This window comes from Podarcis erhardii (assembly GCF_964252035.2).
Source record: "Podarcis erhardii genome assembly, chromosome: 2".
NCBI lineage: Eukaryota > Metazoa > Chordata > Lepidosauria > Squamata > Lacertidae > Podarcis > Podarcis erhardii.
In genome coordinates, this window is record NC_138498.1 from 81,663,548 (window position 1) to 81,800,406 (window position 136,859).

At 43.2% G+C, this 136,859-nt stretch overlaps 2 protein-coding genes and 1 long non-coding RNA gene across 7 annotated transcripts; 1 reads left to right on the plus strand and 2 right to left on the minus strand.

Annotated features, from left to right (window-relative positions):
- Positions 1-625: 625 nt before the first annotated feature.
- Positions 626-32,973, minus strand: CARD19 (caspase recruitment domain family member 19). Of its 5 annotated transcripts, XR_014153139.1 has the most exons (7): positions 32,478-32,972; positions 15,514-15,656; positions 11,667-11,820; positions 9,007-9,143; positions 5,369-5,428; positions 3,216-3,287; positions 937-1,004 (listed from the first exon to the last, which is right to left on the minus strand). XR_014153139.1 is itself a non-coding variant. In XM_081848910.1 (6 exons), exons 1-6 carry the CDS (start codon positions 32,491-32,493, stop codon positions 889-891), a joined length of 561 nt encoding a protein of 186 aa, XP_081705036.1. In that variant the 5' UTR covers positions 32,494-32,771; the 3' UTR covers positions 626-888. The 5 variants fall into 5 exon arrangements, 4 of the variants coding, with proteins under 4 accessions (XP_081705036.1, XP_081705037.1, XP_081705038.1 ...); XM_081848910.1 differs by lacking the exon at positions 9,007-9,143 and having other exon boundaries at positions 626-1,004; positions 32,478-32,771; XM_081848911.1 differs by lacking the exons at positions 9,007-9,143; positions 32,478-32,972 and adding an exon at positions 24,699-25,238 and having other exon boundaries at positions 626-1,004.
- A 4,697-nt stretch (positions 32,974-37,670) lies between these two features.
- On the minus strand, positions 37,671-89,914 carry SUSD3 (sushi domain containing 3). Its single transcript, XM_081848907.1, has 5 exons — positions 87,150-89,914; positions 60,844-61,032; positions 56,870-57,017; positions 53,084-53,245; positions 37,671-38,068 (listed from the first exon to the last, which is right to left on the minus strand). Exons 1-5 carry the CDS (start codon positions 87,235-87,237, stop codon positions 37,852-37,854), a joined length of 804 nt encoding a protein of 267 aa, XP_081705033.1. The 5' UTR covers positions 87,238-89,914; the 3' UTR covers positions 37,671-37,851.
- Positions 89,915-97,068: 7,154 nt separating this feature from the next.
- On the plus strand, positions 97,069-104,379 carry LOC309334772. The gene is made up of 3 exons (XR_014153264.1): positions 97,069-97,464; positions 103,082-103,126; positions 103,741-104,379. It is a non-coding gene; the product is annotated as an uncharacterized lncRNA (long non-coding RNA).
- Positions 104,380-136,859: the final 32,480 nt, after the last annotated feature.

Here is a 136,859-nt window from a genome sequence, read left to right on the forward strand (position 1 = left end):
AGTAAATCTTGCACAGATGGACTAGCAAACAAAAAGGCAGGCGTTTGTTTTTTGAATTCTTGCATAAAAAGTACAGAAAGAACATGGAGTCTACCATTTAAAAGGAAGAAGAAGAAGAAGAAGAAGAAGAAGAAGAAGAAGAAGAAGAAGAAGAAGAAGGCCTCTATATCTTAAAAAGGTTTGGGGTTAATTTGTTTCAAGTGTTGCTCTAAAGTTAGCATTTTTTTAAAAAAGTTCCCTTGTCTGAAGCCACCTGAGTTGCACAGAGTTTGCACAGAGGATCTCCCACCATTGCTAATGGATTAACTGATGCACCAAGCATTATGTCTTCTGAGGAAACTTCAACCAGCAGTAACACAAAGTTTACACTGATATTCAGTGGAATCCTTCTGCTTGTTCTCTGTGAAGCAGGGAAACGCAGAGGCCTTCTATGTGGATTTCATAGCTGTCTGGATAAAGATCGCCCGCCCCCCGCCAGCAGGTGTTAGGGTTCAAACCCTGAGCAAAAGCTCTCTCTCCATCTTGGAGAGGGAATCACTTTTTGGTATGTCTCTAGACCAGAATAGAATACAAATACACAACATGGAAGGACTTTTTAAGATTTTGCAATGACTTAGGGCACATGTTTAAAAGCTTGCATTAAAAATTATTATTTTTTAAAATTCAAGAGATAAATAGTTTAAGCTCGTACAAAAATAAAAACATCCACTCCCAAAAGTAAAAGGCATATATAGCTGACCCTTTGAAAGCCCTTGGAAGCAGCAAATATACACTGCTGAAGCCACAGGTTAATTATATCTTTGGTATAAGAAAATAGCATATCTTTTGAGGATGTAGCCCTTCCGCTGGCAGGAAAATTTCATGCTAGACTGGTGAGCCAGTTTATGCTTATTTGTTTCTTGGTGCGTCTTCCATGTACAACATACAAATATTCCTAACATGTCTTCCTATGATGATTGGAGAAAACCCCAGTATCTTCTTGGCTCCTCCTAGGACTTTTGAGTCTAGAATGAAACATGAACAGGGGGAGGGGATGGAAATGAGAAAAAAGCTGAAGTGAGTCAGATTTGCAGCCATAATGGGTTTTGTTTCCACAAATGATATTTGACACACACACAAAAACAACTTGCCGAAATTTTGGCCAAGGAGAATTGCTCTATTCTATGACTTGCAAATTATGTAACAGAAGAAATTGTGATTTGTAAAAAGAAGAGCTCTTCACCTAATTTTGAGGGACTGATTATTTTTGCCATGAATAAAATATTCATTCAAATCACTGCTTCTGCTGAAGTCTATAATTAGCTATAAATCAACTCTGCAGCTTTGACAACCAAATTGTAGGGATAATAAAAAAGTTTTCCGCATGTTTTATACCAGCCTGATGATTTTGTACTATGGAGTATATTTCCCACTGGTCTTGCCTCGTCAGGTTTGGACCCCAAAAACGCTTCGTTTTCCATATTACCAAACTCATACAGAAAGCTTCCCAAGACTAGCAGTACAGGATTAAGGAATCACAGGATTAAACAAAAAATGAACACTTCTGTTTACAATGCCACACACAGTAGAGCAGAGGCAGAAAGAAGTGGATTGGAAATTGCTGGTTGATCTCTGTGTAATCTGCAGTAGATCAACAAGGGTTTCTGGGAGCCAGTGTGGTGTAGTAGTTAAGTGCGGTGGACTCGTAATCTGGGGAACCGGGTTCGCGTCTCCGCTCCTCCACATGCAGCTGCTGGGTGACCTTGGGCTAGTCACACTTCTCTGAAGTCTCTCAGCCCCACTCACATCACAGAGTGTTTGTTTTGGGGGAGGAAGGGAAAGGAGAATGTTAACCGCTTTGAGACTCCTTAAAGGGAGTGAAAGGCAGGATATCAAATCCAAACTCTTCTTCTTCTCCCAACCACCCAACAATAGACAAAAACTAACACTCACACCCGCCTCCCAAGATTGGGTTGCTGAAAAATAATAATTGTGGGGGGAAACCAGGACCAGGAATTTTGCATGAAAGAACTTACTCAGCTACTAGAGGAGCTCAATTCTATCTAGCACTGATCACCAATGTAGTGATCCTTAGCATATGTCCACTTGGTTGAACCACTACGTAGCACCATTTCTGCTTCAGTTTATTAACCCTCGTCCATTCCCTTGCTGACCGCAGACACTGGTCCAAGACTTGCACGTCCTCAACTTATTCAGATGTTACAGAGAGGTAGAGCTGAGTGTCATCAGCATACCTGTGACACCCTGCCCCAAATAGCTTTCATGTAGGTGTTACATAGCATTAAGGACCAGATGGCACAACGGCACAACTTTCGGGGGCATGAAAGACAACCACTGAATGTAAGTGTCTGAAAATAACCTGAGAGTTAGGATCAGAGCCAATGCAAATCAGTTTTTAAATACGTTTGTAAATCACCTTGAGATTCGGGTAAAAGGCAATCCATTAAATGTATGCATGCATGCATGCATGTATGTATGTATGTATATATGTATAACCCAGTGAAAGATTAAATAAGATGAACAGGTCCCCTCTCTCAACAATGATCATTCATCAGGGAAAGCAAGGCCGATTCAGTCCCCATCACCAAATCTGAACCCAAACTGGAATGGATCAAGATAATTGGTTTCATTCCAGAATACTTGCAACAGTTGTGCCCCAAAAGTGTGTGTGGGGGGGTACTTGTTCTAGCAAACCAGAGTGGGACCTAGATGGGCTTTTTCAGAAATTGTCAGATCACCACCGCTTTCAAAATGTCCAGGGCCAGAAAGATGTGTTGACCACATCCTGGATCCCTCCCAGCCATACCACCTCAGCAAGCCAGGATGGGTAAGTGTCATCTGTTGGCTGTGTTGCTGTAGGCACCTTGTAGACACCATCAGGCTACATCAACTGAAACTGATCCCATGACACCACACTGGAGACTGCAGTGAATGACACATGTAGTGTCAAGCCATATGACAAGAGTCATATGTTCCTCACCCAGTTTTTATTTCTGACTTCCAGGCAGCTTATGAAGAACTTGTCAGTCTTGCCAAAATGTGCAGCCATGAATGATATAGCTGGGGCCCCAGACATCAGCCTTTTCTGGTGTGTTCTTTCATGATCCTGATGCAAGAACACTTCCCAAACATGTTTTATGCCAAGATAAACAGGCTAACAAGACAACTACTAAACTTATCCTCTCAGAAAGAAAAAAACCGCAAGAGTAATTTACCTGAGTTACAGCAATACATGTAGAAGGCTAATCCTGCGGCGATGCTGAAGCAGGCAAGGAAGAATGTAGGACCTAGAGAATAAAAAACCAACAGAGGAGGATTAAAATTATGTGTTCAAATTAATGGTTCATCAGTTATCATTGTTGTTACTGTGACTACAGTGATTCAAATGTAACTGGCACAATTATGTTTGCTTTGGGCTTCATCTACTATAATATATAATCACCATTTCCTGCAGCAATTATTTTTTATTACAATTATTATTACCATTGCTTGTAGCCCACTTATTTTTCTTTTTAGGAAAATTAATCCTTATTAAAAACTTGCAGGGCAAGAGAAGAAATTTTAGGGTGGCATTTAATAGTGTCCTTGTATAAATGGAGCAGAATTCCACCCGAGAATTGGAATTTCCCCTTCCTCTTCTCCTGTGCGCATCCCAAAAGTGCTCTGAAGGGTTGTGAGGAACCTCTGGGGAACAACCGGTGGGATGCAGTGAAAGGAGAGGAAGGAGAAATTCTGCCTGCTCATGCAACAATGGATATAACCCAGAAATTTTAATATCTTCTAGCCTTTAAAATTAAATCAGGCTTGTCATTAGCTACTTATGTGAATATAATAATTAAAACATTATTCAAGCAACCAAATGATTCCTATAGAAATACCACAGGGCTTCTCTATGATGACCAGAGGATAACTCAGTCAGTAGAGCACGAGATGCTTAATCTCAGAGTAATGGGTTCGAGCCCCACAGTGGGCAAAATATATCTGCATTGAAGGGGGATGGACTAGATGATCCTTGTGGTCCCTTCCAACTCTACCATCCTGTGTTTCTGTATTGAGTTGTTTCTCCCTTCCCCCCCTCCTTAGCCTCCCTTCTACCCTTAACTATGTGAGTTTTGTGTGCAACTACTATAAGGCAGTTAAACGCCTGCTCTAGTGGTAGAACAAAAAGGGCTTCTTCTCTCTTCCTAGCCTAAGAACCCCTAACATGCTATTTGGGTACAAATGAGCAGTCCCAGCGTTGCCCTCCACATGCTCAAAGGCACCCTTTGCACAGAAACATCGTGGGTGCACCTTTCATTTCCCAGGGTCCTGGGTCACGCATACCTGAGCCTTCAGACATATGGGTGTGCACATGTAGGCTCTGTGAAAACAGCATCTCTGAATGTGTAGAGGTCAAGGCAGGGTCCATGGGCACAGTGCTGATTGTACCCAAAATTTAACTTTTTAAAAAAGGAGGTTTTAGAACAGAAGAGCCAAGAGTGTGCAGGTGATCACTGCACTCTGTATTTCCACGATGCAACGTTAACCGTAACTGCATTCCTCATGTCCCGCCCTGCCTTCTGGCTTTAAATGTGTACAGTGAGGGCCAAAGGGAGGGCGCAAGAGCATTAAGAGGGCGGAACAGCTCGGCTGAGTGGAGCAGGCATCTTAAATATTATTTCCACTGCTGCCTTAAGCTTATCCACTGCACAGATCTGCAAACTCAGAAGCTCCACAAAACAAACCCAGCAGCTGTACCAAGAAAAATCATGGGCGTGGGTTAACATTAATATAGAGTCGCCACTTAAAGGTAGAAACTTACTGAAGCCTATGCAAATGTTTAAAAATGCCAACACAAATGTGATGTAAAAGGCTGTGCCCCACTGTAGTTAGTACTTTAGAGATCAGGGACACAGTTTTGCTGTGCATGCCCCAGTGAGATAAATGGGGTCAACAAGCTCTTGCACAATGCCTATTAACTGCAGTGGTGTCTAGATTGTTTCCTAAACACATCCCTAGAAAACTTTGGATTTTATATTACATAAAATGGGAAGGGGTTATGGGTTTTTCTTTGATTTTGTTTTATTATGTATTTTGTATTTTTATGTTGTGGACTGCCTTGTGATCTTCGGATAAAGGACAGCAAGCAATTTAATTAATAACAATAATCATCATCAGTTTGAACAACCCAGAAATTACTACTGGGGAAAAAATCTTGATTATACGTGTATATCTTTCATTTATTAAAGCCAAAGCACATGCCCAGAGCAAACACACTTAGAATTAGTATCATGACATTCAATTGCAACATATATTTATATATTTTTTCCTTGTTAACCTTACTGTCCAATATTGATTTAGCCAACAATATTTTACACGCATTATTTACCCCTGTCATTTAGAATACATTTCTCCTTCTCAGGGTTTATCCCTGTGGAATCTGAGGTTTCTAGAAACAAAAGCAACACACCAAAGAGTTAGTGTAATATTCAGCGCAACACACGTCTGAAGCACGTCATGCACAGTGGGAGGAAAGCAAGGACCAGTTTTCAAAGTACCGCATTTACTCGAGCCTAATGCACCATCAGATCTAATGCGCACCTCAATTTTCAGAACCTTGAATTTTCACAATGTATTTTGGCCAACAAAGATGAGCATTAGATTTGAGTAAATATGGTAGTACAATAACGCAACATAAAATGGCTGCTAATTCCCCCAACCCAACTTTATGTGACGTTAGTGTTCAAATTATGACAGGAGTGACGGTGACCTTAATGAAAAGTTACCAGATTTTTTTCAATGACTCCGGGGACACTATTCTACTTTCTACTAAATAGATGGATTTTGTCAGGGGACTGATTTGTAAATCTGGGAAACGGGGACATCTGGTAACCTTACCTTAATGACACCCGCAGCCCATGCTCTCCCTGATTCCCTCCAGTTTTAGCCAAATAATGCTGTTCTCGAAGAAGCAGCTAAGGAACGGTTGTAAAAGGCGCCCATGGGTCCTGCCCCCCTCTAACTCACTTGAAACTGAGCAACCCATTCTACCCCATGGGAGCCCATTGCACACAGACTTGTCTACCAAGGGACTCCTGCACAGTTGACATAGCACCCCTCTATGCAGCAGAGGAACAGTGAAGACAGAGGAGTATTCTAGGGGGACACTCCATTCACATCAGGCTCTGGGCAGGCTTCACCACTGGGTTTGTGATCCAAAAATGCATCTAGATCACAACCAATATACCCCCTGTGGTTGTGCATTCTAGGGAAAGCTCAATAATGTCGGCTACTATTGATCTTCTCATTGGGTAACCCATGATGAATCACAGGGGCCTCCGAATAACACTGGCATAATTAGGGCCATTGACATATGAACAAAAGGCAGTGGTAAAATACTTCGGCTTAAACATTTATATAGGTTGATCTGCAAGTGTAGGGCCAAAGGCAACCAGCTTATCATCTTTGTGCGTTTCATATACAAAGTTGGCAAACAAACAACATTTAAAAGTGGGGTGGTAGAGAACTTTCATGATAGGCCAAGTATTAAACCACCTATCTATTTTCTTTCCACGCTAAATAAGTTTTAATTACAGGCAATGCCATTGTTTAAGCCAAGAATTGTTGTCTTCCAAGGTCACTCAAATCTTTCTGCTCTTTACAGTCAATTGACAACTTGTGGTATTTTCCAAGGACTTTTTCTCCTTAGTTGCACCTGCAGATCAACCTTCATGTTGCTCTCAGTAGAAGCACTGGAGTGCTGCGCACCAGCCTGCCACGTGGATCCCACCCTGCCAATTTCTGAAAAACGCTTTCAAGCACACTTTTCAGCCAACATCAGGAACATCTGGTGAAGCAGGTTGCTTGGCACGACAAATATTAATTTAGCTGCAATAACGCGAGCACTGATTTTTCATTCCACTTTCACCCAGCTCATGTGCAATGCGGACATCTCAAAAGTTTATGTGCACATCAAGTGTAGAAGATGCATAGCGGGGTAAATGCCTGTGTTTAGAAGAATCTTGAGCAAACCTGTGTTTTCCGTTTTCTCTCAAACTGTTGAGCATTTTCCTGGCACCATTTGATAATACAGTGGTTTGAATGTAGCTGGAACGTGCAATTTGTGCATCTCTCAAACATTTGTTTAAACACCAGTCACTTTCCCCATAAACTCCTCTTCCTTCCTACTTTTTTTTCCATGCATTTTCCCAGACCCAAGTTGGCCAGGTAAGCACGAGTCTGGAATGCTACAATACTAGCAAGGGTAAAATGCAGTTATGAGTGTGCATGCGGGAATAGTATTAGAGGGAAAATGGCTGGTGGGAAGTGATCCAGTGTTCCTCAAACTTGGGTCTTCAGCTGTTGTTGGACTACAACTCCCATCATCCCTGACCACTGGTCTTGCTAGCTAGGGCTGATGGGAGCTGTAGTCTAACAACAGCTGGAGACCCAAGTTGGAGGAACACTGGACTTTGCGGTTGTGAATTGTCTCCTTCAAACTTGAAGGTATTTTGCAACTGGGATGAAGTCCTCTGGGGTTTCATTACACACAGCTGCAGTGTAGCATATTGCTTGCTGGAAAGCATCATGCAAAAGGTTTATTTGACACAAGTGGAAAATGGCCTAGAACTCAAGTTTGGAATGAAGCTACTTCACCTTTAAATATAGCCAAAAGTATCTGTTGTGACTGATCTTTTCACTTTCTTACTTGAACATGCTGCCCCTTAGCTACAGATGGAATCAATTAATGTTTGTGTTCTCACAAAGGCTAAAGGTTTCCAGTACTACATGGTTTCTGAAAGTCAGAAAAGCAGAGTTCTGGAAAATATGTCAGCTTTTGAAGACAGTTAACTTCTGGCTAGTTCAGCAATGTGTAATTGGCACAAAGGCTATTGCTGAAGAAATATGCCCATTAGCTGTCAACCATGGTCTTCAATTTGCAAATTGGGTTGCTAATGTATTGAGTCAAAGATTCAGATTAGCTGACACCATCCAGTCCATGATATATTTCTAATATGGGCCCTTGGTGCTAAATACATTGTCAGCTCCTGAATTAATCTTTCCCATGACACAAAGAAATATATTAAGTGAACATAACTAGGTATTTTATTGCCACCGGTGTCAAAGCCAATGACTGATTTCTTCCCATGATACTGCGGTTCAATTTCATGCGCAGTGCAATCCTATGAATGTCCACATAGAGGGAAGTTTCACTCAGGTCTGTGAGACTTGGGGCTTATCCACATTTCCCTTTCATCCACACTTTCCAGGTGCTTTAAAGAAAACCTGAATTGTCATCTGTTGTGCTTCAGCTATAAAGGGTGGGTTTTTCTGCTGGGGTGGGGGAGTGCTCTGACATGGAGCTTTAAAAGCATGGACCAGTTCCTAGAATGTGCAGGGTAAAAGTTAAGTGTGGATAAGCCCTTACTCCCAAGTAAATGTGCGTAGGTCTTCACCTTAACTGCCCAATCCTATGCAGGTTGACTTGGAAGTAAGTTCCACTCAGCTCAGTGAGGTTTGTTCCCAGGTAACTGTGGATACGATTGCAGACTTATAGCACCATCACAGTACGAGGTGCTTTATCAGAGGGGTGGCCAGCCTTTAACTCTCCAGATGTTGTTGGACTACAACTCCCATCATCCCTTTCCATTGGCCATGCTGGTTGGGAATGATGGGAGTTGGAGTCCAACAACATCTGGAGGGCTGCAGTGTAAACAGAGTTGCAAAAACGGGAAAAGCCAGTCTTCACAAGAAAGGCATCATAATTCTGGCATGACTTTCCAGAATTTCTTTATTCTCCATGTCTGGTGTCAATGGCTAAGGAGCTGGGCTGGCACAGGGGAAGACCAGCTTCAACTTTCTGTTCAAAGATGCCTCTTCTGTTAAATTCTTAGGCATAAACCTAAGACTTAAAATGAAGGGGACAAAGTATGTTTCGAAAATGAAGGTACTGTGCAGATATGCATATAAAAGGCAGCCAAGACTGGCTGCAGCTCCCTGTTAACGCCTACACCTAACATCACAAACCTGAGTTTGCTGCCGCGTAATGTGTAGAATGGCCCTGGGCTCACTGGATAGCCTTGGGCAAGTCTCTCTCCCTCTCTCTCCCTTTCTCTCAATCTTGCCTGCCTTACAGTTGTTGTTGTTGTTGCTGATCTGAATTCCTTGGAGAAAGGACAGAATACAAATATGATTATTAAATCCAGCTCTGAACATATTCAGCATGTCTCAGTGCAGGAGAAAGAAAGAGCAGTCCCTGAATGTTGTTATTTTCTTGCTGTCTATACAAGTGTTGTGCGCTCTTCTGTACAACAGAAAGTTATTTCCATGTAACCCAGTACGCAGGGACATAATATAGCAAGGATTGGTTCCTATCCACCCCCACTGCCTTTCTGGCAGAGCAACCTGGTACAGTGGTACCTCGAGTTACATACGTTTCAGGTTACATATGCTTCAGGTTACAGACTCCGCTAACCCAGAAATATTACCTCGGGTTAAGAACTTTGCTTCAGGATGAGAACAGAAATCATGCTCCGGCGGCGCAGCGGCAGCAGGAGGCCCCATTAGCTAAAGTGGTGCTTCAGGTTAAGAACTGTTTCAGGTTAAGAACGGACCTCCGGAACGAATTAAGTACTTAACCCGAGGTACCACTGTACTACTAACCTTGATGCCATTTTAGCTAAAGAGGTATTCCAGGAACTAAGTTTATTTGATTCATGTTTTGTCTTAATCACCACAGGAGAGGGGAGTTGGTACAATGTAGTATGTGGCTGCACAAGAGGAAAGGGCACCAACTGGATGGTAGATACTGGCTTCATTTATATCTAACACTAAACCATGGCTTAGCATTGTGAGAACAAATCTCCACAAACCTTGGGATCACATATTCCTCTGCTTGAGAAGATTAGAAGTCTCTACTTCCATTTTGGATTACCCAGTTTATGGTTCTATTTATGGACATGCTAAACTGTGGCGAATCTTAAGTATGGTTAGATGAAACAAGCCTGCTTTATAAACTATGGTTTGAAGTTAGTTTGCTTCAACAAGCCATCACTATGTTTCACCATAGTTTGGATGACAAAGCGAGCTGAAGTGAAAATTTCCAAATTCCTCCTTACAGCTATGGAGAGGAGAAAGGAGGGGGAGCACGCAATGCAAAGGTTTATTCTTTTGATGCTAACCCATTGTTTAGTGCTGAGTCCAAATGAGACCATGATGGTGCTTCTTCACTTTGCCTGCACCATTTTGTGAATTTATTTATTTTTTAAAGACATTCTTTAGAGCAGATGTAGAAAATCTGTGGGTCTCCAGATGCTGCCTCACTACCCCTCCCACCTTACCTGGTCACTGTGGTGGTTGGGGCTAATAGAATACACTTGGGTGGGGGCTCAGTAAATCAAGACCTCCAGGTATAGGGCAGTATATAAATTGAATAAATATAATGATAATGATAATGATAATGATAATGATAATGATAATGATGACATCCCCTGCCCCTTTCTTTTATGCCTGCTGAAGGCCCTCTGCCCCACTTTTTATCATGATTAACTTGGGCCTGTCCTATTCCTTTTCCCAGAATGCCTCTGGGCCCCACATGGAAGAGGACAGGGCTGTTGTAGGCCTTGGCCTTGCTTTCCAGCAGGCTGGCAACCCCAACTACCCTAAAAAGGAGGTGAGGGTGCTTCCCGGTCACTGCATGACAGCAGTGTCCTTGGAGGTTTTGCATGTTTCCAAATGCCCCCCCCCCCATGAAGAATCACAGGGCAGTTTCAGCAATGTGGTATGTCTATCATTAACAACACACATACGGAACTGCAAAACACTATGAAAATGGCAGAACTGTCTAGGCCAAAAAGGACTAAATAGATTCCAGACCAGTCTAGATATAGCTGAGGTAAGTATGTCTCTAGCTGGCCTGTAACCGTTTATCTTATTTGTCTAGAGTTGAACAGAGCACTTTTCTCGCTTAACATTCTGTCAGTTTAGAAACAAGGGTGATGCAGGACTATGTATTTAAATGTAACTGGCTATTTTTAATGACTGTCAGAGTTGAGGAACTGATTGTAACTGGCTACCAAGCTGGGTAAAAACAGAAATCCCCCTAAAAGTTATTGGGAAATGAGGTCAACCTCAGTTGATTATATGACTGGCTGATTATTTACGTAGCTACATTTGCCTTTAAAATAAATATTAACAGAAAACAAAAGCCTGGACCTTGGAGATATCCCTTGTGGAAGAAAAGTTGGCCACTGCAGTTTTGAGCTGACTACATAGAAAATCAACCTGGACTCAAAATAATCTCACATTGATCCTGTGCAAAAGTGGGAGAAAGACCCTGGATAGAATAAAAACACATCATGCCAAGCACTGGATCACTTTTCCTGGGCAGCAATACCACTTTTTAGTCCGGAATCCAGCCTTTGCAGCTCATAAAGGGAACACAAAATATCTGAAAAGGTTGCAAAGCTGCCAGATTTATTATTCATATATAAAACAAAGATTCAAAATTGCCAGATTGTTGTGCAAGTACAGCTGCAGCAGCTATAAATAAGCATTTGTCTGCCACATATAATTTGGTCAGTTTTTAGGTATATCAAAGAAACAGCACACAGAAAGTTCCATTTAGTCCCTGAAGAGGCAGCATTGTAACAGGGCACCCAAAGAAATCTGCTAGCACTCCGACTTACTTAGAATTCTTCTGCTTGGCAAGTTGTTATACAGCTGTTCAGCATTGATCTGCAAAGCACGGTAAAATTCTTGACAGGGTTTGTCGCCTTCCTTCTGCAAGTGGGCTAGAAGGTTTGACAGCCGACTATGAAGAGAAGCTTTGGGATTTCGGAACTGCAGGGAGGGTGGGAACGCATTTATTAGCAAGGATGTAAAAAACAAACAAACACCAATGTTAAAGCAACCTCTGCCTCCCTTCGATGGTACATGAAAGAATACGAATGTAGCTTTATATTTTTGTTTAAACGTTCTTTATAGCAGAGCGTAAGATTCTATCATGAATGATTATGGTGCTTCTACGTCATGAGAGTTAGCTATTCCAAAGTAGAATAAATAACATACTTTCTCCATTGTACACAATAGGACAAACAAGCAGTGGTGTCCGTCTTTCTACTATTTGCAGAAGATCTAAAAGGCTATACGTTCAGCACTAAAGTGAAATCACATATGAATATTTTAGATATTCTTTTACTCTCATCGGTCTTTGTTGTATGTGGCTTGTGCAAAGGGTGGCATATAAATAATATACAAATAAGCTTCAGAAGAGGATCAGAGGTCAGATGGACAGAGAAGGAATGGTGAAGACCGTCTCCCCAGCCTGATCCTTCCGGAGAAGAAGGCAGTTCAGAATTACAACAGGGGTTTGAGGGAGATCACAGCTCAGAGGAAGATGAGGGAGAAAGTTGGGAAATAATGGGAGAGGAGGAGGCAGCAGAGCCAGAGCAGCTGGCTGACACGTTATCACTAGAAAGCATTCCAGACCCACCATCTCCTAGAACTGGCGAGCCTTAAAAATAGGAGAGCAAAGGGCCCAGAAGCAAAGGGCCCTCAGTGCCAACCGCAGAAGTGGTGGCGCATAAGGAAGTGGGAGAGAAGGGGAGGGGAGATTTACACCATTATTCCAAGAGGCTGCCTTTCTAAGCCTCTGTCTGTGAACATTGAATAAAAGGCAATTGGCAAGAACTTCCTTGTCTTATCCGTTAGAGGCAACCTTCCATGGGATTTGGATCCTCTAACGCTTGACATCAGACAAATTCATGAAGGGTAAGACTACCCATGGCTACTAAGCCTGAGGGCTATGCCTGACCTGTACTGCTGGACGCAGTAATACTTCTGAATACCAGTTGCTGGGAAAATGCAGAAGGGGAGAACGTTGCTGTGCTCATCATGTCTTGCTTGTTGACCACTGTGAAAACAGGACACTGGAGAAGGTGGGTCACTGGCCTGATCTAGCAGGGCTCTTATGTTCTTTTTTTATGTTCTTACCAATTCCAGTTCCCAGCAAGTCAACAGCTGCCTATGAAGAGCCCTACTGGATTAAATCAAGGGCTGCATCTCATTTCCACAATGGCCAGTCAGATAGTGCCAAGATTGGTATTCAGAAGTATTCTGCGACCAAGCATAGAGTCCGCATAAGGATGTTCCATGGACTTGATGTACAACCGATCTATGGCACAGTTCAGCCATTTCCTTAACTCCAGTTTGGGTACAAGAACTTTTTGGTGATCTTGATCAATGCCACATGCTACACCTTCCTGCCTCTTTAACAGAAATTCCCAGATACACAGAGATCAGTCTAACAGGCCACAAATTGGACCTGCTCAGAAATAAGAATCTAAGATCGCGGCGGCGTCAGTCGTAAGCATTCGTATTTGGAAGTGAGAAAAAGATTTAGCTGTCTTTACAGCGGCACACTTTTTCTTAGGAATCCAATAGTTATTTCATTAGTGTGAAAATGCGTACTTGTCTGTGAATGCAAAAAGAGATAATTGAATCTGGTGAGACAGACAAAATTCTGTTCCTAACGGGATGTTTGGATTGCAAATAGAGGACTACACTGCCTCATGAATATGAATGAACACATGGAAATGTTTACTGTAATTTCAGAAGAAGAGTTCAAACGCTGTGGGTGTACGATCACAGCATTTTGAGACCTGGGGCTTGTTTACATAAACGTTTATGGTTTGTCTTGACAAAACAACTTTAGCTTAAGGTATTATAATAGGGATCTATGAAGTGGGTGCCATTTTCCACCTTCTGCATAAAATTCCCTACCTATTTACGGATGTCCCTGGGCTTCATCACTCCTTAGACTGCAGATTGCAGCTACTCATCAACTCTCTCCTCAAACAAGAGACAAGTATTACAACACAGAGCCCTCTTGAGATCTTCGCTCATTTAGATTTTAATTCAAACGAAAGAAGAACTCACATTTCTCTCCTTAACCCCCACCTGACCCTCTGTTCCAGTTCCACTCATGGGAGGAAGGAACCACAACAAGCCTGTGAAGTGCCAGAAATGCAATATTTTTTTTCTGGAGCAGTGGAGAAATGATATTTCCCAGTTCTTCTGGAACTTGGCTTAGCAGTCAAGTGCCAGCGAGCAGGGAGGAGAGAGAGATTGCCTCACCAACAGAGCTGGAGCCACAGCTGCTGCTGCTGCTGCCACCCCCATAAGGAAAGTAAAAGAAAGGAGGCTAGAAGGTAGCTGGTGCAGCAATCGGACCTTATTGCACCTGATGGGATCCAGTTTAGCGCAGATATGCTTAGAATTAGCCAAGTTATTTGCCAGATGGGAGACGGTTGGAAACGTTCAGCTTATTCTAAGAAAATCTGAGAAGAACCAGGGGAGAAAGCAGTTTGCTCATCCCTCTCTTCTCATTTGCCACTGCATTTTGCCAAGGAGCTGATCTCAGAAGGATTCTCTATTTTAAAAAACCTAAATTATTGCAGCTATTTTTATACCACTTAATCACTTAAGTGTCTAAGTGGTATTGTAAGACCTTGCTGTTGGAACTGGTTTTAAACAACCAGAATTAAACAGATGTGGGGGATTTTTCTCTGCTCAGGTATACGTGTGTGTGTGTGTGCGCACATGAGAGGGAGTACTATGCAATTATCTGCATAGGTTCACTCACGGGCCATCAGGGTTGGTGTTCCTATGCTATAAAAGGGTATAATCCTAGACACACTTACTTGGGAGTAAGTCTGCTTAGATTTAACTGGACTCCCCTTTGATAGGTTTCTACAGATGATAAAGGAGGGGAGCTTGCATTTAGAATTGTCTGCAACGGCTTTACTGATTAAGAAGAGCTGCCATTCCCCAACTTCCCTGGCAAGAGAGACTGAGTGTTAAATCACTCTGAGAGTTCACAGAATCATAGTCAGAAGGGATCCCAAGGGTCATCTAGTCCAACCCCCTGCAATGCAGGAATCTCAACACACGATCCCCCATCCAATTTGAAACAATACTGGACTCTTGTTTAGCTTCACAAATGTGCTAGCAGTTGTAGTTCTGTGAAGGGAACGGTGGTCATCTAACAATTCTCAACAACAAACTACAGTTCCCAAGATTCTTTGAGGGAAATTGTGGCTGTACAATACTTCTTTAAATGTATAGTACAGTCATCTGGGAAGTGTTTTCTGTGTGATTATTCAAACGTACACTTCACATGTGGAGTCTAAACTCGGCTCATTTTCTTATCTGCTTGAATTTATCAGGTCCACAGTTTTGGTGTGGTTTGTGTCAAGAGGAACACTGAAGAGCGGGGAAGGACTGATATCATGTGTGGAGAGGAATTTAAGGAAGCTCAATTGCTGTATACCTTAGCTGAACAAATAGTTTTTTCTCCGGTTCCCATTGTCAGTCCTATTAGAGAAGGCCCCAGAGCTGCCTTTGTCTCTCCTGGGTGCTACTCTCAATGAGGTACCAGAAGTTTTGCATTTAAAAGACCAGCAATCCTAATCCTGGGTCAAATGAGCTACAGCAATAGCAAAGAAACACTGCAGGTGGGATTCCTTCAATTACCTTTTCTGCTTCTTTATTGGTAAGAATTTGAGGGTAAACTCTGTTCAGCTGAAGGATAATTTTGTCAACCAGCTGCTCACTCAGCCTGCCGTTGCTCGTTAGGAATGCCATGTCCTGCCGTAAACGATCACAGTAAGTCGGATCTACAAAACAGAAGCAACACATTTAAAAACAGGCCCCTGGTATCACAAAGCACAACTGGATGGAAGTGCCATATAATTCACATCAGCTACCAAATGTTTCACACTAGGACATGATTTTGTGTGCACTGTCAAGCTTCAGGAACATCCTGGGTGCGCCATAAATGCTCTCAGGAACCATTAAGAGCGGCTGACATTCATGAAAGATGAATAATACAAATACTGAGCATTCATAGGGTGTATTTCACATACAATGCAATCTTTACATGTTGCGTAGTACAAGATCTCAGATAAAACCAACAAGCCACGAGGTCTCATCAGTGGCAGCCCACCAAAACTGTGTGTGTGTGTGTGTGTGTGTAGTGAGGCATTTCCAAGTGGTTTAAATTTCAACATAGCAGCCCTCCCAGGCTACAACATAGCAGCTACTCTCCCATCCTGCTTGTGGTCTCATGTGTTCCTTCACGTTCCTGAACTCTACGTGTGAACTCACCTCTTCCTTTTCTTTTCAGAGCCAACCATGGTCAGCATCACAGTTGCAGTTTTGCAACCATGATCAGAAGTGAGTTTGCAGGGGGCTGAGCCAGGCATCCCCAAACCTGGCCGTCCAGTTTGGGGACTACAATTCCCATCACCCAACCACTGGTCCTGTTAGCTAAGGATGATGGGAGTTGTAGTCCCAAAACATCTGGAGGGCCGAGTTTGGGGGTGCCTGGGCTGAGCTAATGGTTAGAAAACAAAGCTGCATATAAGTCTTGTTACCTTTGAAAATGAAAAGATACAGAGGAACACAGAGAGGGAGAGGGAAGACGCAGACAAGCTCAGCAGAGAAATAACAGAACAGAGTTGGGGAGCTCCTGATCTCCTATACATGTTTAGGAGATTGGGCAATATCACATCTGAACAGGCCTCAGTAAAAAATGCATTTTTTAAAAGTTGGAATGCTCAATTTTTATATCTGCCTTCAAATCCTAGCCACTAAAAGGGAAACTGTGCAGTCTAACCTGACCTCAGAACAATTTCAATTGCTGTATTTTTATGGCTGCATAGCCGAGCATGGGATTTGTTTGCTAATCAGTGCTTCAAAATCCAGAGATTCTGCTATAAAAACAGCGGGATGGCCTTAAAAGAGGATGATGTTGCTGTTCAGCTTTAAACCTTTCATTGCCTTCAGATTCTGTCCTCTCTTTTTAAATAATGTGATATTCCCCAAAAAATATTCATAAAAACCTCCCATGATTATTGTAATAAGCAAAGGCTTTTTGAGAGCCTGAGTCATTCCCATTAAAATGAAAAAAAGAAAAGCTTTCTACAGGCATTGCACAACTTTTGCAATTCCGTAAGTATCAACTGGATTTCCAGCAGACTGTTACCATTCACCCCATAAAATTAATGGTTCAAATGGCAAGCAAAGCATCTTTTCCGCATTGTCTCAATGCACCTCAATAAAATCCATGTGCTTCATTATACTGTTTGCTAAAATTCTTTTCCAGTTATATAGTCTTCTTTTGTTTCAAGATGCGATGAGAAAGGAAGATTGAAGAGGGCGGAAGTCAAGTCAAGAGCTATGTTTTGAAAGATGTACCAAGAATACATGGGTGGGGATAAGGAGAAACCGAAGACAAACATAGAGATGGTGACAACACAGCATATCAATGATTAGGGTTGTTTCACATAGGACAACATTTCCCACAACTATATTCTGTCCCCAGGGGTGAAATTAGCAGTGGCTCACAAATTAGCCATCTCCTTCCTATGCTGTCCCCTCACCCCTCGCCCACTTTGAAACCTAGGACTCAGCTACATTAGTCCCAAAAAACAGTGTTTTGAATGCGTTATAAACAGACACTGTAGAGCACAAAACTTTTCTATGTGTTTTTACATAGTGGTTTTTTTCTTATAACAATTTATGATTTATTTTTAGCGTCGTCCCCCCCATGTGTAGACCCACCCCTAGACTGTACACTTCTGGAGGGAGGGAACAGCCTTTTTTCCTTCCGTATGTCAAAGTGTACAGTACCATTTCAGAAAACCAAGAACACCTGATTCTCCCCGTCGTAAACTTCCTAACATGATTGAAATGTCTTTGAAAAAGGCTTCACATAACATGACACGATTGTCCTTCCATATGAACTCCTCACAGTATACGTCAAGATAATTAGACCTCAAATTCATGTAATTTCCCTGCGTTGGGCATCCAGTGAGGTTTTAAAAATGAAACTCCTGCCATATCACAAACTTCTTTTGACACCACCCTAAGTTCTCTAAGACATTTGCTGCTCTGCTTAAGAAATCGAGGCCAAGGTACTCCTGAGAGTCTGGAGTTCTCTAGTTCCAAGGTTTACCTGTGAGAATGTCCCAATTGTAGAGGTAGAACTTGTGTCTAAGGCTACATACATACCACAAAGTTAAAACACATTTAATGCACATTCCCTCTTTCAAAGAATCCTGGGAACTGTGGTTTGTTAAGGGTGCTGGCTACACTGCCATTCTTGGGATTCTTTTTTTTGGGGGGGGGAAGCAGGGAGGAATGTGCTTTAAATATGTGGTGTGTATGTAGCCCAAGTGCTGTGAATGAACAGGAAAGCAAGGCAAGCTCAGGGTGGCTTCCCTCCCTTGGCTCTCTCCAATGTCTTCTGCTACAAGTCATATATGCAACAACATACAAGAGCTTATTAGCAGCAAAAAGAGTTTACATCAGTTAAGCCTCTCTCTTTTTTTAAAATGTATTTCAGTAAACTGGAATTCTGCCTACAACTGCAGCTCTTTAAATTATGCTTCCAAACAAGTGTTATTATCTGCTTTGTGCTGACCCATACAAATCTTGTATTTTATGCAGCACACATAATTATGCAATGTAAGCTTCTCTGGGATTTTAGGCAAGGCTCCTTTTTATTTTCTTCAATCAACGGCAAATGCAAGGCAGCATTATGTAAAGGGCAAGTCCCCCTCCCCACTACGCTACCTTTCTATAAGTTCCGTCTGCTCAAAATCCTTACATGCAATTAAAATGTGTTAACCTTAACCTTCAAGCATAACGATAAATGTATGGTAGGGGTAACTAGCCTTTTCAGGCCAGTGGACACATACAGAATTCTGAAAAAGTGATGTGAGCACTTGGTCTGTCCACCATTACTGATCTTTCCATTGCAAACTTCCAAGGAACTCTACCTTCCAAAGTACAGAATTTGGATGTTTTGACTAAACACACCCCAGTCCCATCAAGTGTGCTCCTGGACCTTTCACAGTTCCTTCAGAAATAGCTCTGAGGGTGTCAATTACTGCCATTAAAATCAGGTTTTGTCACTGAATTTATCTGGATGCATCACAACACACAAGACAATTTGCAAACAATGGCATGCCTAACACTTGGAAGATTTCTAATCAGTCTCTTATTATTTAGGAGCGCACAGAATGCAGAATTTCAAATCGTAAATAGGACTCCTATTGTACTGTTTTTTATTGTACTGTTTTGTCTATTGTACGTGCCAACAGCTAAATAAAAAGGTGTTGTTGTTAAAAATCATTGTAGATCAACTATTTCATTTTTCTTTCTTTGACAACTGCTCTATCACCATTAACAAAATGAGTTTTTGAAAATATCCAGCCTGTAATCTTTTAATCCGGCCCTAGCTTTATTCCCTCATGAAGCTGTAACCATAGAAGATCACAGACTCTGAAATCGCTAGATGCTGAAATGAATTCAGCCTTATCTTGGACTCCACTGTGGAAACAGATATGCAAGGTAGACTAGAGGTATTTCAATGAAACTTGACTGACATAATGTTTTTTAAGGCACTGGTATTTTTTTTATCAGAAAAAAAGAAAACAGCCTATAAAAATGATGAGGAAAGAAATCCAAGGCAGGAAGAAATCTCAGTGGTTCATTGCACTGGAGAGACGTATACAGTTCAGTACCTCCCATGCTTGAGGAATGTTTACAGAATTGCTAGCTACAGACCTGAGTTTTGTCCTGCAGCAGCCTTACCAATTGTCAATGTTCAATGCTTTGTTCACTTGTCTTATTCTCCCGTCTGCTGCAGGCTCCAGGGAGTAAAATGCCAGCAGTGAGCCCAGGGAATGCCGAGGTCACTAGTGCTGTACAATGACCTGTCACACCGCAAGTCACAGTAACTATGGCTTCCCAGGACTGAATGAACATGCACTCTCCCAGGGAAGAGCTTGCATCCACTTTGTTCCTAAACTCCACAAAGCCAAGGTCTGGCTTAGAGTGTTGCCTGAACGCAGTACAGTGGTACCTCGGGTTAAGAACGTAATTCATTCTGGAGGTCCGTTCTTAACCTGAAACTGCTCTTAACCTGAAGCACCACTTTAGCTAATGGGGCCTCCTGCTGCCACCGCGCTGCCAGAGCACGATTTCTGTTTTCAGCCTGAAGCCAGGTACTATTTCTGGGTTAGCAGAATCTGTAACCTGAAGAGTATGTAACCCGAGGTACCACTGTATCATGGTTAAACTCATTACTCCTTAACCACAATCTGTAGCCAAGTTTTGTTCTTGGTTAACGAGGACAGAGCACCGAGGACACACCAAGTGAAACCTTGGCTTAGCTTCTATGGGTGCTAAGAGGACCCAGAGAAAAGCAAAGTTGGCACCAGTAGGTTCATGCTAAGCCATGGTTTGCCTTAGTGCTACATGCAAACATTGCCCCTGTTGTCATCACCTTGGAGCTCTTAAAGATACACACTCTGGTGGAATCTACATACATATAAAGAAAACGCTGTGGAAATGGCTTTTTTAAAAAAATGTTTTGAAAAATACATTGAATTTGGCATAGCTCACTGTCGCCATCTAGTGTCACATTTGTATACTGCACTTTACAACACATTTAAAATATTTTATTTGCAGTTGTATAGCTGAGTCCACTGTTTCCAAGGCTTGCACTCTCCACCCTTAATGCTTAGCACTTTCCTTGGTCAATTATGGCAAACTGGAGGTATATATTGTATGTATATTACCATGAACACATTTATGTTTGGCATGTGTAAACATGGCATAGTTATATTTGGCATGTGTTAACATTACACTAAATAACTGCAGTATTGCCACACACAATTTTTTAAAAAATATATGCAAAGAGCTCATTCAACATTTAATCCAAAGCCTATCCCAAAACAAACCACATCCCCACAGTTTACATCGTCAAAGCAATTCAGCAATACTGAAAACAATAATGCAACTATTTTAGTACACCAAACAACAAGCAATGCTAACAAAGCAAAATGCTCATCATTTTGGCCTTCAAGCAGATCATAAAATGAGAGAAGATTACTCTTCCCACAAAGCAGGCAATTATAGCACTAACAATGATTGCTGAATGACCAGGTCATTATGATAACTGCAGATGGTTTAAAGCTTTCTCCCCACTTCCATTCATTCTGTTCTTGGAAAGAATCAAACAAATCCATAGTTTGGTGCAGATTCTGCAAACAGACTGAGGATTTTATTGCTGCTGGCAGCCAAACATAAAGAGGAGATCATTTTATGAAAGTAAGATGTTACAAAGCCATTAAAAATCAGGAGGTTTCCCAGATATAGATTTGGAGAGCACTCTTTTTTTGTTTTTGTTTTGCCTCATTTATGTCCTGTCTGCATATTTTTTGGGTGTTCTCTCAGATATCCAGACACTGGAGGCAAGCAGTGGGGAATGGCTATCTCTATCTTGCCTGACTTAGGAACTGGTTTCCATTCAAGATGCTGGTATCAACTTTTAAAGCATCTTGTTTGGTTGGAGTGTTGCCTGCTTTTTTGGTCGTGTGTGTGTGTGTGTGTTAGTAGGGGGAGATCTGAGCATCACCAGCTTTCCTTCGGTGAAACTTTTTTTGTGGTGTTCACAACAGTTTTTCAGGTTTCCAAATATGCCCCCAAATCCAAAAAGGTTGGAGACCCTGAAGGGTAAGTGTTCAGGGGTAAACACCTGAGGGAATTCATAGAGGTGCAAGCTAGCTTCCCAACTTTCATTGGCTCCTTGGCTTCCCAACTCAGGGGTTGGTGGGGTTGTGAGGGAGCTAAAGAGCAGACATCTGTTCTTGGAGATACAGTTCAAATGCTCCACAATTGCTTCGCATCAGGGAACAGCCGGCAGATGCTGATAAGTTTCAGTCTCCAATGATCTAAGCTGGATTTGAAGTGATGCTTTCTAAGTGAAAGGTCAAGCAACCAGCCATGTGAAACACACAGGCATTAGCTCAAGAAAATAGTGTATCTGAAGGTCAGCATTTAAAATAAAGACTATACAGGGTAGCAGAATCAGCAATTTCTGTATAGGCCAAAAGCACTGCCTCTGATCATTGCGATCTTACGTCTGCTTAACTTTTGTCTCACCTTCACACAAGAGCTAAAATAAATGTTTCCATCTCAAGCATCCGCATGTTCAGATTCTTCTAGCATGAGCAACTTGAATATCACAGCTATTTTTGGAAAAGTAGTTTCTACAGTCTATTATACTAACCTGGCTCGCAGTAAAAGCTGCTGTTTAATATATATATAAGAGGTTACGTGTGTTATTGCCTTTTACTTACACAACCAAATTATCTTGTTGTGTTTATTTACAAGATCAATTTCGCCAAAGCTTTCTGTGGCTGTTATTGTGTGTGTGTTTTTGTACATCTGCGTGACAAGTGACTAGCAAGTCAAATATTATTGTTGTTATTAATGGAAATTCTGATGCTTTAACCAGTGGCATCACTCTAGCTGCATGATGACCAACGGCTATGTAAGCAGCATTGCAAAAAGTAATGAATATGCAGCATCATTATGTGCAGAGCCTACTCCTGATTTAAATGCCGCCAGCCCCCCCAGCCCCCCCCCATTTACCGTATTTTTCCCTGTATGAGACTAGGGTTTTTCCCTTTAAAACAATGTCAAGAATACACGGAGGCCATCCCCCCCTCCCATTTTCTTAAATCAGAGTCCCCCAAAATAGGGGACGTCTTATACACAGGGGTGTCTTATAGATGGAAAAATATTATATATTTTATATGTATATAATTATATAATGCAATTATTCATTGGGCATCTTGAGACCAAGCAACATACTGCTCAACAGATGATACCTCAGTAGTAGGGTTGGGGAAAACCAGTGGCACTCTAAATGTCGAATGACCGGGGAGAAGAGTCAGTGGAAGAGGACTGGAAGAAGTTCAAAGAATATCTCCAAAAACATTGTAAAATGTTTGAATGTTAAAATGATGTTGGATATAAAGATAATATGGCATCAGTGACATGGTAAAAAGAAATATGTAAAAATGATTTGAGAAAAAAGGGGTAAGACCAGAGTATTATTATGTCGAGACTAAACAAATGATACAAGGGATTAAGTTATAAAGAACATGTGATAAATGGTTTTAAAAGGTAAAGAAACCAAAGGCATAATAGGTTGAAATCTATAATAGGGTATAAGATTGGAAAGAGGATAGGAAATTGCTGAATTTGACTGTGTAAAGGGGAACACAGAAAAGGGAGATGTGAGGAAGTCAGGAAAGAGGGTTTTAAAGGTAGCAAGTAAGGAATATTTTTTTCTCTGTTTTTTGTCTTTTTTGTCATTTTTGGTTCGTATTATTTTTGATTGTCTCTTTCTTTTCTCTGTCTTTTTGATTGTGATATTTGTTTTATTATGTAAAACCTTAATAAATATTTATATATATATATAAAAAATGTCGAATGACTTTAAAAGAGAATTAGACAAATTCACGGAGGAGAGGACTATTAATGGCAACTAGTCATGATGGCTATACTCTGCAACCACAGTTCAAGGCAGCAATGCTTCTGAATACCAGCTGGCAGAAGCCCCAGGAGGGGAGAGTGTTCTTGTATTCAAATGCATTTTGTTGGTTTCCCACAGTACAGTGGTACCTCGGGTTACATATGCTTCAGGTTACAGACGCTTCAGGTTACAGACTCCGCTAACCCAGAAATAGTACCTCGGGTTAAGAACTTTGCTTCAGGATGAGAACAGAAATCGTGTGGCGGCGGGAGGCCCCATTAGCTAAAGTGGTACCTCAGGTTAAGAACAGTTTCAGGTTAAGAGCGGACCTCCAGAACGAATTTAGTTCGTAATCCGAGGTACCACTGTACTCTGGTTGGCCACTGTGGGATGCTGGCCTAGATCACTAGATTCACTGATCCAGCAGGCTCTTATTAGGTTCTTATATTATTAAAGTTTTTAAATTAGTATTTACTTGCTTGCCCAGTGTACTACACAGAGGCTGCCTCTGTTAACGGGGCTGATGACTCAGGCGGAGAAGCTGACTCACTTGGCATCAATTACTTCCATCTTTTGAAACTCCAGCTCTGAAAAAGTGCCCTGCCTTGCCCATTGTGTTATGCTGTTAGCAAGAGAACTCGACGTTTTTAAAGCGGGTGACAATCAAGTAATTCTAAAAAACACAAAGCTTGTAAACAGCAGCCGCGAGCAAACCAATGTCTAAAAGCAACCCTAACTGTGCAGTCCCATTAAGATCGACGCGGCTGGTAACAGGGTGTAAGACTGCAGACTTAAGACAACAAACAGAAATGCGGGTTTAAACAACTTCCTTCCACGGGAGAGGCATCTCCCAACATACTGAAGGCTGCCTTTCAAAGGGAGGGTGCAAAGTTGTGCAGGGCACATTCTTCCGTCGCCTTGCAAGGCGGTCGTGTGCTGATCTCCGCAGAGCTTACTTCTGAGTAAACATGTCTAAGATCGGGCTGCTTAAAAACGCACCCTCGAAGAGAAATGCCCCGAGCGAACATGCACAGCGGGCGGAGGCACTGCACGTCTGCAACCTCGCGCACGCTTCCTCGGAAATGAAACGCGAGCCAGCACCCACGGACAAGATCGGGATGCACAATGGTAAGAAGAGACCTCGGCTCCGGTGCATGCAAAAGCGGGGCGAAAGTCTCCTCTAGCAGCGCCTGGGGCTTCCTTTGATAGGCACACCCCCCCGCCCTCCGAAGTGTCCTTGCCGCCCTGCTCGGTGCGCCCCCTGCAGCCGGGACTTGGCGGCGGCCCGCCGTCCTCTCCCTCCTCCGAGGGGCGTACGAACCTGGCATAATGGCGTCCAGCGGGAAGGAAGGCCGGCCCGGCGAGGCTGGGAAGGTTCCTCGAGCTGCCGCCGCCGCCGCTGCCAGTCCCGCCCCTGCGAGCTCTGGCGGGCGCGTCTTGCTCCTTCCTCCCGGGCAGGCAAGAGGCCTTCCGGACGCACCGCTGCGCTTGCAGGCCGGCCTCGGCCACGCGGCGCTCAGGCAAAGTTGCCAGAAGGGCCGCCGCAGGAGGAGCCGCCGCCCGGCTGACAAGGGGGGCAAGAAAGCGGCTTCTCCCTCGCTTCTCCTCGACGGAAGAGTCGCGCGCTTTCCCTTCTCCCTTGTCTGGGCAGGAGGAAAAAGAGCTGCCCCTCCATTCCCGTGCGCAGCGAGGAGCAGGGAGCTGCACACGCTGCTGCGATCCCAAGTGCTCTTGTTGGGGCCCGGGGCGCTGGGCTTCCTTTCTCCCAAGCGCCACGTTTTCCTTGGGAGTTCATCATGGTGCGGAGCAAAAGGGCAAGCGGTGTGGTAAACGAAAAAAAATAAGCCTGCGCTGGATTCAGGCACACAGGGCGCCAAGCGGGGGGGGGGGGGGGGACGCAAAATTGAGATAATAATAATAATTTATTGTTTATACCCTGCCGATTTGGCTGGGTTTCCCCAGTCACTCTGGGCAGCTCCCAACAGAATATTAAAAACAAGATAAAAGATTAAACATTAAAAACTTACCTAAACAGGGCCACCTTCAGTTGTCTTTTAAAAGTAAAATAGTTGCTTACTGCCTTGACATCTGATGGGAGGGTGTTCCACAGGGCAGGTGCCACTACCTAGAAGGCCCTCTGCCTGGTTCCCTGTAACCTCACTTCTAGCAGTGAGGGAACCACCAGAAAGTGCTTGGAGCTGGACCTCAGTGTCTGGGCTGAATGATGGGGGTGGAGATGCTCCTTCAGGTGAGAAGATCCATACCTGAGAAAATCCCATTTAGGAACTCCAAATTTTGGCCTTGCACAGACACCATAATACGAAAGATGACCAAAGTCTGCCCCTGTATGAGCTACCAAGAAAGCCGCCTATTACTCTGTTTTTGATAAACTACCAAGAAATGTGTACGGTAAGTCCCCAACGTAGGCACATTGTGCACATTCAGCTTTATGCACTTGGCAGAAAAAAATTTTTTTAAATGGGCAGACGTCCAGGGAAAAAAGACTTCAGCAATCCCACCCACTTTAGGCATGGTCCCCAGAACGTAACCCCTGACCATGGAAGTTGTGGGCTTACTGTATTAAGTTTTTGCTTGGGGGTGGATGCTGAAGTTAGGTCTGAGCCTAAGGATGCTTCTAGGCCATCTCTACTTTCAGGTGGGATTGTACTGGCAAATCTAAGTTGTGTGATCAAAGTTGATTTGGAGCTCTTGTGCATCGAACCCACTTCCTTGAAAGATCAAACTTTTTGCAGTAAGCAAAGTAAGGGAGAAATGCGCTGGAAAGTATGGGATAGTGAGTGCCTGCTTGCTTTTGGCACATCAATAAATGCTTCCTTAAAAATAAAAATATAAACATGTTAGGGAAGAATCTGATAACATGTTGTGGTCTCCCAGTGGGCCGGATGCGGCCCAATCGCCTTCTCAATCCGGCCCATGGACGGTCCGGGAATCAGCGTGTTTTCACATGAGTAGAATGTGTCCTTTTATTTAAGATGCATCTCTGGGTTATTTGTGAGGCCTGCCTGGTGTTTTTTACATGAGTAGAATGTGTGCTTTTATTTAAAATGCATCTCTGGGTTATTTGTGGGGCATAGGAATTCGTTCATTATTATTTTTCAAAATATAGTTCGGCCCACTACATGGTCTGAGGGACAATGGACCAGCCCACAGCTGGAAAAGGTTGCTGACCCCTATCCTAGATAGCTGGACCTGAGCAGAAAACTTGTACACTTGTTCAGGTTACGTTCTTTCAGGATATGTCCCGCAGCGACCCAGAAGTAATGGAACGGATAACTTCTGGGTTTCACTGCTCGTGCATGCGCAGATGCTCAAAATGACGTCATGTGCAGAACCAGCGAATCGTGACCTGCGCAGATGCAGGTTGCATTCTGCTCATGTTGCGAATGGGGCTCAGGAACTGATCCCGTTGACAATCAGAGGTACCACTGTAATGCTGTTAAAATGAATTAGTCTTCGAAAGAAGATTCTCCCAGTCTAAATGGGTGCTGGATGGCCATAACCTTGAACAGGTAAAATACTTCAGTTACCTAGGGCTCACATTCCATCATACAGGATCTTGGAAGCACCATTGGCAAACCTCCCTCCAAAAGGCAGAGATTACAAAGCTAGCCATACATAGATTCTTCTTCACAAAGGGCGGCAAATATGTTCCAGCAGCCTTAAGGGTTTTCAACGCAAAGTCCGTTTCCCAACTCCTGTATGCAGCAAATGTCTGGCATAATGGGGACCTGCCAAAGCTAGATGGCTTTCAGGCAAAATTTATACGATCTCTGCTGCAGGTACCTAACTGCGTCCCCAACTCTGTACTTCTGTTGGAAGCTGGTGAATGCCCAATTTCAGCTAGAGCGTGGTGGGCTGCCCTAAAATATTGGCTCAGGATTTCAGTGTTTAATCTAGGGAAGGGTCTGTACCAACATTTGACCAATGAGGAATTTGTCAGCAAATGGCAGAAAATCATGGCTAAAAAAGCCACCTCTATTGGTCTGTCTCCCCCCCAACTGTATTACCTGGGTTATGAAGGCGCCCAAAAGGTTTTAAAGCAAAGATTATGGGACAATGCACACAGTGACTTGCGATCTCGATCACATGCAGTCTATAGTCCGCTGGCAGCAGGAGTTCAATATGGGTATGTCTTTGAGTTAACATCTTACATCAAAAACCTGACAGTACCCAACTATCGAAGGCTTTTCACCAAAGCCAGACTAAATGTCTTCCCCTCTGCAGTGCTGCATGGTAGGTTGAGAGGAGTTCCCTACCAGGACAGACTTTGCTCGTGTGCTCAAGACATTGATTCCATAAATCATATTCTGTTGCATTGTGCAAAATATGAGCAGGCCAGGGCTGAACTGATACTACCCTTGCTGGTGCCTTTCCCGGGAAAATCAGAGGCTCACTATGTCAGGTTCCTACTGGAAGACCGGACAAATGCTAGAACGTTAGCAGTGGCAAAGGTTTTATCGGTGGTTGCAAGAACAAACGAGCCCTATATTCTAAACAAAGTGCTTGATTAACCTGGAGGTAGGCTGTATGAACTCTGTATTGATTTGTAATATTTTGTTGGGTCTCTGGACCGTAATAAAGATTGTTGTTGTTGTTTGATTGGGAGCACAACCACACATGCCATACCTGTACCAACTGCCACAGCTACTACACAAAACCTATGCTCACATTCAAGCACGGGGGGGGGGGAGCTCCAGAGGTGTTCCACCCACCCAAAAACACTGAAATCATCTTTGACTCCCAAGTGAAGTGGTTTAGAGCCCAATTCTCCCCAGTTTATCAGCTTATCCCCATAATTGGGTAAACCTGAATTTTCAGGGGGAAAGCATGAAGACTGGTGTTTGAGGGTAACGTCATCTGGATTACTCAAACTAAATAGGAATGCAAACGCTATAGGTCCCATTGAAAGCAGAGGTTATAAATGGCCAGTGTGTGGGGTTCAACCTCAAAGAATTTGCACAATCTGCTAGCAGTGACCTTTCTTATATAGGGGGACCTCGTGTGTGGGCTATGTCCAAAGTTGCTCTAAGTGCACTTTCATAGAAGAAAACTGGAAATCATGTGACTGAGTTTCCCAATGGCGTATGAGGATTTATTCAAATGCCATGCCTATGGCAGGGATTATAATCTCTACATAGGCATCCACACACACAGGCTGTCACAAAGTGAGCCACTTTAGTGCAATGGATGGAGTATTTGATTCATTATCATTCTAAGTCTCCTATGTACAGTGCTTTTTTTCTTAAAAAATGTTTAGGGGGTACTCATTTTCCTACTTATCTTGAAATACTGCTCCTCAATGTGGCCAAACTTAGATTCACAAAATGTTTAGGGGTATGCGTACCCCCAGAAAAAAGCACTGCCTATGTGTATTTACTTCCCAAGTGACATGCATGGAATTGCCCTGTAAAACATTTTCTGTAGTTGTAATTACTTCTTTCTAATGGTATAATTATCAAAGCTCTAAAAGGTTAAATTTGTAACCAATTTGAAATGCTTAGAAAGGAACAATATTGAACCAAAGGACAAAATTCTATCAGCGTTTCCATTTCCATTTCTTGTCCTGTGAATTGAAATATAATTCATGACTATAAATAAGAGCTGATGGCACATTATCATTTTCTTGTAGTTTGAACGGTGAACATAAATTTAGACACAGAAAATTAATCGCCACTTTTGGAAACAATTAATTGTACAATTTCAAACAACATAATTTATTTTTTCACATAAGTTCTCAAATTAAAAAAAATCTACATTTTTCTAATTTGCATATGCAGTTTTTTATTATTATTAGAAACATGAGCTCATCCATTTGTGTGCAGCTAGGAGATAAAATGCACTTTGATACGTTTTGTAGTATAAAAAAGCACTTTCCTAGCTAGGATTTGATGCTGCGATCCCAGGCCCCCCTTCTTGTAAGTAACCTTCATTACAAGTAAGCAGGGTGTAATTCCATCTGCACCACAGTGTCTCTTTAGATACCCACAAATAAAGTTCGCAAAAATGCAGATAAAAATAGAATCTTACAAATATAAGTTTGTAAAATAAATAAATCCGTATGGATTATGGCGCATATGCAAAAGTGTTGTGTATGCATTATTTGATTATTGCCAAACGGTATAGGCTGTGATCACAGTGTATATATGCAAACCCACAAGACTCCACTGTCCGCAAAAAATATACATGCATGTATCATTGGGGCAGTGCCCCATAGGCAACAGTGGCTAAATACAGATCTAAGATAGAAAGCAGAAATCACACTGATCCAACACTCTAATTTCCCATCCTGGGCATCTGATTAGCACTGTCATAATTAGATCAACATTAAATATGAAACTAAATATTTTAACTGCATAAAATTGACCTGTTGCTGACATGATTGACAACCTACAGCTCAGACCTCAGGATAATAAAATCAGCTGTTTCATAAGAAACTAGGCATCTATATCTTCTCACCTGGGAGTAAGTCCAATGGAATTCAGTGGGACTTCCCTCTGAGGAAAGAATTGTTCTCTAAGTCTGCTAGGGAGTGCAACATAGTTGTCTCAGGGTTGGAAAGCGATTTGTGATAATGAGGGATGCATAACTTGGTAAGGATTGATTAACATTTGCTCATCTTCATTCTTCAAAATGAGTCCTCTGCATAAACTAACCAAATGAACCACCCTGGTGTGAGTCCTTTCAGCTGAGAAATCCTCAGAGGTTGTAAGCTTCTGAGAGCCCTAAACCATTAGGATGTGCAGCAGAAGCTACTGAAGGCCCAGCAGCCACTTTGGGGGCCAAACCACATACGTGTCACCCAAGCCATTTGTATGTATTCAAAAATCCTCATATAACTAGAGCTATACATGCTTTGCACTCTAAGGGATCTTCATTGGGGCACAACAAATTTTTGGACATATAATTGAGATATTAAAATGTTAGGGCAGTATCAAACTAACATACCCCCATCACTGCAAGGATTTCTGCTTGCACAGCTGGACTCCCTCTGTGTACACTCTGTGTCCTTCTCAAATCTGCTCCGGAAGGTTGGCAAAAACCCCTAGAACTGATTTAGGAGGCACATAGAGGGAGGAGAGGGGGAAAGTCCCATAGTGCAGGCAGAAATATTTGAATGGATGGGACAAACCTGTGCTACTTTGGATACAACTCTTGATATGTTAAAAACCATACTGAGCAGGTAGTTAGACTTGTGTTTCTTTGCCAAGCGAAACAGCTTTCCAGCTTATGACTGCCAGGTGTACGTACCCAAGCATGGGCATAGCCAGGATTTTTGTTAGGGGTGGCTGGACTTTGGGGATGGGGACAGAATCGACGGGATTGGTCAGTTAAGTATTTCTATTGTTTTACATGATGGGGAGGCAGCTGCCCCCTGCCCCCCTTGGCTATGCCCATGTCCCCAAATGTTTAGAGATGTACTTCTCTTCTTTTACACCTCAGTTGTTCTTGGCAGAGAACTCTGAATGTTCCTGAGCTGGCTCAGAGTTGTGATTTGAATGTTGGGTTGCCATGCCCAAACACAACACGGACAATTACATCACACCGGCAGTGTTTTCATACTCGTTCCCAGCGTGATGCTTGAATTGTTGCACATTAAAATAATCGGTCCATTTTGTGCTAAGTTTATAACTAACCCCTGGGTAAACATGGTTGCTACACATGATTTGAACCACCATCCTCCCATCAGCCACAGTCAAAGCAATAGGAGGGCACAAGGGTGAGGAATGCTGCCCTTATTTCAATCATGAATCATTTTTTAATATGCATAAAATGAAAGGAGAGCCCGAACTAATCGGGAGCTCTCCTCACTTTGGCATAACTGGCCATGGAAACAATGCCAGGCTTCTTGTTTCAGATAGAATGAGTTGGGTGGAGTTCACAAATTGAAATGGCAATCGGAGTTGCATTAGATATTAACCCGGGCAACAACGTTAGAAACAAATAACCCTCTGTTGTGCCTGCATTTCACAGACATTCTTAGATCAACATGGTAGGGCGTTGCCTTATAGCTTATGCAGTCCTCATGCTGAGCTCTCACTGTCTCTGATGCACCAGCGGGGATGAGGAGAAGCAGTGGAAAAGTCTTGTTGGGAGAGTGGTTCATAGATTTTTGAGTTTTTATCTACTGGTGAAAATGCTTTGGCTGGGGGATGGAAGCAGTACAGTGTGATGCTACTGCTAGTTCTGCAACCCAGATGTATTGTCAAAAGGTCTAGAAGCAAGGAAATACAAACACTCAAGGGACCCCATTTAGTAGCCAGTGTTGACCATCATTATACTAGCAACCAAGGAGTTGTTGCAAACTAATCATGTCAATCCATGTCCTGGTGAACTGATAAGGTGGCTAACGTGGAATAGGAACCAAGAGCAACATCTGAAGCAGCCTTGGTATGGCAGATTATGTAAGAGGACCCTTAAAGTTTGCCATAGCTAAGGAACTGTGTGTTGCCCCCCCCCACCCTCCATTTTACAGAAAGGACTGGGGAAAGTGCTTGGGGGGGGGTACAGTTGTACTTCCAAGCTGGAAGGAAAACACTAATCTAAATAATTTTGAAAGCAAACCCACAGCCATCACATGATAATATTGGTCACAGTAGCAATTCTGGAAGAATGTGCGTCTATTTTTGATCCGCAAATAAAATTATCAGTGTGGAAACCTTTCCCTTCAAGCATGTTTCATTGCATGTCCTTGTGATGTGCTAAATATATACTAAAATATTATGTTAACAAAAGCAGAAAGCTTTATACTGAAGAACAAGTCCCAAAATATTATTTTCAGTTGAAAAGGGTTAGCAGACCATATGACTACTATTTTCCTATCATCGCTGTACAGACAGATTCTTTGTTAAAGATAATGAACAGGAAGAATGACATATCCCAGCAATAAGAATGCAAAAGACATTCACACAAAAGGGACCGAGTCTGGGTGAATCAGATTTGCAGGCAGGCAACTCCCTTTCCCCCCCAAAGTCACTTACAGCTGCTCTTGTTTTCAAAGCAAGGCTTTTTGTCTTGTCTTTTTAAAAATCCCACCTCTTTTCAACATAAGCTTTAGGAAAAATAATTCACTATGACTTACATTTTCTGAAGAGCATTGTCCATGGGTTTGGCAGCTTTTCCTGCTATGGCTGAAATAAATCCATGAAATCGGCCAAGTTGAAAATCTGTCCCCTTACTGAAGTTGCTGTCAGGAACGGAAGTTCAGTGACGCCTTCGGGAGGGCGAAAAGCGAAAGTAAAATCTGAGAGCCAATTTAAGGCTTTGGCCAGCAGAGGTCTTCATTCCGCCCTTGGAAAATAAATGGATGCCGACTCTCTAAACGGTTCACAACGGAAGAAAGGGGTCACTGTGACCTGATCACATTTGTCCTTTAATATCAAGCAGTGAGGCTTTTGCAGTTTTAAAAACACTCGAGTAAAGCTATTAAATATGTATGCACACAATCGCTTCTATTGAACTTCTCCAGCCTGTTCCAACACTTGCTTCTGCAAAGGCCGCCTTAAGTGCTTAAAATGGGATGTGCCAACAGGTGTACTGGCACACACTGTAACAAAACATTGCATACTTCCCACAGAAGTTTTGTGTTCCTGGCAGAAACGTTTTAAAAAACGACTGTGAAACCTTTTTACAAATTTTCCATGGCATAGTTCCAGACATCTAAATAGCAGGAGTACAATGTTTAATATAACAGATTAATCAGTTTTAAAACTATTAATCAACCTAAAAGGTGCCCCAAATTAATAACTGCAGCAGTTTTTTAAAAAATTAAAAAACCTATATATTTAATACTTTTAAAAAATGAAGGTGGCACGCACCATATTATTGAGCTTGCTGCTTTTTTCCTCTTATGCAGGAAGAAACATCTCTTCTCAGAATATCTCAGCCATGACTCATAGACACAGAATCTTAAAGTTGGAAGGTACACGAATCCTGCCCACAGGCTCAAACACCAACCTTCTGGTTAACAGCCAGATGCCCTGATTCACTGCGCCACTGGGAAGGTCTAAGCATCTAAGCTTGAAAAAGTACACTTGTTGCTTCAGAAATCATGTGTACCCATATGCAAGTTCATATGGTGGGAAGGCTCTGGCCCACAACCTAATTAGGTCTAGCATCAGACCCCTGATGTGATAGCACTCCTTTGTAGGTCTGGTAAAACCACAGTGTCCGATTAACCCATAAATGCATACAAACCAGAACTACCTTAGATAATAATGGGCCATCCAGGGTAAAAGATACCTGGGTAGCCTAATCGTACCCTGGAGGCCTTTGCCCTACAGAATCAAAGATTGTAGAGTTGGAATGTATCCCAAGGGTCTAACCCGCTACAACCCCCCCCCCCAAGAATCTGGCCAGAGAGCACTAGTGGTGTTGAAGGTGGGCCAGTGGAAGTTCTCATTCTTTCAGTGCCTTTATGGACCTATTTGGGCTCCTGTTGGAAGCAGCTTGGCTCGCCCTGTTAGGACCAACAGAAAGCCAGTAACATCTTGTACAGATTGTGTAGTGGGAGCTCAGAGGTGGGGACTTCCCTGGAAGGATGGCTTGTCCAGGACTGAATGCTCTCTTGTGCTGCCACTGCAAAAGTGAACCCACAGGAGCTGCCTGCCGAAGTTCATTAGATGGTAAACACTGGAAGAGGTTAATTTAATGGACGGGTTCTCTTTATGAGTTGGCTCCACTGCTCTCATCTTTCTCATGCACTTCTTTCTGATGATAAGTAATTTTTACATGAGCAATAAAGCAAGTTTCGGGGGGGGGGGGGGTAGCTGTCACAAACAGCATATTCGCAGGCATCGCCGGATTATCTGAGTGCAGTTTATTTATATAGCTGTAACTCTGCAGTTAATAGTACCAGATTGTTTAAATAAATTACAGTGTTTTAATATTGTCACTTCTGTGTACACACCTATTGCTTCACATTAGTCCTTATCTCTTGCTCCAGCCATTTCTTGCCTGCTCACAAGGCATGCACATGCCCCAAACCTGTAGCAATACCGCCACTCCTGCCACCTTCATTCTGGGTTTTTACATCCTACTTTTATAACTTTTATGGCGACTTGCATTGTTCTACTGCTATGGCTTTCCATGTGAACCCGCTGGCCACTATTACTGCTATTGTTATAGGTTTTTGGGAGGATGGGATCCACCTAAACCCAAGAAATTAATAAATGGTAAGATTTTGACCATTTGGGATAAGATGGAAGAAATTCTAGCTGCAGAGGAATTCTTGGGCTAGCCTATGCAAAGTGACCTGTCCAAGCTAGAACCATTAAGAAACAATACAGGCTATTGAGGGCCATTGGCAATTCAAGAGAACTGTCCTCCCCCCCCCCCGCCCTGAAGTGTAAACAGAGATGGGATTTGGAAGGTTGCCAGGGTAACTGGGCATGATGTCATAGGAAGAGTTTGAGGCCTTTGGCAGAAAACTTGGGATAGCTGAGAAAAGCCCAGAACCATTTTGGCAGGCTGGCTGAAGGCAAGTAGGGAGAGAGATGCCTTGGACTCCACCTGCTTCACTGCTGTGGGGAACAAGCCCCTCTTGAGATATGTGGTACGATCTGGACTCCCTCCATCTAGATTCAGGTGTAAATATGTGAATAATTCATATTTTTAAAAGCTACTATAGCCTCCTCTGCATCTTCAGTTCTCCAAAGGAGCACAGACACTCATTGGGGGTCAAGACCCCTGGAATCCTGTGGACGAGTGGCCTGTTACACTATAATTGGTGTGCATAGATTTGATCCTGCAGAGCTGGTTCTATACCACTCTCATCTCAGCACAGCCAGATTTAGGGCAGTGAGGGCAGTTCTCCTGCACAGGATATAATAAAAGTAGTAGTAGTAGTATCTACTCAAAGTTGGGGGGGGCGCATCCAATTTTATCCTCGCTCAGGGCAACACATTACCAAAGCCCCCCCTCCTTCAACAACTTCCCATCTTCAACCTTTAACTTTGAGGATGGAAGGTGGAAGTGAATTTGTACGTATGAGGTTTATGTTCCATTTTACTCTCAACAACTGGACAGTCCTCCTCAGTTATGTTTAATTCTACTTCTCAATGCCATGTAGATATCCGTGCTTAATTTGAAAGCTCTTTCCCCTGAACCTTCCATTTTAACTGGGGGTGAAGCTACACTTGTGATTGTGGGATGAATGTGATTACACTAGTAGTACGGGTTTTCCGCAAACAGTTGGTGGGGAGGGAGAACCTCACTCTCTCCAGTCAGGACCCTATTACCTCAAGTGTCATTGAGTGTGGGCTTCTCCTCCTCCTCCCAGTTGTTAATGCGGCCTAGTGTCTTCTTTTTCTATTAACTCCCATTGGGAAAGGGCACTCTCTCCATAAACTTGCATGCAGAAGGGAGAAGATGCTGTACCTCAAAAACAGCTGGGGTGGGATTTTCTTCCCCATACAAGTTAAAGTAGAGATCACACTCTCCATTAACTTGCATAAACTATCAGTGCACATAGGTTTTTTAAAGGTGTCATTTCAAGCACCACCTGATCCCCACGTGACTTAAGGCCCTCCTCCTTTTTAGTGCCCTTTGTATGCATTATAAGCAAGGCTGATGCCGTGTACTACACTGTGCCCCACGAGTGGCGATTCATTCGTGCAAAACAGCAGCACAGCAATACCTCTGCCACAAATGAAAGGGGCTACATGTGGACCATACCTTACCTTTTCTGTATTGGTTCAGCCAACGAGTCATTTCCGTTTTGAATTTCCCATCTAGAAGTATAATGTGTTATAAGCATCCCTGTAGCTTCCCCCTCTCTGTTCATCACTCTGTCTTCAAATTCCTGTGGAAGAGCCATTCGATGAGCAAAAACCCACCACAAACACTTCTCCTCCCGCGGTTTCCAGCAATTGGTTTTCTGTTCCCATCATGGCTGTCCAGATGCCCGAGAGAAGCCTACAAGCAGAACCTGAACACAGCAGCACTCTCCCCTTCTGCAATTTCCAGAAACTGGTGTTCAGAAGCACAGTGCCTCCAGCAGTGAAGGGAGAACATATCCATTGGGGTTAGGAGCCACTGATAATCTCTTCCTTCACAAATTTGTCTAATCCTCTTTTAAAGCCATCCAAGATGGTGGCCAGCAATGTCTCCAAAGCTTAATTATGCAGTGTGTGAATAAATACCTACTTTTGTCTATACAGGAATTTGCATCCCTGAGCCCCCTAAATGAGTCCATTTGAACACAGATAACATAATGCCTGAATTATTTTGAGCATCTGATGAAAGCTTTTGTTCACCAAAGGCTTTCAAGGGTTTGAGTTTATGAATAAGCTTTCATTCTATCCAAAGTGACTGCAGCTTTTCGTCTGATGTTTTAGTTTGATTTTTGCCTTCAAACTGTTGTTTTGTTTTAATTGTATGCCAACTGCCTTGGTAAAGGTAAAGGTAAGATAAAGGATTCCTGGACAGTTAAGCCCAGTCAAAGGCAATTATGGGGTGTGGCGCTCATCTCGCTTTCAGGCCAAGGATCCCAGTGTTTGTCCACAGACAGCTTTCTGGGTCATGTGGCCAGCATGACTAAACTGCTTCTGGCACAACGGGACACTGTGACGGAAACCTGAGCACACGGAAACACCGTTTACCTTCCCCCTGTAGCAGTATTTATTTATCTACTTGCACTGGCATGCTTTCGAACTGCTAGGTTGGCAGAAGCTGGGACAGAGCAATGGGAGCTCACCCTGTTGCAGGGATTCAAAACCCCGACCTTCCGATCAGCAAGCCCAAGAGGCTCAGTGGTTTAGACCACAGTGCCACCCATGCCCCAACTGCCTTGGACAGTCATATGTGGGAAAGGCAGGATAGAAATCTTTTAAGTAAATGGATGCCTTTAATATGGGCTAGCTGAGGTATGAGAAACTAAAAATAAAAGTTAGAAACAGAAGGTTTCCTCGGAATCTGAACAATGAAATCACATCTAAATTTGACATTTTTTTTCTTAATTAAAAATCTTTATTATAACCCCCTCATATTTATTGTGAAAAAATACATTTCATGTATTATCTGATATGCTTATAAAAACAGAGGATAAAATAACTTCACGGTCATGTGCATTTGTCCTTGTTGCTGTCAAAAACCTTCACAGGCAGCAAAAGTACAAACTGTTAAGAACAGAGATACAGAAACATATACCGGATATACGTGTTTCCTTGTTGTCATGATAGGATCACCTTCTTTTTGCGAAAGCAAATTGCAGAAATGGTTTGCTGTTAAATTCTGAGATGTACTGTTTAATTTAAAAACAAAAAAACAGAATGCCTTTTCAAATAACATTTGTCAGATCTGTTAAATCTGTCAATATTCTGACGTTTATTGTAACTGATACATGGGAACAATGCAGTGATTCGTTTCTATACAGTGTTTTAAGGCACATTCAGCAGGTATCTCTATTCACATTTGGCTTTGGTCCAGTAAATCCTTCGTTGCGTTTATGAGACTGCCTATCCAGGTAAATGAGTATCCATTGTCCCCTGCGGGTCCTTTTCATGCCCATAGACCTCAACAACATGTATCGTACTTATGGTATGTATGGCAACGTTATGCCCCAGTCCCAGCTGTCTACCAAGTGCACTGCTGGGTTTGGCTGGTTTGCTGTGTAAATCATTTTCTCCAAAACAGCCGGTCTCTGTGATGCCTCCAGCCCATTCGTCATGGAAGCTGGAAAAGAAAAGAAACCTTTAAAAAATGTAGATAAAACTATAGCCTTGATATAGTATTGTCATTGGATTTCTCTCCCCCCCCACCCCGCCACCACCGCAGTAAAGAAGTTGTCAATAAATAGCAGAGCAGATAAAAATCTAGAATACCCAATAAATATAGCACGCCTTGCCCAGGTCTGCCAACCAAGGCCCTGTTGTCTGGTACCACAAGATAGGGAGTTGTCCCTTCCTTGGGAGGTTCGGTTACCTCCCTCACTGTTTAGATTTGCTTATCATATCTATACATAATTTTTATTAAGTTTTCTGTTTTACAATTTAAAATACTCATTTTACATCCTTTAGATGTCAGTGACTTCCCTTCTTCTTTTTCCATGGTTCATTTTACATATCATAAATCCCTGAACGTTTTACAAAAACTATACCACTCAGTATTCCATCATTGCATCCATCAAAACTTGTTTACACTGTTGAACTTCTCTTAATGCTGCCAGCGTTTTCAGCTGTATACAGTTATTTCCCATATATTCAATAAACATTTTCCAATCTTCTTTAAACGTATGTTCTTCCTGTTCTCTTATTCTATATGTTAAGTCTGCAAGTTGTGCATATTCTGTCAACTTAAGTTGCCATTTTTCTTTAGTTGGGACCTCGCTTGTTTTCCATTTTTGGGCTAACAAAACACGGGCCACTGTAGTAGCATACATAAATAACCTTTTTTTAAATTAAAAGGGGGGCGGATTTGCTTATTCATTCTGTCTACAGTAGATCTTACCAGCTTGCTTACACATTTATTTATAACATTCCTAGATCTTGTATTTCCACCTTGTGGAGCTCTTCCTAGATCAGGTCTGAGGACCCTTTTTCAGTCTGAGGCCTTATTCATTTCTGGGCACCTGGTGGTAAGGGGAACCACACCCCAGTGGTGGGAGGTGCCAGAGGCAAAAGTGAGTAGAGCAACTAAATTTTACCTTCTTACAGGTAAAATTTTACATCTTTGCATGTTTCTACACATACCTCTGTATCCTCCATCCCAGCAAGCAAGAGGCATTCTCAGAGTTCAAGGACACATTCCAGCCAGGCAAAAACGCAAGGAAGGCCAAAGCAAGGTAGTGAGGAATGTGACCTGAGGAGAAGCCTGCAGGCTACATAGGGAGGTCTGGAGGACCATGTGTGGCCTATGGGCCTGAAATTTCCCTCTCCTGTTCTAAATGGAGATTTTATAAGTTTCTGCACAGATAAAAACACACACACATGCTTTTATGGCAGACAATTTGATGCCTGCATAAAAGCTCAATATATTTTTTAGATAATACAGTTGTACCTTGGTTTTAAAACAGAATGGGTTCCAACAGTCTGTTTGACTTCCGAAACATTCGGAAACCAAGGCAATGCTTCCGATTGGCTGCAGGAGTGTCCTGCAGCCAATCGGAAATTGTTCCGGACATTCGGCTTCCGAGGCAAAGTTTGCAAACCAAAACACCTGCTTCTGGGTTTGCGGCGTTCAAGTTCCAAGTTGTTCGTGAACTAAGCTGTTCAAAAACCAAGGTACAACTGTACTAGATAAATACAAGTCTTTTTTTAAAATAATAATAATAATAATAATAATAATAATAATAATAATAATAATAATAGGTGTGCCGTGTAGGCTACTGGAACCATATTAGAGATCCCTGAAGCTATTTTTCAGAAGAGACTTCCACTTTTTTCTCATATTAGCTTAGCACAGCCAAAGAGGAAATCAATATATTTCAACAGGAAGTACTGTAGAGGTGTGCAGATTGCTTAACAACTGCCATTCAAGGGCAACACATTGTAAAATACACGGTTCAAAAGCAAGTACTTTGAGAAGCCACAGAAAAATCAAAGGATAAAGATTTTCCAATCAAATGTTGGAAACTGACATCCAACACAAAATGTTATTGACCTAATTTTTGACTTATAGGAATCAGCTTTGGAGGAGGGGGAAGGCTACAGCAGTTACAGGTAACATTTTCCTTTATCCCGTATGTTGTCAAAGGGACGTGCTTCCCCTATTGTGTCATATACAGAATTCAATTTCCTTGAGGCAATAATACAAGTGGTTGCAGGTCAAAAGCCAAAGTGATATAACGACAAGGGAGAAAAGGAGGCAGGAAGATAAAGATTACTTCAAGGAAAAGGTGTGGTTGCTTTCTGCATTTATATCTGATTGCTAGATACCAGGTGACACATAAAAACTACTTTTATTTTCAAGGCCTCTGTCAGGAGGAGTGTTTTAAAAAAAGAAAAAACCCTTCCAGATAGAAGCATTAAAAAAAAAAATGTTACATTCTCTTTACACTACAGTTGCTTTCCAACTTCTATAATTGATCCCAGAGTGATAGTGTTCTCTGAAGATTTATGCCGGAGTCTTCAAGAGTCTTTTGGTGAGTGTCAAAGAAAACAAATGATATCTGGATAAACGATGCCCTTTGCATGTGGCTAGATAGTGTGCAAATGCCACCAAGGACTAGATATAAAACCTTGATAAATACGAATTGACTCAAATAACAACAATCTGACACAGTATGATTTGTCCACTGCAGGTATAGACGCTGGAAGTTGTGGGAGAGGAGGGAGATAGGAACGTGTTTTCACAAATTTTGACCCCACCACATACACGCAAAATCTTGTTTCCCTCAGCCATATCATTGGTTCCTTTTACTGTCAACTCTTTATAGCAATCGCAACTTGGTGTACAATTATATTATATGCACTTGCATTCTGTTGAAATCAAGGCCACTTCTGCACATCTCAGTGCCCGGATCTACTCAGTGTCTAAAGGAAATTGCCTAGCCAAATTCTTCACTTGCATCAGCATATAAAATCCTAGTAACAATTTCACCTGTTAGAGGTTAACAGACTCCCCTGTCATCATGGGACATGATTCTGCTGAAGAGATAAGCAACTAGTTGTGCATTAATGTCTGGTGCCCAGGTTGCACATCCCCACTGGTAATAAAAAGGAAAAGTCTCCACTGTGCTTGAAGGGGTATAAGGCTCATGGGATTAATGGCACATGTAGAGGGAATGTGAACATGTGATAAGATTTGGGGGCAACATGAGAGAGATCATGATATGGCAGGCTGGAAGGACTCATATGCCAGCTCTTTAAAGAGAGATGCATGTATGGGATATTGTGAAATATTGCCACACCTGGTGACTTTGATAAACATGGCATCCCTTTATCTTCCATCAGAAGGATAGTTTCTGTGTTCATAGACCACCACAAGCTTGGCTACTTGTATGAAAAGGAACTCTATGATTTCTAAAAAATGCCCATGGACACTAAGAGGGTGGAAGGGCTATATGTGATGTATTATTTGCACTCTTTGGCCACTTCTATCTGATTGATCATTGTTCATTCTTCTCAACACTTTGATAAGTCTATTTGGTTTTTAAAAATGCATTTCTCCAATTCATTAGTGTTCTGATGAGAATCCACATGAACACCCATATCAGCAAATGCATGCAGAAGGCTGCATTCATAAGCAGATCTGTCTTGCTGGATCAGCGGGAAGCTGTCTTATTTTGTTGTTGTGTGCAGCTTTGATCTCAGTTTGCATCCCTCCATTCATTATACAACAGATAGAAAAAGACAAGTGATCACCAGTTGAGTTCAGAAGAATCAACTTAATTCCCCTTTGTGTTGTTCCTAATGATAATAATGCGAACAGGACTTGCAATAAAGACTTCAGCACTGTAAGAAATAACAAGTATGCTCTTCTGTTTCCTGATTGACACTGGAAATTGCTTTGCACTGGAATTTCTTCTGAAAGGTGGTGGGTAGAAATTTTCGCTTGTGTTACAATACACAACATTTTGGTGGGAATAATGCAGCTGTTGTGGAAACAATAATGGCTTGAATATGACAAAGCATACAGAGTACAATGTTTGCAACAAGATTTTATAACATAATTTCATGGTTATAATACAACTAAAATTTATCTTAATCAAAGGGTTTGGGAAGAGTATACCAAAAGCCCTATTTATTTTGAGCTTTTATCCTGCATTTTTATCTTGTGAACCACCCTGAAATACTTGGGTGAAGGGTGGTATATAAATTTAATGAATAATAAAATGATAATATTAATATCCAGAGTTCAAATCATCCAGATTTCACTAGGTGATGGCACAGCCAAAAGAAGTTCTCCTGCAACTCACAGGGGCAAATGCTCCTCTAGATTATGGAGTCCCAAGCTGTTTGGGGCTTTAACACAAGCACCTTGAATTAGGTTCCACTACAAGTAGCCCGTGCAGATCTTTCAAGCACAGTGTTCTATGATTTCATGCAGCTGTGCTGATCAGCAATCTCTCAGCTGCATTTTGCACTACCTGCAATTTCTGAACCCTGTTCAAAAGCAATCTCACAAAGATCACATTGTCATAGTCAACCCTGGCACATGGATTACTGTACTAAGGTATCCCTGTCCCTGAACAGCCAGAACTAGTAAAGCAGCCAAACTGGGAAATAGATGCTCTGCACCACCACAGCCATGAGCCTCCAGCAGCAAGGTTCAAGGAAGAACCCCAGACTACGCACCTGATCCTTCAGGGGTATGCAATGCCATCCAGAAGATCATTCAAATCTCAGACCAGATCTACAACACCTCCATCTTGTCAGAAGCCAACTTCAGTTTATTGGCCCTGATCCAATTCACTGACACCCCAAACTCTGACTTAGCACTTGAGCAGCTTCTCCTGACTCTTACGGAAAAGGGAGCTGGAGCTGGATGTTATCAGCATACCAATGACACTTCATCCCCAGTCCCTTGATAATCACTTCAAACGGCTTCATAACTATCATAAATAAAACGAGGGGCAAGCTGGATCCCTGTGAGAGCCCACAGCACAATTGCCATGTGGCTGAGTAAAAGTGCCCAAAGCTACTCTCTAGCATTGGTCCTGGAGCTAGAGGCAGAACGACCAGAATCTCATATCTTTTGATTCCCAGCCCACAGAGCTGATCCAGGAAGATACTATGATATTTAAGTCTGTTGCAAGATGAGGGGAATTAGCAGGGTCACACTCTCCACATCCTTCTCCCAATACAGACAGATCATCAGTCAGGATGACCAAAGCTGTTTCATGCCAAAACCAAGTCTGAAGTTGGATTGAAAAGCATCCAGCTAATTGGCCTCCTTTAAGTATGCCTGGCACTGAACAGCCACCACCCACCCTTTGGGCTCTCAAAGAGGATATGAAGCCTGGATAGCTCAGCTGGTGAGAGCATGAGTAACTGGGTGGAAGTTGTCACACACTTCTGGGTCCAGAGAGTGCTTCTTAAGGAATTTAACTGGGACTAAGCCCTGTTTTGTGGAAAAAAAGGAGAATATATTTTTTGAGTAGAAGCAATAAAGTTAGCACCTGCAGCCATGTTCATGCCCAGCTGGCTGCTCTATAACAAGAAAATGCTTTTGAACATAAGAAGAAAGGAAGGATGCTGCAATGCCCAGCTGCAGTGATTAGTATCTGCCCGAGTGGACCCTCTTTTGTCCATGATGGCGCAGATGTTGCTCCCATCATCTGCCAACTTCCTGAGATCCAGCCCCAGCTGTGCTGCAGCAGACTGGGCAAGGACTTGGTGAAGGCAAAGGATGGAATCATCAGGTTAAAAAGAAATCCCCATGCCTTCTAGGAACACCAAGTAGCATCAAGCCTTAAAGGGCACCAGAGGACAAAAACCCTCTGAACACAGAGGAAAAAGAGAATTTTAATATTTGTGACAAAAAAACAAAATTTTAAATGCAGCTTAACTTTCTAAAGTTAACTTTCCCATCTTTTCCCTTACAGTACACCATCTTGAAAAATACATTTGACCCTATTTCACAAAGATTGCAACCTTTACAAAAAAAATTTAAATTGACAGCCTACTCCCTCAATTTGCCCCCACAATGCTGCTAAGTACTGAGGTGTTGAAGCCTACTCATAGCACTTTAACTGTCATATATATATATATATATATATATATATATATATATAGTTTAAGCACATGTAAATTCTTGGTTAATTTATGAATTTTCTGCCAAAGGATACATCAATGGCCACCAGCTTAGATGTCTTTAATAGCTGACTAAAACTTAGTGCAATCCTAAGAGCAGAAAATCTGCCCAAAGGCCTGTCTAGGCCAGCATCCTGTTCTCACAGTGGCCAACCAAATGCCTATGGGAACAAGCAGGGCCTGAGCACAACAGGCCTCTTCCCACTTTGTGGTTCCCAGCAACTGCTATTCAAAGGCTAGGCCTACTCAGAAGTAACTCCCTCTTCATCAGATATAACCTGTACAGTCCTATATACGTAGTTTGGGCCAGGTTCGACTAAATAGCTGTGTTAGTGGGAGCCACTGCAATGAGTCCCACTAGTGTAATGGGACTTTTCACACGTCTCACTTCTGTCCCCCTGTTTCCTCCTCAGTACTGCTTGGGAAGGTCAGGAGATCAGCCCAGAACACCCAACAGGAAGGAGGAGAGAGGAGATTGTTCTATCAAGCAACACTTGGGCTGATGGAACCACTGCCTTAGTGTGACATTGAATTCCACACTTTATATTCCTACCATAAATATAAAAAACGAGGAGATCAGTTCCCTAATTTGACTTTGTACTTCTTTCCCCTAAATTGTGGCTATGCTTAGCTGTGACAGCAAAACATTTTTTAGCTCTTTAAGGGGCTTGTGTCGCTGTCTGTGCTAAAAGCACTGTGTAGATACCCAGGTAGCATGTTCATACTCTCTGTCAGTGCAGGGGTTTCACTGACATTTGCCCACAGTTAACAGACAAGAGTGTTTATTTGAGGAGCAGTAAAGCAAATTCAAAGTAAACTGAAGTGTGGGATGAATTAGGAAGACCTACTAATCTCTGAAACCTATTCCCGGTCAGTTAATACCTCTGCTTCCCACCCTCTCCCTCTCTTGCAACAGTCCTCTGACATAAATTCCAACCATCACTCCAACTGTCATTCTAGTCTCTCTTCCGTTTCCACCTCCCACTTACCCTTAATCTTCCATACTCCAAGTGATCTCCACCCTCTGACCCCAAACATGGTCGACTCCCTTATTTTTTGCATAGCCTCTCGCAGGCAACAGCCTATTTCATTGTGTACATTTATTCCTTCCTTTCCAAATGCAGCCAAGATATTGCTGTTTTGTTTTTGTTTCCCCCCTGGATGCTCGCTTTGCTTGTTTTTGCTAAACGGGCCACTTGCTTGTTAAGAGATTTCCCCTTTTTTGTTCATAACACACAGCGCTAAAGCATTCTGAATCAACGCTTCAGAAAAGCCACAGCGTCTCAGTCCTTCAGAGGCAACTTCTAAAAATACCCAGTAAATACTTCTGTAGGAGTGCACCAATTAGCAGCCCTACAAAAAAAAAAAAGATTTTTCATGAAAATACACGCCAGCTGCTCCTAATGGAAAAAACGCAGCCTCTTACACCTAGAGTCAAATGCACAGCCTTTACAAGTCACCCAGCAATTAGTTCACTGAACCAGGGCTTTTCCCCCATTAGCATTTCAGCTAGATAAAATTGTGGCAAAGTGGGGAATGTTGAGCCTTTGAAAAGTGGGATGGTGTGAGTGTGTGTGTAGCATTCAAATCTTCTGAAAACAATCATGCCAGAAAATATATAAATATAACAATACTCAGCATCTATAGCTCTGAAGGCCAAACTAGATTAACATTCCTCAGCTTAGGAAGCTACTTTATGCCATCAGATGATTTACCCATCTAGTCCAGAATTATCCACTGTTGAGGGTCTTAAGCAAAAATTGTTTACACCATCATCTGCTTAGCTGGTCCTTTAAAACTGGAAATAGTAAGGACTGGACTTTGGGCTTCTTGTATGTGATGCATAGGCTCAGCCACGGAGCTATGGCCCTGCTCCTAAAATCTTTCTCTGAATATCTCTTTACACGCTTTGGTTAAAAGTAGGAATAGCTGGGGCTCTTGTCTTACCCACCTCCTCTCTTCAGCTAATAGAAGCTTTGGGACACAATTTCCACTGGAATATCCATTGGAGTGGGGAGAGAAATAAATTCCTCCTGCCAAGCACCAGCTCTCAAATCCAAATCACACCTGTTCCATGGCTGCTTTGACCAAAGGGAAAGAAAACACGACATTGCCAGTCTCCCACATCACACTGAGTTTGGCCCTTTAAAAAATGCATGTCTCTTACTTGAACAGACTGGATGTCAAATGCAAAACATTTTCTTTAGGTTCTTGTTTGCATTTGTCCCACATGCTCAACAGCCATTGCCTCAAGAGGTAACGGAAAGAAGAGCCATTTCTGAACACTGGGCAAGGAAAAAGCTCTCGGTTTGTCAAGGGCAGATATGGGCCCTCTCTATCTGGCTCTTAAAACTCTTCCCACCCTGTTCCTTGAGTGTTTTTTGCCTAGGTGGGATGCATCCTCGAGCTCTGATCATGCCTCTTGCTTCCCTGGATGGATGGAGGGGCATGTGAGGCTGTATAGGAACTAGCCTAATGTACAAAATCACATTTGTTGCTCCACCCACTTTTGCCTTTAGCCCTGCCCACCCCTGGAATGTGTCCCTTGAGGTGAAAAAGGTTCCACACTCTTGGTCAAGGGGAACTTGGCTAGAAAAGGGAAGTGTCTGATTTTCAATGTAAGAAGTCCAGTTCAGTCTTTTCAGAACAGCACCGCCTGTAGGCCCAGGAAGGGATTTCCTGCAGTGAATGAATGTGCAGCCAACTCCGTAACATGAGGCTTTTTCACACGACAGCCTTAGATTTCAGTGGCACAACCATGTGGTGAAAATCAGAACCGAGGGAGGGAGGACAGAGACCTTGAAAAACAATGTGTCACAATGACACTTCATTTGTTGTCTTCCAATTTCATTTGTTATATAATGGATTACAAGGCTTCTTCAGACTGCACTTACCCTGCAAATTCCTCTTTACTGCCTTGCTATTTGCAATAATTTATGTGTTCAGGATGAAGAAGAAGATTTGATTCTGTCTAATTCATTACAAAACAAATGTCCCTTAAGTGATGCACAAAGCTGTCACCCCATTTGTCAGCTTCAAGGCATGCCACATAATACATTGGACCCATGGCTGTTAAGTCATTTAGTGAATATAGATTTGCATTCAAGAACCTACTACATTGCCCAAAAGAGTTAGGTGTTTTTGATTAATGGGCCATAGGCTGGCCCTACCATTAGGGAAAATGAGGTTCCAACTCAAGCAATGAAGTAGGGGCAGGGTTTGCAGCAAAAGGCTCTTGTCCAGTCTCCTGTAGGCCCCTTCAACTATTTCTGTCCACTAGAACCACCACCATCTCCCAGGGAATCACCTTAACAGAAGACCTTAACAGACTGGAGAACTGGGCCCAAACTAACAAAATGCATTTCAATAGGGACAAATGTAAGGCTCAGCATTTAGGCAGGAAGAATCAGCTGCACAGATATAAGATGGGGGACACTTGGCTTACCAGTAGTACATGTGAAAAGGATCTACGGCTCTTGGTGGACCACAAACTTAACATGAGTCAACAGTGTGATGCAGCAGCAACAGCAGCAAGGGGGGGGGAGGTAATGCAATGCTCCAGGCACCTGGCATCTGGCCCCAAAAATATTGCACATATGGAAATGTGGCCCATGGACTGAGGTCTTCCCACCCCTGGTTTAATGCGATATACAAACCAGGGCAAAGTGTGCAGAGCATGGACTCAACCTAAGACATGCCTTTCCATAACACATGAATGGAGCCATAGGAGAATGACAGAATGGAGCCAGGAAGTGCGGCTTTGCTCATCCCTTCATATCCCTGAAACTGAGTGAGGGCTATAGTAAAACAGTCTGTGCTCCGCAGAGATTAGCACAGAACAGAGACAGAGCCGTAGCTAGGTGATCTTGCGCCCCTGGCAGAACTGTCCAGATTACGCCCCCTAGGGAATGTGGCACAGAAAAAAATAGGGGGAAACAGGGCCCCCGCATATCATATAAATACCCTCTATTTAAAACATTTTCTTTTTTAAAAAATAATATTTATTGAGGTTTTAAAGGTTACAGATAAAACAGAAAAACACCAAATTAAACAAAAAACAAAAATGTATCACATTAAAAAAAAGAATACCATACAAATAAAATAAAAAGGAAAAAAAAAAAGATTAAGGAAAAAGGAAAAACAAAACCAAGAAACACATCAAACCTTCACATAATATATCTTTCATTTGCTTGTTTCCTTGACCTCCTCCCACCTCCCTTTTTTGTATTCTAATTCAGTTAAATATTTCAGCAAATCCTTTCCCTCTTTATTTTGTCCTTATAATCTATCTTAATGTACTATAATTTTACATCCTCTTCTTTCGCCAATTAACAATCTGTTTTTGCTTTTTTTAAAATCTTATTTCTCCTTAAAATTAATATATCTATTTGAACTTAAACTCTTAAAACATTTCCACTAGGGTCATAAAAATTTCATTCTACGATTTTTCTCTCCCTCATTAAATTTTTACAAAATTTCCAAATATAAACTCCAAACAGTCCATCAACCTGGGTATTTAAAACATTTTCTTAAGAGGCAATAATTGATATTTTTATTTATAGACATATTTATGGAAATATTTTTAGCAGATTTTGCTCCCCCTCCTTGCCTGTGCCCCTGGCGGGGGCCTTCCTCACCACCCTCTAACTATGGTAGAGATTCTGAGATTTTAGTGAAACAGACTGTTGCATGCCAAGTATTTGCTGCTTTATATATTTTATTTGTGTGTTTAAATTGAAAACAACTGTCCTGCTTAGTAAACAAAATGGTACAAATTCCAGAAATGTAAATATGGACTGCATATTCCTCTAATCTCAGCACTTCATTACACGCAGGTGTCTAAAATTAAAAGCAAGCTCTTAATCCTTTTGACGAAGTGCCTTAGGATATAATCACTGTGTAATTAGCTTTTTAAGTATATGTAAAACCCCTCAAAACTCAAAAATTGATTAAGTAGCCACTAGACTTTGTACCAAACGTACCATTTCCCGTGTTTTTTTACAGGTGCATCACACTAGTTTAAAGCTAGCGATAAACTATACAGTAATTAATTGAATTTGCTGTGGTCTATCCTGCACTCTTTTAAAAGCCAAGCTAATGCTTTCACTAGAATCTGCTATCAAAAGTAATTTTTAAAAATATCTCACCACCATATGAAATGAGAGGTTTTAATTTATTTGTTTATGTTATTTTTGTGCGGCCCAATGACAAAAGGTTCTCTGAGATTTTAAAGGGTCTACTCTGAGTATGATTTGGTTGGCTGTCCCCAATATAATACAATAAAAAGACAAAAATGTAAAACTTGGCATTAGAACTTCAGGTAAGATCAGGAGCAGAACAGAGAGCAAAGAACAAAAATCAACAAAGCTAAAACAGAGTTGAAAGTGACAAGATTAAAAAAAAAAAAGCAGTGGCACCCCGTTTACAAAGATCCTTTCACTTTTAGCCACCTGCCAGTTCAGTGGGCTGAGACATTTTAATAAAGGCCTCAGGTGAAGACCTCAGGTTTGGGCAAGGAAATGTGGGCTTGCAATACATAGCTCATTTCCGTTTTTGTATGTCAAATAGAAATGGGACACGTCCATGCCCCAGTCACAGATTTGATCCTAAGGAGGGAGCTAAACACTGGAAAGTTGCCACTGCAGCCATTCACACTGTTGTGGTCACTGGCATCCATCTGTCTTAAGAGGCAATGGAGTGTGCCTCCGGGGATGAAGTCAAACCACTGCATTAGCAGCACCAGGCTCCAAGCCTAGGCAAGTGTGTATGGAGGTCCTGAGCTGCCTAGATGACAAGACGCCCCTTTTGGCCTCACTGATGTGGTCCAAAAGAAAGCAGAACATGTCGCAGCAGCTTGGCTGGAGGTGCCAGAATAATGCATACAAAGCGCCATCCAACCATCTCAGGGACTCCACTCTGGAGTGGTGTAGGGCAGGCATGGGCAAACTGGGCCCTCCAGATGTTTTGGGACTACAACTCCCATCATCCCTGACCCTGACCACTGGCTAGGGATGATGGGAGTTGTAGTCCCAAAACATCTGGAGGGCCGAGTCTGCCTATGCCTGGTGTAGGATTTACTCCTCAGCCTTTTTTTCCTCTCCCAATGAAATCACACAAGGCAGCAAAGATTTAGGATCAGAGTTTTCTTGACTGTTGGACCCACTATTGGTCTTGTCCACTCCATCTGCCAGAGCCTGTCTTTGCACGCAGGGCAAATCCCTAACTAACTGAGTGTTTGAGACCCATCAGCGACCCTCACCTGGTTTAGCAGGCCAGTCAACGCCATTCCCAGGGTGTGGCCTGAGTGCAGGGTAGGAATCAGAAGTCGACAAACTATCCCAGAAGGAGCCTGACCTGCCCCACCAGAGGTACTACTCCATCCCAAACACCCCATACACCCCACCATTCACACTAACCACATTTTTAACAAGCAATTCCACCAGAAAAAAATGAGGGCCTAAAAGGAAAAACAATGTGCAGTTCCAGGGATGGCTACTAGAAAGCAGGAATGGTTGGTGCATGGTGGAACCTAGCAGTAGGGTTCCTGCTTTGCAATCAGCAGGTCCAGATTTCATCCTTGGCATCTCTAGTTAAAAGGATCAGGCAGCAACTAATGAGAGAGACCTGTGCCTGAGACCCTGGAAAGTGGCTGCCACTCACAGCAGATAACAGATGGAAGAAAAAGTCTGACCTAGTACAAAGCAGCTAATGTGGTACTGCTGATGCCAAGATGACCCCCAAGGAGATCCCCAACAGCTTAAGAACTGTTAAGAGAGCTCCCTGTGCTATGTAGACCAGAGTCTGCAGGCTAGGGGATTTCTTGTAAAATGTTGCAGTGCATGAACACATATGTTGGTTGATGTACTTTCCTGTGCTGCAGCACAAGGCTGTGCTAGCAAAGCAGTGCCCAGGATTGGCCTATGAGTCAGAATCAGGCATCCGTCAAAGCAGAGGAGCTGAATTGAATGTACCGTAATTTATTTGCATTATCTCCTCCGACCCTCTCAGCCCGAGTGTTATTGCAACATGCATCCGCCATTTAAACTGTTCACTCTCTTCCAGCTACTAGCAGCAAAAAAAGCAGCAGTAATAAATTCAAAAACAAAGAGTGGAATATCCGACAATAAAAACAATTGCTATTATGGGGTAGCTTATAGAGCTCAGCTCCCTGCTGCTCTAAATAAATCTCCTTCCCAGAAAAATTGCAGACTGCGCCTACACTCTTTATTCAACCATATAAAACCTCCACAACAAGTAAAATGACTCCTTAAAAAACCCTAAATTAGGAGTAGACACACTGCCTTCATGGGCAGCCTTCCAGGGGCTGCAAGCCAGAGGAAATGGGGCAACCGGAGACAAAGAAGTGGGCAGGGCAAGGATGGAGACTCTGGTTTTTGGATAGCGGCTGCATTTGAGTCACACAGGTCAGCAGTTTCTACATACAAATCTCTCCATCTGGGCAAGCAGCAGGGACACATTCCTGCCAAGCAAATTCACTTCAGGATGGTGTGGAGCAGAGCCGGTGAGGAATGTGGCCTAGGAAAAGTGCTAAAGACCAGTTAATAAGGCTTGACAGGATGGAATTGGCCCAAGGTTCCCCACCAATGCCCTCAATGGAAATGAAGGCATTGCCCTACTGTTGTTATCACTCAGGGGTACTAAAGACTGGCCTGCCTCCTTAGCCAAGAATGGAAGAAGAGGCAAATGACATTAGTTTTTTAAAAATATATTGCTTTAAGTTGGGGTCATAGAATCCTAGAGTTGGAAGAGTCCATGAGGGCAGGAATCTTTTGCCCAACATGGGGCTCAAACCCATGACCCTGTCTCATGCTCCACCAACTGAGCTATCCTACATTCCCTCATAAGCAGTCTTCTGGTGGCTGGAAGCCAGAGGCAAAAAATGGTGAGAGCAACAGAGGTTTCCATACACCTCTCCGAGAGGCATTGCCAGAGTTCAAGGACACATTCCAGCCACGCAAAAGCATGAAAAATGGTTTGTGAAAGGGCATGGCCTGAGGAGAGTTCCACAGGCTGGGCAGAGATACCTGGAGGGTTGCATTCAGCCCAGGGGGCTGAGGTACTGTGTCTCTCCTTTAATTATTCTGAAGAGACAACCAGTTGGCTGGTTAGTGCTCCTGTAGGTCAGATAAGTATGGAAGAAGGAGATGACCCAAATGAATGCAGTGGCCTCAGAGAGATATCAACAAAAGTTTGCCGCCGCCCCCCAAAGAATCTATCCAACTTTGCTCTATCAGATTTTGTATTCCCTACATCATAGTAAAGCAAAAGTGAAATGCTGCACCAGATTTTGATTTCCTCCCGGGAAAGGAGAGAAGCATTGAGTGAATGGGTGCAGATTCCATCAGCACATACACCTCGAATGGACTTTGCATCCCATGAATTGGGTGTGCCCATGGCCCAGGGAAAGCAGAACCTGATGTGTTCAGACGACACTGGTGGTTACAAAAGGTAATAAGGCTGCACTTTCTGTTACTACATCCAAATCAGATTCACTGACCAGTTTGAATTACATACCCCCAATGTATACACAATCAGGACTATAGCTTCATACTGTGTTCTATGTTACATTATCCCAAATAAGACTGCATCACATAGGTGATATATATTAAGTTAAACCAGTAAATCATGACATGTAGACAAAGACTGGAGGCACAATGCCAAGAATGATCAAAAGTTTTCATTTTGAACTGTTGTTTTTTTTGTACGAAGAACAGAGGCATTTTAGCACTATCTGAATGAAGCCCATAGAGTCAAACAATGTATATGATAAAGGGCTTTGTATGAACACCAGAGAAGTCAGTCTTTTGCCGCTGTCTAGTACAGGGGTCCACAGACCTCAAGAATTGGTTCAGACCCTGATTTGGCAGTTCAGCAAACAGCCCACCTCAGTCCAAGGTACTTTGTAGACTGTTCAATGTGTTAAGGAGTTTTGGTCTTGTAAAGCTGCATAACCCAGTACCCTGGGCTACCTTACCTGCAGAAGCCTCGGTTGTCATACGCCATGTTACTACCATCATCAAATACTGGCTTATTCTTTATTTTGTTATTGTTGTTATTTCTGCCTTTAAAACCAAAGTAAGCTGCTTGCATGTTTTCCAGTTCTTCACTTCTGAGCTGGTACCATAGTTGCATATCCCTGTAAAAATGGACACAGAGGAAAGGATAAACATGGGCGGCAGCAGTGTCATTAGCCAGGCAGGTGACTGAGCTAAAAAGGTTTCAGTAGCACAGGCAAAGAGCAAAGCAAAGGAGAGTTTCAAAGGAAGGACACCCAAATATGAAGAGCACCCATGAAAAGAGACCACGTGACATCAACAGGCAGAAAATAAATAGGAAACAGTATTAAATCTGCAGGGGATACTTTCAATTTTTTATTTTTACTGCCATTCCTCTTTTTCTGCTACTGCTTTAGAAAGTATACACCCATCATGTAGACATGTATGGGACTGTGAATGAGTGACAGGGGGGTGGGGAGCTTTTCATGTTCCTTGAGTTCTTGGTAGCTTTTGACACCATCAGTCACACTATCAGGACTTCTGGAACAGCTGTGCAATTTGGACATGGGTGGTTTTATTGTGTGTATTTGCAATTGTAGCAAACAACTAATCTGGAAAATAATAATACATATTATTAAATAATATCAGGGTGGGTAAAGGTGCCATTTGGGAAGCAGGAAGTGTTTAAAATATGGTAAGAGCTTGTTACAGTTGCTCTGCCCCAGCTCCTGCCAACCTAGCAGTTCGAAAGCATACCAGTGTGAGCAGATAAATAGGTGCCGCTGTGGCGGGAAGGTAAACAGCGTTTCCATGCACAGCTCTGGTTTCCATCATGGTGTTCTGTTATGCCAGAAGCGGTTTAGTCATTCTGGCCACATGACCTGGAAAGTTGTCTGTGGACAAACACTGGCAACCCTCGGCCTGAAAGCGAGATGGGTGCCACAACTCCATAGTCGCCTTTGACTGAACTTAACCGTCCAGGGGTCCTTTACCTTTCAACTTTTAAGAGATTGTGAACTTGACAATGGCTGAGAGCAGAGCAAGCTGCCACATGCATTAACGAAGTGTCATTGCAGACAGACAGATGGGACAACTTTCACCAGAGTCCCAATAGCCACATTTTAAATTACTTTTAGAAACTTTTACTGCGGTTTTCTGCAATAAACGCAGGAAAATTGCCATCACAAGACAAACTTCTGATTTTGAAGCAAAACAGTGTTTTGTTTTGTTCTTTTTACCTTTGGCATACAAATTAAACCCACCCCCAAAAGAAGATCTTTGTGTGTGTGAGGAGACTGCTTGTAGTGGATAAGAATGGGAAGGATCCAGCAGGGTACTAAGGATCCTTAGTATCTAATCCACTAAATGCTTGCATAAAAAAGAATTTGGCATTTGGGAAAGTCCAATACAATTCTCAGGAGATGTAAGAACAAAAGACAGGTGTCAAAAACCCTTCAATTATATAATATGGAAGCACTAGTATTTCAGAAATTAAAGTATAATTGCCATTATCTGCCTTCCTGAACAGCACTTATATAAACAAGCTGTGCTGCTGTCACTGGCTGTTTCTGGCTAAAAAAAAAAAAATTGATTGGTTTCATGGCTTTCCTTCTTTGACATTAAAGCACTGACAACCCACCTGTTGCCCTCTCACCACAGGCCATATTTGCAGGACATAATACTCATTAACTTCCTCCTCATACATAATAGTTAAATCTTTAACAAAAGGGACACATCTCTCACCCCTCCATGGTTCAGTCAGGTGATAGAATTAAAAGTCTCTTCTTTTTCTTGGTAATATTTGTGAGTTCTTTGCTTCTGCCCTATCTACATTATTTAAAAATCAAGGTGTGTTTGTGGCCTTTGTACGACCCTCACAAATAGCATTGGAGATTATAAGAAGCTGGGCTACACATAACATTTGCCAGCTGGAGATGCCACTGTGTTTCCCTCCCCAGCTACAAAAATTGTATACAGAAATTACACTCCACGTCTCTTGAAGAATCTCACACCCCTCCTCTTTCCCAGGCCATACCCCTAAACTTTGGGCCCCTCCTTGGGTATTTCTGCCTGGCTAGAATGTGTTATTGAGCTCTGATAATGGCTTGGTGTGTTTGTGGCCTTTGTACGACCCTCACAAATAGCATTGGAGATTATAAGAAGCTGGGCTACACATAACATTTGCCAGCTGGAGATGCCACTGTGTTTCCCTCCCCAGCTACAAAAATTGTATACAGAAATTACACTCCACGTCTCTTGAAGAATCTCACACCCCTCCTCTTTCCCAGGCCATACCCCTAAACTTTGGGCCCCTCCTTGGGTATTTCTGCCTGGCTAGAATGTGTTATTGAGCTCTGATAATGGCTTCTCCTTGGCTGGATTAAGGATTTGAGAATAATTTGGCATATATTGCTCCACCCACTCTTTCTTCTGGTCCTGCCTACCACTTGAATGTGGCCCCCAGAAGGTTGCTTAGAAGGGACTGTGACCCTCAGGCTGTAAAATGTTTTCTGTCCCTGCTCAAGAAGTTTCTCCTGAAATTATTCCTATTATAAATTAAATTTGTTACTCACTTCATCTTGCCCAGGGCAACTCATCTGTCCCTTTTTTAAGCCAGTTCCTCAAGAAAAATTGTGTGTGTGTGTGTGTGTGTGTGTTTAGGGTTGTCATATGTCCTCTTTTTCCAGGACACATCCTCTTTTTCATGGGTAGAGTCGTCATACCGATCCATAGTTAAAAGTAGAAGTCGGCAAATATGTCCTCTTTTTTGCTCTTCAAAATATGGTAACCCTAGCAGAAACTACTGTATAAAAGGAAAGTATACATTTGTTGGTCCAGCCACTTTTGTCTCTGGCCCTGCCCACCACCTGTGTGTGGCCTCCAGAAGGGAATGAGGCCCTCCGTCTGTAAAGGGTCACCTGGCCTAGCCTAAAATTTGTTACTACAGGACTCAGCTGCTGCTACATCAGGGCTCAGAACCATTCTGTGGAAATGAAAATGGTGGTGGTTATTGCAGTAGTTTGCCACGCACTTCTCTTCACAGTGCCAGGCTGAGTACTGCTGCTCTCCAAATATATATATTAATATGTATTATATTAAAGGGAAGTCAGTGACCAGCCTCAGCTGCAGTGGGAGCCCAGCATTTGCTTCCCTAAGCCCAGTCCTAATGTCAGGCCTGCTCTGTTCCACTGACCCTGCCTATGATTTTTCAGCATGGTGTAAACATTGTTTCCAAGGCAGCAGCAGGAGAAGAATGGCTGCTGATATGGCAGGGAGTGTTGCACAGATTGGACGAGTCGTGGCTTCCTTGAGGTATGCTGCCTCTCCCTAGACACAGCAAACACTGGGGTACCATCACTAGAATCAAGCTGAGAAGCTGTCAAAATCAAACAATGCTTTAAGCACTTGTTTTGTTATCAGTTATTTCAGTTTCACAGAGCCAAAAATGATGTGCAATGCTAGCACATAACTGACTTTCTTCCCCTCAGCAAAGTACATCCCCAAATTTTCAGACCCCGTAGCATGGGAAACCAAGGGAATCTTGCACTTTGCACGTCCATACTACACCAACAACAACATTGCAGAGGGTTGGACTAGATGGCCCTTGGGTCCCTTCCAACTCTACAATTCTACAAGTACAGCAAAAGTCTCAAAGAAAATCAGCAGTAGAACAATAACATGCTGTCTCTCGTATAGTTGAGCCTTCAAGTTACCTCTCTTAAACCTTTCCCCTGAAACGACTTTCCCTGTCAAACATGACATACCTTTGAGCTCTTCTTCTCTCACTTTTCTTAACACACTTGATAAGACAGCAGGTTAAAAAAGCCATCGACATCAGCAGAATAATGGCGCAGCTCACAATGGAGGCAATGACGGCAACTTTAAATCCAAAGGTTTCGTATTTGGATACGGCTGCAATACAGCAAACACAGTCAGAGATTGACATCCGCCCTGATATCTACCTCCTTTGTATTCCTGCTAATGAACCCCTCACTTTAGCATGTGCTGACAAGTGGAGTGTTTTGGCTTCAGTTCAACCTGGGAGCATCTCAAGGCAGACTATTTAAAAGTGTCCTATTTATAAGTGAGCAATGAAATACTCACAAGTAACTTGGCACAGTAACTAATCCTGCGGAGAAGAAGAAGAACGGAAAAAGGAGAGAGAGGGAAGCACTCTGTTTATATGCACAGCTTGTGGCACAGGCCTGGCGCCAGGGACTGGCATTGTCAGGCACCCTGCCCAGAACCATGCCTCAATAAGGGTCCCGTCGCCAATTCCTGGAGTCTCCTGGTTGTGCTACTGCCCTTCTTCCTGCTGCTGAGTGTTCACCTTCCATCTCTCTAGAAGGCAGTGCTGATTGGGCCCAGAGGGAACAGCCAACCAATCAGCAACAGCGGCAAGAAGAGGAAGTTAAAGTACTCAGCGAGGAGGGCACTGATAGCATATTTTCCAATATAGCCCAACAAATTCAGAACTGACACGGCCAGGGCTGGCCTGAGGCAAAAAGGCAAGATGCCTTTCCATGAACAGAAGTTGACTGGACTGGCAACTGAATCTTACTTCGGCACTGGTGATGGGATAGCATCCCCCATACACCTGAAGCAGCTAGTCAGCATAGGCAGTTCATGACAAACATACATCTCTGCTTTCCGACAGAGCAGAAGGGACAGGTGGCTCAGGAGAAGCAGGCAGCTGCCACTGCTGTCCCACAGCACCTGCTGCCTAAAGCAGTTGCCTCATTTGGCCTAATGGGAGGGCCGGCCCTGGGCGCTGTTGTGGCACGCCAATCCAAACACAGCCTACCGGTTAGGTCTTTGCAGCCTGTTCAGTGCTAGATTGTTTCTTTATTCTTTCAGTCCTAGGAAGGGTGGTGGTGGGGACACTAGGATGTTTATGAAGCCCTTGGTCGGACACCACATAAGTGGGTCGCATGCTGTACAATCTTGAATCAATACAATGCATGCATTTGAATTTTTAAAGGAATGACATTAACAAATCTTAGAGCTACCAAAAAAATGGGTGGGGGGGAATGACGGGAGGCAAACCTTTAAAGAAGTTAATGGTTAGGACAGCTCTTTAATTCAATTGTATACTTCACCTGGCAGCTGATATTTAACGGGTTACGTTTATGGATAATAGTGTCAGGGTTCATCTTCCAAGCAAGCAAAGCTATAACGCTGCCCAGGGTCACACTTTTTCAAGTCTAAGGAGGTGCAAGAGATTTTCCGCCATCAATGCAATATTGGTAGACATACTTATGATGCTTCAGCACACCAAAGAATAGGGAGCAGGAAGGATCAAGGGACAAACAATAAGAAAAGTGATACTCCTAATATTAGAAAGGAACATCTGTATGTAACAGGGCTAGCTGTGAGGCACAGACAGGTAAGCAGCAGTCATTGTCTGCTGTGCCATCCCGCTGGCAGTTTCACATATTACATTAAGGTAGAATAATTCCTAGGGCTGTTTCTTTCTGTTAGATTGGATCTAGGTAGATATCAGGCACATGTGAATAATCTTTGGTTCTGCTATATCACCTGCTGCATCCACTAAAGTCAACACACAAAACTAGGCACCCTTGATGGTTGTACTAGGGTCAGTAGTGTCACAACGGGGGCCGGGGGCGAGTCGCCCCGGGTGCCATGTCTGGGGGGGGTGACAAGAAGGCACCCTGCGGGGGCTTGAGCAGCCATCGTGCCACCACAGCCACATGTGGAGGATCCTCTGTTCGCGGCTGCAGCTGCAAGCAGAGGATCCCAGTGCCGGCAGCAAACCACTATGTACAGCACATGTGTGGTGTCGCTATGTACTGCACATGCACATATGACGCTGTACATGCGCCCTATGTAGTGACGCCCCACCCTGGGTGTCACGACACCTTCGTTCGCCGCTGAATAGGGTGGCCCGGTGTCCTCTCTCTGAAGGGCTATCAGATGACAATCTTCTATTTGATGGGCTGTCCACTCCAGCTGTGGTTTGAAGTTCAAGAACCGTAAGAAGGGAGATCCAGGGTCATGAACATATTGGCCATCAATAGTGATATCAGACTAAGCAGCCCACAATCTACAGGTATACCAGAGTGCAAAGAAAAGGAGGAACAGAACTGAGTATAATGTGCATATTGATTTATTTGAATAAGTGGATGTCAAGACTTTAACATGGGGCTCAGATACTTAGGTAATATCTTATTAAGACACCTTCCAAAGATGGCTTTTATACTCTTTAGAGTAGCTGTTGCTGCCAGCCTCTGGCGGTGATTGGAAACACAATTAACCAGGAATGCACCACTGTGGTTCAACTTTGCAAGCAAATTTCAGATGAGTGGGCAAGCCACGCAGTCCCTTGTCATTTTAAAATTAGATGTGGATGCACTTTCAGTCTATTTAGGATTGATAGCAACTTGCTGAAATCCTATGGCTTGGCTGCAGTCTCTTTCCCCCCAGTTGGACCATTACCACTGATGTAATAAATAAGAAAAAGCACAGAGTGAAAAGGGGCTAATATTACTGCCATTTAAGGCCCATTGTCAATGTGACAGCCTCTTCTTTCTGCTATCTACCGGCAGTAGCCTAATTGCGCTTTACAGAACTATCCATATTTTTAGGAGATGAATCAATTTTCCCCCAAAAGCCTAGCATTAAATTAAAGAGAGCGAGCGAGAGCTATTCACAGACAAGTTATATAAAAAATCAGCCTGATTGGTCAGACCTGCAGTTTTCTGAGAAAGGGTACAGAACATGTCTCACAGTTGCAAAAATGAAACAAGTACAAGCGTAAGCATTTATATCCCTCATAAAGCTCTCCACAAGCCTTTCTTTGATGGTAGCTGGTGGTATCAGAATGTGACTCAAGTATTCTTGCACATGGTAGTACCATATGTTTCCATCTATAAGACGCCCCCTATTTTGGGGGCTTCAAAATTTAGAAAATAGGGGGGATTGAGCTTTTGGGGAGGATTATTTGGGGGGGATGTTGAAAATGGCTCACCTGCCAGAATGCAGCACACAACTACTCGCGTCCCTTACAATTGCTGCTTATGATCTCGGGCTCGCACTTCGTTCTGACGGGTGTGCGATTTTTGGCATCTGCCCCCCCTCCCAACAACCAAGTGGCCAATCACCGCTTAAAAACTTTGGCTTGCGCTTTGTTCCAGTGGGTGAGCGATTTTCAGCATTGGCCGCTTGATTGTTGTGGGGGGGAATCCCGAAAATCGCTCACCCACCAGAACGCAGCACGCAACCGCTTGCTTCGCAGTTGCCTGATCGCTGTCATTAGCTCTTCTGCTTGCCGCTGCGGCAGCCAATAAACAGCTGCCTTTGTTGCAGCAAGCGGGAGCGTGATTGGTGGCCGCTGGCAGCGATCAGGGAGCTGATAGGTGGTTTCTGCAACGCAAGCGGCAATTGTAAGTGACGCGAGTGGTTGTGTTCTGCGTTCTGGCAGGTGAGTGATTTTCGGCATCCCCCCCCCCCAGCTATCAAGCAGCCAATCGCTTACAATCTCAGGTTCGTGCCAAAAAACCATTCGCACGTCCCCCCTCAGCACTACCCGTGTATAAGATGAGCCTAAATTTTGAACCTCATTTTGGGGTCAAAAAAGCTCGTCTTATACACGGAAAAATACAGTAACAATCATTCATTATCTCCCTACACATCCATCATCAGCTTTGCCAGTGTTATGGATCAAGTCAGAAAAGATAAGGTAAAAGAATTGTCCGATCAGTTGAGGGAAAATACTTACGTTTACAAGAGGGAATGTCTGCTGTCCACTGTGTGCTGTTTCCTTTCCAAATGCATGTGACAACACCTTGTCCAATCAGCTGGTGTTCTGCAGAACACTGGAATGTTATTACTGTGCCAACGGTGGTACCATTGCCATGGATTATCTGTGATGTGCCAAGGTGAGGTGGGAATATTCGGCTGCATTGTCCTAATAAAAGGAGAGAGTAAATAGCTGCTATGCTTTTATCGGCGTGTACCTTCAGCAGACCTGAAACATCTTTGGCATTAGCCCATTCCCGTATTACCATCAGATTAAAATGGCCATTAATATCTGGTGCAGAACAGTGAAGACACATATGTACACTATAATCCCAAAATTCCTGCGTTCAGATCAACTCAATAGCACGTACATATAAACACAAACACTGGGTGAGGCTAGCCTCTCAGCCTCAGTTTCCCATTTGCAATAGGGAGATAATGTGCTGCCCTACATTACAGAGTTGGCAATAAAGATTACTCAGATGATGCATAGAACTGCTTTACATGCTTGAAATGTGCTCTATAAATGCTAAGTAGTAGCATTAGAATATCAGAGATGAGGGAGAAGATTTACTAGCTCTCGATCTCAGCTACGAAAAGCAAACAAGCTAACTGGATTGTAAGTGCATAGCTGTCAGACTCTGACAATCTCAAAAAGATAAATGGTGGTCCCTCTCTTCTTCAGCAAGAAGCCTGGTCCCTATCTCATGCTGAAAACAAAGCTAGGTACATTAAGTCAAGGATTTCCATATCTAAATTAAAGCTTTATTCTTAGAAGCATGTTCAGACACAAAGCAATTTATAAACACTTCACATTGTTGTATATATGTTAAGGCTAAAAAGTATACTGACATGCTTTTCATTGACTAATTAAATAAACAACCAAACAATACAGGCGCTAAAAGCATCTAGTCTTAAACATACCGCTACAGGATGATTATGGCAGCAATCCTATGCACGGTTTCCTGGGAATAATCATGTGCATACAGGGATATGTTTTTGAGAAAACGTGCATAGGATTATGCTGTAATTCAGTTTAATTGAATGCAGTGCTTGGTATAAATACTAAATTGTATAACCACGACATTTATTTCAAAGGTTTTAGCAGTATTGCGGCATTTTCTTCTATTCTGGGATTCACTTGAATAGCGATCTCTTTCATTCTGTACATATTAGGCCCGTTTTTATGAAGACTAGGGTGCTCAAGTCTCCAGCTGCAACAGCAGCATCTTCATCAGCAGCAAAATAAAAATGAAAGACTGGTACAGGAAAACCATTAGGAGTGTTAGACAATTACATCCAACTCATTTCCCAGTTTAAAATAAGTCGTGATCTTCTCGTTCCGTTTAATTAGAGGACACTTATCAGTAAAATTGATCACAGCAGTGCAGTGCATTCAAAGATACCATTAGAAGCGTTCTGCTCCCATGAACAGTTTTACACCAAGACTGCCAGCCAGCCCCAAAAGAGCAGCCACCGCAACAATCCACCCCTTACTCTATGTCCTTGGCGTCACTAGTAAGTACACTGTTGGCAGCAGTCACGGCCATTACTTCAGCTGGAGAAACCCAGGATGGAATTTATCACTATATCAAATCTCCCAGGACAGCTGTTTACTATACTACTGAAAGAAGAAGAAGAAAAGGCAGTTATAGAGGGTGGCTACAACAAATGGGATCAACCAGTTTATGAAAGGAAATCTTATGAATTTTGATGGAACTTGATCCTATGTTCAATTTAAGCCACATTATATAATATATATTGGGGGACACACAGGTGTACATATAATGTGAGGTCCCACAAGAGTTGTAGGGTTGTATCTGTATAGGTTTCTTCAAGATGAAGAAGTCCACAGCCTAAGGAGGAGTCTCCAATCACAGGTGGAGTGGTGTCAGTGAGGACAGTGGTGACAAGAGATATGATCTCTGATGAAAGAAGCAAGATCAGCCATCACATAGCAATCCAAAAATTCAAAAAGGGGAGCAAAGTGTGAGTCTAATACAGGCTGGAAAGGAAGAGGAATTAAGAGTATTCTTCTAGGTCAGATCCTCAGAAGCTGTTCAGACTGAAGAACTGAGAAACATCATGGATGTCAAGAATAAGACCTGCTGGCTCCAAACCAACAAAAGCTTCATAAATCGGCCACACACATTCCCTTTCGTTAGCCTATATCTGACAGGAGTGGGGCAGGGGCCACTCAGGGTGGCCAGTTCTGAAGAGAACCTCACTCTCTGCACTCTCATTTTCTGTAATGTGAATGCACAACCAGGCTGAGTAGGACAAAGTACTATGTGGATTGGTCCTAACAAAGAAAGATTTATTGATTTGAGGAATGGGGAATAAACAAAGGGGAAAGAGGGAAATCAGATGGGTAGACAAAAAGAAATTAAAAGATTCCAACTGTTCTTCCTAGGGCTGATTACTGTGCAGAAAATCTTGAATAGTACTGATTTAGATAAATGTAGACACACACTCATCACAACATATTAAAATGACTTATCAAATGGCAAATTAATGTCCGGAAAATGATGTCCATGAGGTGGCTTGCTTGATTTTTTATCTGTTGTCATTTACCTGCAGTCGTATTTGTAGAGTAATTAAAAAGTATTGAGCTTGTAGGCTTTTCTTCCTGATTCGTGTATTTTCAAACGTTACCTTCTCCTGATCCCTTCAAAGAGTGCTTAGGACTAGTCAGTCGATGGCCCATTAAGCTATGTGTCCTTTGCCTGACAGGCCCTTCCTGCCCTAATAGTATTATGTCATTACTACTTGTATGTGTGGACTAGATTAAAAGGGGAGCCAATTTGTCACGAAGGGTGTGTCTTCGAAGATTTAATACCTGTGTTGTAAAGAGCATCTCAACATTTAAACGTCTGTCTGAAAGGTGTTCCAGTGACTTAGCTCTCTGATCTAGAGACAGCTTAGAATCTTCCTTGATCAGACTCAGTGTTTCTTCTCTTGGGCTGAGTTGGATTCAGACACTCCTATGAAGGTGCCCATGTGTCCTACTTTACAGAGGGCAATGCTCTCTTTGAGGGACTTCTCTCTGAAGGCTTGTCTAGTCCAGGTCCAACTGAAAGATAAAGGACCCTAAGATGAGAGAGTAGGGAAGGACCTTGAAGTCGCCCATCAATATCTCCGTCTTCTTTGCCATGGTGAAATGTATTGTATTTCTGCTAATTGTCAATAACCACTTCTAAATTTGCATAGATACATACATTGCTTTTTTTCTTAAAAAATATTTAGGGGTGCTCTCATTTTGACTCAAGAAAATACCGTTTTGTACTTCAAATCGGGGGAAATAAATACAGTAAATTACACAGCTGACAGCTCACAGTAACTTCCACATTAGCATGAGGTTGTGTGCACTAACATCTTTCTGATTCCTCTGCTTGTGTCTGAGACTCAGGAAACACCAGGCAAGGAAATGAAGCTGCCATCGGAGGTGGAAACTACGAAACTGACCAATCACCATGCTAGATTCCATCTCCTACTTCACACACTAAACGCCCGCTTCCGTCTGAGACTCAGGAAACACCATGACAGGAAATGAGGCCACCATCGGGGATAGCAACGGAACTGATGATTCACCGTGCTAGAGAAGAAACTAAAATTTTAAAGTTTTTTCTCCCGTTAGATGCACAAAATGTGTGGGGGTACGCGTACCCCTGTGTCCACCCCCGAGAAAAAAAGCGCTGGATACATATAAATTAGCAAATTTAATGCAATCCAGTGCCTCATTTGTCCTCTTCTTTACTGGTACAGTTCCTCTTCCTTGTGGTTATCCTGAATCCATCCCTGTTTGTCAGGCATTGTCCCTATTTATTAGTCCCTCGTAAATCACTGTCTCAGCTTTTTGCTTTTTCGCTGTCTTTATCTTCTGTCTGCACTTCAAAAGTGCTGTCATTTTTCAGGTTTCGGTTTCCTCCCCAGGGTCATCTCTAGAAGTTATATATCCGAGTCAGTGAATGAAGACATTTTGGCTTCAGCTCACATGTAGGCCAATAGGCATGCGTGAATACCAAGGCACCATGCAGTGCACAGCCAGACTTACACAAGCATACACACACACACACACACACAGAGAGAGAGAGAGAGAGAGAGAGCAGCTGTCTTGAATACTGATCACATATGGTAGAAAATGTGTTTTTCCACATATCTCTTTAACACCTTCCTGAGTTTTCTCTGGTGGAACACAGAGAACTGCAAATAGAATGAAGACTGAATAGAGAAAGTGGAGGAAAGCCAGGAAGGAGAGAAGGTAGCCTGGGCAGTGATCCTTGGGAAGTGGGGTGTCACAAGGATGTCCCCATTTTCACCTGTGACATATTGGAAGGTATATACCAAATGCTACATCAGCATATCTTTTGCAGTGGAATCTCACGTTATGCTCAAATTTATTTTTCACTGAAATGCTACCAGGAGCAAATTTGAACAGGAGCACATGATGGGAAGAAAGGATTAACTATTCCCATCACCATTCGCTCTTCCAAATGAACTGGCAGCTGCCATGGCTTGTATTTCAAGAAAGGAAATACTAGGAAGCAAATCCTTGGGTCCTGTCATAACATGTGGGGGGTGTTTTGAACCTCTGGCTGCTTTAGTTGGGTAATAAGAAATCATTTGACAAAATGTTTGCTAAGCAGAGTCATTGGACAGAATCAGTTTTCCATAAAGGCTAACATTTTATGGTTGCTCATTAGTCTTAAATGATTACATATTCTTGGTCATAGTCTGAAAAACTAGCAAACTTTGCTTTGTCTGTTAATACAAGCCTAAGCTTACTCTAGTTTGAAGGTTGAATTGACACTTGTTGTTGTTGTTTAGTCGTTTAGTCGTGTCCAACTCTTCGTGACCCCATGGACCAGAGCATGCCAGGCACTCCTGTCTTCCACTGCCTCCCGCAGATTGGACAGACTCATGCTGGTAGCTTCGAGAACACTGTCCAACCATCTTGTCCTCTGTCATCCCCTTCTCCTTGTGCCCTCCATCTTTCCCAACATCAGGGTCTTTTCCAGGGAGTCTTCTCTTCTCATGAGGTGGTATTGGAGCCTCAGCTTCACAATCTGTCCTTCCAGTGAGCACACTTAGGGTGTGCTTAAACTTGCTTTGTGATTCCCCCTACACACACACATTCATTTGCATCCAAAAAGGCCACTTTAGAATAGATGGGGCCAGATACAATTAGCCTGCAATAAGGGGCAAGCTGAAATGCTTGCACTGATGAAACAGTCTCCTTAGCGCTATGCTGAATGCCACCCTACAGTTTTATACAACAAACTTTCAAGATACCAGAGTAAACATCCTTAATATTGCAATCCTATGGGTGTATATTCAGAAGTAAGCACCATTGATTTCAAAAGTTTTGAGCTTGAGACCAGGTTACTTTAACAATCCCCTTCTCTCACTTAAATCTCCCCTGGATCTCCCCACCTTTAAACATAAATGTGACCTTTGACAGGGTCTTTACAGTTGTGGCACCACACCTCCAGAATGTTCTCCCTGAGACTTGCCTGGCACAGACTTTGATTTTTTTTTGCCTTCAGATAAATATATTTTTTAAAGTTTGAATCCAACTCACTGTTCTTGTTTTAATCTCCGCTGCTAAATTTTGCAATGTTTTATATTATAATATTGTACTTGAGAGTCCCATGGACTGCAAGAAGATCAAACCTCTCCATTCTTAAGGAAATCAGCCCTGAGTGCTCACTGGAAGGACAGATCGTGAAGCTGAGACTCCAATACTTTGGCCACCTCATGAGAAGAGAAGACTCCCTGGAAAAGACCCTGATGTTGGGAAAGATGGAGGGCACAAGGAGAAGGGGATGACAGAGGACGAGATGGTTGGACAGTGTTCTCGAAGCTACCAGCATGAGTTTGACCAAACTGCGGGAGGCAGTGGAAGACAGGAGTGCCTGGCGTGCTCTGTTCCATGGGGTCACAAAGAATCGGACACGACTAAACAACAACGAATTGTACTTACATTTCAGATTTTATTAGCTGCTCTAAAACTTCATTTTTAAAAAACCTAGAAAAAGGTTTATTTTAATCTGAAAAGTGCCATGTACATTTTTCAAATCAATGTTAATAAATAGATTATATGTTATATATGTGAATTTTATATACACAAAGTAGGAAAAGTTAAGAATGAGCAGAATTTTAGGGGGAATGCCATATATATTCCAGATACTGAAAAATGAACAATTGAAATCTACCAGGACTTAAATGAGCTCAAAACATAATCTCATCCTGAGCAATGCCTATATGATTTGCATAGTTGGAGCACTTCTTAGAAACACTTACCATATGGTTTCGCTGCTGGTAAGCTGTGGATTTAGCTTTGTTGATGAGAAAACAAAAGACGGGAGAGCAATTTCACAATACCTACCTATAAAGCATTTGTATGGTACCAAGAAAAAAAGGGACAGAAAAAGACAAATGGAAAATTCCTTTAAAAGATGGGCAATTAATGGAAGAATAACACTAATTAAAATCCTAATTAGTTTGTGGAAGTTTAATTATAATAGACACAATAGGTTGCACCCAAAAGTTGCATGACCAGAAGGAGGCTGCTCACATAGCTGATCTTCCTAGACTTTCCTCTCTCCTTCAGTCCTCCTATGCCCTCTGAAAAGTATATTCTAGGGGGAGGACCCACAGAACCAATGAGGAGCTGCACAGGAGTTTTATTCTTATTACTATTATTAAATTTGAATACAGCCCTTCCTCAGTTGATCTCAGGGCAGATTCAGTCCAGTCTGCAACACTCTCAGCTTCTCAGTAAGCAAATATCTGTGTTGTTTTAATATAACGTCTTGAAGAAATGTTATTCACCCTGACTTTAGCAACCATCGCTCAATTACCAAATTCCAGGCCCTTAAAAGATTCTATCTATGGTGCACTTTTGTGGATTAGAGCCCAAGCAGTGCGAAGTGTTATCCTTAGCTGGTAGGGGGATGCACACACACAGATGCAGGGTAAAGGAAAAGTAACCACTAGGTGTTGGGGAGCAGTGACTCTTAGTAAAAAAAGTAAATCCAAAAGGCAAGGCAAAAAGTGTCAGTATTATTTGCACACAGAGCCCAAACACAGAAAAGACGAGAACAACCCACTGATGATAATGCTATCCTACTCAGCGTTGTGGGCCCAGTTCTGTGGATCTACCTCCTGGTTGAGATCAGACAGGTCAAACTTCAGGTGCTTCATCAAGTCCTTTCCATTTCAGCAGGCATTTTAAGATGCTAACAACAACAACAACAACAACAACAACAATTTATTATTTGTGCCCCACCCATCTGGCTGGGTTTCCCCAGCCACTCTGGGCAGCTTCCAAGATTAAAAATACATTAAAATGTCACACATTAAAAACTTCCCTAAACAGGGCTGCCTTTTTTATTTTATTATTATGTACTTTTAAATTGGTTTTATCTACCGTATGCTTTACGTAACCCTTCTGAACACAGCTTAGAAACCCTTGTGCCCCGTGGCATAAAAACAGCTGAAATAAACAGACAATATATTACGCCACCATTGAGCCGCACAAATTGCACTGTCTTCATGGATATAGGTGATAGGGGCGAACTTATTTGCTTGTACAACCTCAAATAATTAGATGACTCCTAGGATTCGCCACAGTTAGAAGGGTACATGCCCAGCAAGCATAGCCCCTTACGGGAGATGTTATTCACCAGGCACTCCTAATTTCACTGGGTTCTACTGCTGTTGGCATAAACACAATTTCACGCAATAGCACAGTTTCATATTGTTCTTCAACCATAGCAAATACATTGTATCTATGCAGATAATCCTCAAATCACATCGAGCGTTATGAGGAAATGTTATCCAGCTGAACCAGCAGGTGTTAGGTAGGCTATACATCTGAGCAAATAATTAAAAAGTTATCCTCTCAAGACAATTTACTACAACAGGGAAATCTCAATTTCACATCCACAACACAGAGGCTGTGTACACACTAACCATTTTGTAGCACAAAAATGTATTTATTTGTTTTTTCTCAATCCCGACGCATTCGCACTTGTCCTCAACATGCTGTTTTCAATGTGGATGGATTCTAGAGACTGCCTTCCACAAGGGTGGGTATGGTTTCTTGATCAGCATTTGAAAATCCTCCCCTTGATTGGGTTATTCATGCCTTTCCCACCCTGCGCATGGGGAATGAAGAAAGAGTGGCAACTGCAGACTTGGTATATGCCCATTCACAACATCACTGGATAGGAGTGGACACTCATACACACATCCCTATTACCAGTACTGCCTACATCTGTTTTCAATGCAATGGATGCATTGTGGGGTAATGCAGAGTCAATCAGAATGAAAACAGTTTCTCAATAAGTGCTTTTGGGGACCAAAAAATATGCAGTAGATCTCTAGATTACATGAGTGGACTAGGTAGAACAACGGAGTGCCCAGTTTCCATTGACTCTAGAATAAAATGTAATAGATGTAAACAGCCAAAATCTTTGGGGCCTGTAGGCTACTTAGTCTAAGTCAGGCATAGGCAAACTCAGCCCTCCAGGTGTTTTGGGACTACAACCCCCATCATCCCTAGCTAACAGAACCAGTGGTCAGAGATGATGGGAATTGTAGTCTCAAAACATCTGGATGGCTGAGTTTGCCTATGCCTGGTCTAAGTCCACAACTGATGCAGAAAATCCAGAGTTAGAGGAATCCCATCAGATGGTTGACCCAACTTTTGCTTGAAGACTTCCAGCAAGGCTGAACCCACTACCACTCTAGGAGGTAATTGGTGTCATTTTGGAAGAGCTTGCCCCTTCAAAAACAAAAATGGGTCTGGAAAACCTCAAGCCCAGGGGCTGCATGTGGCCCTCCAGGCCTCTCTGTGTGGCCCTCTGAACTACCCTCAGGCTATATCCCTCACCATTCCTGCTTTGCTCCATCCTTGAGTGTTTCTGCCTATCTAGAATGTGTCCTTGAACTCCGTTAATGCGTCTTGCTTGACTGGAAGAAAGGGTAGTGAGGGCTGTGTGAGTAAATTAGTATTTGTTGCTCCAACCACTTTGGCTTCTGGCCCTGCCCATGTGACCCCAGAAGATTGCCTAGAAGGTCCTGTGGCCTTCAGGCTGAAAAGAAAGTCCTACCCTCCCTGCTCTAGAAGTTTCTCCCAATGTTCAGGTGAAATCTGTGCTTCTGTATTGTAAGCCCATTATGAGCTAAGAATCTCCTAAAGAAATTTTCAGTATTTCAACTGAAAGAGAGACTAGTGCATCTTCCCTTGTCAGAGTATGTGGAATCTTGACAGGGAGATTCTTTCCTGTGTCTTTTATGTTACTTTCTGAGGAGTGGGTTTGTTCCTTCCAGCTGCTAAGTTTTATTATGTACATCGAAGCCAGATGTTCAATAAGATGTTGTTCTCTGTCATGGAGCAGCATGGAAACTGAATCTTCCTGTCCTTCCTTTGCTGAATTCAACCGTTTGAAGAAGAAAAAAACAGCCAAATTAGTCTATTTAAAGATGAAAACCTCTGAATGCATCAAAACATCCATCAACAGCATAGAAAAACTGACTTATAATAAAACACCTCAGATAATTACAGATATGGTCTAATTAAAGGAAATCCAAAAGGTGTTATAGAGTTACATCTTGACTGTTATTTTCTAGTTAAAAATAGGCTGCAACGGGTATTGTCGGAACAATTATGCTTCTGTGCAATGCCATCTGCAAATCTGAATTACTCACAGAAGAGATGTAAAGTGCCCATTCTTTCATTCATTTCTTTTGCAATTAACATATATCACTAGTTGCTAACTCTTGAGTTTTCTTCCTTTGCCACTGGGGACAATTTAATCACGTTATATACTTTCAATCATTCCACTGTAAAGTAAATAGAGAGTAGAAAGATGAAGTATTTACCGAATCACTTAATTTCTATGCTTTTAAACAGAAAGTCTAAAGAGGATTGAACTGAAAACAAGCTCTGAAACAGAAGAACACGACTGCTTGTTCATCATCCTAAGAACCAATAGATGGACTTGAAACAGAAGTATTTTCCCCACCCCAAATATCAGCACAGTCTAATAGCCCAATGAGGGTGACTAAATACTGTGCACAATCATCATGTACAGGGGCATTGAGATGATGGTGGAAGACCGCAACCTAACCGCAACCCATTGATTGTCCACAGAGCAGATTAGGAGTTATACTGAATGTCACAAGAGTGGACCTTCCCCTACCTCCTCTTGGGTTCCCCAAGCCTCCAGAGCAGATTAGGAGTTGTGTGTGTGGTTCATAGGGGACAGAAAGAAGCAGATGTTGCATTCAATGAGCAATAGATCAAGGGGCTTGTTATGTACTGAGTTGAATAGGATCCAAACTGCAGCAGTCTGATTGGTCCTAGAACAATAGGATCCAAAAGGCAGCAGTCTGATTGGTCCTAGAACAATAGGATCCAAAAGGCAGCAGTCTGATTGGTCCTAGAACAATAGGATTCAGAATGCAGCAGTATGATTGGTCCTAGAACAATGCAGCAGTATGATTGGTTGGCAGGAACTACCCAATCATGCTCCAGATAGAAGTGAATCCACAACCTGATTGGCTTACAGTAGAATTCCGGAATTAGCCAATCATGTGCAGCCCATTGTGTAAATAATGTATATAAAGCAGATACCTGGAGGGGACATTCATTCATTCCTCCACACCACTATGAGCTGAATAAAGAGCATGAAATCACTTTGCGACTCTGAGTATATTTCAGGGCTGTAGCAACTAACCTATGATGGAAGGTTATAATTGTGAGCCTTAAGCTCCTGCAGAATAAGGCACCAGTCGGAGTAGACAATAGTGGGTTGGGTGGACAAAGAAAACAATCTGACTTCATATAAGGCAGTTTCGTATGGTCAAGTGTCAAACAGGAGCCCCACCCCTTGGGATTGTTTTTTCCAGGGATCACTGCAAAAGGCAATTAAAGTGTTAATGAGCCAGTGTGATCCTTGATTGTTTAGTATTGTCTATATTGCCTGTAATCTATATTAGAAGTGCTCCCCCTACTTCATTTGCCCTCAAAGACATCAGGATATAGCCAAATCTGATTGGATTACTAGCACAAAGACATCACCATCCAGTGTCCAGTTTATTTAGGGCTGCCATACACCCAAAATTTTCCAGACATAGCCGGTCTGGAACATCTGCCCGTCAAAAATGGTGTCTGGGCAGAATTATCTGACAGCAGCAAAAATGTCCATATTAGAAGTGTTGATTCCCCCCCCCCCCCGCAATTTCCGCCCCAAATAGAAGAGTTTGGATTTGATATCCCACTTTATCACTCCCCTTAAGGAGTCTCAAAGCGGCTGACAATCTCCTTTTCCCTTCCTCCCCCACAACAAACACTCTGTGAGGTGAGGGGGGCTGAGAGACTTCAAAGAAGTGTGACTAGCCCAAGGTGACCCAGCAGCTGCATGTGGAGGAGCAGGGAAGCAAACCCGGTTCACCAGATTACGAGACTACCCTTCTTAACTACTACACCATGCTGGCTCTCAAAAATAGGCAAAATACTTCTCTCTTTTTAGTTTTTGAGATTTTGCAGAAAAAGCTCAGTAACTTTGGCCAAAAACAGATTTCCCCTTTTTGAAATATGGCAAGCCCAGCTTATTGGATAATGCCACTCAAGAAGAAATAAAACTGATTATTTCAAAAAAAAATATAAAGTGGTACTGAAGCACCACGAGAGAATGGAAACATATAAGTTGCTACTAGCAACCATGAAAAAATGCAGGATTAAAGATTAAACACAGGGATAGGGCCAGACACCCCAAATTTCTGCTTCTGAGGCAAAAAGCAAACCAGAAGAACATTTGGCTCAGCCCTAATCATTATTCTCTACCTGTACTCATGAATAGCCTCTCATTTGTTAAATGTGTGCAGCCAACCATGCTACTTCTGGAGACAGTGCCAAATGGTACCTATTAACTACAACCCATATTTTCGAATGGAAGCAGCAATGAAGAGAAAAGTTAACTTTCCCATGCCCTTAGTGAAGCCGACATGTTATCTGGGGATAATGTTTAAATAATGTTCAACATTTCCAATAACCGTAAAAGAGTTCCATTAAAAGTGCCACAGCACTCAATACAAAAAAGCAAAAAAAATCCAGTCTATGCATTTGTGAGGCATGTATAACTTTCTCATAAAAATTCTAATCTTAACCTCCATCTAAATATCTTGCTGATGTATGAATCAAGCCTCAACAGAGCAACAAGGCTTTTCACAGCGAATCTATCATTAGTTTTGGTTCTATGTGCGCAGAATGCAAAAGTGGCAAAAATCCTTCACATTTCTAAATATGTTTGCATGCATGTGTAACTCATGTATGTGTAATTAATTAATTACTGGTAATTCATTATTAATTAATAAGTTTGTTACTTAATTCTACAGGAAGCCATTAGCAAACAACAAACCTCAGCAAAATCCAGCTACAATTAAACACTTTGAATTCCCATTGATTTCAGTGAAAGAGTTAAGCGCACACTTAAATCTCATTGAAATAAATTGAAAACTAGAGTGTTTACCGTAACTTCAATTTTCAAACTGTATCATATTGAACATGCAATAAATAAATATTACACAGACCCACATCTTGCCAGCTCACCAAAAACAAAGGACACCTACAAATGAAAAAATTAAGGGCACACACTTAAATATCTCCCACTGAAAGCTATTTCATGTTAGATCCTCTTTCCAACCTGTACAATATTCCATGTGCAACAAACAGACAAACATTACAAAGGCAAACAGATCAATCTCCAACTTGCCAGCTCACACAAACCACAGTATTGGGAAGAAAGATGTCAAGAGACTGCACAAGAATGTCGAGCGTCTTACACTCATTTCACAGGAAAACATATTTGATGGGTGGGTGGGTGGGTGCCAGAGGCACTGACTTGGTCCCCAGACTCTGGGTGCCCAGCAGCACACGTGCACAACATGACATCACGATGACATCACATCACATCTGCCTCCACAGTGGGGCTTATGTTGGGGCCCACTGTGGTCGCGGATGTGCTTCTACGGTGGTGGGGGATGGGCAGCAGAGAATTGGTGCCCACAGTCCCATGGAGATGGCGTTCCACCACCCCACACCCTCCCACCACTGCAGTGACCAGGCTAAGGCCTCCACTTAGGCCACACACACACCCTGGGCACAGGTCCGTGGCCACAGTGGGCCCCAACAGAAGCCCTGAAGCGAAGGCCCTTGCCCAGTCTCCACCGTGGAGTCAGAGGTAAAGCAGCAGGTAGCAGCGATGGGTGGATGCCAGGCACCCACAGTGAAAATTTTGTGGGTGCCCAGGTATCCAGGGCCTCCTGGAGTTCTCTCTTTCACACACACACACACACACACACACACACACACACACTGCATGCATACCATTCTTTTACAGCACATCATTCCATCACGCACATACAAAAAATTACGGGAATTGCAGTTCATTAAGGGTGCTGGGAATTGTGGCTCTGTGCTGGAGAAACTACAATTCCCAGGATTCAGAGGGGGGGGTGCTTTAAATAAATGCATAGTGTACACAGCCCCAGGGATGCTATAAGGTACCTAAAGGGAACAATGCATATCATGGGAGCTAAAGAACCTGCCTTATACTGAGTAACACTATTGGTCCATTAAGCTCAGGGAATCCTGACTAGCAGCAGTGCACCTGACTCCGGACCGGGAATCTTTTTCAAAACTACCTGGCAGTGCCGAGGACTGAAGCCAGAACCTTTTCTAGGCAAAGCACATGCTCTACCACTGAGCTGCATTTAAAAAATGGCAAGGCAGCTAGTATGTCAACTTCCTTCTTCTATGCCACCTCTCAGTCCAGGCATGAGGATCTCTGATACTCACCTAGGTCACATCTCCAGTATTCAGAACAAAGGATAACCATAGCAGATTTTCACCATGAAAAGGAAGGAAACTTCTCAGTAGTAAAGGAAGCTACAACCATGGGGTTTTGGATCCAGACTTGCTCATGCTTAAAGGAGACAGGGTGGCATCAATATGCCTTAAATTGGTCATGGTTTCATTGGGTGTCCTCTTAGCATGACCAAGTCTAGAGCTGCCCCATTGTCCAAGGTTGGTTTAGAGGACAGAGGCAAGCAGCTCAGGATAGCTGAAGGTTTGAGGAAGGCCAGCAGACCCCAAACTGGAGGATACTGAAATCCAAGAAGGGACAAGGAGTATTAAATGGGGGTTGAATTGGCAGAAAGAGCCCAAAACCCTCAGCAGTAGCTTTAGGGAATTTCCTGCCTTTTGTTGCAGCACACACACTTTGTATAACCAGCATTAGCAGACAAAACAATCCTTCACCTCCCCCTCAGAACTGTCAAAAGCAGGGAGGTGTGGACATTTGTATGGAAAAGGCTGCCTATTTTCCAGTCCTTCTTTGAACAAACATTACCTCCATAAATTATCCAGCATTTCAAACCAGAGCATGGTTTATGTTCAGGTAGCTCACTGAACATGCTCAGCCAGTTTGGTCGAGAGGAGATTATATATTTTTAAACATTACATTTACTAGCTGCTTGGCATGTTATCAAAAAAAGCTGTCGTAGTCATCAATTTGTGCTGTCCTGCAAGAGGCATATTTTGTTGTGACGGTGGTGTGCTTAAACTAAATCTCAGCCACAGAAAAAGGGTGTGCTGGGGAGAAAAAGAAAATATAAAGACAAGCAACAGACTATTGATACCAAGTGGATGTTCTGTCTCTATGAAACACAAATATCAACAGATGCATTTATTCCACCCTCCATACCAGTTAGAGCCAGCTGTCTAGAAACTTACAGCAGGGATGAGCTCCCTGTGCCCCTCCAAATACTTGCTGCACTACAGCTTCCATCGCCCCTAACCATTGGTCATGCTGGCTGGGGCTGATGAGCTGGAAGGTCAAAGGTTCACCATCCACATGATTTAATATTTGGAGGGTCACAGGTAACCCACACCTGGTTTAATGTATGCACTACTGGGGCAGGTGACAAAAGGAAGAACAGAAAATATTATCTGAACACACAAAATGTGAAAACTTCTAATAGTTTGCATTTGTTTTGCTTTAACCTGTAGACCTTGGAGCTGCAAAAGATGTACGACATGAAAACGACAGAAGATCCCAGTCTTAACAGCCAAGCTTCTTTCGTTCTGGAAGAGAAATAGTAAATCTCACAAGTCCACTTTCTAAGAAAAGAGTTCCACAGGGCTTCCTTTTATTTCAACTTTTTACAACATGGAAGCTATTATATTCGAATGCTGTTCAGCACCCCAAATAACGCCATGGTGCATCTACAGAATCTCACAATGGCAACATGACCATGCTGATGCAAGAGTGACATGACATCCGTCAGACTGGATCGTGCCAGACGAGGGAAACGTTCTCTGTGGGAGGAAGGTGAAGATGTAAGCCAGTTTTTCGTTTCTGAATTTTCAAGCTGACCCAGCTCAAGGCTAAGCGAGGCTCATTCTTTTCGCACCATTTTGACCTCCATTACAGAACTGCTAGAACAGAAATGTACTTTACTGAACCCAGAGGAGGTGGCCACATGAATTCCTGCACTAAAACCATTAAAATAGTGGAAGCACAGGAGTGGATCAGTTCATTTTATGACAGAAAGAAAAAGGTTCACCAGAATAGGAAACAAGAGCTGTACTTTTCATCGCAGAGAATTAGTAAATCTATGGTCTGTTCTTCTGAATTCTCTGCAGTAGCCATCACTGGGTATCGTGACCAATTAGTCAGCCATTCCATCTTTTAATATGAACAAGAGCATTTGTACATTATTTATTTACTATGCCATTTATACCCTACAGTTCCTCCAAGTTGTTCAGAATGGTGTACATTATTCTTTCTTCCCTTCTATTTATTCTCACAACAACCTTTTGAGGTGGGTTAGGCTGGGAGGTGGTGATTGATCTATTAGTACCACAGCACTAGCACTATTCATACAATGGCTGTTCTTACTACTAATATGTAGGGGGGGTGCTTTTTGCACTATGCATACAGAGCCTTTGTGTTTACAGTTTGCTCATGTAAGAATCATGTAGGCAGTCAGTTGTATTGACCAGAGAGGTGGACATCCGGCTGGACCCCCACCCACACATCTACATGAAATGCTTGTGCATGCAATAATTGTGCAAATCATATACATTTAAGCTTGTACAATTAAGCAGGTACCATTTCAGCTCCCATCAGCCCTGCCCTATGCCTATAAGAAGGGATCATAATTGTACCATCATCCAAAATAATATGGACAATGCACATTCAGGTGATCCTACCCTGTTGAAAATCGCACACCAACCTTGGCAAATAAATGTTGTGGCAAACGCGCGAACACTGTTATTTGGCAAGGCAGGAATATGCATAAGATAACCGGGAAGCCTTTGCACATCCTACAAATGATTAAACTGCCGTGCCCAAGCTTTTGCTCCCCTGACCCTGGGGGACGAGGGGAAGATGACAGGCATCAAGCACAAGTTAAGCTTGTTTATCACTGTAATGAAAAGAATGGCAAAGCAAAACGCCGCAAATTAGTTCTAACAGACTTCCTCGGTTAATGTAGCAAAGCAGAGATGGCCCTCACCTTTTCAATCAATATCAGCACATCTGCCTAGAAAACAAGAGAGGCAAACCCAAATTGTGTCTGATTACTTGCTCACTACCAATTCTAACCTCATGTTAAACTTAAAAGATAGCTAATCTAATTCTTAAAAACAAACAAACTAAGAGATGGAGAGAATATGACTTTGGAGCACTAGCGAGCATTGGGGTGCCATCACTCAGCTGACTCTGGTTGGACACACCACAGCTGCTTAACAGGAGATAAAGAGAGAAGGGAGGTGGATGTGGTGCAAACACACCGGCAGGAGTCTGGACTGACTCTGCAGGTGCATTCGCACTGTGCCAGACTCACCACCACCTCCCTCTGTACCTCCTAGTAAGCAGCAGCAAAATGACCAGCCAGAGGACCAGCCAGGTGTGTAGTGCTGCCTCACCACCCCATCCACAGCTGCTTTCTAGGTGCTTCTCACAGTCGAAATTCAGACTACTATCACAGGGTTTATTATATATTATGATTTCAGCCACACACTCCTTGTTTGGGCCTTGCTCATATGTCCGACTCTGAGGGTGCTTCACATGTGTATGTGTTTATTCCTGTGTTTGTGCAGCATGTGATTTCCATCAGCAAAGTGGTCATCATCGGCCAAGTGCCACAACTAGAACTTTCCAAAAGCTTCACAGCATCTCAAGCATGAGGATTTTCACACAACTCTGTCAAGCCAGCCCTTCAAAGCACCCCACTTTTTCAGTTCTCAAATGATGATAAAAGTTTTTCATACATTGTCTAAAGAAAGTATTGAAGAGTACGGCTAAGGCAGGTGTGTGTGTGTGTGTGTGTGTGTGTGTGTGTGTAAGGGAACTTGTGACAGAATGTTGTGGTGTGGACTACTTTTATTCTGCCATACCTCCTTCCAGGATACTCCATTCCATTCCCTCACGCCTCCATTTTCGGCCTCCCACCAACATCGCCCAGCATTCTGTGGCCGCTAACCATGTGTTCAGTCCTTATTGAGAAGTCTTTATTTATTTATTTGGTTTTATTTCACAAACTGTATATACCACTTCATTGTAATGAAACGTCCAAGTGGTTTATCCAAAAGGAATAAAATACAGTGGTACCTCGGGTTAAGAACTTAATTCGTTCTGGAGGTCCGTTCTTAACCTGAAACTGTTCTTAATCTGAGATACCACTTTAGTTAATGGGGCCTGCTGAGCTACCACGCGCAATTTCTGTTCTCATCCTGAAGCAAAGTTCTTAACCCGAGGTACTATTTCTGGGTTAGCGGAGTCTGTAACCTGAAGTGTCTGTAACCCGAGGTACCACTGTAAAATGATTCTAATAATATAAAATTATCAGTAAAAACAACTATTTAAAACATTAAAAAATAATCAAAATCAACAATAAGCTAAAACCAGGTTAAAATGCATTAAATTGTTCAATATGTCTGGATTGGCTTGCCTAAACAAAAATGTTTTTAGCAGGCATTGAAAAGAGTACAGTGAAAGAGCGTGCTTGATGTCAATAGGCAGGGAGTTCCAAAGTGTGTGTGTTGCCACATTAAAAGACCAATTTCTTACAAATGTGGAACAAGTATGATGTGACACTTGCAACAGTGCGTGTTTTAAGGCTTTAAGGCTTTTTTTCCCCTTCCCATATCCAAGCCGGCTGATACTGCCCTCTTGTGCATGCACACATTGCACAGTGCCATTTTCATTGCATAAGGATCCACACCTGGAGCACCAAAGTCATGTTAAGTATACGTTATATTAATTCTTTCCACACAGTCAACTATCCTTTATGGCAGATTCTAGCTGAAGCAAGGATATGCAGCCCGCCTGGTGTGCTCGCATTTTATATTGCAGGTAATATATTACTTATATCCTGGCTTTGATCTCTTCGCTTGGAACGGGGAGGACGGACATTGCTAGAAGCACAGTTCCCTTGACCTTTTCATGGCTGAGCAGCAGGCAGCTTTTTAAAGTGCAGATTTGCGGACCATTGCTTCTGGAAACACTGATGTCCGAAAAGGGATTCACAAGGTTGCTCGGGTCTAAGGCAGAAAGGTAGGCAAGTGCCTTGCAAAGTGAATCTTCGCTCACCCCCCACCTTCCCACACTTTATTTCTAAGCATTTCCCACAAGGTAACATCACTGAAACAAATCATTTACAAGCAGCTGGGCAACACAGAGAGACACCCTGTCCTTTATCCTTTACCTATTAATTCTGAATCGCTGACAAAGCCCTCTTCCTGTGAAGAGGAGGCCCAGTTTCAATGAGAACCATTCCCATCACCTGATGAACTTTACTCAAGATACTCAATGGATGCAATGAGCATAGAATGGACTTGCCTGGTTTTTTGTTTGGGGGCAGAGATGCTATCTGCCATATTGGTAGGAAGACATCCTTGCCTGTGACCCTGAGTCTGCCCATTGATCTGTCCAGCTCAGGACTGTCAGCACTGACCGGCAACAGCTCTCCAAGGTTTCAGAGAGGAAGTCTCTCCCAGCCCTAACTGGGATTGGACCTGGGAGCTTCTGCACACAGCACAGATGCTGTGCCACTGAGCTATGGCTAGTGCTGTGGAACCAACCACCACATCAGCCTATGCCCCGAGAGAGAGCCAATTTGGCTGTGTTCAAAAGATATCACAAACCCCTTTGGTCCCTTCACCTGTCTTCATACAAACACCGCTGCAGAACTTTGGAAATCGCTGCCACCATGCAATGATGGCCACCATCTTAGGCAGCTTTAAAATGGGATTAGACAAATTTATGGAGAACAACACTATCAATATAGCTGCTAGTCTTCATGGGTCAGAGGTAGCATACCTCTGAATGCCAGTCACCGGAGGAGCCATAGTATGAGAGGGATATTGCTCTCATGCCCAGTTTGTGGACTTCCCAAGAGGCCTCTGGGAAACTGAATGCTGAACTAGAAAGGCCTTTGGCCTGACCCCAGAAGGCCTCTTGTTACGCTCCAAAATGCAGAACTCCAGTGTCCATTAGTATGCTGGCTAAAATGGGAGTGCCTGGGAATTATTAATAGTTTTCCAGCCAGATTAATTACCCTGCTTCTACCTCAGGCCTCTGGTCTGCCTAACTAATAAAAAAGCAATCAATGGCTATAGTAGAACCTTGAATTAAAGACTGATTGAGACTTACATTCTCTTAATTCACTCCAGGGTCTGTGTCTGAGGGGAATAAAGTCAGGACTCAAGCAGCTCCTCTATAAGGGAATATTATATTGTTTTACTCAGTGTTTTTCTTCTAGAATACTCACAAGTTGTTACAGTACATGCCATGCTTTTAACCAGTGCCCTTTCTTCTAGAAAAAAGGGTGTTGGTACTGTGTACCCTTGAGTACTCCAGAAAAAAGCACTGGTTTTACTTCTGGAGACTGGCAATTTGAACGTCTTTGCCTGCTGCTATGAGTTCTCTAGTTAAATGACTGGTGATTTCTGGGAGTGATCGTAAAACCATGGAGCTGGAATGACCTCAAAGGCCACCTCATCCAATCCCCTGTTAATGCAAAAATACAAAAGCAATTTTTTTGTGCTTTTAGCTTTTGTTCAGTCATTGTTTTGCAGTGAAATTGGGTCTCTTGGCAGTAATGGCAACCATAAGGTAAATGGCCTTTGCTGTAAGCTGAGAAATGACAGGACTATGACAATTATGCCTATACGTAAAGTGGGGACTCTAGACCTTTTGCGCAACTCAGCGCCAGGAGGGGACATTTAATGCAGCCTAAGACAGTGCAAATGGGCGCATTTTTCTCTCACTAAATTCCTGTCCAATGTGCTTTGTCTATGAATAAGAAATTGTTTTACATGTGTAAAATTTCTGTTATAAATGGTTTTCAGATAAATGAAGTTATTTATCAGCAGTAAGCGTTTCACACAGAGAAGCTCCCATGCAGTCACTTCAGGGATACATATGCGTGGTCTACCCTCTCATACACAAACACATTTTTATGGCTCTGCAGGTCTTTCCAAATAATAAGTCCACTCCAGGATAATCTGTCTGTTCACCCAGCCCCTGAGCAAAGAGAAGCTGAATTTCTAAGTGTTCTCTCAATCCTGACATGATTTCTTCTATCGTTTTATGACAAAAAGATTTGAGCATCTATCTTGAGTAGATGCCATAACTGTATTTGGCAAGGGAAATCAGAGGGCCCAGCCCACTCCCTGTATACAGTTTCTTTCAAATTCCTCATGACAATTCATTGCTATTGGTTTTTACAATCCAATTCACATGGACTGAGCTATCACTGTGGACTGCCTTAAGGCAACATGGTGCTTCCCCAACGTTGTTGGACTGCAGCTCTCATCATATCTGACCTTTGGCAAAGCTGGCTGGGACTGAAAGGAGTCCAACAAAATCTGGAGAAAACCACACTGACTACCCATGTCAATATGCAGGGGGCAGAGTCTTGAACTTGACAAAGGGGTGTTAATAGCCTGGGGTATTCTGGCAATGGGTCTCCATTGGAGATAATTGTTAGAAGACTGCTTCTTGGTGCAAGACCACTTAGGAATGTTCTGAATAGGGAAAGCTGATCAGAAGAGGCAGCAGGCAGGCATAGTTTTCTCCCTAGGTAACTTTGATGCAATATAGGTCTCCATAGATGTGTACATCTATGAATTGATTTTTGGAGACACAGAGAGAGAAAGACAAAGAGATTAAGAATCGTAGAACCGTATAACTGTAGAGTTGGGACCCCAAGTGTCATCTAGTCCCACCCCCTGCAATTCTACACGCGGTCACCCATCCAGTTCAAAACCATACTGGAATCTGCTTAGCTTTGCAAATGTGCTAGAAATTTTACTGCTGCACTATTAGAGGCTGTCTATAAAGAGCATTATTGAATGCTGAATGCCTTTCATTTTTATTACTTGATTTATTGCCTTCCATTACAAAGGTCTGAAGACTTACAGCAATGCAAGAAAGTAAAATATAAACATTACAAACAGTAGGGCCCGAGGGCCGCATCCCCTTCTGGGCAAGCTTCTGAGGGCCACACACCAATGGTGGGCAGGGCTAGACACAGACAAAAATACCTAGTGTGTGAAGAAATGCCAGAAGCCTAGAGAGAGGGTGTATGATCTGGGTAGAGTCCTAAGGGTCAAGCCTGGGGGACCTCATTTCACACACACCCATGCCTGATGTTTACCATCCACTAAAATATAATGAAAAGCTCTGATGTGAGGCAATGAAGTTGGCCATTTTTTGAGTTCAACCTGTATACTGGTAAATAAACCCAAACACTACAATATGCCATAACCCCATTCTCTAGGACACCAATGCTTGGTAAAAGCAGCCCATCTGAACTTCTCATCCCTTGAAGAAGTTGTATGAGCATAACATTATGGACTGTTGTCGCAGCCCTGCAGTAGGCTACTTAACTACAACCAGCAACAATTCCTTCTAGAAAAGCATGGTGCATTGCACAAACCAACCCCTGATACACAGACACACATGATCTACGACCACCAATGTAAGCTGTTTCAAAGGGCTGACAAGCAGAAGGGCAGCCATTTTCTTAGCGGAATTTTGAGGCAGCTGACAGGAAGAGCTATGGACTGCTTTCTCCTGGCGCCGCAAAATATTTAAGGGGTGTGTGACATTTGTTGGGAAAGGGAAGCGTGCCCACCACTGTACATTTCTGTTTGAATAGTTTCGTAAGTGAGGGTAGAACAGCAACATAGGAGAGAGATGCCACTTTTCATACAGATCACTCTGTCACTTCAACTGCCAGCCTCCCAGCACCTTTGACTGATAAGCTGTATGGGTTCAGTGAGGCAGCCAACCTGGAACAGGCCGTTCTTCTTAGTGTACGGCTCCCTTGGTGGTCCATTACTGTACCATAAATAGTAAAGCAAAGCCCACAGAATCAGGCTTTATGTGAGCAAAGTAGATTACATTTCTAATAGCCTTGCAACAAAACATACAAGTGAAAAGAAGGACGTGAAAGACAGGTGCACTCAGTGCTGCTACTCCAGGAGCCGGAGATTTAGACAGGCAACTTCTGCCACTGGCAGAATCGTTTGGGCTGTAAATGGGGAACAGAAGACTTCTCCATTCTTCATATTTATCTGGGCTGCAAAAATAAATGTAAGATATCTATCTTGGTAGCGTTACATTTTTACGTGATCAGGGACCTGTGGATTTCGCCAGCAATATATACTTTTAACGTTAGAGAATATGCGTTTGCAGCTTTGCAAAGATGTACATCTTAAGCATGCTGAGGGAATTTTCTGAACTAAATGATGTTGACATGCTCCCCTTCTTTTCCCATAGCCTTTCCTCTAAGTAGAGTCTTGACAGATTTTCAGTACAATTCTACCAACACAAGTGAGCCTTTTCAAAAATATATGGTACAAACGCCAGCTGCTAAATAGCCATTATGAAATGACAAGTAGAACCTGCAACAAAACATTGCCGTGTGGAGTGCTCCTGTTCGTTGTTCCAGTCAAGCCAGCCATGCCCCCCTTCACAGAACTCCATTCCACTGCTTCTCCAACATGGTTTCCTATCTCCTCCTGACTGTCAGTCAGCATTCAGTGACAGCACCCAGTCTTCACCGGACTGCTTTTGGGGTTCCCCACCTCACTTTGGGGTTTTGCCCCATAGTTCTGCAAACCTGGGGGCTTCCATGACCCTGCTGACACCTCCATCTTGTGTGTGGCCGTATTGGCTTCAGAACATCAGAAAAAGATGGAATGTTTACTTCAAAACTGAAACTGCATTAAGGAAAGCATAATTTGCAAAAGGTTTGTTTGGTTTTAGCTGAAAATATTGAGATGGCTTCTGCTAAAAGAAAAGGACTAGCACATCCTGTACCCATTCATTTTGATATTCAGTGAATGCTTAGCATTGCACTCAAAATTCCAGATAGCAATAAAAGCAGGGAAACTGCTTTATTTTATCATCCTCATCATGAACTGCCCAGCAGGCCATTCCTCCCAGTTCCAGATTTTGGAAAATGCAATGAATCCTCCGTTTTAGCTCAAGGGGATAGGAAATAAAGTTTACTGCTGCCGCGAATGGATGACTTCTCAAGAGAGCTGCACCACAGCGTCAGTTTCATTTTCTCCTAAGTATAAAGGAACTCATTATTGACTTTCAATACGTACTATTGTCCTATTCTCTGTATCACGGTGTGTCTGCAAGCACATTCCACTAATGACCACTGAAAGTGTCCTTGCCGAGAAATCCTCGCTCTGCGTGAGGCCAGCTTATTGCATGACCTCAGCTGACATCACTTCCCTCTTTACGGTAAGAATTGTAAAGGAAGCAGAAATGAGTGGTGCACCAGCAAGAGGGAAGTGAAGGGTACGATTTTAGTCTCTTTCAAAGAATGTGCATTCTGCTCTGCTCAAACTGAGCTGAAATCAGCAAGTCAAAATAGGTTTCTCTTTATTGCCTCCTCTACTAAAAGACAATGGGCAGCATTTGTTCTAGACACTAACAAGCTGAGCAGCAAAGTTAAATCAGGGCCAACTACATGTCACTTGGAAGCATGCCAGTTTTGTTTTCTTTTTTTAAAAAAATAGTAGACATAAGAGCAACAATGGGAGCTTTTCTAAGGCTAACAGCAACGCGGCAGGGAAAGCTAGTTTCATTGGGACTGTGGCTGGGAACTGAAAAGTTAATCCTTACCTACCTGCACCTGATAGCCTCAATGGAAATCAGTGGGGGGGGGGCATGTTCACTGTTACATTTTTAAAAGGAAACCCCTGACATGCTTCAAAGCAATGCATTTACTGGGTAGTTTGCCCCTTGGTGATTTCTTAGTTCTGAATAACTGTCATATCTGGCCAAAGATATACACGCCTAGATGTGCCTAGATTTCCCCTATCAAAAACAATGAATTCCCCCCCCCCAATCTCTCGTGGTACATTTAGCATTGAGTATATCACTTTAGGATGCCATCATGATGAGCATACGTTTTTAGAATATCCTGAAGGGTGCCCAAATCAAAAGTAAGTTGTTTCCTCTGAAGATGAGGAAGAGAAAAATCCTCTGTAGGTATACTAAAGCCAAAATAGACATTACATGAAAACTCTATTACTAGATTGCCCACCGTCTTTCTTTTTTTTACATTAAAGCAGCTGTGAGGGCTTCACCTTTGACTGGAGCAGTGTCAGTGTTGATGATTTTACACACACACACACACACACACACACAAACACAAACACACCATTTTCTCATTCTAAATCACACTCAACAACCTGCTTTTAACTCTAGAGGGGGGATGTATCTGCAATTTCTTTCCTCCAGTGGGCTAACAGCAGCTTGGTTATCTTTTTTTTCAGAGACAGAAAAGGTTAGATCAGGAAAATAGTGCAAGGAGAAAGCTTCCACTTTAAAGCAAGAACTGTTATGGATTTCTCACATAATGTGTATTTTTGGCTTCATTAAATCTGAATTTAAATTCAGAAGCTAGTTCCTCTTCCAGGTAGCCAGATTGGGCAAACTACAGGACAGGCAGATATATTATTCTGTATCTTGCTTTACTATGCCTAAGTCACTCCTCTGATCTGATATGGGTTACCCAAAAATACAGCCTGAAGTGCATGTCAGATTTGGGGGCCTCTTCATAGGTTCCAAACACCCCCCACCAAAAGCTCAATCCAACATTTATTTCACTGCAGGGAAATGTTTCCCACACAGGAGAAGAGTCATGCAGGATACATACAGCACAGGATACCCTGAGTGCCTTTGAAATCTGCATCCTGATTGATCTCTCTGTGAATCTGGAGGTGGTATTGCAGACAACTCACTGTCTCTAAACTTCTCCCTAAGTCTATAAAATAAGAAGGTGGCCTGTCTCATGAGGCTGGGGTAAATGAGATAGAAACAAAAGGAAGCTGCCTTATACAGAGTTGTACCTTTGATCCATCCACTGGCTACAAGAGAACAGTAGCTGCTCTCCAGAATTATTTCCCATGGTTGCCTAGAAAGGCTGGGGATTGAACCTGGGACCAAAGCCAAAGCAATTTGCTCCTCAGAAATGTTACAGAGTTTGGTTAGGCCCGTTTGAGGATGAAAGACCCCAGCAGGGCTTCAGGAGTGAGCCTCTGAAGGATCTTCCTGACCACTAGCAAACTAGTTAGCACCACATGCCAGCTTTGCATTGACTCAGCCCGCTGGTCAGTGCAACCCAGGACAGGCAGCAGTTCCCCAAGGGCTCAAGATCTTTCCTACCAGCCACCTCTGAACTTTTAAGTGGCGCTGATGGCAGATGAACTCGGGAGCCTGTTCCATTCATGGCTGAGCGGTGGCTCCTCCGCATCACGGAACAGAAGCAGGGCTCAGCCCCGGAACCTGTTTCGGCGCCAAGGTTGGAGCTTAGCAAGCAACGCTCCAAACCAGAGCGCCTCGAGGCATCTGCAGAGTGCCCATCCTTCAGCATCGTGCAGTCATAAGGACGACAGATCCTCAGAAGAGCAGCCCTTCCAAACGAAACCCAGGGCTTCTCTTTTCAAGGGGTTCATCATGCCTACAGGGAAAGTGTGCGGGCGGGGGTACCTGCCCAAACCCAGATCCCACACCTTGCTGGGCTTTCCCACCTATACAATCCAAGACCTCTTCCCTTGCCCCCCCCAATTTTGTGTCGTTGCGCCCATCTTAAGCGCCAGGCAGCGCAGCGCAGACCCCCCTCCCCGCCCCCCTTCCAGGAGACCCTCAGCTGCCAAGACGGCTCTTTCCTTACCCGTGTAGTTATTCTGGGCATGGTTGCCGTCCTCGCGGATCACCACCGTCCTTGAAACGTCGAGGATCGAGGCAGTCACCGTTTGCATCTCTCCCTCTCTGGACCCTTCGCGCGACCCTCGGGGCGCCCAACCTAGAATGTGTGCGTGCGTGTGGCGGGGGGAGGGAGGAGGTAGTACTGCCCAACGGTGAGTGCAGCAGCTTCAAAGCGGAGGTCCTCCAGCCCGCCGGCCTCTGGCTCTTCCTCCGGCAGCCGAGGGATCCAGGCATGCAGGGGATTCCGAGGAAGGGCTGGCGGCGGAGGATTCCGCGAGGGTGCCGTGGCAGAGGGACCCGATCCGTTCCCCGCGACTTCTCGCCGCCCAACTGCCGCCTCGCACTTCTCCAACGGCGTCTGGCTCGCAGCGAGCGAAGGACGGTGCTGAGCACCTGGAGACCCCGCCCTCCTCCTCCTCCGCCGCCGCCGCCGCCCCCCGCCTCTGGCCCGCTTCCCCCCAACCTCCTTAGCCGAGATCAGCAGCGCGGAGCTGCAGATGGCAAGATCGGCTGGGCTCCTTCCACTTCAGCCACATGCTCAGGGGCTGCGCGGGCAGCGCCGACGCCTCCCTCCCTCCCTCAGAGAGCTGCCAGCAGGCCTGGCTGGACGAGGAGGGTCGCTGCCCCGTCTGGTTCCACTACTAAGGCTGCCCGGGGGAAACGCATACGGGTCGGGAGGTGAGACAAACACGCAAGTGCCTGCTGGGCTGGATGGATCATGGGCGCTTCGTGGGAAGGTTGCCCGGCTGATCTGGCGCAAAACGCAGACCTGCCCGATCTTCACACGTGGCTGAAGTTTCTTACTCGCGTGTAAGAATATCATGGGTGAAGACATCAGGAGAAGGCTTCCATCAGGCACGTGTCTCTGTGCCTGGGTGTTTACAAAAGCACAGATTTGTACTTTGGGCTTATACTTTGCACTTCCTTTTGGAGACTTGGCTTTCAATTTTAATTTTTTACCCATATATTAAAAACGCCCTAACGTTAATGAGTGAAGGGTGCTGAGATCCTTAGATGTGCACCTACTCACACTTTAGAAAATGCCTCTGTGCAAATTACCCCCCAATTTGTGGAAAGGAAGAAAAAGAAAGAGTCAAGGGCAAAGAAAATTAATGACAGGGAAGTCAAGAACCAAGGAGGATAAAAATGGTGTGCAATAAAGAGGAAGCATCGGGAATCTTACATATTTCTCTCAACCTTACCCAAGAGAGAACTCTTAATGAATTTGTCATTATTAATTCTGAGCCTTGGAAATGATAACCTAATCCCTGCCTGGTAGCTTTCGCCACCAGCTGACTGGCTGGCTGGCTGGCTGCAGGAAATTAATCTGATCTGGGCTGGACTAAGTTAAGGCAAGGCCATCTGTTTATATTCCCGTGGCCTGATGATCTGCGGCGAGCAGGGTGCAATTTTCAAGGTAGAAGCCACCTTTCGTGAGAAGGAGGCCTTATCAGATCAGCAAGAAGGAAGTGGTGGGAAAGAATGCAGGTTTAAGCAAAAGCACCAAATGTAGCCACAGGCACGAATGCAGGGAAGGCGTTGTCTGTGGGAATCCCAGATCTGCTGTGGCCCTGTGAACCAAAAGCAAGGTGCAATTCTTGGGTTATTAAGTGAGGGGCTCAGACAATTTGACAATCTGGCTAAAAGAAAGGGAACCTGATTACTGAAAGAGCAATCTGCTTTTGTTATTGTTGTGATGGTTAGATTGTGGTAGACCACATACAGAGATAGTGAGCAGTCACAGAGAGAAGACCCCCAAATTGTTGCGTGCGTGCGTAGCCTGTAGTGTAGATGGTACAGTCTCCATCATGTTAGTTAGTGTGGCATTGAAATAGAGGGAATGGTGGTCTGTAGAAAATCAGCTACTTAGGAATTTCAATCTTAAAATCAGCACCATGGATTGCTTCTGAAGCAGTTACACATTTCTGACAGGTGCCATGCATGCTTGCGGGCACAAAAGCATGCAGATGTCTTAAGGCCAGAATAATACAGATTGTCCTGAACAACCACAACAGGTTAACAACAACAACAATTTATTATACCCTGTCCATCTGACTGGGTTACCTCAGCCACATTGAGCAGCTTCCAGCAAAATATAAAGAAACAAAACAAAACATCAAACAAACCTGAGCTCCATTTGCATTCCATTGTGCTCCTGTGACCTCACCAAATGCTCAGTTATAAAAAATGAATGTGTATGATTTGTGTTGATGGTTTTCAGTCACTTAATTTCGTACTAAGATTCTGTGTGGTACAAATTCCTTCTTCCCCTGTAGACCCTGAGGAGGCTGAAATCCTGACATTTCAGATTCAAACCCTGAGACCAAACTGACCTATTCCTTATACTCATGGCCTCTTTCCAAGCCTTCATTATACAAAAATTTGCAGAAGATCGACACAGATTCAGCTAGCAGTGCTAAGTTGCCAGTTTTGAGGGTAAGCACCAATATGAAGTTTTACTGCAGTTCCCAAAGCTCATAGGAAGTAGAGTCCTTGGTCCATCTAGCTCAACACTGCTGACACTGACTGACACAGCAGCTTTCTGGGGTCTTTCTCAGACTTACCTGGTGATGTCAGGGATTAAACCTGGGACCTTTCCCATGTGCTCCAGCAGCAAGCAATGGTACTTCTATAATACCTGAAAGAAGAAAGGATTGTAGTCTTATTAGGATGCTGTTGCTAGCCAGTGGTACCACCTGAAACACGAGGCAATGAGAAATTTAAAAAGACTAACCCTTCCCCACCACAAATGAAAAATATTCTTACAGATAGAAGTAGTTTTTGTATGTTTATTATGGTTGGCGTTTCATAAAAGCGCTTAAAAAAAATTCAGCAAAGGAGTACTGTCATAATTAATTCTGTTGCCCCTCTCCCACTTTTCCTTCGGGGAGCATATGGGCTGGGCCTGGGCCCAATTAACCCTTGTGTCACACCTGTCAGGTAGGTTAGGCCAAGAATTGGTGACTAGAGCAAAAAAAAATTTTTTTTAATTGCCCAGTAGCACACAAAGCTTATACCCAGAACTTCTTAGTTGGTCTCTAAGGTGCTACTGGACAATTTAAAAAAAAGTTTTGACTGCATCAGACTAACACTGCTACCTACCTGACTAGAGCCACGTCACTCACAGGACAGAGATGGGGAACCTCATGTTCTGGGGCTGGCTATGGCCCTCCACATCTCTTTCCCAGGGCCTCCTCATACCACATATCCTCCATTTCTCTCCTGGATGGAGAATAGAGAGGGGTGCCTACTGTACAAAAGCACCATTCACATTTACTTCTCTGACCACTGGTGCTTCTGGTACCACTGACCACTGACATGAGACACCCCCAGAAGATGGCCAGAAAGCAATGTGGCCCTCATCCCCCAACACTGCTGTAGGAGATTTGAATGCTCCCATCCAGCTGTAGGAAGTTTATGCATTGCTTTCCCAAGGAAATAAACATTGTTTGAAGGGGCTTAGCGTTGGCTGGGATATACCCAATACCGCCACCACCCTTATTAGACATGGCCTGAAGGCTGCAGCTCAAACACTTGCAAATTGCCACACTACCTGCACACTGATATCCATTTGCCTCATCACCACAATGCGTTTGTCAACTTTCTCAGCCTTAGGTCATCAGCCCTGTGTTTAGTGCAAATTGATCCCAGAGAGCCTGTCATATTGAGGCAAGGCTGTGACACACAGCAGCAGTCTTGGATGTTTGGGCAGGAGAAACCAAGCCACATGCTCCACAGGTCCAAAGCCAAAGGGAGACAGAACTAGTTATGAGCTGGAATGATCAATAAGGCTAAGCTGCCTTTTGCTCCTCCATCACAGCTACAGAAAAAGGCCTTTAATCTCTTGTAATTGGGATATATAATCCCGTTGAACATTTTTTTTAAAAAAAGAGCAGACACTAATAAACTACCAAAAACTGTTCATGGGAGCAGGTGAACAGTGTTCGTTGCTCCCGAAGGAGCTAGTCAGAAGGGGCTGCCGATACATTTTAAGAACAAGACAGTCCTTAACACTCATCCCCGCTCCCAAATTCTGTTTCATGTGGGAATCGCCCACCCCAGACTTAAAGTTGTACTATGAAGCCGCAGCTTTCTGTTGGCTAAAAGATTGGCTACTTCTCGAAGACACTGACGTGCTGGACTTGGAAGGTTTTAACAATGCTTTTGGTTGGCATGCATACTTATGGTATGACAAAGTTAAGATCAATAAGGCCTTTAAGAACCATATTGTCAGGAAAGCACTGTTCAATGTCTGGACGAAATATAAAGACTTATTGGAAAACAAAACTCCAAGGTGGCTCTCACCTCTGGAGGCTAAGGCCCTAAAAAGACCCAATATGGAGGCCAAATGGCCAAAATATTGGGAATTATTAGAAAAAGATGGAGACAATTGGAAATTGCAGAGTTTGGAGAAAATGAAGGATAAGGTGCGAGACTGGTTACATTATGCTCAGATTAAAGAAGTTTTTAAAAATGATAAAAAGTTAGGGTTCCAGGTGGAGAAATCGAAGTTAGAAACAGAATTGTTAGAACCCAAAACCAAGGTACTATCTAGAATGTATAACTTGCTGCTAAAATGGAACACACAAGACGAAATGGTTAAATCGGCTATGATAAAATGGGCACAGGATATTGGGCATAACATTATGTTCGAGGACACCATGGTTCTTTGCCAAAGCCAAGTAACTAGGTTTGTGATGGTCCTATAATGTTGGCAGGACCAGATAGGACAGAATTTGAGAGTGCTATTTTTGACTTCCTGTTCTTTCCTCACTTCAGCTTGTCTCTGAGGGTGGGTGGGTGTACTATACATTTAAAGCACATTTGCTAGCCTGGTAGTCACTTGAAAACTTGCAGCACTGGCTTGTACTCCCCATTGCAGCCAGTGCCACTCAGAAGACTGACAGTTTCTCCAGACAGCTTCTTTACTGAAAGTTCATCCTGATATGATTGCAAAAACACCCTACATTTAAAGCACATCTGCCGTACATTTAAAGCACATCCACACCTGCTGAAAGAATCTGGGAACTGTAGTTTGCCCCTCACAGAACTACCATTCCCATAATTCTTAACAAACTACAGTTCCCAGGACTCTTTGGGTAGAAAATGTGCTTCAAACATTTGATGAGTCTGCAGCCATAGTTTGGTCTGCCAACTTATTCAAGGTCCTGAATTCCTGCTACATGAAACGTTGACTTGCAACAATATCATTCTGCAAAAAAATGCTGTGTTGTCATTTTTCCTACCAAAGAATAGTGACATTTTAAATACTGAGCATTGCTGAAGGACCAGTGTCGTTTTAGGAGCGGCTGTCAGCGATATAAAAGAGGCTGTCTTTCCTTTCTTATTCTTTCTCCATAGAACAATGTGAGGCTAGCCGGCTGATCAAAGGCGCCTTCTTTCACATGTAAATCCAAAGGGATGGGAGATTGGCAGTACTGCTTCTTACACAGTGATTTCCAAACTGGGTTCTCCAGACTTTATGCAGTTATGGGTTACAATGAAATGTAACTCATTGCGTTATACAAATCTTTGGCGCAGCCGCATTTGGAATACTGTGTGCGATTCTGGTCACCTCACCTGAAAAAACGGATATTGCAGAGTTGGAAAATGTTAATAATAATAATAATAATAATAATAATAATAATTTATTTATTTGAACCCCACCCTCCCTGGCCGGAGCCGGGCTCAGAGCGGATAACATATAAATAATACAATATGCATAAAAACAAGCAAGCAATTGATTAAAATGCATCCCAAAATTATTTCAAATAAATTAAAGTTAAAGTTAAAACTGAACAACAGTCGGACATTGTCATAGTAACGTCACAGGAAACAACGTGGAAGGCCAAGTCCACCACAATAAGGAACAGATGGAACTCCTATCTTCAGTGGATAGAAACTACTGGAACAAAAGACATTCGGTGGAAACCAAAGATGCTATTCCTGTGGCTGAGGATAATTGTTTGAACCCTTCCAATGGATATTGGGGGGGGGGGGAAGGAAAAATTGTACGGGAAATTTAAAAATTGGAAGGAGATAATATAATGTACGTAAAAATCCCGAAATAAAAATTTTAAAAAGTTTTTTAAAAAGTTAAAACTGAACAAATGGCAATCCTCAGGTTAAAACTGAAAGCGGTTAATACAACCAGAATTATCAAGGAGATGGAGCAAGCAAAGACCCTGTGAAGAAAGGTTGCCACATTTGGACTTGATAATTTATAGAAAAGACAAGTAAGAGGTGACATGAAATAAGCTTAGAAAATTATGCCTTGCATCTAGAAAGTGGACAGAGAATAGTTCTTCCTCTCTGAAAACACTAGAACTCATAGACATCCAATGAAGCTGAATGATTCAGGACAGATTCAGAACAGATAGAAACAAGAACCTATTCATGCAGTACATAAACTATGGAACTCACTGCCACAGAAGGTTGTGATGGCTAACAATCTGGATGACTTTAAAAGTAGATTAGGCAAATTCATGGAGGATAAGTCTATCAATGGCTACTGGTCATGGTGGAGGCAATGCTTCTGAAAACCACAGGAGGGGAGAGTGTGCTTGTGTCCGGTCCTACTTGGAGGCTTCCCACAGGTATTTGGCTGGCCACTGTGAGAACAGATCCAGGTGGGCTATTGGCCTAATCCAGGGGGGTCTCCTTGTGTCCTTATGTGACCCTGAACTGACATAAAATCCATACAAATGTTTAAAATTTGTAAAAGACTTTGACAAACATACTCAGCAACCAACAAATCCCCATTTAGGCACAGTGCTTGCTGGGTGATTATGGGGGGGGGGGGGAGAGAAGCAGTCACCATTACATAGCCTGACCCATCTCACTGGTATACTGTTACGAGGATGATAGCTGCCAGCCTAGACTCCTTGGAGAAAGAGCAAAATGGAAATGTACCGTATTTTTCGCTCCATAAGACACACCTAGTTTTTGGAGGAGGAAAACAAGAAAAAAAATATTCTGAATCCCAGAAGCCACAACAGCAAGAGGGATCGCTGCACAGTGAAAGCAGCAATCTCTCTTGCTGTTCTGGCTTCTGGGATAGCTGCGCAGCCTGCATTCGCTCCATAAGACGCACACACATCTCCCCTTACTTTTTATGAGGGAAGAAGTGAGTCTTATAGAGCAAAAAAATACGGTAATTTTAAAAAAGGTATATGAACATGCCTTTTTCTGCAAATCAATTACATTATATGTTCCAAAACAAGCAATGCAGACTGCTTTATACAGTTTACTTTATTCATTTTGGCCCCTTGTCAATGATAAATGGGGGAAATTCTGCTATATAGCATCCGTCCTTGCTCCCATCCGACCTCCCTAGAAGCATCCCTTTTGCATTCCGTTTTTGCCTCTGTCATCACTTCTTAAATGGTAAAATATTCATCCAAGGCTTTTCTCACTTCCTCTAGATTTTCATTTTGGGATTAGCACCTTGACTGGCGTTTCAGAGGCCTACTGCACATTAAGGGGAGGGGGGAATAACTTTCACCATTTGGAATTTCACAGCGCACACTTTTATTTTTGAATGAGAAAGAGGAAGCAGGAAGTGTGGAGGTGAAAAGAAATGGAACATCAACCGACTTCCGGGTTGGCGCCTCCAGCAATGGCTGAATTCCTCTGATCGGGAGGAATTTGCTTAGTGGAAATTAGGGTCTGGCCACCACAGCGAAGGCGGGGACCCACCAAAAATCACAGGCGGGTGAAGCCTGTGAACCTGGGATTTGGCTGGCACCTTTTGCACCTCCCCCACTCGCGGGGAAACCCAGTTTCGGGATTCCGGAGCGACGTGGGGTGAGTAGCGCGGTGCTTCGAATTGACTGCTTCTTTCACGGAGTGAAGCCGCATAGCTGTTGCCGGAGAGCGCTGACTTTTTCCTGTGGACAATTTGATCTTAAAACAACTACCCGTGAGTAGAAAGGAAAATTGGACTTTTAAACGTCTTAATTTGGCACCGAAACGGGGAAGTTTAAAACAGGAAGTCCGCCTTCCCCTTTTGTAAATAGACTGAAGCAAAGATGCTGCAAGCTAAAGTCTCGGAAAGTCTTCTGTAAAGGATTAAACTTCCATCAGTTAAAATCATTAAACCCCCCCTTGGAAGCAGGAGAAGAGGGGGGAAATTTTGAATTGCGTAAGCCTGCAGGAGAGAGAGCGAAGAAAGATAAATTATCACCGCTTTGAACCTGGAAACGGGCTGCTAGCAAGATTGACGTTTTGGGAAAGTTCATTGACAGTGAATAAAACGTATGTGGACAGATAGCTAAATAAGAGAAATATATTGTTTCCATTGTTTCCTTCTGCATTTAAAAAGGAGTAAAAGTAACTGAAAATTGAAACTAATTTTGTTGCTTGAACTGTATTTAAAAGGATTGATACAAATAGAAATTGTTTCCCTCTAGAGGGAGCCTTTGAAACTGTTACAGGAGTGGACCTGGGGGAATTACCAGCTGCAGAGATAAAAAACTGTGAGAACCAGTTTTTTTACCTTGGATTGGTAAGAATGTCGACAGAAGAAGCCTTAGTGATTGCATTATGCAAGATAAGTGCTTCATCGGAACAGCTTCATAAGAAGACGGATGTGATGACTATTAAAATTGACAATTTGGGACAAAAAGTGACTGATTTGGGACAAAAAGTGAACATCTATACAGAAACTATTCAGGAATCATTTCAGGAATCTACTTTGACATGGCAAATTGTTGAGAAGGCAAGGGAGAAAGTTGTTGTTGAACCTAAAGTAATACAAGTGGAGAGAGCCCCAGTCTTACAGAGGCAATTTGATGAATATAAGTTGTTGCCTTCTATGACTGAATTTAGAGAAAGTCAGATTTTGAGGATTGGAGCCCTGCTTGGATTTGAGAAGGAAAGTTGGATAGATTCCCCCATGCAGGGATGTACTGACCTTTGGGATTTGGACTTGGGCCAGGAGGAGATTGGAGTTGTGGGGACTTTCAGTTTTGGAGGGATTTTGAAACACATCCTGAAACATCTTTTGGACTTTAGTGCTAACTACGGAGATTTGGCTGACCTGTCGAGAAGGAATAAAAACATTGCTAGGTTGGAGCCTCGCCAAGATCTACTCCTCGGCATCAAAGGAAGGAAACTAAGAACAAGATCAGCAAAAGACAAAGTAAAGTGCATGTATAAATATGAAGAAGATCTGCAGAAGGGACTTGGAAAAGAGTTAAGAGCCTCGGACAGAAGATCACCAGGTTGATGGACCATATGGAATAGACGGAAAGGACTGGCAGAATCCAAGACCAGGGAGAAGAGACGGTGGAAGAAGATTGGAAAAAGTTCAAAGTTTATTTATAGAAATATTGTAAAATTAATGAGTGTTAGAAAAATGTTGGAATGAAATTATATGGCTTTAGTAGAAATGTTATAAGGAGTTAAGTATAAATAAGTATTATGGTATTAATGGAAGATAAGGTTAAAATAAGTTAAGATAATTATATGACAGAAAATAGAGAAAGAGGGAAAGGAATTGCTGAAATAATTAATAGAAGTGGAATACAAAAAGGGAGGCGAGAGGAGGTCGATGAAACGAGGGAATGAAAGATAGGGCATTGAAACGGTATGATGTATTTTTTTAAATTTTTTAATGTTTAGTTTAATGTGTTAATGTTGTGTTGTGCATTGTTTATATATTGTATTGTATTGTATTGTATTGTATTGTATTGTATTGTATTGTATTGTATTGTATTGTATTGTATTGTATTGTATTGTATTTCTTTTGTCTTTTTTCCTTTTTTCTTCTTTCTTTTCTTGTCCGTTTTTTAAAGTGTTCCAAAACATCTAAAACATTATAAAAACAGTTAGAATCATAAAATCAGAGAGTTGGAAGGGATCCCGAGGGTCATCTTGTCCGATTGCTTGCAATGTGAAAAACACCGAGAAACAATTACAGCTAAAACATTATTTCAGCCAGTGTTGTGAGATTGAGAGGTTTGAACAGGGGAGGGTTAGCAGAGTTAGAATGACTGCAAAACACTCCTAGTAATTAGTTGGCGAAGGGGAGAGTGACGCTGAGGTTGATGAAGCCAGTAGAATACAGCTTCATCTGATCAGCCACTCGTTGAAAAAGCAAATGGAAGACTGTGCTTGCTTGAGCTCTGCAAGCAAGCCCATTGGGGTGGGATGGAACCACTACACTTGCTTACTGGTTGGTCAGGTGGAGTCAGGTGACAGGGAGGGTAGCATGATGCAAACACACCCGTGGAGCCAATCTGGCGCTCCTGCCAGTGCAACTGCATGCTTCTGTCAAGGTGAGTGTCAGGAGCAGGTCAGCAATAATTCACACGGTGTCAATGAAGTTAAGTCTCTTTTTTCAAAGAAATAGGAACAGCTCAGGAGGCCAGGCCTTGTGAGCATGGCAACATTTCCCAGTAGGTCTTGCCCCAGTGAGGCAGTTGCAAGGACTGAAGGTCCCTGCCTTCTCACAGGTACCTAAGTCTCCTCCTTCCCCAGTGCCTTCCCAAGCAATCAGAGACTCTGGTGCCTTCTCTGTCTTTGCCTCACCCTCTTCATACCTCTACTGGTCCTGAGAGACCAGCAGGGATGGGAGCTGGGCGCAGTAGGAGTGGGAGACCCCCTGGCTTCTTCAGCAGCCTGCCTCATCTCTGCCTCTCCCCCCCCCCACCATCTCCAGCCTCCACTTCTGCCTCTGATACTGGACTGCTCTCTGCCGCAGCCTCTTCCTGCTCACTAACCATCTTCATCTTCCGACACCACCTCCTCCCAGTCTGCTCCCTCGTCTCCCTCTGACCACTCATCGTCGTCCCACCACCAATCCCCTGGGGTATCGCCTTGGCCCTCTCCCTCTTTGTGAGCAACAGAAACCCACTCAACAAGCTACTTCTAACAAGGAGCACAGAGGTTTTTCAACATCTGTTATTCCTGTTGGGTTATTTATTTATTTATTATTATTGTTAAATTGGTTTAAGCTGTTCTTAATATTGTGTTTTCATTTTTTAAAAAAATGTAACCTGCCCTGGGACCTTTGGATAAAGGGTGAGTAATTAAGAATAATAATTTATATTCTGTGACTTAATACCATAATAAGGAACAACTTGGAATTTTATACATTTTAGTGCAGTTTCTCCCTTTCTGTTGCAAAGAAAGATTTATGCACTTTTACTAGGTTAAAAATTGACCTGCAAAGGTCAGTCTTCTTCCCCCATGTTTAATTTCTTCTGCTTTTTTTCTAGGATGGAGAGCACATTTCTAAAAAAAGCATGTGAGTCTTGTCGCCAAACTAGATTTCTTACCTCTTGCATGCAAATTATTCTCTTCTGGTAATACAGAAATGGATTTAATTGGTATGCTATGTCTAAAGAAGACAAGCGCTCACAACTCTGACCCTTTGCTACGTCAGCCCATGAATAAGCCAGGGTTCTCTAGGGCCCTCTATCAATGTGGATCCATCACTCAAAAGGTTGTGTCAAGGATGCTCAGGGGTCAGAGTCATTGCATAGATATTGCACATGGCACAGAGACAGCATGAGGAGCTGCTAGGAGGATACAGGAGAAGTGTATGAGATGGGCAAAGAGAGAGAGAGAAATCTGCTTTGAGATAATAATAAGAACTGTAATCACCCCAATCCTTATAATGAAAAGTCTTACTGATTTTTAGGAGGGCTGAGCAACTGCCACCGTGTTGTCTATTTGAAAAGAAGCTTTGACAACAGTTGTGCTAACTCTCTCTCCAGAAACATTTGTCCTTTTTAACCTTCTCTTGAAAGAAATGTTTTGTCCTGTGAGATAAGTAGCTCCATTTCATCCAAGCCTAAAAATACCACGTTGTTTACTTAACATCGGTTTATTCTGCAAAAAGTAAAACATAAATCAATACCTGAAATTGTTATCTGCAATTTATTTGTACATTATGTTCTCTAGACTTGAGAGGTACTGCTGAGTAAGTATATGAGGAGGCTGACCGTTTACCTGGAGATCTAATGCAGGAGGAGTGGACTTTGGCTGTCTGTTAAAGTGCTAAGTTGTGTCTAAACCTAGGCCAACCTCAGCATTTTTAAAGAAATGCAAATACTTTAAAATGACAACAAGCCCCCAGCAAAAGGACGTGTCATTTTAGGAGCTGAAACTTAATCTTTGCACATTTCTTCGGTGAGGGGTCTTTAAAATATGTTTTGGGGTGTGAGGAATTCAAATCTGCTGTTATTTTTTTGTGTGACTGGACAACATTTAGCTTGGTAAGTCTACGTGTGATGAAGAAGCACATAAACTGCTTTCAGAAAACAAAAAAAAATTAATTTTACCTTCTGAAAATGTCAGGCAATGCCAAATAAATATATAATATAACTGCAAGTACTTGGCAATCATTTTAATGATTTCTATGCAATTATGAACACATATAAATTAAATTATATTAATTTAACCGAAATTAATTTAATGTAAATCTAAATCTAAATTAAATTACATTAAATTATATTAATTTAACCAAATTTAACCAGAATTCTTTGCGGGAAGCCCTGACTGTTTAAAGTAATCTCATAGTGCTTTAACTATGTGGTGTGAATGTGGCTCAATTCATACCATGAGGGAATGTCTGAAAGTTACAAAGGCCCGATATCTACCAATTTATAAAAAGGAAGATATGAAATAAGTCTCTCTCGCTACAGGAAAGCGAATATCCAGCCAATATTTTTGCTTCTCTTCTTCTTGCCCTACAGCTGTGATGACATTATTTTGCCAGTTCTAAAGGAAGCAGGGTTGCAATTAAAATCCCATCCAGAACTGTAGGAGGCTTATACAGCAGACTCTGAATCTGAAACCTGTCCTTTAGTTGATCTCTTAAGGCAGCAGAGCTACTCCTTAGAATATGGAGCAGTCATTAAACTGTACCACTGGCGGGAGCTTCTGAGATCATTTGAGTTTGATTAAGCCGCTGGAAAAAAGTTCTAGGCAGAAACAGCCAAAGGGTCTGAATCAAAGCTTATCTGAGGCAAACTCTACAACTCTGACAAATCTCACCGGATTTAGTTGGACTAGCTGTGTGATTAGCGAGGCGTGCAAGTCTAGAGCTTAATCTTGAACCTCTGAAGAAGATTGCCTTTTAAAAAAATAGATCACAATACAAAAAGGATCAATATATCTCACAGTTAGTGGGTCAGGAAGCCATGGGTGTTAACAGGAGCTTAACAGAGTTGGGGGAAGAAACTCTTGCATATCAATAAAAATTAGTACAAGCACAAGCTGCTCACTTTAAAGTTCATAGAGAAAATATTATTATATACTTGATGACCCCTTTACACATGGACTGACCTCATTAATAAGAATTGTATTTCAGATAGCTATCCCATTTGTATTGTGCTCTATAGAAAAATGCTAATCTTCTTCTTCACTTCAGGATCAAACTCTAGACTTTGGACGTCTCACTCATTGCACAGCTAGGCTGACTTAATCCAGTGATATTTGAGGGGTTGCTACAGACGAATTAAAAGCTTGCCGATATATATATATACGAAAGCATATATATATATATATATATATATATATATACACACACACACACACACACACACATACACAAAACTGATGTGTGAACTAACCCCAAGGGAAGCTTTATCTAGGATAGTTGGGTGGGCTGGCTTTGGGCTTCTTGGATCCACCTTGGGGTTGTTGTTGTTGTTGTTGTTGCTGTTGTTGTTGTTGTTTACTAGAACCCCAGATCCATCAAGCAGAGCCAGGTGCATAAGTCATGGAACACTGTGAGTGTTCCACCCACACAAGGATTTCAGCTCATTTCTTCCTCTCCTCCCTGCTTAAATGTGTTCTAGGGATTCCCCAACTCCCAGGAACATCCTTGTGCCGATGGGATGCATTAGTTCAGGGGTCAGCAAACTTTTTCAGCAGGGGGCCGGTCCACTGTCCCTCAGACTTTGTGGGGGGCCCAGACTATATTCTGGAAAAAAACCAAATGAACAAATTCCTATGCCCAACAAATAACCCAGAGATGCATTTTAAATAAAAGCACACATTCTACTCATGTAAAAACACCAAGCAGGCCCCACAAATAACACAGAGATACGTTTTAAATAAAAGGACACATTCTACTCATGTAAAAACACGCTGATTCCCAGACCATCCGCAGGCTGGATTTAGAAGGCGATTGGCCCAGATCCGGCCCCCGGGCCTTAGTTTGCCTACACACGCATTAGTTAACATTGACAATACAGTGAGGATTGTATCAAAGGGTGTCTCTGAGCACATTCTAAGCATAGGAATTAGTTTTCTGTAGCAGAACTGAACTGAACTCACAGCCCTCCTTTTGCAAAAAGTCTGCTCCTTAACCAACCACACCCAGCCTAAGCCACCCACAACCTTTCTAACCACCAAGGAAATAAAACAAGCGAATAGTAAGAGAACCCATACAAGCAACGCTGACACAAAACCCCACACATACACTAAATAGAAGAATGGATGCATAACTGCCCAAATCCACCCCACTTACCATTCCCCCTCCCCCTCTTTCCCCCTCTTCTTAACCTAACACTGCATGTAACACTAATGTCTCACAACAAATGGCACTGATCTGTAGAAAACACACACACACGTCTGCTCCTGATTACCTTTCTTCATTTCAGCAATTGTTATTCTTAAATAGCTGAGAGTCATAAATTTTTGCAGAGGAACCAGAAATATACCAGTAGATTCATATCCAGCTCCTGCCAATCCCTAGTCTATCTGAGTTGTGCCCAGGTAAGTTCTACTTGGCATAGAGCCATTGAAATGAATGGATCTAAATAATGTCCTAGTGATGTATGGAAGTGAGAGCTGGACCATAAAGAAGGCTGATCGCCAAAGAAATGATGCTTTTGAATTATGGTGCTGGAGGAGGCTCTTGAGAGTCCCATAGACTGCAAGAAGATCAAACCTATACATTCTTAAGGAAATCAGCCCTGAGTGCTCACTGGAAGGACAGATCGTGAAGCTGAGACTCCAATACTTAGGCCACCTCTTGAGAAGAGAAGACTCCCTGGAAAAGACCTTGATGTTGGGAAGATGGAGGGCACAAGGAAAAGGGGACGACAGAGGACGAGATGGTTGGACAGTGTTCTCGAAGCTACCAGCATGAGTTTGACCAAACTGCGGGAGGCAGTGGAAGACAGGAGTGCCCGGCGTGCTCTGGTCCATGGGGTCACGAAGAGTCGGATACGACTAAACAACAACAAATAATGTCCATTCATTACAATAGGTCAGCTCTGAACATGGCTAACATTGGAGACAGACCTCTGCCTCTATCATAGGGAGCCTCAAACAGGGGCAAGTGTCCTTGACAGGCAAAAGCTGCATGATAAACACCAACAAGATTTAGTGCTTTCTTCTTCTTTTCACCTTGGAGTGATTAGAATCTGTTGCACTAATGTGCCTATTTTATATATTCTAAGAATATGTGGATAGTTATTTATAAATAAAGCAGCTCTTTCCTTTTGTTCATTAGTATTTGTTTGGAATTATTAGATGAGTGTCGGACTGCCTGTCGATTCTTCAACTCACTTAATTTTAATCAATAAGTAAATGAAATTTGTCTTCTTCTCAAATATAGTGGACACTGTGATACATATTGTCTCTCTCAAGCAGCTGTCAGAGAGAGATGTGACAGATGCTCCTTGGATGCACTTGTGCCCAGTGGATTACTTTATCATTTCCCAGAGTACAATCTGACCGTCAGAACAGAACTACAATTCTCCATTCCTCCTTTATCCTTCTTACTTCTGCCTCCCTGTCTCCACTCTGAATTTTTAAACTAAGAGGGGGAAAGGCAGGACTTCAAGCATATGGCTAGATTAGAACCCTCTCCTCAACCTAAGTTTTATGCCTGTTGTTTACTGGTTCATATGTAATGGTATTGCTTACCTTCAGGTATCACTGCTGTCCTTCAGGAGTCTCTGGGAATAGAAATTCCCGGTTAAGAATTCCTTTCATTCCTTGCTGCTACATCTTCTTTTACAGACTTATGGAGAGGAGGGCCAGCTGGGGGGTTTGAGGGGTGGGCATTCCTAGGCAAATTGGTGGGTCTTCTCTTTGGGAGTGGTGGGCCCTGGCTGTGGTGCTAGGAAACATTGTGGGAAATTAAAGCATGGCTAGATCCAGTTGCCTGGTGCCGCTTGCAGGAAAAGAAAAAAAAGGGAAATAGGGACAGGGCAGGTATAAGCAGATGCCCCAGGATGCCAAGTGCTGACACCAGCTCTGGTAGTGCGTAGGACATTAATTTCATGGAAGAGATCAGTAATGAAACACTGAGGGGGCGAAGGCAGATTGGGTCAGTACAATATTTGCTGTTTCTTTTGCTTCCATTACAGAAAGGCACCTCATGATGCAGGCATTATCCAGGAATGAAATGGCTTTCGTTGGAATAGACCTGCCCTAACATGCTTTCCAAAAGTCTTGTACTGATGGTGGGTGAGGCAGGGAGAGGGTTGTTTTTTTAAAAAATATATATTAAATCATTCCGAACAGTAATATAACTACCTCTAAAAGTTTACTTTATGAAATATTTCAACCGTTCTTGTTTACCTCAGAGACGGAAAAGATCTAGTCCGTTGATTCTGACAATGTAAACAATTTTGTGATGAGTAAATCATTCTTACCACAAGGGGTCCAAGTGCTGCATGGAAGCTGAGGCAAGGCCGCAACTCCCGGTGTCCCAAGGCCCACTTAGATCACTTCCAGCACAATGCAGTTGGAGTCTTTTGTGCAAGTAGCATCCACAGGCAGAAGGCAGCACTAGACTCTCCATTTCCATTGAGAATAGTCATGTTTGCATTTGGATTCAGTGCCTGAAGAACATCAAGCTTTGAACATTCCCTCAGCAACCTGATAAAAAAAAAGAACACAGAATATCTATCAGTATTTGTTTCTTCCTGTGTTTAACAGTATTTGTTCTGCATCTGGGACCTGAAGGGAGCTGAAATTAACTGAAAAGGCATGGCAAGGCTAGATTTCAGTGTCTAAGTCTTATGTACTAACTTGGCTTCTCTTTCTCAACTTACATATATGATAGTTGAGGGTTTCTCAAATCTTAGCATTGGAGGTCTTGTGGGAATTGTATGTGTGTTCGGTCTCCTTTGTTTTATTTTAAAATGTATGCATTTAGCCTTTGGGGTAAAGAATGAAAAGATTAAAGCACATCTCTGCTGCATCCTAAAGACTCCAAAGTCAGACGATCAAATAAATAAATAAGCGTGAACATGAGATTCCCGCTTTTTAAATTAATTGTTTATAAGCCAGTCATTGTATCCTGCAGTTAAGCAATCCGCTGAATTAAGCAAAAGAACATAACAGCACAAGATGAACATCATATTGCAACAGAAGCCATCTTCCTCCATTAATGGAACTGATGCATTTCCTCATAAATTGTCTGGTCAATATAAAACATCTTGCAAGTTATTAGAAACTAAGGACACCAACTATTTCAAAATAAGTCATTTAAGAGGCTTGAATAAACAAACAAAAAGTCTTTTTCTGGCACAACCATGATAGTTGTTCTACCTCCACGTTCAGAGGCAGCAATGCTCCTGGAATACCAGTTGCTGGCAATCTTAGGTGGGCAGAGTGCTGTTGGGCTCAGGCCCTGCTTATGGGTTTCCCACATGCATATGGGTGACCACATTGAGAACAGGATGCTGAACTAGATTGACTTGGTCCAGCAGGTTCTCCTTATGTTCTTATGCACCCAAAATATCACATGTTGTCAAGTGAACCTCTTGGGGAACATTCTTCCATAACTTAGGGTTGTCACTATTGAAAAAGTCCTCTGAAAAGGCACTGGGGGTTGCCTGCTTCACTAAATTTGGTGGAGGCACTCCAAGCAGAGCCTCTGAAGAAGGCTACATGATTCTACATCCCATCTAACAAAGATCCTCGCAGCACATCAAAGAAATGGGTGGAATCCAGTTGGTCCTTTTTGGTGCTGTTGCTCCAGTGGAAGCATGCACTAATGGTGGGAGAAGAGAGTCAGTACCCCTAGAAAATCTATTCTGAAGGGCTGGGGAACCCTCAAACGCAGGACACTCTGATTGGTTGTTGTTGTTTTAGCAGTGACCTCTCCTTCTCCCTGCTAGGGAAGTGTTACAGGTGTCAAGGACTCTGGGAAATGTAATTTTATCAGAGCCCCTAATGTCCTTAATGTGGGCATCAGGTGCTGTAGGGAAATTATGTGTCCCAGAGTCCCAGAATCTAGCATACTGCTAGACCAACATTCCAGGCGCTAGGGATGGTGATAAGGAAGAAGAGGAAGGGCTAAGGGACTTCTTTCCCTCCCCACCACTGAAGCAACAGCAGTGAGAGCAGGAGAGAGTGAAGCCTATTCCCACACTCCATGGCTTCTCTGTGGCTTGGATTGCAACCTGAGCTGTGGAAGAGTTATGGGGGAATGGTCCCTGTAGGAACTCAAGTGCCATTTTGAGTTAACCAAATTTGCATCCCAACGCTGGTAATTCTGAAGGTTCACCAAGATACATCTCTATCCAGTGCAAAAGGGACACGCCTTCCTTTCCACATCTCCTGTTGCCCTCCTTGCCGCCATTCCAGCATAGCTGGATCATGCTGCCTCCTTTCCCCCCTTTCTTCCATTACCAGTAAAACCTTCAGCCAACCCTCTCCAATAACACTCAAGGAAATATTTCAAATAATGCATAGTAAATGCAAACTGGGACCCACCAAAACCTCTGTCTGCTGGAAACTCAATTACCTCTAAAGCTCCGAGAACACAACTTCAAGAGCTTCCTTAGGAAATCCAATATCCTCTGTATTCTAGTATTACCAGCAAGTTAGCAGATTCTACCACTAAACAGATCAAGAGGATTTGTTTCTCACAGAGAATGCCCCACTGGGAGCTGGTGGGGGGACGGAGGATGACGGGGAAGCAGGAAATCATCGTGACCTTGAGGGCGGGCAGCTTCCTTAATCAATTGGCAGCATTCTGCTGAGCATCAGTGTTTTGAAGCTTGCAGCATGAGAGAGATCCTATACCTGTTGGGGAAGAGGAGGTGGGGCTGGCAGCAACGAAGTCACACAGAGGAGAAGTTTCTTGGATCAAGAGACCTGACAAATTAACTTTCAAATGTTCCAGAAAATGTAAGAGGAATAAAGAACTTAGAATGGAAGCGGCGCTGAGGAAAGTGGGTCACATAATTAGTCAAAACATAGCTTTCTATTCTGCACAGATTATAAGATACTTTTTTTGCTTCTGGTTTTTGAACATCCCCAGCCATTATCCTCCTGGCCCATTTTGATCTTAAGAAAAGTGGTGGGGGCGGGGTGGTGGTTTAGGGATCATTGTATAACAAGGTGCCATTTAGAGCAGGGCTGAAAACCTGTGACTCTTTCAATGTCAGACATCTGCCCCAGCCACTAGGACAAAGGTGAATGGGGATGGGAGTTGTGCTCCAGTGTCCTGGACTGGTTGGATGCAGTGGAATGGTGGGAGGAAACTGCTGGGGAACCTGCAAGGGAAAAAGGCTCAGGACCTAGGGAGTAGTGATGGGACAATGTTGAGTGGGAAGAGGCAGAAGAGGGAGAAGACTGGGAGGAGAAAGTGTTGCAAACTGAAGAGGTAACAGGGCTTAGTGAGCTGGGAGAGTCTGTGGCAGAGAGCAGTCCAGAATCAGAGGCAGAAGCTGAAGCAGGGGATGAGGGAAGACAAGAGGCAGAGATGAATCTGGCTGGTGAAGAGTCACAGGTGTGTCTCCCCCCTCCTGCTGTGATAAGCTCTCCTCCTCTCCCTGTCTCCCAGAACCAGAAGAGACATGGAAAGAATGGAGGAAAGGTTGGCTTAACGCAGGCACAGTCTCTGATTGCTTGGGAAGAATCCTGGGGAGAAGGAACTGCTATGCTCATTTAGGCCTGATACTCTGTGCAGATTGTGTTCTTGCTAATAAAGAGTTAACTCCGACTTGAATGGTGCTATTTACTGCCAGCTTGCTTTTGTCATCCAGCAACAGCTGGAAGACTGCTGGTTCCCCATCCCTGATTTAGGGAGTCAGAAACAAATCCCCTGTAGATGTTGTTGAACAACAACTTTCATTAGCCCCATCCAGCATGGCCATTAATTAGGGTGGATGGGAGTTGTAGTTCAACACATTGGCTAACCCTGGTCTGCCTCTGAAGTGCAACAGCTTTCAAAGCTTTCATGCCTTGGCCATTTGCTCTGCTCTTGATCTTTCAAGAGTTGGATGCTAGGAACTGAATTTGGATATGCCTGCATTCAAGGCAGGGTACTAGTATGGATGCTAAAGCTAAGCCTTTCTGGAAGAGTGTTAATTTAGAGACAACTGAGGACTTTTTCACAAGACTGGCTTCAAACTAGAGGCCAATATACTATATTTTCCACTTCCCTGAGGTTTCTCCTTTTTAAAGACCCAGGAGTTGTGGCTGTTTTTCAGTTGCACATAACAACCATAAATTGCTGAAGAAGAGGCACCATCTCCTTGAAAGTTCAAATGTGTGTCAGCAAAACCAAGCACAGTGATAATCACCTTCCAAAAGTCCCTTTCAGACAAGTTATTCCCCCCCACGAGACCCATCAGCGCAATTTAATACACAAAGAAAGTAATTAGTGAGATGTTTATGCTAACTTCTATTCCCCCTGCAAACCAAGTCCTGACTTCTGAGTGCTCCATAACCACACTGTGTCGTTTGGCAGCACACCAAAGAATGCTGACAACCATCCCATAATTGTGTTAGCAACTTTTTATTTCTTTGGATCCGTTCATTTTATGATACCTCGATGCCCTGCAAATTCATAAGCTTCTTTGCTAATGACAGCAGCTGAAGTAAGAAATATATTCCCTGCTCTGGTAGCGAATAGACACATCAGCAACTTCTGAAAGTGCAGCCTATACCTTTGCTAGTGGCTGGAATAGGTCAAGTGGATCTCATTTATTTCTAGTTTATTACTCTAAATAAAACACAGTTGCACTTCACTAAAACTACTCCATGCAGGCAGTCTTCAGGAACAGTTATTTATTACAACCTAGCGCATGCTTATGCCTATAGGGAAGAGAGGAGGAAGAGGGGAGGGTTGCCATTTAAATATTTGGCCAGAACTGCAAGCCTGTTCTCAGTGTGTACTCTTTTGGGCAGAGGTGGGGACACATGCCAATGGTGGACTGGCCAAGCAATGAATTAATGTTAATTTTACCTTTGCACAAATGGCCATTTTCTACTCAAACTCACACACCACTCCCTACCCCCCAAACAAGCAAGCAAAAGGCATTATCAGAGTTCCAGCTAGGCAAAAGCACACAACGAGGGAGTGAAGATGTGGCCTGAGTAGGGATATGGATGGGGTAAAACTCCAAAGGTCATATGGAGAGGTCTGGCAGGTCACATTTGGCCCTTTGGCATGAGCTTTCCCCACCCGTGTTTTAGGGCATTATTTTAACAAAGGCTATTAAGCGACTTGATCTCTTGCCCAGAGTCCCTCTCAGTCAGAAGGAAAAGCAACCATCCTAACCTAGGTCTGCTAGCAGAACAGAGTGTGAAGAAAACACACTTTGATCATGGCCAAGTGATTAGGATCAAGTGGTTTTCTGCGCCTTAAAGTAAATCAGGGGTATTGCTGCTTTTATATTGTTATGAGTTTTGGTGCCAGTTTGTGGGTACAAGGCACCCATAATTCCTGGATTTAGTAAGTGTCAGAATTTAATTGATGCTTGAAAAGTTAAACTGGAAGCTAGACTCTTAATAGCTGGACTCAGCTTCCTGTGTCAGGAGATTGCTAGAGAAATAGGCCATTAACAGAGAAGAAAGAGAAGATGGGCCATCAGCAAAGAAGACTCTCTGCCAGCCAGCAGATGGGTGGAGCCACACCTTGACCTCCAAGATTGTAAGTCAGAAAACAATGCCAGAGTTTTTGTTAGGAAGAAGTTTTAGGATTTCAGATGGCTGTGGTGTGATCAAGGGGGAAAGGGGTCTGTCAGTTAAATGCAACAAGCTAGAGGGGAGGCAGTGGAAGACAGGAGTGCCTGGCGTGCTCTGGTCCATGGGGTCACGAAGAGTCGGACATGACTAAACAACAACAGAGGGGAGGGGTTCAGAGCACAATGTGAGCTGCTTGTTTTGAATTGGAGGCTGCAGCAATGGGAGAGACAGGACCCTCTTGGAGTGTGAACCCCCCATCGTAGGCTCAGGTTGTATATATGTGTAAATAAACCCAGTGCTATTTTTCTAGGAAAAGAGGTGCCAGAACTCACCATGAACACCTCCCTTGTTCTCTTATAATGGCACTGGTGCCCACCTGAGAAGTGCTGGAACCATATATCATAAAGGCACCATGGTATCCGCTGTGCCTCTTTTCCAAAGGAAACACCTGGAATCTCACACCACTCAGATATGGTGGTGGAACTGGTTTTGCTGCCTTAAATCCACCAATGGAAAACCTCTTCCCTGCTAACTCACAAGGGTAGTAATGGTACTTTGTGCTGTTAAAATAGAATTTTGACTTACCTGAATTCAGCATTTGCACAAAGCTGTCTTGTAGCACAATCCACTCAGGATGCCCACTCAGAAGTAAGTCCAAGGAAAGTGTGATTAGGACTGCAGCACAAAGCAGCAACTGCAGATAGCAAACCTAAAAAAACAAAACAAATCGAGGACATCTACAGATGGAGTTGAAATGTGCCTTTCATTTCTGAGTTCCTGAGGTAATCAAAGAAACTTTTATGATGTTAACTTACCTCTTGGGAGGAAATGTCCTTTCCTGTTGTTTGTTCATAAATGAGCTATCTGAAAGAAATCTTTTCTTTTGAGTACAAATGAAATGTAGCCATATCAATTTACCTAACTCGAACAAGTCGTGTTATGTAACTTTGTCAGTACAGTACAGAACCTTTCAGCTCCTTTGGAAGTGGCAATGAATGCCAGTGATAGGATCACAGGTAGCTGAAGCTGGCCTGGTCACAGACAAGAGTTGCAAGGGTGGATGGGAAACCCATCCTCAGGCTCAGGCAACATGACCAATGGTGAGGGGTGGTGGGAGTGAGTCCAGAAACATTTGGAGGTTCTCCATCCTTGGTCAATGAGAGATCCAAAGAGATAGGAACCTTAATTACCCACATAGCTTATTTCCGTATACACATTACTTACTAGTCTCTATTAGCTCTTAAAAGACTGTTTTGCCGGGAGTGGCTAGCCACATAGGTCCCCTGCAAGGTTTTTTTGTGACTCCCAAAGATTTCCCTCAAAATGTGTCATTTAAAAAAACAACTTTTAAAAACAACTGCTATGATCCCTTGGTGCTAAAACGTTTCTGTTGGGTCAAAATGCACTCCCAAATTTATTTATTTAAAAAGAAAATGCTTTAAAAATGTTTTTAATTTTTTTTTAAAAAAATTTTTTTTTACTTACTACACCTATAGGATACTTGCTGCAATGCTCAAAGGTTTTTCAGACCTCCCACTGCCAGGTGTCCTTTAAATGAAAAACACAAAAATAGACCACACTCACATTTATACTCAAACCACATCCACTTTGGCATTTGGCCCTCAGGTGGTTGATTGTGGGTCCATGTGGCTGTTCTTGTATGATGCCAAGACTACTAAATCTAAAGGTGGGTGAAGCTTCTGGTTCCTTGTTCCTCTAAACCCCAGCACTTGGTTCTTCTAACACACATTCCACTCACACTGTGAGCTTCTTTCCTCTCCCATAGCCTGTTTCCTATTCCATATCTTCTTATCCATTCCACTGCCAACACCGAGCACAAACCATTACTACAAGTCAAATGCCAAGTACGATATTCAACAAAGTTTTACTTACACTGTACAATAAGCCTATCAAAATTGATAGACCTGACTTAGTTATCTTCATCTATTTTAATTGGTCTACACTGGTTAAAAAGGGATTACCGTATTTTTCGCTCGATAACACGCACCTGACCATAACACGCACATAGTTTTTAAAGGAGGAAAACAAGAAAAAAAAATTCTAAATGAAACAGTGGATGTATCATTTTTGTGCTTCATGCTGTGGCCACAGACATGTAATTTGACGGTGAGTTTGGGGTAGCCCAATGCAAAAATCCTGAGAATCCATGTGGATCTGTGCTTTGTAACCACGTTTTTGCACCATTGTGGCCCCAGGCAACAGTGGGTGCGTGATTTTTTTGGTGCAGGCTGTAGCCATGGACATGCTATGTGATCTGATGGTGAATTTGGGGTGACCCAATGCAAAGATCCTGAGGATCCATGTGGATCCGTGCTTTGTACCCATGTTTTAAGTGGGGAGGGAAGGAAAAACACAGAAGGGACAAGGAGCACGAGAGGGGTGTGCGGAGAAGCAGCTGGCTAACAGTGCAGGAGAGGGGTTTAACGGGAGGGAGGAAAGGAAGGCAAAAGTTTCCCCCCACCCACCCAAGCCAGCCCCCCCCCTCTCTCTTTCTCTCTCTCTCCCACCTGCATTTTCCGGCTGCCTGCGATGCTGGACGCAGCAGCAGCAGCAGCAGCAGAGCACGGCGAGGAGGAGGTGGCTGTCGGCTGCGCTCCTAGCTGACGGAACCTGAGCCGGGTGGGCTGGAGTTTGAGCAAACACAGCAACTGAAAACAGTGGGCAGTAAGACCCTGAGGCAGAATGCAGGAAAGCAGCAACCTCCTCTCTTTAGCCTTCCCTCCTCCGCGATCTGAATTTTGCCTGATTTTTGCCCCTGTACTCGGGCCAGTTGGCTCCAGGGACCACACATTCGCTCAATAACACGCACAGACATTTCCCCTTACTTTTTAGGAGAAAAAATGTGAGTGTTATAGAGAGAAAAATATGGTAGGTGGGAGAGACACAGAGTACAGTCAGTCGGGGTCAGGTGAGCTGAGCAAACAAAAATCATGTCCTACTGGACTTCACAGTGGCCTGCATGGTTGCTTTCCCCTTCACACACACTTCACCTCAGAGTAAGTAAAAATCTACTACCTGTCTTGTTATAGCTAGGAATAGATGAGCAACAGATCATTAAGACCAAAGTTGACTGATAGTATATCAAATTTTCAAAGCAAACAGAGCTTCTTGTAATTTATTATTGATAGCTTAGCCCCATTATTTCTCCTAAAATACGAGAAAACAGTCATTATCTTTTATCTGCTTTATTAAACATCCAATGTAAATATTAAAGATGTATGTGCTTGATGATGGTTTCCCAAAAGCGTGAATGCTAATGGCCTTTCGATCAACATTTCAAGCTGTGGGGAGGGGGAATAAAAACTGCCATGCTACATTGAAAACAAACAAATGTTTATTTCAAAAATCTGATAGAACCAATTTGGTGCCCTGTAAGATGCTACAGTTAAACAAACAAAAGAATGTGCAAAAATGTCAAAATTGGCAACCTGCGGTGTAATCCCATGCATGTTTACTCGGAAGGAAACAGTGACCGATTTGTGGTGCACAGACCTCTTTTTGGGATGGGACTATTGGTTCACCTAAATAAACATGATAATGTCAGAAAAGACATCAGAGCCGAGAATGAGTTAGTTAATAATATGATAGGACTAGCACTGGCCCATAGCACCATTGATGGCCAAAAAGAAATATATGTCTATGAAGACAAACAGCCTCCTTTCTTTTATTTGCTCTTTCCTTTTTCTCTTAGCATAATTATGCTGTTAATGAGGGTGAACTGCTACAGCAAATGTGTCAAAAACTTTTTAAAAAGCAATTTGTCACCCCAATCATTCCCATCCTTTGAAAGAAAAACAAAACCCCAGCCCAGCCCATTCGTTTTACAGATAAGAGACTCACAGTGTGTCCAGTGGAACTCACTCGCACAAACTTTGAAAGAAGTAATAAAGAATCAAACAACATAGCTGTTCAGGGAAGCTGGCTGCTGAGCTTTGCTACCATGTAGGTTTAGCCTTCAATGAAACAGCTCTGAGCATGCTCAGAATGGATATATTGGCTCCTTAGTCTACCAGAAAAGTAGACCTGCTAATGTGGCTGGATTGCCACCATGACAACAGGAGGGAGGGGTAAACTGCACCTGTTTCAGTAGTGCCACATACATTTTGTTTTGCCAGTGCCAATTCTTGTAATATGCAAAACAGCTTTAAGCCAAGGACAATAATAAAGATAGAAGAGGACCCATAGATGCAATGGTCACTAGCTGATTTTTTTTAAAATAATTTTTATTATCAGGCCAATCAAATCACATTAATTCCAAATCACATTAGTTCCAAATTATACAGCCAGATTTTTAAAATTTTATTGGGGGTACCCATACTTCAAGCTCCAAAAGGGATCCAGACATCACTCTTGTTGCTGCTTTAATTACACAGTTCTGTCCAGATAGTCTCTTTGTTATTTTCCTCATCTTCTTGTTGTTATCATATATTCCTTTCTTTGTGATATCTGATAATCTTCACCAGCGGGTTGAAAACAAACAGATCACTAGCTGAATTAGGGTACTTTCAGCTTGGCAGCTCCTAGTGCCATCCAGTTATTCCTCTTCCACTGAAAATCACAAGCAGAATTACTCTCAACTTCCCATGCTCCAGGAGGCATATAGCATTTTGTACAGCATTTTGTTTGGTCTCCAACTGTTTTTGGACTACAATTCCCGTCATCCTTGACCCCTACTAGCTAGGGGTGGTGGAAGTTGTAGTCCAACAGCAGCTGGAGACCCAAGTTTGGGAAACCCTGTTCTAGAGTATTCTGAGATGTAATATAGGACCATGGCCAGGTCTGACCATACCAAGAATGGGAGCACTTCTAGCCACAACCAACATGTAACAACAAGGCCAGGTCTGTAGCTCATTCCAGGGTGCAGGAGTATCTCCAATGTGTGAAGCCCTCTTTTAGAGTGCTGCCCCATATAGAACAGGCTGACATCCTGTTCCTAGATCAGTAGGCCTCCCAACCACAAGTGCCTCTGTCTTTTGTGGTTTTAATTTCAGTTTGTTTAACCTCATCCAGCCCATCACAGATTTCAAACACCAGTTCAGAACCTGCATGAAACCTGCTCCTTGTTTCAATGCAGCTGGCTAAACGTTTTTCTGGACTGAGTTCAATGCGTTATTGCTCAGTTCTACAAGGTAATTATGGTGTCCAACAGCAGGAAAGCTCCACTTTCCATAAACAGTGCATCACTACGATATAGTGGTGAATCATCATTTTTATTCCCCAAATAATTTCTATTGATTTCAAGTTAGGGACAGGAAGCCATATGAGAGAGGACTACAGGATTGTCCCCACCATTCTGCCTTCTGTCAGAGGCCGCAAGCCAATTCCTATTATAGGCCACCACAGACATCAGTGGTATCTGGATTCGCTCCAAATCTAGCAGATATATTATGATGTCCCAGCAGTCATTTCTTCCTCTTCTCTATAAATGATGGTCTCAAGATAACATCACACTGTACAGAATATGAAACATTAAGGGACTTGCTTCCAAATTACAGCAATAAAATGTAATTGGCAGATAAAGTAGGCATGAGAATAATACAAATGTGTTGAAGGGTTGGAGTGAAGATGATGGAATATTGCCAGAGGAAAGCAGGGCTTTATTGGAAAGACCTTCTTCAGACATCTTAGTGAGAGGCTGGTGTTAATTATCTGAATGAAATCCAAATGAGTTTGGGGTGTTGTTCTAGCTGCCCCACAGCAGATAGAAGCTGTGGGGAAACTTGAGGAGCTTGGAGATTAGGAGGCCTGGGGGGGGGGGGAGTTTAATGCTTCCCTCTGATGTGATCCAGACAAAAATCATCTTCTGACAGCTGCTATTTGCACGACGAGGGAGCCATGGAAATGCAAAGAGCAGCTTCAGAAGGTTTTTGCTGAAGACTAAGCACCAAGGAGGGATGCGGGTGGCACTGTGGTCTAAACCACTGAGCCTTGGGCTTGCCAATCAAAAGGTCGGCAGTTCAAATCCCCGTAACAGGGTGAGCTCTCGTTGCTGGTCCCTGCTCCTGCCAACCTAGCAGTTCGAAAGCACGTCAAAGTGCAAGTAGATAAATAGGTACCGCTCCGGTGGGAAGGTAAACTGTAATTCCGTGCACTGCTCTGCTTCGCCAGAAGCGGCATAGTCATGCTGGCCACATGACCTGGAAGCTGTACGCCGGCTCCCTCGGCAAGTAAAGTGAGATGAGTGCTGCAACCCCAGAGTCGTCCACAACTGGACCTAACGGGCAGGGGTCCCTTTACCTTAAGCACCAAGGAAGGAGTTCAAGGCAGCTCTAAGGAGACTGTTCTGTCAGTGCAGAGGCATTTCAGCTTGCCAGACAGAACAATATCTTCCACCACCCTCACAAACCAATATTTGTGGGATAACCAGCCTCATATAACCAACATGCTTACATCTAATTAACGTACGAAGGGGCTAATACCATAGAGTAAGCTGTCTTGCCAGGCTTAGCTATGTCCACTTCCCAGCCCCAATTCTCTTTTTATCATCATGCTCTTCTTCCCATTTCAGCTGCAAAGGATTTGCTTCATTACATTTTCTGTTCTTTGCCATTCTGCTCTAAAGCAAGATTATACTCACTGCTCTTCTTAAGATGAAAATAATCAGAGGCATCCGCTTTAGACTGATCTCCTGCCCGCCATCCCTTGATTCTTCCAAATCAAATGGGATTCCCCCACCCCAAATCCTTTTCCTATTTATGGCAGGATTGACTGATTAAAGGTCTCCTAAGGTCTCAAAAAGCCCACCACCACAGGACTATTGGAATAAAATGTATAACTATGGTTTCATCTTGGGATAACAGATCAGTGTTCCCCATTTCCATTTTGAATGTGTTTATTCACCAGTCGGCTCCATCCCATTTCCACATTAATCTGTGATTATGGATTGTGTCCAACTAAGTTCTCCTCATAACAGATCCTCTGAAATTAATGAACCTAAGTTAGTCATGGCTATAAACTTCAATGAGTCTACTCCTAACAGGCATTGGATAGCACCTGTCACGGCCCATCCCAGATAAGGAAGGCACATGACTTTCTATTTGCAAGAGAAACACTTACAGCAGATTCCACAGTCCTCCAGATACACATGCTTCTGACCTATAGATAGCTTTTCACAAGTCTTGGCCTTATGGAGAAGTTGTAGCTCCTCCCCTCCTTCAGCTTATATATCCTCCTCTGACAGGTTGCGTGCCCACAACCTGAGACTTCTCCTGCACAGAAGTCGTTGCTGCTCTTCCATTTTTCAAGCCCCTCTTGGTTCTAGGAGACAGTGGAGCAGGGGAAAGTGTGGAATCTCCTATCTGTCCTTCTCCTGAACCATCCCTTCTTCCTCTGCAGCATCCTATCTACCTTCCTGCACCTCAGACAGCCCTGACTCTCCTTCCTCCCCTGGCTTCTGCCTTGGGGGTGGCTTGACACCCCAAAAATCACTGGTCCCCTCTCTTGGGTCACTCTCCTGGCCCCTTGTCTCTGCCACACACTCTTAGGAGCCCTGCCAGTCCCTTAAAAAAGCCACATTAAAATTCAGATTTAAATACTATTTTATCTGTTGACATTCATCTGTCTCAGGAGACAATGGAGGAGTGTACCTTTGGGGGTGAAGTCACACCACTGGAGAGTGACAGCACCTGCTGTAGGTGTAGAGATTGATACAGGAGAAACATGTTTTGTTGCAGCTGGGGCAGATGAAGGCTCCCAGTTGCGCTGCTGCAGATACACCATGGCATTTCTTCTCTCTGTGATCCTCCCAGTCGTCATTCTTCCTCTGGTCCTTGCTGTGGATATACAGTACAACCTGACTGTGTCTCCAGGCACTACGGTCATCTGCAAGGGAGCCCCGAGTGGTAGGGTTGATGTTGCCAGCCTTCGTGTCTTGTTTGCAAACATCTTTGTAATGCTGAATTTATCTGCCAGCAGGCCTGATCCCTGAAGCCTGCTCCCCATAGGGCACATCCTTGGGGATCCTACCAGCTTCTGTTCTGTGGTCATGGCCAAGCCAGCACAGACATCGCTGGGAATGTGGGCTTGGGAGAGCACATTTTTGTTTGAGACACTTGTCCTGCCATGTGATGCCCAAAGTCTTCTTGACACACCACATATGGAAACCATTGAGGCATTGTTCCTGGTGGTTGTAAGTTGCCCATGACTCAGTTCCATAAAGCAGCATGCTCAACACGCAAGCCTAGCAGACCTTCATCTTGGTATTAGACGTTAGCATCACATTCTCCCATACCCTTTTGGAGAGGTGAACCATTGCTATAGCTGCCTTTCCAATATGCTTGTCCGGCTCAGTGGAGAAACTGCTACTGGTTAGGGTGAAACACAGGTAGACAAAATTGTCTACCATCTCAAGCATGCAGTCACCAGTGCTGATACGTGGAGTGCTGGAGATATTCTAACCCAGGCTGATAACAAGGCTGAACTCCCTGCAGGCTTGGACAATTTATTATTCATTATTCATAAATAATATTTTTCTTGTATTATATTGTATTTCATGTATTTGTCTGGGAGATGCAAATTATATCAGCTTACTGCTCCTGCTCTTGCCACTTACCATCTGGCCTGGGGCGGGGCCTGACAGGCCTCATAAGGACTGCTTGGTGCTTGCTGCCTGCTGCCCAGGAGGACTCCCCTGAGTGAGTGCTGGAGGGTCCTGCTCTTGCCACTTACCATCTGGCCTGGGGCGGGGCCTGACAGGCCTCATAAGGACTGCTTGGTGCTTGCTGCCTGCTGCCCAGGAGGACTCCCCTGAGTGAGTGCCTGAGGGTCCTGCTCTTGCCACTTACCATCTGGCCTGGGGCGGGGCCTGAAGCCTCATAAGGACTGCTTGGTGCTTGCTGCCTGCTGCCCAGGAGGACTCCCCTGAGTGAGTGCTGGAGGGTCCTGCTCTTGCCACTTACCATCTGGCCTGGGGCGGGGCCTGACAGGCCTCATAAGGACTGCTTGGTGCTTGCTGCCTGCTGCCCAGGAGGACTCCCCTGAGTGAGTGCCTGAGGGTCCTGCTCTTGCCACTTACCATCTGGCCTGGGGCGGGGCCTGAAGCCTCATAAGGACTGCTTGGTGCTTGCTGCCTGCTGCCCAGGAGGACTCCCCTGAGTGAGTGCTTGAGGGTCCTGCTCTTGCCACTTACCATCTGGCCTGGGGCGGGGCCTGACAGGCCTCATAAGGACTGCTTGGTGCTTGCTGCCTGCTGCCCAGGAGGACTCCCCTGAGTGAGTGCTGGAGGGTCCTGCTCTTGCCACTTACCATCTGGCCTGGGGCGGGGCCTGACAGGCCTCATAAGGACTGCTTGGTGCTTGCTGCCTGCTGCCCAGGAGGACTCCCCTGAGTGAGTGCTGGAGGGTCCTGCTCTTGCCACTTACCATCTGGCCTGGGGCGGGGCCTGACAGGCCTCATAAGGACTGCTTGGTGCTTGCTGCCTGCTGCCCAGGAGGACTCCCCTGAGTGAGTGCCTGAGGGTCCTGCTCTTGCCACTTACCATCTGGCCTGGGGCGGGGCCTGAAGCCTCATAAGGACTGCTTGGTGCTTGCTGCCTGCTGCCCAGGAGGACTCCCCTGAGTGAGTGCTTGAGGGCCCTGCTCCTTCCTGCCACTTACCATCTGGCCCAGGGCGGGGCCTGACAGGCCTCACTAGGACAGTGTTACTGCAGGAGGGGCACAGAGTGTTTTTAAAATGTTTTTTTAAAAAAAATTCTTTTGGATTTTTTGTATGTGGGGGGTGGGGGGGGGATGGATGTTTGGTTGGGTTTGGGGAATTTTTTTTTTTTTTTTTTTGATGATCTTGTAATTTTTACATTTTTTGTTTGTATTGTTTTATTAGTTTTGTTTGTTTGTATAAGTTGTTATTTTGTTCTTAGGGGGAGGGGTCAGGGCTGCCGGGGAGTGGGCCCCAGCCCACAAAATGGCTGGGGCATGTTCCACAGGGGGGAATGCACTGGGACAACCGATCTCAGTGATCACGGGTAGGAGGAGGAGTTACGCTAAGACCAGACCATGTCATTACAGAGGAGGCAGGTTTAGTCGTTGTCTGAGGACTATTCCTGCCTCCGGGTCTGGTCCTGACCGGATGGATACTAGAATCAGCAAGGGATACCCACATGACCTGAAAGTGTTGCTGTGCAATGCCAGGTCAATGATTCATAAGACCACTGCCATCCATGACTTGATCATGGATGGAGGATTTGATCTGGCATGTGTAACAGAGACTTGGTTGGATGAAGCAGATGGGCCTGCCCTTGCCGCTGCTTGCCCACCAGGTTTCTCTTACGCACAGCAACCCAGGTCATGTGGGCGGGGAGGGGGGGTTGCAGTGATTTTTAGGAAGTCATTAGTCTGCACCAGGCGTCCTATTGGGAAGACCCAGTTTTCTGAGTGCATGTTCTGGAAGTTGGGCAATAGGGGCAGTACAGGATTCCTACTGGTGTACCGACCTCCCCGCTGCACCAAGGATTCCCTGCCCGAGCTGCTTCAGGTCGTGGCGGATATGCTCCTGGAGACACCTAGCCTGGTTGTCCTGGGGGATTTTAACATCCATGCCGACACGACCTTACAAGGGGCCGCTCGGGACTTCGTGGAAAGCATGGCCTCCATGGGGCTGTCCCTGAATAAGTCTGGCCCAACTCATAGCCACGGACATGCCTTAGACTTGGTGTTTACCTCTACGGATGCTGGTGATCTGACATTAACTAAAAGTGAAACAAAAGAAGTGCCATGGTCAGATCACTTCCTGGTGCAACTGGACTTCTCCGCAACCCTTCCCCTCCGCAGGGAGGTGGGACCGATTCGGATGGTCCGCCCCTGCCACTTAATGGATCCAATTGGCTTCCAGAGAGTGGTAGGGGATGCTCTATCCCAAGTTGATGGCCTTTCAGCTGATTCCCTGGTGGCCCGCTGGAATGCGGAGTTAACCAGGGCTATTGACTGTCTGGCTCCGAAGCGCCCTCTCCGATTGCATGGAGCCCGGACAGCCCCGTGGTTTTCCCCGGAGCTGAGGGTGATGAAACAATCGTTGAGACGGCTAGAGCGCCGGTGGCGGAAAACTCATTCTGAATCAGACCGGACACGGGTTAGAGCTCAACGTCGAGCCTACCAAGTGGCAATGGCGACGGCGAAGAGGGCCTTCTTCACCGCCTCCATTGCATCTGCAGAAAACAGCAGCAGGAGACTTTTTCAGGTGGTTCGCAATCTATCAGAACCACCTGTACCAATGGGGCCTGGTAGGGACCCCAAGATCTCCTGCAATGCTTTTGCAAAGTTTTTTGCAGATAAAATCGCTCAGATTCAGAAGGAGGTAGACTCCACCGTGGGAGCAGGGCCAGGGCGGGAGAGTGCTAGAGTTCTGTCTGGTCCTGTTACATGGGATCAATTCCAATCTGTTACCTCCGAGGATGTGGACAGGCTGCTTGGACGAGTGAAACCGACCACCTGTCTCCTTGATCCTTGCCCATCCTGGCTGATAAAAGCGAGCCGGGAAGGGCTGGGCGATGGGCTTTGCGGGGTGGTGAACGCTTCCCTCCATGAGGGAGCCTTCCCAGACCCGCTGAAAGAGGCGGTCATTAAACCGCTTCTTAAAAAAACATCTTTAGACCCGGCCAATTTGGCCAACTATCGCCCAGTCTCAAATCTGCCATTCTTGGGCAAGGTGATTGAGCGGGTGGTTGCTGAACAACTCCAAGCACGCCTGGAGGAAACGGACCATTTGGATCCCTTCCAATCGGGATTCAGGCCTCACCATGGGACTGAAACTGCCTTGGTCGCGCTGGTTGATGATCTCCGGCGGGCTAGGGACAAAGGTGAGAGCTGTTTCCTAGTTCTGCTGGATCTCTCAGCGGCCTTTGACACCATCGACCATAACATCCTTCTGGACCGTCTAGAGGGGCTGGGAGCTGGGGGCACTGTTATACAGTGGTTCCGCTCCTTCCTCCTGGGCCGTGTCCAGAAGGTGGTGGTGGGGGATGAATGTTCAGACCCCTGGGCTCTCACTTGTGGGGTGCCTCAGGGTTCTGTCCTCTCCCCCATGCTTTTTAATATCTATATGAAGCCGCTGGGAGAGATCATCAGGGGGTTTGGACTGGGTGTTCATCAGTATGCAGATGACACCCAGCTCTACCTCTCCTTTAAATCAGAACCAGTGAAGGCGGTGAAGGCCCTGTGTGAGTGCCTGGAGGCGGTTGGAGGTTGGATGGCGGCTAACAGATTGAGGTTGAATCCTGACAAGACAGAAGTACTGTTTTTGGGGGACAGGAGGCGGGCAGGTGTGGAGGATTCCCTGGTCCTGAATGGGGTAACTGTGCCCCTGAAGGACCAGGTGCGCAGCCTGGGAGTCATTTTGGACTCACAGCTGTCCATGGAGGCGCAGATTAACTCTGTGTCCAGGGCAGCTGTCTACCAGCTCCACCTGGTACGCAGGCTAAGACCCTACCTCCCCGCGGACTGTCTCGCCAGAGTGGTGCATGCTCTAGTTATCTCCCGCTTGGACTACTGCAATGCGCTCTACGTGGGGCTACCTTTGAAGGTGACCCGGAAACTGCAATTAATCCAGAATGCGGCAGCTAGACTGGTGACTGGGAGTGGCCGCCGGGACCACATAACACCGGTTCTGAGAGATCTGCATTGGCTCCCAGTACGTTTCCGAGCACAATTCAAAGTGTTGGTGCTGACCTTTAAAGCCCTAAACGGCCTCGGTCCTGTATACCTGAAGGAGCGTCTCCACCCCCATCGTTCAGCCCGGACACTGAGATCCAGCGCCGAGGGCCTTCTGGCGGTTCCCTCATTGCGAGAAGTGAGGTTACAGGGAACCAGACAGAGGGCCTTCTCGGTAGTGGCGCCCGCCCTGTGGAACGCCCTCCCATCAGATGTCAAAGAGATAAAGAATTACCTGACGTTCAGAAGACATCTTAAGGCAGCCCTGTTCAGGGATGTTTTTAATATGTAATGCTGTACTGTTTTTAATACTGATTGGGAGCCGCCCAGAGTGGCTGGGGAAACTCAGCCAGATGGGCGGGGTATAAATAATAAATTATTATTATTATTATTATTACTTAAATATGTGGACCAAGCAAATTCCTCCTCTGTCCCTAGTTCTAACCCTGTGTTGGTAAAAGCTTTCACCTCAAAGATGCAGCCACAGTATGGAATAGGATCTGAGTAAGGGATGTGAAGAGCATGTAAAATATTTTTAGAAAGCAATTTATATTTCATAGCAGCAGAGGTTCACATAGGTCTCCAGGTGAGAAGGGAAAAGATCAGAGACAATTAGCTCAACATAAGGCTCAGAACCTTTTCAAGTTCCTTTAAATCTCATATGAAGCTGAACGCTTCCCCCTCTTTTCCTTTTATAGATGGCTGAGTATGTTCAGCAGGGGTCTGATTTATACTGGACATTAGGCCAGTCTGCTGAGGAGTTTGATAATCTTTCAAAAGTGCTTTACCTTACCAGCTTTGCTGGTGTGTGCAGATATTTTGCCTTGTAAGAAGCAGATACTTTTGGCATGGCCTGAATGCCTCCGCAATGGTTCAGGTTGATTCCCATGGACAAATTAGCATAGTGGATATCAATAATAAGATCAAAATACCATCTGCAGCTGTTTCTCAAAGTGGTCAAAAAGGTCTCTACATGGGAAGAGCATATTAGTAGATAATGCAGAAACCCGACTTTTCCTTACTTATCCTTACTTCTGAGATCTGCCTGGCAGTAACCATGCTTTCATTTCAACAACAGGTTATTTACTCTAGCATCTAGTAACAGGCAGCGAGCAATGTGAGAAGGCATCAACTTCATTCTGACCTGTATCCATTGTAATCAGCGCTGCTTCTATTCTACTGCACTTCAGCTTCCACCAAAAATAACAGCTGTCCACTGTGGCTTAATTTTATTTATTTATTTATGCCCCACATTTTACCCTGACAAAACTCAAGGTGGCTTACAGATAAAAATAAGTTACAGATAGGTAGGTGTGTTGGTCTGCCATAGTCAAAACAAAATAAAAAAATTCCTTCCAGTAGCACCTTAAAGACCAACTAAGTTAGTTCTTGGTATGAGCTTTCGAAAGCTCATACCAAGAACTAACTTAGTTGGTCTTTATTTTTTTATTTTTTTAATATAAATATTTATTAGAGTTTTTAAATACAAATGCACCAATAATAAACAATCTTACTTCTATCACAACGTAGTTTCATCACTTCTTTGGACTCCCTCACGTCTCCCGCTCCCATTTACATCGTTAAAAGATTTTTCCAAGCAAATTATCAACTTGTTTACGATCTTATATCCACTCAATCAAGTATAATCTAACAATTCTCCATAAAATTTATGTTTTCTTTAATCTCACTTATCATCAAATTCAAAATCTAATTTAGTGGTGGCCAATTTTTTATAATCTAGCATCCTTCTTAACATTCAACCAAATTATGTTTTTTTAAATAAATCTTAAATTTCTTCCAGTCTTCTTCAACCCTCTCCTCTCCCAGGTCTCGGATTCTGCCAGTCATCTCGGCCAGTTCCATATAGTCCATCAGTTGCATCTGCCACTCTTCCAGTGTGGGTAGATCTTGAGTTTTCCAGTTCTTAGCGATGAGTATCCTTGCTGCCGTTGTTGCGTACATAAAAAATGTTCGGTCCTTCTTTAACACCTTCGGGCCGACAATACCCAGAAGGAAGGCCTCTGGTTTCTTGGTGAAGGTATACTTAAATACCTTTTTCAGCTCATTATATATCATTTCCCAGAAAGCCTTCACCCTAGGGCAAGTCCACCAGAGGTGAAAGAATGTACCTTCATTTTCTTTACATTTCCAACATTTATTATCAGACAAATGGTATATCTTGGCAAGTTTAACTGGGGTCATGTACCATCTATATATCATTTTCATTACATTTTCCTTCAGAGCATTACATGCAGTGAAGTTCAGCCCAGTGGTCCATAACCTTTCCCAGTCCTCGAACATAATGTTATACCCAATGTCCTGTGCCCACTTTATCATAGCCGATTTAACCATTTCGTCTTGTGTGTTCCATTTTAACAGCAAGTTATACATTCTAGATAGTACCTTAGTCTTTGGTTCTAACAATTCTGTTTCTAACTTCGATTTCTCCACCTGGAACCCTAACTTTTTGTCATTTTTAAAAACTTCTTTAATCTGAGCATAATGTAACCAGTCTCGCACTTTGTCCTTCATTTTCTCCAAACTCTGCAATTTCCAATTGTCTCCATCTTTTTCTAATATTTCCCAATATTTTGGCCATTTGGCCTCCATATTGGGTCTTTTTCGGGCCTTAGCTTCCAGAGGTGAAAGCCACCTTGGAGTTTTGTTTTCCAATAAGTCTTTGTATTTTGTCCAGACATTAAATACTGCTTTCCTGACAATATGGTTCTTAAAGGCCTTATTGATCTTAACCTTGTCATACCATAAGTATGCATGCCAACCAAAAGCATTGTTAAAACCTTCCAGGTCCAGTACGTCAGTGTCTTCGAGAAGTAGCCAGTCTTTTAGCCAGCAGAAAGCTGCGGCTTCATAGTACAACCTTAAGTCTGGCAGGGCAAAGCCCCCTCTTTCTTTAGCATCTGTTAATATCTTAAACTTGATTCTGGGCTTTTTGCCCTGCCAGACAAATTTAGAAATATCTCTCTGCCACTTCCGGAAGCACTCTGTTTTGTCCACAATCTGTAGTGTTTGAAACAAAAACAACATTTTTGGCAATACATTCATCTTAATAGCAGCAATTCGGCCTAACAAAGAAAGCTTCAGTTTTGTCCAACTGTCCAAGTCTCTCTTAATTTCAGACCAACATTTTTCATAATTATCCTTAAATAGACCCAGATTTTTTGCTGTTATGTTTACCCCTAGGTACTTTACTTTTTTAACAACAGTTAGTTCTGTTTCTCTCTGAAACCGTTCTGACTCTGTATCTGTCAAATTTTTTCCCAACACCTTGGTTTTCTGTTTGTTTAATTTAAATCCCGCCACCCGACCAAAGTCCTGAATCAGTTGTAATACTCTTTTCGTACTAGATTCTGGCTCCTGCAGGGTCAAAACTAGGTCATCTGCAAAAGCTTTAAGTTTATATTGTTTCACTCCGACCTGAATCCCTTCCACCAACCGGTCCCCTCTGATCATGTTCAAGAGCACCTCCAGAACCGAAATATAACTTAGTTGGTCTTTAAGGTGCTACTGGAAGGAAGATAAAAATAAGAACCACTGAAAACATTGGGGGTGGGGGGGACACACACACAATCAATTTAAATAATTAAGATACTGACAGAACTAAAACTATATACATATATAAAATCTATTAAAACTATACAAGCAATTATAGCCCTTTCATTAAAAGCAGTCAGTTCCCATAGAGGGACGCAGGTGGCACTGTGGGTAAAACCTCAGCGCCTAGGACTTGCCGATCGCATGGTCGGCGGTTCGAATCCCCGCGGCGGGGTGCGCTCCCGTCGTTCGGTCCCAGCGCCTGCCAACCTAGCAGTTTGAAAGCACCCCCGGGTGCAAGTAGATAAGTAGGGACCGCTTACCAGCGGGAAGGTAAACGGCGTTCCGTGTGCTGCGCTGGCTCGCCAGATGCAGCTTGTCACGCTGGCCACGTGACCCGGAAGTGTCTGCGGACAGCGCTGGCTCCCAGCCTATAGAGTGAGATGAGCGCACAACCTTAGAGTCTGGCAAGACTGGCCCGTACGGGCAGGGGTACCTTTACCTTTACCTTTACTAGTCAGTTCCCATAAGCCTGTTGGCACAAGAAAGTATTCACCTGCGAATGGAAGGACAAAAAGGAGGGAGCCAGTCTAGCTTCTCTAGGGAGGGAGTTCCAAATCTGAGAGCAGCTACCAAGAAGGTCCTCTCCTGTATCCCCACCAAGCATGCCTGTGAGTGTGGCAAGACTGAGACAAGGGCCTCCCCTGAAGATCTCAAAACCTGGACATATTCCTTTGAGGGAATGCAGTCTTTCAGATAGCTTGGACCTAAACTGTGTAAGACTTTATAGGTCATAACCAGCACTTTGAATTGTGCCCAGAAACAGACCAGCAGCAGCAGGAGGAGGAAAAATAGCAGATCATGGAGCTGAACACAGCATGGCACAGCTTCAGTGGCTAATGGTTCCTCCTCCTTCTCCTCCTTCTGTAGCATAAGGGAAAGATGGGGGAAGGAGCAGAAGAGAGGAGGAGCCACCGGCCATTGAAGCTGCGCTGTGCAGTGCCGCATTCGGCCCCAGCCCCTGGCTCCTCCTGATGTCCTGACATCGCACGACGTCATGCACACATCATCACTCCCCCCCCCCCCAGTCTTCTGCACAAGTTGGCGCCTTTGCTGCCATCCTAAAACTCAGGGTAACTGCACTGGGCAGTGTTTGTGAGTTTCTTTCTTTCTTTTTTAAAAAATTTCTCTTTATTAATTTTCATACACACATATACACACATATGTACAGAAAATAAATTCTTCACGGAAAAAAAACAAAAATAAGAACAACATAACTTAATTATAAGAAAACGGGGGAAAAAACCAGAGACAAACATGTAAGTTATTGACTTCCCTCCACCTCAGTTTTGGGTTATGTAATACATTTCCCCCCGCAGTTTATCTTTAAAACTTTTGTATGTCGAAGGGTTATATTAAGCCTACTGTGATCTTTGGGTTTTTTAAATCTACTTCAATATAGGTTATGAATTTATTCCATTCTTTAATAAACTTTGTTTCTTTCTGGTCTCTGATTTTTTTGTGTTCATTTTGCCAATTCTGAATATTCAAATAATTTACTTTGCCAATCTCTTACTGTTGGGATATTGATTGATTTCCAATTTTGGGCGATTGAAATTCTAGCAGCTGTTGTTGCGTTTGTGTTTGTGAGTTTCAAGAGGACACGTGGCAATTCCTGATACTAATTCCCGAAACCTCTGGCGTTGGCTGCACTATAAACACCCACCCACTGACAGATTTGCATTTTATCCTGCTAAGCACACTATTACACATGCATACAACACCATTAAAGCAGCAAGAGCCTTTCCAGACACAGGATTGGTAAGAACTTGGCAACCTTTCTCTGTTTTATATGAGTATCATAACTCCACTGCTTTATTTTCCATGTAGACTAGGGTTTCTTATGTCTCTAGATACAGAATGTGAGTGTGTTAAGATATTGGTTTAAATGTGGGTGTGGTTTTATGTTTATGCTGCAGCCTATTAGCCAACTTATGGCTAATTTATTTGTCATCCGTAATAAATAGATGCTTCCTTAGCGCCAAAAAAACCTCATGTAACAAAGTGCCTGGTTTGCCTTCTGTAAAGGTTCCCACCTCTCATAAGTGTGTTTTGGGGTCGCGCACATGCTCCTAAACACACATTTTATTATCATTTTAATTTTATTTTTCTTTACTGATGTTGTAATGGTTTCACTCTCTCCATGCCCCCATCCCTGGTATCAGTTATCACTTTTATAGCTTCAAATAATTTCTGGGTAGGGTTTTTTTTGGGGGGGGGGATATATTAAATAGGGATAAGATCAAATCAAATCATGATATTGAAAGGTCAGCCCCAACATTTTTTTTTAAGGATTCATTGATTACTTTCCTGTATTTGGAAACCACAGTGACATATCCTTCTAGATTCATAGTTTCTCTATGCCCCTGTCAAATAGTTTAATCAGATTGCTGTGTAGCTGGTGGCGTTGAGACCCAAGCGTTCCTGTGCCAAGGTTCCATCAAGGGTGTTGATTCACAAGCCTTCAAATGTGCTGCTTTGATCTATGTTTACATTTCGGCCCAAGAATCTTAGGAAATATGATTCATCTCCGTTGATTTCAGTGGAGCTCTGCCACATTACACCAGCTGTAGATCTGGCTTGGATTATTTCCACTTTATGCATTCTGTCAGAGAGCTTCTCTAATCAGTCAGCTTTTTCTGGGTGTTCCATACAGAGGAGTATCGCAAATAGTCATTCAGATATCACAAATGGGTTTTTGCCAACATATTTTTTTAAAAAAAACCTTATAGGATTATAAGTTATTCAACTGGGGGAGGGGGCTATGGACTGCCATTTTATTAATTTAAAAAAAGTATTTATATACTCCCATATCATATAATATCAGGGAGGTGTACAGTATTAAAACACAAAACACCATTAAAAAATTAAAATGATCATTAAGGTGACTGGCTAATTAAAAATAAAAATTAAGCAGCTGCAAAGGCCTATTGATATTTAAAAAAAAATCTTCAAGAGATGCCTGAATTTAAAAGCAAAGGGGCCTACTAAATCCCTGCTGGAAGAGGGTTCCACAGCATGAGACCCACAGCATTAGATATCTGACTTGGTTGAGGCAACTCAGGCCTCTGTGGCACAGGGCACAGAGAATAGTATTCCTATGGATGGTCCCAGTGATTGGTCTGGAATATAAGGGATCAGATAATGTATCCTGGGTCCATGTTCTTTAGTGCTTGGTATTCCAACACAAAAGCTTTGAATTTGGTCCAGCAGCACATGGGAAGCCAGTGCAGATGTTTTGGCAGAGGTAGAGGTAGAACTGTAGAGTTGGAAGGGACCCCAAGGGTCATCTTGTCCAACACTCTGCAATGCAGGAATCTCAACTAAAGCATCCATGACCGGTGGCCATCCAAGTTCTACTTAAAAACCTCCAAGGAAGGAGAGTCACATGCTACCAGCCATCATCCCCCATCAGCAGTATAGCCACTGCATCCTGCACCAGCTGGAGCTTGGGGACCAGGGCCAAGAGAGTACATTGCAGTAATGCAGTCTCTAGGTTACCAATGCATGGATAACAGGGGCCAAGTGATCCTGATACAGACAGAGATACAACTGGTGTAGCAAACAAAGCTGGTAAGAGACACTGCTAGCTGCAGAGAGGTCACCTGGGCCGCTAATAACAAAGATGTAGGTGTACTTTCAAGCTATGTACCGTAATTTTCCGTGTATAAGACAATGCTTTTTGCTAAAAAAAAAAAAAGGCAAATATCGGGTGTTGTCTTATACACAATAAATGTAGAGGGGGGGACGTGTGATTAATGGCAGCAGCAAGCAGGGGGTTGGCAGCAGTGATTGGGTGGGTGACTGGTGGCTGCAGCAAGGCCTGCTGGCAATTGGCTGTGGCAATTGGGCAGGCGATTGGCAGCTGCAGCAAGTGGGCAGGCGGGCTGTTGGTGACGGCAAGTAGGCAGACAATTGGCAGCTGCGGCGAGATGTGCAATCGGCAGTGGCTGTGGCAAGTGATCGGCAGTGGCAGGCAGGCGGGTGAGCAATTGGTGGAAGTGACCTCCCCCTCCCCCCCCAAAAAAGCTAAACAACTTAATTTCTTAATTTGGGTTTAAAAAAAATAAGAGTCGTCTTATACATGGGGACATCTTATACGCGGAAAAATACGGTATTTTTATGCCAGTAGTGTTGTGTGGATGTTGCAAAAGACTAAAATATCCAAGGGGCATCAACCCTACAGTAAGCACCAGCCTAGAAACATCGTAAGCAATATGCTTGTCTCTGAAAAATGAAACATACCATTTGAGTTCTGTGGAATAATTCACCATCACTGCACAAATTTTGGAAATACTTGCATGTGGAAACTAGGAGGGTTCTCATAATGTGCAAGAGAATCCATTGTCATGTATGGAAAGTGGTCCTGAGCTGAAGAGAGAGCCTTCAGCCTGAAGGCAAGGGTTTATTTGAGCTTCACACTTTTAACATAGTTCAAGGACTCTTACAAAAGGGAACAATCTTTGTGAATTCCAACGGGTCATGCAGCTGGTCCAGGACCCTGATCCAAATCATGGAGATCCTAATTTTAAGTGGAGCTGTACTTTATGTGGAATTCTGTGTCAAACCCCACCAGGGCCTTCAGATTTTATTTTAAAGTAGCATTCACTGCAACGTTTTTGGAAGGGAGAAAAAAAGAAGCAAGGGGTGGGGGGAGAAGATATGGAGCATATCTGTGGTCTAAAATTAAAGATATTTCAGCATTAGCCTGACAGCAAATCAAAGTTAACTCCGGCTTTCTTACAAATTAGTGCACCAAGCTATGCTGGTTGCAGAGAATAAGGAACGCAAATGAGCAGCACTTGAATTCCTTTTCAGCAAGCGCTGCTGTTGCGTGCCTCATCATCTGTGTCATTGTGGTCCGTGCTGTAGGCCCTGATAAGTAAACCGGCTCATATTAATAGCTTGAGAATGACCATGAACTGATGCGAACACTGCTTTAATTAATGTCGCTCTTCATGTTTGCAGCTGAGATCAATAATAGGCTTGCAAATTGTCTTGAATAATAGGCCGCTCTTTGAACCCTTAGCAAGAAGGTGCCTACGTTTTCCAACACTTTTCCTATTAATGCGGGAACTTGAGCTCCGCTGAAGAGCCAGTGCAAATGCAGATAACCTCCAGCCGCTACCACCCCAGCCTTTAGCTCTGGAATCCGGTTACAGAGCATTTTCCTGAGAGTGAAATATGGGGAAGCTGTCATCTTGTCACGGCAAGAGCCCTGCCATGTCATAGCATGCTCCTTCTCATTATTAACCATTCTGACATTATGTGTCAAGAAATGTGGGGGCTATATTATTATTATTGTTCTTGTTGTTGTTGTTGTTGTTAAAATAATGGCTTGCAGAGCGGCTCTCTTAATTTAAGACGTTTAACAACATGGCACCCAATCTGAATTCCTCGCCATGCTATCTTAATTGATTGTCTGTGAGCAAGAGGGAGAGTTTATGATAGCACTTTATTGCCATCACATTTCAACTTCAGTTAAAGGTAGCTGGTATCTGATTAAGTGCGCCAGTCAATAAAGGTCAGGTTTGTTGGCAGACATCAGAATGGACAGGGGACCAGGGATGCAACACATCCAAGGGAGGGGAAGGGAACTGCTTGCTGTGCTGTTATTCTTTGAAGGAGAACTACCTGAAAATGATTTGTAGATGGTATGTAACTCCTAGCAGATCTGCTAAACTGTATTTGTCTGAATCAGATAAGTGCTAGAGGTGTAATGAGGTTGAAGGTATGTTTTATCACATGTTTTGGACATGTAAAAGGGTAAAAGAATATTGGGAAATGATATGTAATGAATTGAAAAAAAAATGTTTTAAAGGAACTTTCCCAAAAAAAACCCAGAGTCCTCTTTGTTGGGGATAATTCAGAGGGAAATTCCCAGGTGTCAAAAAAAGGCTATTTATGTACGCTACTACTGCAGCCCGCATTTTGTTAGCTCAAAAATGGAAAATGAGCGAGGTCCAAACCATAGAAGAATGGCAACTTAGACTGATGGAATACGTGCAGCTTGCAGATTTAACATATAGAATAAGAGAACAAGAAGACTGTATGTTTAAAGAAGACTGGAATTTTTTTACTGAATATATGAGTGAAAACTGTGTTCATTTTAAAATGCTGGTAGTATTAAGATAAATTCAACAATGTAAATAAGTTTTGATGGATGTAACAATGGATTACTGAATGGTTTAGTTCATGTAAAATATGCAGGGATGTGTGGTATGCAAAATGAACCATGGAAAGAGAAAAAGGGAAGTCATTGATATAAGGTTGTTTAAATGAATATTTTGAAATGTAAATTAGAAAATTTAATAAAAATTAGAGAGAGAGAGAAAGAGAGAGAGAGAGAGAGAGAGAGAAGATTCCTCTTTTTATCTTGTTCCAGTGTTAACAGCTAGCTTTTTTGATAGCTTCCCCTGCTGCAAGTGTCATGGCAACCCACGCTTGGCAAAGGAGGCAGAGGAAAGGTTTGCCAAACAAGCCTTTTCTAGCATCCAAGACAGGTGCAGATCACTTGAATCCTCCCGACTGCCAACATGTCATGGAATGCCATATAAGCGGGCACAGGAGGCGGACTTGTGCTGGCGTTGAGATCCTGATGCTCGCTTCTATGCATTGCTGAGCCCCTAGTGGCTTCTTGTACAAAAGATCATTGTTAGGGCCACACCAAAGTCTTGAAAAATCTTCACTAGCACTCTGACAATAACACACCAGGGCTCAGGTTTAAAAATAGGCAGGTGTACAACAGGGAACAATGGATGACAATAGATTCTCCTTAAAAAGTGAATAGTCCAAGGGTGGCAATTCCAGACAGAATTGCTAGTGTAGAAGCAACCCTTTGAGCTCACAAATGATAAAACTTTGATTTTCGGGCACCTTATTTGTCTACCTTAACCATTCCAAAACTCAGACGGGCCTTTACACTGACCAGACTAAATATGTTACCCTCAGCTGTTCTTGAAGGTAGATATCAGAAAATTTCATTCGAGAACCGGCTCTGCCCCTGTGGAGCTGGCTATGTAGAGACTGTGTCACACGTTCTCCTGTCTTGTTCCTTATATAAAGATCTCAGGGACGAGACCATCACGCCGCTCCTATCTGCCATTCCGGGCCGCTCTTGTGAAGCCAAATTGTTCTCACTCCTAGCTGACCAGAACAGCTCGACAACAGAGAAGGTTGCCAAATTTATCGAGAGAGCAATGAGACTGAGAGCTGCTATCTGAATGACATCAGTGTTGTCACCCGGATTCCTCGCCTAGGATCTTATTATTATTATAATCACGTTTTATTATTATTTTATTACCTCTGCCAAGTTTTAAGTACTGAGATTATTAATTTACTTGCATCTGGTTATTATTATCTTCCTCCTTGTCCTGGCCATCCCTCTGAGGTTATATTTATATTTATAATCTTTCAATTTGGCTGGTCTATTCACTTAACCGACCTGGAACAATCTACCAGAGAAAAGGCCGCCGCCCATGGGTTAGAGGGTCATGGATGAATGATAATCCAGCTTCTACCTAGGGTTTTAATTGGTCATAAGATTTTATGGTAACTATATTCATAATGTATTTTTGTCGGTGTTTATTCTTTGATGCTATGGCCTGTCGGCTATGCAAATAAAGTCTATTCTTCTTCTTCTATAAAACGTTATGTAAAATTTCGGATAGAGGTGCACTGTAGGCTACCACCGCACACCCAGGACACTGATTTTTTCATAACTAGCACAAACTCCCTGCAGAGTTGGAGACACATTGCTGGTATCCTCCATGGGGAGGAATCTGTAGAGAAATTCTGTGCTACAGGAGAGCACATATCCTGGTTGCTTTCTAAAACAGTAAGGAACATCTGTGCCCCTGCTATAAATTTCCCCAGCACCTATTACATGCTTTTTGATTCATGTTTTTGAATTAAGCATCTGTAAAAGCACTTAAAAGAACAAATTATTTCATTCCTGGCTGCTTTCTTCTGCAGAGGGAGGGATGAAAACTTCCCTGATATACACTTGGCTTTCCTGGCTTTCCCTGAAGCACGTTAGCTAACACCTGTTCAGGAGGATATTGCTATAGCTCCAGCTCCAGTTCTGCAATAGACACCCATATCCCAAAGACAGACAGATGTATCAGCAACAAATGAGGACAGCTCTTTCCAGGCAAAAGAAAAACAACTTCTACTATGATTACCTTGTAATAGCCCTATGCAGTATTGTGTATGTACACAGAATGGCAGAGGGTGTTGTGGTACCTTAAAAACCACTAGATTCATTTTAGCATAAATTACAAAGGATGAAAGTCCACCTGACCAAATGAATACAAAATATAATCTATTTATGGTCCACAAAGCACAGGATAAAAAGTTACAGAATGTAAAATGCAAAAGACTCTAGAGAGAGAGGAGAGGGGGAATCAGAAAGCAATCATAGATGGTCTAAGGGGAATGGCAAAGTTTAGAAATTTTGCAACTTGTAATTAAAAAATGACAGCCCTCTCAAGAAAACAATCAACAGAGACTCTGAAGAATCATCATTGGAAGGACTGTGTAAGCAGAGTTTCTCTAGCCCCATTATAAATATTACATTTAAAAAAAAGTACATTTGACACTGACTTCAGCACCAAGGGCAGTATCTGTTATTTTGGATGAAATAACATTGGGCAAAAGAGGGGAGGAATGACTTGATATCAGTCTTAAAATGTATACAAAGCAAAAAACTGGATCATCTTCACTGAGGCTGGGGTTCATGGCTTTTATTTTTTATAATTTGATTTATTAAAAATATTGTTCCTATAATGCATCCTCTCTTCCTTGATTGGGTCAGATCTGCAGCCCTCACAGTAGTATTTATTAAACCATATTTTGTTTAACCTTGTCTCCTCTTCATTTCATGCAATACATTTTCTGTTAACCTAACCAATTGCGTGTCAGATAACACAGCACAGCAGCGTGACTGTTCCCTACTCTTGAAGACTCTTGAAGAACATGTAACAATTCTTGAATAATAAGTAACAACAGATGCTACAGCTTAGAACCATGAAAATCTAAAGAATGAGACAGGTGTAAGTAAGGTTTGTTTCATAAGGATTCAGTGTTGCATGGCTAATTCTGCTTTTTGGAAGTTGAACAAAAGAGAAAATAACATGGTTGTGTCTGTCAAGAGCTTCATGTTGCATTACAATAGCCCAGTGAAACATCACAAGCTGTAGAATAAAAATAAATAAAAATACATGATTCAGAGATGAGTTAAATACTGTATTTTGAAAAATGTTTTTTTTTAAAAAAAAAAAAAAGCAAAAAGCATAATATTAAAATGTTCCTTATAAAATCTGCAAGTCAGACTGGGTTTCTTCCAAACTATTGTAAACCTAGAGAGTAAATGCTTCCTTATAAAACTGGATCATTTCCTGCAGGATCAAAAGAGCCATTGTAATTCAGGCTTAACCTCCCCCTTTCGGATCTTCCCAGAAATGATGAGAAAATGGAAGACCAGGTGGAATCAAGGAAATTACAAACTGGGCAGCTAGCATCCACACCAGGTAAATTGGTGAATAGCATTATTAAAGATACGAATATACAAGTATACTGAAGAAAAATTCCTACTGAAGAGTTAGCATGGCTTCTGCAAAGGTAAGTCCTGTCTCATTAACCTTTTAGAATTCTTCAGGAGTTTCAACAAGCAGATAGACGGGAATGATTTGATAGACATGGTGTAGTTTGGGCAGTCAAAAGCATTTCACAAAGTCCCTCACCAAAGAGTGCTGAGCAGACTTAGCATTCATGGAATAACAAGTAGCAGAGAAAAGGAACAAATGGGTAGTATAATAATAATTGTTGTTGTTGTTGTTACTCTATTTATTTCTATCCCGCCTCTCCCCCTGATAATTCAGTTGCACATTAGATAAGACATGGACAATGCGCTCCTCAGAGCAGCATGAGAGCAACCACTAAGGTAAAGCAACACATAAAGCAAAGCATAGAAGGGAGTTCCCATCAACAAGGCAAGGAATTTCTATAGAATGCCAATGCACAAACTTGTGGTTGCATCCAGCAAAGTTGGCCTGTTAGCGTAAGGACTTCTGCCTGCTCATGCTCCCTGTGTGGCCCCACTAATCGTATTTGGGGTCTCCAAAGCCCCCTGGAGCTGATTTGTGGGGCGTAGGGCATGCAGAGAAAGGAGAGGGAGAGGAAGTTCATGATGACTTTGTCAGGTGCAACCGAGAGCTAGATCAAGCTCACACACCAAGCTACTTTGTCAACTTCTTTTAAACGATTCGGAACAAGGCCAGACCTTAGAGAACCAAACATGGTAAAAGGTACTGTTGAGTGGCTTCAAACGGCAATGATTTTCTTGTCATTAGCACATTTTATCCGAAGCCATGAGAATATAGAAATAATTGACTAGGACCCCTCACTCCCCTCATAGCTTTTTTTGCTTCTCATTGTGAGTTAACTTGTTTTGCCTCGGCCTGCTTCCCAACTCCACCACACTAAACCACCCCCTCCCATTTAGCTAGATTGAAAAATTAATAGAAAAGCACTCACACAGAAAATTGCGCGGCAACAGTATTAAGTCCAACTAATTGATTTGTTAATCCATGCCTCCAGGAACAAAATGGATTTCCTATGTGTCTCCCCAGTTGTGTCCTGCATAGAAAAAAGGCTTTCATTTACAACAAGCACAGGGTGAAAATAAGGTGTGTTGCTCAGGTACTAAACTTTGGTTAACCTACACAACAGGCAATGCTTAGAATTTCAAAGCTTGCTCTGTGGATGACTAATTTGTTTCATAAGCAGTTTTGCAATTTAGTGTGTGAAAATTTGTTTTAAAACATAGCTTGACTACTAGCAAACATGAGGGCATGGACTTTACAGCACATGGTATTTTCCCCCCCTATGTTTTTGGCAGTTCTTATTTTATGTAAGCAGCCTTGTGTCTCATCAGGGGAAGTGGTTTGAAAAAATGATTAATGATAATTATGATGAATATAATATGATGGTATAGCTAAAATAAACTAACCCTCAATTTAAAATGTTACACTTTGGAAGCAAATGGGAAATGTTGGTGAGCTAAAAGCAGGATCCAGTCATGTGAAGATGCCATTTGTGAAAACCAGCACCTTCTCGTAGGGGCTAAATGAATTATGGCACAAAATATGCCAGGCATTTAGGGAGTCCTTGGATTGTGATGCTAATTCTGGCAAGCTCCCTGCTTGGGAAAAGCTCTTATGCATTCCCACAGAACATGCATGCCAGTGGTGCAAGTCAGACCTTGGCTCTTAGAATCATGGAATCATATAACTGTAGAGTTGGAAGGAACCCTGAGGGACATCTAGTCCAACCCTCTGCAGTGCAGGAAATGTTTGCCCAACATGGGGCTCAAACCCACAACCCTGAGATTAAGATTCTTATGCTCTACCAACTGAGCTAGCAGCCAGGGTAATATACACCTCATAGAATCAGTGCTTTTTCTGGTGGTACTCCCGCCGCCGCCACCCCATGTTAAAAATGTG

Coding starts and splice junctions, on each gene's coding strand:
- CARD19 (XM_081848910.1), bottom strand. Junction 11,821..15,513: donor CCAATAAAGAAGCAGAAAAG/GTAATTGAAGGA, acceptor CCCTCCCTGCAG/TTCCGAAATCCCAAAGCTTC. Junction 3,288..5,368: donor ATGTATTCTAAATGACAGGG/GTAAATAATGCG, acceptor TTTATTCTCTAG/GTCCTACATTCTTCCTTGCC.
- SUSD3 (XM_081848907.1), bottom strand. CDS start 87,237: ATGCAAACGGTGACTGCCTCGATCCTCGACGTTTCAAGGACGGTGGTG. Junction 61,033..87,149: donor TGCCCAGAATAACTACACGG/GTAAGGAAAGAG, acceptor TCCTTTTATTAG/GACAATGCAGCCGAATATTC. Junction 53,246..56,869: donor GAGAGAAGAAGAGCTCAAAG/GTATGTCATGTT, acceptor CCATTTTTACAG/GGATATGCAACTATGGTACC.